The sequence below is a fragment of the Arachis ipaensis genome, chromosome B10 (assembly GCF_059453495.1).
Source record: "Arachis ipaensis isolate K30076 ecotype BB chromosome B10, ASM5945349v1, whole genome shotgun sequence".
NCBI lineage: Eukaryota > Viridiplantae > Streptophyta > Magnoliopsida > Fabales > Fabaceae > Arachis > Arachis ipaensis.
Genome location: NC_142435.1, coordinates 120,954,186 through 121,079,604, shown reverse-complemented (window position 1 = coordinate 121,079,604; position 125,419 = coordinate 120,954,186). Strand labels below are relative to the sequence as shown.

At 34.5% G+C, this 125,419-nt stretch overlaps 9 protein-coding genes, 1 non-coding gene and 2 pseudogenes across 11 annotated transcripts; 6 read left to right on the top strand and 6 right to left on the bottom strand.

Moving 5' to 3' along the window:
• Nucleotides 1–27,328: 27,328 nt before the first annotated feature.
• LOC107620948 (3',5'-bisphosphate nucleotidase AHL-like) lies at nt 27,329–28,372 on the bottom strand. Its single transcript, XM_021114302.2, has 2 exons — nt 27,713–28,372; nt 27,329–27,632 (listed from the first exon to the last, which is right to left on the bottom strand). The coding sequence occupies exons 1-2, from the start codon at nt 28,162–28,164 to the stop codon at nt 27,329–27,331; spliced, it is 756 nt and encodes a 251-aa protein (XP_020969961.1). The 5' UTR covers nt 28,165–28,372.
• An 8,809-nt stretch (nt 28,373–37,181) lies between these two features.
• Nucleotides 37,182–38,401, top strand: LOC107621692 (NAC domain-containing protein 104). The gene is made up of 3 exons (XM_016323711.3): nt 37,182–37,630; nt 37,748–38,013; nt 38,091–38,401. The coding sequence occupies exons 1-3, from the start codon at nt 37,435–37,437 to the stop codon at nt 38,268–38,270; spliced, it is 642 nt and encodes a 213-aa protein (XP_016179197.1). The 5' UTR covers nt 37,182–37,434; the 3' UTR covers nt 38,271–38,401.
• Nucleotides 38,358–48,712, top strand: LOC107620949 (protein FAR1-RELATED SEQUENCE 6-like). The gene is made up of 8 exons (XM_088492400.1): nt 38,358–38,365; nt 38,658–38,901; nt 45,930–45,980; nt 46,080–46,816; nt 46,913–47,313; nt 47,535–47,752; nt 47,906–48,496; nt 48,593–48,712. Exons 1-8 carry the CDS (start codon nt 38,358–38,360, stop codon nt 48,710–48,712), a joined length of 2,370 nt encoding a protein of 789 aa, XP_088348526.1.
• On the top strand, nt 43,367–44,660 carry LOC107624303 (serine/threonine-protein kinase SRK2A-like). The gene is made up of 4 exons (XM_088501561.1): nt 43,367–43,459; nt 43,551–43,655; nt 43,733–43,831; nt 44,532–44,660. Exons 1-4 carry the CDS (start codon nt 43,367–43,369, stop codon nt 44,658–44,660), a joined length of 426 nt encoding a protein of 141 aa, XP_088357687.1.
• Nucleotides 48,713–49,656: 944 nt separating the features above from the next.
• LOC107624020 (uncharacterized) lies at nt 49,657–51,375 on the bottom strand. Its single transcript, XM_088491394.1, has 7 exons — nt 51,067–51,375; nt 50,896–50,982; nt 50,695–50,826; nt 50,394–50,528; nt 50,199–50,302; nt 50,006–50,081; nt 49,657–49,905 (listed from the first exon to the last, which is right to left on the bottom strand). The coding sequence occupies exons 1-7, from the start codon at nt 51,373–51,375 to the stop codon at nt 49,657–49,659; spliced, it is 1,092 nt and encodes a 363-aa protein (XP_088347520.1).
• Nucleotides 51,376–51,377: 2 nt separating this feature from the next.
• LOC148581512 (uncharacterized) lies at nt 51,378–53,911 on the bottom strand. The gene is made up of 7 exons (XM_088491353.1): nt 53,888–53,911; nt 53,592–53,786; nt 53,390–53,509; nt 53,114–53,281; nt 52,084–52,245; nt 51,594–51,922; nt 51,378–51,399 (listed from the first exon to the last, which is right to left on the bottom strand). Exons 1-7 carry the CDS (start codon nt 53,909–53,911, stop codon nt 51,378–51,380), a joined length of 1,020 nt encoding a protein of 339 aa, XP_088347479.1.
• A 5,530-nt stretch (nt 53,912–59,441) lies between these two features.
• Nucleotides 59,442–61,064, bottom strand: LOC107624205 (ABC transporter G family member 15-like). The gene is made up of 5 exons (XM_088491295.1): nt 61,045–61,064; nt 60,704–60,818; nt 60,152–60,283; nt 59,781–60,065; nt 59,442–59,462 (listed from the first exon to the last, which is right to left on the bottom strand). The coding sequence occupies exons 1-5, from the start codon at nt 61,062–61,064 to the stop codon at nt 59,442–59,444; spliced, it is 573 nt and encodes a 190-aa protein (XP_088347421.1).
• A 20,836-nt stretch (nt 61,065–81,900) lies between these two features.
• Nucleotides 81,901–84,558, top strand: LOC107620950 (uncharacterized). The gene is made up of 5 exons (XM_016323026.1): nt 81,901–82,132; nt 82,203–82,395; nt 82,915–83,420; nt 83,521–83,738; nt 83,836–84,558. Exons 1-5 carry the CDS (start codon nt 81,901–81,903, stop codon nt 84,556–84,558), a joined length of 1,872 nt encoding a protein of 623 aa, XP_016178512.1.
• On the top strand, nt 84,558–92,107 carry LOC148581511 (uncharacterized; annotated as a pseudogene).
• Nucleotides 92,108–98,389: 6,282 nt separating this feature from the next.
• On the bottom strand, nt 98,390–99,301 carry LOC107620951 (uncharacterized). The gene is made up of 2 exons (XM_016323027.1): nt 98,983–99,301; nt 98,390–98,802 (listed from the first exon to the last, which is right to left on the bottom strand). The coding sequence occupies exons 1-2, from the start codon at nt 99,299–99,301 to the stop codon at nt 98,390–98,392; spliced, it is 732 nt and encodes a 243-aa protein (XP_016178513.1).
• A 2,016-nt stretch (nt 99,302–101,317) lies between these two features.
• Nucleotides 101,318–107,755, top strand: LOC107620952 (transcription initiation factor TFIID subunit 4b-like; annotated as a pseudogene). The gene is made up of 12 exons (XR_015907631.1): nt 101,318–101,797; nt 101,887–101,983; nt 102,865–103,571; nt 103,736–103,843; nt 103,924–104,844; nt 105,592–105,713; nt 105,843–105,909; nt 106,010–106,142; nt 106,261–106,316; nt 106,390–106,446; nt 106,546–106,668; nt 106,724–107,755. The product of XR_015907631.1 is annotated as a transcription initiation factor TFIID subunit 4b-like (transcript).
• A 15,643-nt stretch (nt 107,756–123,398) lies between these two features.
• Nucleotides 123,399–123,506, bottom strand: LOC148581510 (small nucleolar RNA R71). The gene has a single exon (XR_015895881.1). It is a non-coding gene; the product is annotated as a small nucleolar RNA R71 (small nucleolar RNA).
• Nucleotides 123,507–125,419: the final 1,913 nt, after the last annotated feature.

Sequence of the window (125,419 nt, the reverse complement as noted above, 5' to 3'; positions counted from 1 at the left end):
ATAAAATTTGCTATAGTTGCCTTGCAGTTAGGCGACGCGCACGCGTCCCCCACGCGCACGCGTCGCAGGTTCAGCGTGGGCCATCTTGAGCAACTCGTGGCCAGCGATTTCTGAAGTATTTTAGGCCCAATTCAACTCATTTCTGATGCTATTGAATCCAAGGATTGATGGGGGAATGAAACAAGTAGTCATAGTTTAGTTTTCATCATGTTTTAGGATAGAGTTCTAGAGAGCTCTAGATTCAGGGTTCTTATTTCCATTTTCTCTTTGATCTAGATTCTAATCTTGTTTCATTTTAGTTTTCCTTTACTTTTATTTGTTCTAGCATTTTAGTTTATTTACTTCTCTTGTTAATTTCTTATTTTGCTCTCTTTTTTGTTGATGAACCATTGTTGGATCTTGATTTCTTCTAATGCAATTTTATGTTTCCATGTCTTCTTTTATATCTATCTTCATTGCTATTGTTGATTTCTTGCTTATGTTAGTTATGGGTTTTGTTAATTCTTGCATTTTGTGATGTTTACTTTCATTGCATTCTAGGTGTTTGATGAAATGCTTCTACTAGTTATTGAGTAGTTTTCTTGACTCTTGGCCTGGGCTAAGGGAATTGAGTGACATTGAGTCATTGAGTCTCATTGAATTGGTGATTTGAGAACCCTATGTGGTCAATTTGATGTCCATTGATACTAACCTACTATTAAGCTAATTAATAGCTAGGTTGGGACTTATGGTTGATGTTGATTAAGCCTATTTGACGTACTTAATGCTTTGAGGTAGACATTATACTTACTTCAAGCATAGGAGTAGACTTAATGGGTTGGTCCCTCATAATTATCAATGTATAGTTTATAGATAAGGATGGTGATCTCAATTACCTATGTCTAGCCAAGAGTTCTTTTCCTTTCTTTATTAGTTAATTGCCATTTACTTTCTTGCTTTTATACTTCTCTTGCCAATTTCCAAATCAAACCCCCTTGCATCTCCATAGCCAATAATTAAACACTTCATTGCAATTCCTTGTGAGACGACATGAGGTTTAAATACTTCGGTTAATTTTTATTGGGGTTTGTACTTGTGACAACCAAATTTTTGATGTGAGAATTGTTTGTTGGTTTGGAGTTATGCTTACAACGAAGTTCTTATTTCTATAAGAGAAATTCTAGACCGACACGACAATTTCTCATCATCAAGAACCCAGGACTATGTCAACCTCAAAGACGCCCTCGAATAGACTATTCGAGATAGAAAACTCCCCGAGCTTGCCAAAATCATCAAGGAACCCCGATGGGTTAAGAGAGAAAAATTACTAGAACAAGAAGGGCAAAACCTTAGGGAGATAAAAACCGTGTCTCGAGACATCGGGGATGAGGTCTTGACCATAGTGGTTAACGTTATCATGGGAAAAATGTGCAAGAAAAAATCCAAATTCACACTAAAAAAGACCTTAGAGTACTAGTGATCGCCCCGGGAAAGTCTCTGACCCACCGACCATAATCTTTCACCCGGAAGACTGCCAAAATGGGACGCCAGACAAAGACTCTCCATTCGTCATATCGGCAAAAGTGGGAACAGGGATGGTGAAGCACATCCTGATATTACCGTAGTTGGCTCTAACATCCTCTTCAGAGGAGCATTTGACAAGTAGGACTCCGAAATGAAAACCTACAGAACCACCTCAACGGGGTAACTAACCTCAGAGATAACTTTATCAAACTAGAAGGTTCAATAATAATCCCAATCACCATATGAACCGAAAATAAAAGGAAAACGATTTTTTCCAAATTCGTGGTGCTCAAGGACTCCACGACATATAATATCATACACGGGAGAAAGACCATTAATGATGTCTCAGCGGTCATATTTATGAAATTCTTGGTTATGAAGTTTTGGGCCAACAATGGAATGATCTGAACCATTCATGGTGACAGGATGGTAGCAATGGAATACAGCAACACCATCCTGGAGCTTCGAAAAAGATCTCGTGATGCGGCTGAAATTTTCCTTGCTGACCTGGACTCCCGGCAGGATGACCAGCCAATATTGGAGTCGGAAGGGGACATGGAGAAACTCCAAATCGGACAAACAGAAGGAATTCACCTTTGTCAATAGGAACCTCCCCTTTGTCTTAAAAGGACAAGTCATCAAGCTACTAAAGGAAAATAGAGATATGTTCGCCTTCACGCCTGCCGACATGCTAGGAATATAGCCAAGCCTAATGTCACATCGACTGGCCGTCGACTCGAAGGTCAGACCAGTTAGCCAAAGAAAATGGCAAACAGAAAATGGCGAATGCGTTCGATTACACGGGCCTACACAAAGCATGTCCAAAAGACGTCTTTCTGCTGCCAAACATTGACAGACTAGACGTCACCTCCAGACACTGGTACCTCATCTTCATGGATACATATTCCGGGTACAATCAAATACCCATGCACAAACCTAACGAGGAGAAAATGGCCTTTATCATCCTCGAAGGAACATACTGTTACACATTCATGCCCTTCGAACTGAAGAACGTGGGAGTCACATACCAAAAACTCGTCACTAAAATCTTCAAAGATCTCATAGGGTCAAAGTTGGAGGTATACATTGACGATATGCTTGTGAAGACGAAATCGGATAACTCACTAATCTCCGACCTCACGAGCATATTCGCAATGCTAAGGAAACACCGGATGCGGCGTAACCCAGCTAAATGTACATTCGGAATGGAGGCTGGAAAATTCCTGGGCTTTATGATCACATAAAGAAGCGTGGAAGCTAACCTAGAAAAATGTTATGACATCCTCGAAATGACCAGCCCGGCAAACCTCAAGGACGTCCAAAGGCTGACCAGCCGCCTGGCCGCGTTGTCACGCTTTCTTGGGGCATCAGCACATAAGGTACTCCCCCTCTTTAAACTCATGAAGAAGAGAATAGACTTCTAATGGGGACCTGAGTGCAAGGAAGCCTTCCAACACTTCAAAAATGTGTTGGCAGCCCCACCCGTCCTCTCCAAAACCAAGCCAGGGGAAACGTTGTATCTCTATCTTGCCATAACCGAGGAGGCACTAGCTGCAGCACTAGTCTGGGAGAACGAGAGCAAGGCTTAATTATCTTTGTACTTCATAAGCAAGGTTTTTCAAAATACAGAGATGCGATACTCCCAACTTGAAAATCTAGCATATGCACTACTAACGGCGTCCCGATGGCTTCGGCAGTATTTTCAAAGCCACCTGATCACAGTCTGAATGAACCAAGCAATTTGGCAGATACTCCAGAAGCCAGACCTAGCCGGGTAAATACTGTCGAGCTCTCCTAATATAAGTCTGTTTCAAGCCCAGAAGCACAATTAAGGCCTAAGTAATGGCAGACATCCATGCCGAAAAGATCCCAGAAAATAAGATACTAGAGACCTGGAAACTCCACATCGATAGATCTTCAAACAATAACTCTGGCGGAGCGGGAGTCATCTTGGAAAGTCAAAACCAATAACAATCGAGCAATCAATCCGTTATGAGTTCCCGTTATCTAACAACCAAGCTGAATATGAAACACTCCTCGCCGGGCTAGCACTAGCAAAGGAGGTCAGGGTGAAAAACTTAGAGGTAAGCTGTGACTCCCAAGAAGCTCTCAAGTCAAGGGAGAGTAGGAAACACGAAATTTCTTGCTATAGAAATACCTCTCCAAAATAAAGGAATTTACCACCAAATTCACTTCGGTGACAATTCAACACATACTAAGAGAAAGGAATGCTAGGGAAAACCTGCTTTCTAAGTTGACAAGCACTAAGCTGCACTTTGGGAACCGCTCCCTAATTCAGGAGGTCACCAGGATATCTGCCGTCCTTCTAGAGTGCCCAACAAACTTGTCAATTTCCAAAGAACCCTCGTGGACCACCCCCATCACAACCTATCTGGAAGGCGGCGATTTGCCGACAAACCACAAAGAGACAAAACACGTAAAACAGGAGGCCGCTAAGTACACCATGATAGCAGGTTAACTGTACAAATGAGGATGCTCCCAACCCCTCCTAAAATGAATGGAGCCCCACCAAATGGACTACATCCTTCACGAAATTCACGAAGGATGTTGTGGCCACTACGTCGGAGGAAAAATCTTGGCACAAAAGGTCAAAAGACGCACTCCAATTGGTAAAAAGCTGCAAGTAGTGCCAAATGCATGCCGATTTCCACCAAGCAGCCCCCTAGCAACTCAGCACCATATCGGCTGAGCGCCCATTCGGGACCTGGGGAATCGACCTCATAGGTCCCTTTCCCACGGCACTAGGACAGCTAAGGTTCCTAATCATATCCATTGACTACTACACCAAATGGATTGAAGAGGAAGCAATTCCAGTGCCGAAGATTCTTCTGGAAGTAAGTCATAACCTGATTTGGTATCCTGGAGGTCGTGATCCCAGAAAACGAAACTTAGTTGACAAGCACTTTCATGGGTTCCTAGAAGACGTCAGCATCTCGCAAAGGTTCAGCTTGGTAGAACACCCCAAAACCAACAGCCAAGTTGAGGTGGCTAACAAGGTCATTCTGAAAGGACTAAAAAAAAGGCTGGACAAGGCCAAAGGACTTTGGGCAGATGAACTAGGCTTCGTGCTCTAGTCTTATCGAACTTCCTTGCAAAGTTCAACCAAAGAGACCCCCTTCAGGCTAACCTACGGAGAACTAAGCCCTTGAAGGACCGTGGGAGGACTCGACGAAGAAGCCGAAAGAGACCTAGTCGATGAGGTCCGAAGCATAGTCCACTTACGAAAACTCGCCCTAAAACAAAGATTAAACCTAAGGTACAATCGGGGCATGATAAAGCGCGAATTCAAATAAGAAGATTTGGTCTTACAGCGCAATGATATTGACCCTCCCACAAGCATCACTAACTAATTAAAAATACAAAACGCCTATCACTTTTTTTTTTAAACAAAGAGCTCAACACTCTAGTGGGGCATAAAAGACAGAAAAAGAAACATAAAGACAAACAACTCCTATGTCATCTCCGGCATAGCCATCAACAACATGAGTTATTTACAACACCACTCTGTAGCACATGAAAATGATTGATCCACGCAGTCTCTAATTCCTGTTGTCTTATTGTTAAAGATGACATCATTTCTGCGTAACCAAATAGTCCATATATAGGGGTGGCAAGTGGGGAAGCCCGCCCCGTCCCGCCTAGTGAGGCGGTCCCAAAATCCCAGCCCGCCCTGCCTAACGGCGGGTTGGCGGGCCGGCGGGCTAAGCCCGCCAAATATCTTCTTTTTTTTTTTTACTTTTAACTATTAAATAATATATATAAAAGCATAAAAAAATCTCTTCTATTTTTTACTTTTAACTATTATAATTTCTAAAAGTATAAATAAATTATAATTTTTATATTCACAAACATTAAAATTTTTGTAATTATAAATATCTAATAAATATAATTATAAACCAAGTTTTTATCTAAAACATAATTATAAATATTGTTCCCAAAGCAAAATAAACATAATCCAAAACACTCAATTTTCATTTTCATTCTCTTGTAAGTTGGGTTGGGAAAAGTTGGGTTTTAGCAAAAGAATTGTAAAACTATCCCTTGATAAAAAAATACTAAGCCCGGCGGGGAAGCCCGCCCCACCCCGCCAAAGCCCGCGGTTTAAGCGGTGCGGGTTAGGCGGACTTTTGCTATTTGGCGGTCCTAATTTTTCAATCCAACCCGCCTTTTTTGGCGGGTTACGCGGGCCGGCCCGGCCCGGCGGGTTTAGGCCTGTTTGCCACCCCTATCCATATAACTGAGGAGAACTCCACTAGCCAACGCTTGCGCATCTCTTGTCTCATTGGTACAGATTTCTAACTCTCAAAGTGCTCTTTCAGAGATCCGGTTACTATCCACTCCTGTCCAAACGCCAAGATCCAAGCACACCATACTTGCCAAGAGTACTCACAAGTAATAAAAAGATGTTGTATATTCTCAACCTCTTTCTTACACAACACACACAAAATATCACTCTGTTGTAGGATTTCCCAATCTATGCAGCCGGTCCTTTGTATTGACCCGGCCTACCAACACAAACAAAGTGAACAACTCCACTCGCGGCGGAGGAACTAGACCTTTCCAAATCTCCTTTGTGAACCTGTAGCTCAAGAGCTCCTCATCCAATGTCTCTTCCTGCAATACCTGCACAAATGAGTTAGTAGAATAAATGCCGTCTTTGTCAAATTTTCACACCACTCTATCTTGCACATCTGCTATCAACCTAACAGATTGTAAAACATGAAGCAGCTGGTTTAATGTATCTGTCTCCCATTGTCGTAGTTCCTTTCTCCATTGGAAATGCCACACCCGCTCTATCCCATCCCAGAACCTACAGTCCCCAATTACTGATCCCTATTGGTTTGAAATCAAGAAGAGTCTCTGAAAGGCATCTTTCAACTTTCCCACTTGGAGCCATGTATCTTCCCAAAATCTAGTGGATCTGCCATCTCCTACTTCCATAGCAAGGCCATCAATCATCTTCTGTCTGACACCTTACTCCTTTATTTACAGTTGGCATATATCTCTCCATGGGCCACCCCTCTTCGGTAATGTTTGGGTTGACAGCAAGTGATTTGGGTTCAGGCTATTGCAAGAGCATATAATCCTCTTCCATAGGGGGCAGTCCTCTTTAGAAAACCTCCACCACCATTTAAACAGTAATGCCGTATTTCGGACAACAGCATCACCCACCCCCAGCCCTCCTAGCTTCTTTGGTGCCTGGACCATTTCCCACTTCACTAGGGCCATACTAGGTCGACCATCGACCATCATCACTTTTTAAAATACGAGACATTTAAGTTCTTCCGCTTAAAATATATGAAGACAAATTGATTTTTTTAAAAAAATTAAATATCTTACAATTTAAAAAATAAAAAAAATATTTTTTTAATTAGTCAAAGACTTATTTATTATTTACTCATATATATATATATATATATATATATATATATATATATTCCAATTCTATTGAACACCACCAGGTATATTCAAGCGACAATCCTATGGGACACTTTGATTAGAATGAGGAGATAGGAAGACATTTAAATTGGTCACTTTAATTTGTTAGGTTGGCGGTAATAAAATGACAAATAGAACCTAAATCCTTTTCTCTATAGAATAAAAAGCACATATAATTAAGGGGAAGGCAATTTATGTCTTAAATTGACAAGGTGGTTGAAGGTTATTGTCCACACATTGAAAGATACATTCATACTAGCTGTCAAACAAAAATCCACTAATATATACCTAGTTACCTAGCATGATATATTAATTATATTATATTATGTATATATGTTTCTTCTTTACTCGTTGTGGCATGCATGTCCCTAGCCAGTGATGCTGATGCTAATGCTGATGCTGATGCTGATAAGGATGATCATCAATGCCGCTATAGCTACCACCTCTGAAAAATATTTTATTTTAAAGAGAATTTAAATGAGTTGCAATATTTATTTTATATATTTCTCTTATACTTTTTATCACGCAATATCATATAATCAATAAAATTTATTATTTAATTTGTAGTCAATACTTAACTAAATTTTAAATTTTAAATTTTAATTATTAATTAGTTAAATATTAGTTAATATCAATAAAAAGTGTTCGTCTATAATTTTTTTATATAATATAAAAAACAAACTTTTTATTTTCTTTCACTATTTCTATACATCAATTATTTTTAATACAAAAAAAATATATACAAAAGAAGTATACAAAAATGTAGTGCATATAATTTTTTTAAATATGTTAAAATATATTTTATCATAGTTAAATTTTGATAATTCTTATATTAACAAGAGATTTTTTATTTAACTTAAAGAGTAGTTGATATTTTTATCTCCAACAGTTTAATCTTGAATCTCTCTATATATGATTATATATGATTCTGACTCTTAATGGGTTGTTTATATTCTCTTACTGGATTATTCTCTGTTTTTTTTATGAAAATTATTATTCCAATTATATTGGTAATTGCTTCTTTCACGAAGTTCGTTGGACCAAGTATTTCGGTTAATTCTCCACTTTGTTGAGTTATCGTGTTTGCGTATCGGACACATTTTGGATATGACACTCACCGACACTCGTCTGATACGTGTGTTTGCTATGTTTAACCGTATCTTAATAAAAAATAAAAAATTCTTTTTTAGACACACCTAAATACCATCACGTGTCAGCGTATCCAATCTTATTCTTAACATATATTCTTAAAATAAATTTAGATATAATATATATTATTATTTATTAAAACAAAAAATATTTTAAATACTTGATATAATTAAAACAAGATATTAAAAATAATTAAAAAATTTAATTTATATTTTAATATCAATAAAATATTAAAATATCATTATGATTTATTTAAAAAATATTTTATATTTTATATATATGTGTGTCTCCGTATCATATAAAATTTTAAAATTTGTGTGTCAGTGTATCTCGTGTTGTATCGTATCCCGTATTCGTGCATTATAGATTGTACATAAATAGTATCTTTTGAGATGAAAATATCATAAAGGAGTGCAAAGACTCTAACTAATGTCTGATTCGTCATTTTTTGTGAGAAAATGTCCTTTATGATATTTGATTATTTGTCTAAAAAAAAAAAAAAAAGCGGTTCTTCATATTTTAAAAATTTTGTTATTAATCTAATCGATTCTTGTTGTTAGTCTAAAAAGTCTTTGATACATCAGCAGGTTATTGTTTATATAGGCTACCTAGATTATTTGAATGGTTAGAGATTAATTAAAAATTTTTGAATTATAAATAACTGTTTTATTTGTAAATGGTCTATTATAAAATTATTTTTTCTAAAAATTTAAACGGAGATAATGAAACACAAATGATTGGATTTGCTTGAAGCTTTTTGTATAGATTTTTTTTTTCATTTGTCTCATATTATTATTTTTTTTTTTGAGGATAAAAAATAATTAAATTCTAAATATTTTTTTGTCATAAAAATTTTGATACTATATTATAAATTAATTCTTTTAACAATTTAATTTAAACTGATAAGAGAAGACAACATAAATTACTATATTTAATTTTTAATATAATTATACTGAAAATCATTTATTTATTTTATAGATAAAACATTTTTTATTGGAACAATTAAGTATGCTTTATGTGTTATTTAGAACAATCCAGTTAGATAATTAATAAGAATTTAGTCAACAACAAATTAACAAATATTTTTGAACGGTACTTTATACTAATTAGTATTATTAATTAATAATTATTTAAATTTTATTTTTTAAAAATATAAAATTAATAATTATTAATTATAATTATTTAAATTTAATTGGTTAAAAATTATTTAATTATACTTTTCCTATTTGAAATGATCCGGAAATTCTTCACATTTTCGTTAGTATTTCTTTTTTAAAAGTTTTAGATTTTGCAATTTTTTTCCCTCTTATCAAAATTAATATGTTGATTGTAATTTAATTTTTTTAATCCAAGTTGTCATAATTTTTAGAAATTTGTTCATTTCAATGAATATCTATTTTTGATAAATAAAATAAAATAAAATAATTTTATAATTTAGAAATGACACATACGCCTACTATTAATTATATAATTAATGACAAAAGTTATCACAAACACAGTTAACAGTTAAAAAATAAAAGTGTTTATTTTAGTACTATAATAAATTTATATGTATCGATCCGATAAAAATTTGGACAAATTAAAATACTATACATAGATTATATCTTTCACGTAAGTAATTAATTTTTTTTTTGTTTTAAATATATATCATATCAATACTTTTACGAAATCACCTTTGTACTTTAATAAAAATAAAAATATTTTTTATTTAATTTTATAAAAAAAAACTTAAATATCCCTTTTTTTTATATTGGACAAAAACTACCCTAACCCTTTTAATTTAATCAAAATTCAATTAGCTTTAGTTTTATAATTTTAAATTTGAATCAATTTAAAAATCAAAACCAAAATAATTTGATTATTCATATACACTAAAAGATTATTTTATTTCTCATGATCCTAATCTAATCTCTCCTACAGTCACCAAAAAAAAAAAAATCTAATCTCTCCTACCCCCATTCATACCAAAAAGAAGAACACATCTTGTATACCAGTCTACCAATAAAGTACAACATCACCCCTAATCCCCTACCCAGACAGCAGCCTATCCTCACTATCTCCCGTCCTTGTAGCCGCGTTCTCTCTCCGTCGTTCTTCACGCAGTAGCAACAAGCACCAGAAGCCACCTTGTCGTTCTCCGTCGTTCTTCCCTCCGTCTGGACAAAGAAGAAGAACCTAGTTCTTCCACGTCGTTTTCTCAAATAGCTCAATTGTAGTTGAATTTTGCCTTGTGAATAAGGGTGGATTTGTCATTGGTTTCAATTCTGAGTAGGGATTCGACGTCGCAACAGGTTGAGGTGGAGGAGGAGATCGAGGAGTCGGAGGAGGTTGAGCCGCTGCCAGCTGTCGTGCCTTTCTCCCACCTCTTCGCCTGCGCCGATCGTTTTGACTGGTTTGTTATGATCCTCGGCTCTGTCGCCGCTGCAGCTCACAGTACTGCTCTCTCGTCGTTTACTTGCACTTCTTTGCCAACATCATCTAGGTTCCTCAGAAAAAGACTTTTTCTCTATTAATTTATCAAATAATTTCTCTTTTTTTTCTATAACCTCTGCAAAATATTGAATTGCAAAATAATTTCTCATTTCCTCATTATACTTGAAATATATCCATTTTGGTAATTCACTAATTTAGCTGGTTTGCTGGTAATACTCCAAATTGTTCTATTTGAAAATTGCGGTCAAGTCTGGATAATTTTTTTAAGTACATTTTGACTTTGATTAGGATTTATTTAGGTCAAAATCATCTCCACGTTATTGATACACTACAAGAAAAAGTAATATTTGTAACAAAAAAAATTGTTCCAAAAAATCAAAATTTTGAAACAAAAGAATTTTGTAACAAAAAAAAGGACTGTTGTAGTATGTCCCGTTACAAAAAATTTTTGTAACAAAAAATGGAACTATTACAATTCAAAATAATATTTTGTAACAAATTTTTCTGATACAAAAGTGATAACAAATTTTGATCTTCAAAATATTTTTGGTGACAATATATTTTTTTCTATCATAAAATTTTGTTACAAAATGTAACTTGATTTTGTAATATTTTTTTCTTTAGTTACAAACACTATTTATTTTGTAATAATTTTTTTAATACAACTTACACATAATTTACCAAATTATATTATTTTTTAATTAATTAATATATTAACTAATTTACTTAACAAGTCAACATTATAATAACATAGATAGTTCAAATATCTTTCATTTAACTAAGATTATTTTATAAATCTTCAACATATAAACTTTAAAGTACAAACTAACAAGATACATTGAAGAATTCTAATGAACTAGATAGATACATAGGACAAGAAAAATAAGGAATTATAAATCTCCAAAATGTAAACTACAAATTACAAACTCCATCATATTCATAGAGCTCCTTTCTCACGGAGAAGCTTCTAATAAGTACCACATACCTAAAAAGACCACCATCCAAAAAATACTAGCTTAAGAAACAAGATTTGTTTTTTCTTTAAAAATGCACAGGAAAAATAAAAAACTATACTCGTATTATTCAACATTGAATACGAACTCTAAAATTCTTACCATGTCCTTTCCCAACTCTTTTTCAGTTGAGTAACATACTCAGTAATTCTTTTGATGGCTTCCACATATCGATGTAACAATTGAAGAGTAGACTTTAGATCTTGATAAAGCAATTTATTAAAAAAAATCTGCATAATATCACACTATTAACTTAAATAATCATAATAATTATGATCATTTATACTAACTATTTTCAGATTATGATAGAATATTTTTGCAAGAATCACTTGTCACTGTTTAACATAAGAAAACTATCTGTGAATTATGAAAATAATGGGATCTAACCCCATGGCTTCTAGTAACTTATTTTGTCTAGCATTAGAATGACAACATGCTTTATATTACCACTTAATAAATCATTCCAAAGTCAGTTGCATGATAAATTAATAATTAGGAATACTTTTCTGCATATGAGTGTATATATAGAGTACTAAACATAAACTGATACACCTCTTCCATTAGTTCCATGACTAGATGGCCCTTGGCTAGAATGAGTACTTGCAATATCTTGCTCTTCACCATTTGTCTGAGATAAAATATTCTGCCAAACAAGTGATAAACAAGAAGATTATGTATAGTCACAAAAAGAAAGTAACAATTAACAAAATAATAAATTAAAAAATTCATAACAGGGAAAAGTAATATTTTTAGCCCTTGATAAACTCATACCTAAGCAGTAGTTCAAATGGGAACAAGCACCAAATATTGATTGCTTAGTGTACACATTAAAGTCCAAAATCAGATAAAACCCCATTATCTAAATCATTCAACGAAGTAGCATTTGTCAAGTCTTCGTAAAGAACCTTAGAAACCATTTCAAGATATCTATGTTAAAATAAAGATAAGGTATTTACAAACTATGATTATACTAGTGAATAGTTAAACTATGATCAGTGTAGTTGTGAATATACAAGATGACTAACTCTCAGGCTAATAGGCAACTATATATAGGAGAGTTAGACACAAAAATGATAAGCAATGCTCAAAGCCAGAGAGAGAACTAATGTAACACCCTACCACACAGAGCCTTATGCTTAAGTCATAAGACAGAGGTGGCGAGGTATTACGACCTCTAGAAATAAAATTTAGTAAATATAGTATTGTGAAAAATGTTTATAACTAGGAGCCTTTGAAGAAAAGGGATAAAACAAAATCGTTAAACTGAAAAGCACAACACTCCGATTGATATCGTAACGAAACAGATAAAAGATAGACTAACGCAAATCCATAACAAGAGAGTGCCAAAGATACGAATAACAAAACTCCAGACCTGGTTTGCGAAGATAACCGGTCCGAGCATAGAAGTAAATGGTATATATAAACATAAAGTAAGAAACCCAAGGAAAACCCCAAGGACAAACTCCCAAAACCTGTTCTCCAAAACAACCTCTAAGAGGAGTCAAACAGTATATATATACATTTATTTAGTGGAGATAGTAACTATTTACATGACACCAAAATAAAGTCCCAAGAAACAATGATCTTCGCTAATCCAGAAGTCTCCAGCATGCCTCAGCGAGAAGCCTCACGTCCTGCATCTGAAAACCACAAAATCCGCATGGGTGAGAACCAGAGGTTCTCAGTATAGTAACAGTACCCACATATCTAACATGTAATGTCCTGGGAAAGCCGAAGGCAATCCTAGAACTTCCAACAGATAAATCTAAGCTTATAAACAGACTAAACCATAAATGGCAACTGACTAAAGATCTTCAGTCTAACTAACATTCCCCTTTCCAAATCCTGTAGACCTCCCAACCGCCATCAGTAATATAATATGGCAAACACAATTATATCAGACAAGGAGATATACAAATAGAAAATAGATACGGCATTTAGACAATTAGCAAGTAATATGAAGTCAATTAGGCAATTTCAAACAATTCACATAATATGCATATGATGTATGTCTGTCTTAATGGTTGATGAGTCTCATCTGTCGGTTATAAAGCCAACCCGACAAGTCCTGGTAGCTAACCATTGGACTGTCCCTCTGTCGTGCATCCCCAACTCGAGTTATTCACAACATAAATCATAATTCATATCCAACACCCTCACTGGTGTATATTCACGGGGGCGAGCTCATCCGGAACTTTCACAGTGTCTGACCATACTTACGACATAGGGTCAACAGAGTATCGAGTCTCCACCTGGAGCACATGGTGACTAGCCACTGCTTTCTCCCAGGGAAACTCGTATCTCAGATAGTGGAAGTGCAACATTCACATTTCATTCAATACGCATATATGCAATCATACTCAGCCATAATTCAATAATGGCTCAGCCATAATTCGGCAATAACTCAGACATCTGGCTCATAATTCAATCCATAATCAGCCAATTTATTAACAATAACAGCCCTTTGGCTCATGGCATATCAAGCACTTCCACATCCATCCTCTGTATCTCATACAATGATCCTTGATCATCATTCATCATTAATTTTCCCATTACTTTATCCACAAGTTACCATATTTTCTAGTTCCTTCCCATGGCTAGGCATATCACAAGGACTTAAGATATAAGGGGTGAGATCGGAGGCTTAGAAGTCTGAAATTTGGCTTTGAAAACTCAAAAATCAAATTTGGGGAGAAAATGGGGTCACGCGTGCGCGTCGCTCATGCGCAGGCGTGGAAAGTCAAAAGTCATAGTGACACGTATGCGTCGCCCACACGCACGCGTGGATGGAATAAAAGCCAAGTGACGCCTGCCCGTCAGCCACGCGTACGTGTGGGTGCGTTTTGTGCCCCATGCACAAAACCCGCGCAATTCCCGCACAACTCTCGGGAAATTTGGTTGGGCAATTGAATTAGCTCATCAACGCGTACGCGTCAACCAGGCGCACGTGTGGGTAGTGAACATTTGAAAACGATGCATGTGCGTCGGCCACGCATACGCGTGGGAGTGCGTTCTGCCAAAAATTTTACTAAGTTAAAAAGCTGCAGAATTCACAGTTTCAAACCCCAATCTTCCGATGAGCATAACTTCTCCATTTTAAATTATTTTTCACCCGTTCTTCGAACGACATAAACATCTCGGATCCAATTTTATTTCTAAATAAGTTTGGTACAAATCGGGAATCTAGAGTATAAGTTGTGCTCCGTCAAAGTATACCCAAAAACCACATTTTCATATAAAACCACAAAGTGCCATTTTTCAAAACAAACCAATTCCAACCCTTTTTAAAATCAACCAAAACATACCAAAAATCAACCTCAAGCCTCCTCAACTCATACATTAATATTTTTATCAAATTATAACCCACCAATCCATCATTTTAACCAATTTCAACCAAGTAACTCAACTTCAAACACAATATCATATTATACATATTTTCTCATCCCAATTACCAACAATACCATTTCCAATCAACTATCAATACACACAATTAATATCACCTTCACCATCAATATGGCTTCACCCACAATTCAACCTCAATCAATCATTAAGCATATATCAAAACATGCATATCTCTCATGCATCACCCCATCAAAACATCAATATTCCTTAATCACATACATAACCACATAATTTATCTCAACCATTCAAATCCTATCTTAGGGCCTTTAGCCTAAGTTTTCACACCACATTACATTTTAGATACAGGAAACCAAGACCATACGTTAGCCCATTTCCCGTTTAATCTGGAACACCTCCAAATCACTTTTTCACAAGCTCTTAAGGCCTCAACACCTCCAAGAACAGAATTTTAGCACACAAGAGTTTATTCCAAGCTCTCCAAGACCTCAATCAAGCTTCAATATTCACATACACACTACCTAAGCCACAATTATCAAATCTAAACACACAACTCAATACCCAAACATCATAAACCAACAAATTCCACTAGGATTGAGAATCTTACCATACCCAAGGATCAAGGAGACAAGATTACTCTTCTCCTTCAAGCTAGTTGGATCCTATAACATCAAAGAGCCCAAAAACTCAACACTTTTTTTCCATAAAATTCGAATTTAAGGCTGAAAAAACTGGACTAAAATCGTGGTTTACCTGAAGAACAAAGTAGTGGATTTTGTAGAGCTCGTCACGATGAACGTGAGGCCGCAAACGGTGCGGTAATTGGAGCTTCGGATCAAAAGTTATGGTGGTTTGAAAATCAAATGAGAGTTGGAACTTTGGAAGAGTGTTCTTCCCCTCCCATTTTCCTTTTTCCAGCGTGAGTGAGGTTTAGAGAGGAGAGAGAGTACTTTTTTTAGGGTTTTAGGTTTAGTTTGGTTGGGCCAAGGGTCCAATATGGGTCTGGTTGGCCCAATTTAGCCCGTTCGGTCTAATTTTGGGCCGATTCTTTTAAAATTGGTATCAAAATTCTCGTTTTAATTTCCTCTATCATATTAAGCCATAAAAATCACATTTTTGGCTTTCTAGAATAAATTATAATTTATGAGCTAATTAGTCATTAATTAATCAGATTTTACAACTAAGACACAAAACAACCCACAAACATAACCTGATGTGTACTAACTAATTAACTACCATTTACAGGATTAAAATGATGCATCTGTATTCATTATTTATGTAAGAGGCAACAAACAAAGCATATAAATTAAAGGCAAACAAGAACACTTCAACAAAAAAGAATATCACTTAAAGAAAAAAATAAAGAACACTCATGGACAGTCACAGTATAAACAAGAATAATAAATTAACTATGCATTTTCTGAAACCTTATACTACACAGATCTCTGGTCTTTAAGGAAAACTAACACAAACTTCATCGCATCCCTTTGTTGGCTTCGATTCTTTCACGCTCTGCAGAACGAAAACCATGAAAATTAAAGTTAGTAATTCCAATAAACCAAAGAATGAAATGAAAGAAGAATGATGGAAGCAGAGCAAGGATTAAAGCTTACAGTTTCAAAAATGGAGGAATTGGAACCGAAACAGCAACTCCAATGGCGGCTCTATCAACGGAAACAGGGCGTGACGGTAACGGTTTTGGCCCCAATTGGCGACAGCGGCGGCGGCGGATCAGAACGGCACGATGACGGACCTCGTCCTTCTCCTCCTTGTCGCGTTTCTTCTCTTCTCTCCCATGCGTCTCTCTCTCTCACGTTCCACTCTCCTCTGCCCTAATCGGTGTCGACGGTGGTGAGGGAAGCTTCGGCGGTAGCGACGAAGTGCGGCGGCGAATCAGTGGCGATGGAGGCACAGCAACGACAAGGCGTCCCCTCCTTCTCGCGCGACATTCCCTCTGGTTCTCCCTCTCCCAGACGCGGCTCTTCCTCCCTCTCCAGGCGACACGACGCCAGTGGCGGCACTAGGCCCCGCGGCGCCGTTCCTCCCCCTCACGCACTGGTTCTCCTTCGCACTCTCCTTCCTCCTCTGTTCCCTTTCTCAGATGCGTGAATATTTTGTAAAATTAGGTTAAAATTATGTTTTATTTAGGAGTTTAGATTTTGGATAAAATATATAAGTAATATAATAATTTTACAAAATATTTGAGATAAAATAATAATTTTACAAAATATTTGAAATAAAATAGTAATTTAAGATTTAAATATAATATTATAAAAAGTATTTTTGGGATACGTAAATTTTTATTTATCAACATATCATTGAGTTAAAATAATTATTTTTAATTTAAATTATAAAATGAACATACTAATTATAACTTATAAAATACAGTTTAAACCTGAAGATATTAATTATATATGATATAATTTTTCATCATTTTTCTATTATCAAAACTTTATTTTCAATTTGTACATAATAACTAATTATAATAAAAATTGTACATAAATATTAATTAATTTAAATTTAAAATATTTATAAAATTAATTTAATCATTTTTAATAAAATAATTTCTAAGAGCTCAGGATAAAAAAAAATAGGTAAGAATAATATAAAAATTTTAAAAAAATTAAAGAGTAGAGTAGTAATTTAAAATCAAATATATTATAATAAAATTATTTTATGAATACATAAAAATCTATTTATTAATTTATAAATTATTTTAAAGTAATTATTTTAATTTAAAATTAAAATTAATTTAATAAATATTTTTTTAATTTATAAAATTAACTATAAATTTTCAATTATTCAAATCAAACATCTCATTTTTATTATTTTTTAAATTCAAACTTTAAATATACAAAATGTCCAATTAAAAAAATTATATAAGAGTTGTAATTTATTTAAATTCCCTTTTTCTCTTCTTCCATCTTTGTATTTTTTTTTCTCTTTGTTTATCCGTCTTTATTCTCTTTATTTTGTGTGTGTTATTGTGAAATTATGATATTAGGACTAAGTTTTAGAAGAAGGGAATAGTTTAAAAATTTTAGCAAAAAATAAAAAAATTCAAATTTCAATTTCATCTTATTTTTTAATCACTTAAATTTTAAATTTTAAAGTTTAAATTATACACAATGTTTTATTATTAGAAGAATTACTCATGAAGTCTTCTTAATGTAAAACATATTGAACTTTGTCACAAGATACTTTTTCATTACAAAATGTATTGAACTTTTATAACAAAACAACTTTTCATTAGAAAATATATTAAACTTTTGCAACAAAATAATTTTTTGTTAGAAAAGATATTGAACTTGTGACAAAACAACTTTTCGTTACAAAAATATTTTGAGCATTTGTAACAAAACATCTTTTCGTTACAAATCATTTTAAACTTTTGCAACAAAACGACTTTTCGTTACAAAAATAATATATTTTATAACAAAAAAATAATTTTAGTTACAAAAGATCTTTATTTTGTAACAATAGTTAATTCTTGTTACCAAAAACTAACAATTTGTAACAATTTAAAGTTTGATACAAAATTTTTGTTACAAATACTTTATTTTCTTGTAGTAATAGTATAGGTTGTGTACATGTGTTTAAGTTTTCAAACAGTTCTAGTTATTGGTAATGGTTATAGTTGACTTCTTGTGAGAATTACCTACCAAAGTATTAGTAATATACATTGGCTCAATGCTTATGCCTGAATTATATGAACAGGCTTCATTGACATGATAAGTAAACTGTTCTATAATTATGGTTAGTTTATTACTTTTAAATGCTGAATTTTTTTTTAATTTATTGTTGACTTATTTATACTAATTGAAAGGAATAAAGTGTCAAGTTACTTATTAATGCTGAAGCTTAATATATGTTGATTTAAGTACATACAAAACTTTACACTCAGAACAATAAAGTTTGTTCAATAGTATCAAATGAAGTTCATGATGAATTAAAAGACAAAGTGACATATTTAGTAGTATGTTTATACCTATGGAATAGATCTTGTTGTCATATATTTTGTAACGCTAACAAAGATGATTAATATGGGATAGAGTTTATTTGTTCATCTTGTAGACTGTTGATGAATATATTTTCATTATATATCTTTTTTTTTAAAACCAAATTTCAAGCAATGTGACTATAAAGATGTAAAATTTATTCACCAAATTTATTCACTAGTTATTCAACCGGAGATTATTCACCTTAAAACTAATCTAAAAAAAACTCTTGTCATGACATTCAATTGAATTTGTATGCCTTGTAATTCAGTTATGATTCCAAACATAAAGTTATAAAGACTGAGACTGAGACAATACTATATGTTAAGTGTCTTTGCTTGCAATTGACTTTTATAAGGTCAGTATCACTTTTGAAGTTTGCACTTTCAACTATGTGTAAAATGAAGAATCTAAAGCCATTGCATGCAAGATAGATGATTTATGTGCCTATACATTGAAGGCTTTAGCCTTTATATTGTCATTGGGTTAAATTTAATGTCCATCTATACATTTTAACTTTGGTTTTGAGAATTCCCTGCAAAATATTTAAAGTTGAGCAGTATGATAGTGCAAGTCCCAAGCTAAATATCAGTGTTGTTTGATGGATGGGGTCAAACAAGTGTCTTTCATGTTTCTTGTATAGTCTTATATTTGCCATGCACACAACTTCGTTTCTTATTCTGCTCAAATACTTGGTGTATATTTCTCCATCTAAACTAGAGAGAATGGTTATTGAGATATTATAGTGCATGTATCTTCTATTTCTTGATGTGGAAACACATCCCTATTAAATGTTGTATGAAAGAGATACATAATGCATCTATTTGATTATCATTATGTTGCTTCAGGTTCATTTTCACATTATGCTACCTCCTTCATTAAATCTTGCTTGAATAAGGACAAGTTTGGATTTTTGCAGTGATTTATCAATAAAAAAATACTTGGGGTACAAAATGAACTAGGGGCATAAACACTATTTACAAATGTTAACAAACAACAACAAAACCTTATTATATAGACTAAACAACTTAAAATAAACACATAATTATATAAAATAATGCTAACTAGAGTCTACAGTCTGCGAGTGTATGGCTCCAAAATAAAAAAGAGGAACATTTGTGTGAGAACAAAAGCAAGGTAGTGAATGTAATAATGCAGGAGAAAGCTTAAAGAAAGAAGAAATGATGCAATATAATCAATATTATGAAAGTTAGTACCTTGATATATAGGCACACCAACAAGTATGAGGGTATGAGCAGCGCTACAAGTTCAGTCTTCAAAGAGAATCGAATCTCATAAATGCTGCTGCTTCATTCACTACACTGAGCCACTGAGCATACCAAAGTAGTAGCAGTTATTGAATAGTTACTACTTTTAAAGCTCTTTTTTATTTATATATATTTTATTTGAAAACTTGGCATTGTGCATCTCGAAGTGTGGTTATTTAAAATGGCGTTGGCATGAGAAACCATGATGCTTTACTTAATTGCATGCTAAGTTTTCCTTTTTTTTCCATTTGTATTTTAGGGATAGGAGAATAACTTCAAACGGACGAAGGGATCTTGACCAAGTTGCTGGGTAAACTATGGTTGCTCCTTGAGAATGGCATCATACTATTGAGAACTGATGGTGGCCCTCTACTAGGATTTAATTTTGCTCTAGAGACAATATCTTTTTTTCCACCTATCTGTATCCATTCTAGTTTGGAGTTTTGGGCGGGGCTTTTGTTTAACATTACCATGTTATCATGTGTAAGATTGAAATAGATGGAGTTATTGATTTTTATGAAAAGAGTTATACATTTAGTTTAATTTTTAAGGAATATATTACTAAAATTGGATCTTGAATTATGCTGGAGCATCAGAAGTTTGAGAAAGAACAAAATGATTAGTAAATTTGGTTGAATATTTGTGACTATCAAATGTCATTAATTAATTTAGCAAATACCAGTAAGGTTGATTTTAGATTGTATAGTAATCTACGAGTGTATGTCATTTGGCAAGGATTCAATATTTTCAAGAAAATATACACTTGCCTTGGTATGAAAAAGTCATGAGTTATGAATTATGATCAATACTAATGGAAAAAAACAAAGGGTAATGAATAGCTAGTAGAGATTTAAACTTTTTAGAGAAAGCAAGCAATATAAATATTAAGTAAAAGAGATTAAACTAGCAACTCTAAATATAAACCAAACACGACTACATGACAATTGCATATTTTTAATTTTTGTTTGAATCTTCTTGCTTATACTTATTGCAGTAATAACCCTTAGCTTTCATAGAATTTGATTGACTAATAATTTTGGTCATAAAAAATTGAGTTCATTTTTTTTATTCCATTCTCCTAGCATTTATTTAGTATTTAACATGTTAAAATTTTAATTTCGGCTATGGAGGATGATGGCAAAGAGTCGTATAAGGATGGTGATCACTCTGAGGATTTAAATTTTGAGTATGAGTGCACTTCTGATGAAAGTGATGATATGGTGGATGTAACTATAGATAAGGCAAAGGCTGATACAATTAATGTTGATGGTTTTGAAAAATTAATAACTAATTTGACCATCGAAGACATATGGGGATTGGTGTTTGATACGGAATCTCATGTTTGTGAGTTTTATGCCGAATATGCCAAGTGCTACAGATTTGTATCCCGAAAAGACTTGAAGCTGGTAGATGCTAATGGAAACATTAATACGAGACAATTGGTTTACAATAAAGCAGGAGAAAGACATTGGAAGCACCTTAAATTAAAGGGAGCATAGGGCAATTATTTGTGTCAATTGCAAGGCTAGGATTCGTTTCATTCGTCACTATAGGACGGGTAAGTGGAAAGTCAGTGTCTTTGAGAGTAAACACAATCATCCACTGTATCCACCTAAGTACAGACATCTTATTGCTGTGAATCGTGGGCTTAATGACGTCGATAAAATACAAGCAGACAGCTTGCGAGCATGTGGTGTTAAAACCTGTCACATAATGGGTTATATGGTTTCCCAAAAGGGTGGATACGATAAATTTAGTTTTACCAGCAAAGACCTACATAATCACATTAGTAAGACTAAGCGTGGCAAAGTGAAAGATTGTGATGCTTTTGCTGCGTTAGCTTATCTGTTGTCCAAGGCAGACAGTGACCCATTATTTCTAGGAAAGTTCACCTTAAAAGATGGTAAGTTGGATAATTTGGTGTAGGTTGATGGAGCAAGTGTTGTTGGTTACGAATGTTTTGGTGATGTACTGGCTTTTGACACCACTTACAAGAAAAATATCTACAACAAGCCCTTAGTCATATTTTTAGGGACCAACCACCATGGCCAAACAACTATCTTTGGATGCGCCTTTCTTTCGGATGAAAGGTCCAAACCTTTCAAGTGAGTACTGAAGGAATTTTTGGAAATCATGTCAGGCAAACTACCCGGAGGCATTGTGACAAACGGGGACCGCGCTATGAGAGATGCCATCTTAGAAGTATTTTCTAGTATATCACACCGTCTTTGTGCATGGTATCTCCATCGTAATGCGATACAGAATATAAAAACAAGCATTTTTGGGACAACTTTAATGTATTATTGTATGGATAGTTTACTGCAGAAATATTTGAACAGAGATGGAGCAAGATTATATCAAAATATGGACTTGCTGAGAATGAATAGGTCCAAGGCATTTATAATGACAAAATGAAGTGGGCTACCCCATATTTGAGGGAGCACTTCTTTAGCCGCATAAGAACTACATCACAGTGTGAGGGAATTCATTCATTATTGAAGAACTATGTTGACAGTAAAACCAGTCTCCTTAAATTCATGCATAAATTCAGTGAAGTACTAAGGCATTACCAAAACAACCATCTTACTGTTGACTTTGATACCTTTTATAAGTTTTCTGTTTTGACTATGTGTTTGAAAAGTTTTGAGAAACAAGCTGCTGAAATTTATACTAGAAATATTTTCAAACTTGTAAAAGATGAGATAGAAGTAACAGGTGCCTTAATGTGATTGAATGCCCAAACAGTGGAGATATTGTTGAGTACAACATGAGCGAGCATTTTAATCAGCAATGGCTATTTATAGTATCTTATAATAAAGACAAAGACCTATTTGCATGTGAGTGCAGGCTATTTGAGACTCATGGATTACCGTGCTCCCACATCTTTGGGGTCTTGAAGCATCGCAATGCAAAATACGTCCCTTAATCTCTAATCCTGAAAAGATGGACAAAAGCTGCAAAGAGTGTTTTATATGCTCAATTGGAGAGCAAGACATCACTGATGATATAGTGCACACACTTAGATGCGGTGCAATAGCATCAATTTGTTGGAAGCTTTGTGATATTTCTTCAAAAAATTCAGCCGACTATAGGAAAATCTCAAGTGAGTTATTTAAGCTAATTCAAAGGTGGAAAAAAAATGATGCACAAGCAAGGCTTTTCCCCACGTCAACGCTAACAGGTGATCCAACTATTGTGAAGTCAAAAAGTGCTCCAAAAAAAGTTTCGAAAGGCCAAAAAAGGCAAAAATGTTCACATTAAGTCAAGAAGGTATTTCATTAGGATATGTCCATAACTCGTCAATGAGGACTCACCCGTTGAATACTCAAATACAGAAGATGAACTAAAGTTATTAATATAATGCTTTTTTATTAGTTACTTTATGCTTATCTATTATTTTAGTGTCTTTTGTAGAACTACTAAATAATGCTATATTTTGATTAAGTTTTTCTTTTCTTAGCAAGTTGAGAAATGTGATACTAGCAAACAGACTCGCTCTCAGTACACAAAATCAGTAGAAAATTTACCCATGAACAATAACAACAATTTTAAAGCAAGCACTTGTCTATGTTATACCATGTGTCAAATTTATCATCATTTCAATTCAAATTTGCAGCAGATTATTCTCGTAGTGCTTATATTATTTCTTTTTTTGTTTGTAACAAAAAATTCAAAGGTAGTGAAAGCAAGAAGTTTGTATCTAAATTGAAAGCTACATCGAAGATTAGAGCAAATGGCAAAAAAGGTCGACAGAAGGTAACATTTCGCATATCTAATCATTTATATTAGGATGTTCAAGAAGGAAAATTATAATCTTATTTTGACTTTAGATTGTTTTAATCCAATAGCATAAGTGCAACTGAGAAAATAAGGGAGAGTGAGATCAAAACTTTGAGAAAGTCTTACTTGACTCTAGCTTGTCTTACTAGTTTCTTTTTTAAATTTTGTATAATAATTGTTTGAAATTTTTTATTTATGTTCAGACTGAAGAGATCACTCTAACTCAAGGAACATTAAAAGAAAAGACCAACATACCAGGAATATAAGTGTCGGAAGTTTCAGGTGCAGCCACAACCAAGAAATCAGGATTGCCACAATATCCTATGCATCATTATCTAGTGGTTCATCCTTATCAACCTTATAGTGGACCCCTCCCCCATTCCCTTTCATCCTGTTCAACATGGCACGACGTACTTCAACCATTATCCTTCTATTGTCGGAATTACATCATATCCTCGGTTTTCCCATGTCTCGCCGTATTCTAGTGGACCCAGTGATAGAAATACATGGGTTGGACTTTTGAATGATGTCATCAATAACAAAAAGCCATAGGATCTATATATTATATTTTAAATTTTCTACATTTTTTATGGTATAAGATCTTGAATCATAGAATTTTTTGTACCTTTGCTAGTTCAATTTCTAATCATATTCTTTTGTGACGTTGAAAGGAATAGACATGACATAAAAGACTATTTATTATGGTCATTCATGGATGTGTTCGAATTATTAAGTAGATGTGAAAATATATGAGTGGCTTTTGTGCTAGCTATGATTTAAGTTATGACCTAGTTGAGGAATTTCTTTTGTTTTCATATTTCTTAGTTTGCTTACTTAATACCCATAGTGCTGATATGTAGAAATTATTATTTGACACGATGGAAATAAGATTGCAGGATGAATGGATTGACTAGAAAAAAATGTGAAAAATTTTTGAGGCACTTGTCCTGGAGTCTGTATATGGTGATGCCTGTAATTTGGTTGAATATTACTGCTTTAGATTCTTGTCAAGAGATGGTGCTGATCTTTCTCGTAAGGTTAGTCTCTATTTGTTCTTTGAAAGGTGTACTGAAAAATTTGAGGTGATGTTACTATTAAAAATTAGAAGATATCCATATCAATATTTAATATCTAGGATTGCTGCACTCATTTGCCTTTGGTGGTTTTACTTTTGGAGTTTCCATGATTGGTAACCATAACCTAATAACATGGAAATTAACGTGCATCTTATTTCATTTGATGTATCAAAAATATAGGATCTGAGAAGAAGAGAAGAAAAGAAGAAGCAGTTGCACGAGGTATACATTTCCTTTATGGCTCCATTTTTGGAAGACTTTAATGTTTGCTGATTTGGATTAAATTACTAGAATAAGCAACTATGAGGCATCTTGTGTTTAATGTTTTGTCTTGAGTTTGCTTGTTTTGTAAACTTGGTAATGAAATTTTTGGTAATGAATTAAACTCAATGTTTTATCTCTTTTAAAAACTTCATATTTCTTTTGCTATTCAAATTATGTGTTTCATGTATTAGATTTTGTTTTGTAGCTGGAATTGTTATTGAGGAGAAGAATTGGCCACCTTTTTTCCCATTATCCATCATGATATTGCTAATGAAATTTTAATTCATCTTCAAAGACTGCAATATGTTGCATTTACTATATTGTTAGGTATGTTACCCTTCTTTTTTTCTTTCTCTTCCTCTCTGCCAGAGTATTTGAAGGTGTTTCATGCATGTTTATTATTATTCTTCTTGTTACTTCATTTCCATTCTTTAAGAATATTATGTTCTAGGGATCTTTTTATACGTAGAATTTAATGAAAATAAAGAAATATTTTCTGCACCCAAAGTAAAGGAGATATTCTTCTAAGTTGTTGTCATTAGCTATCACTTTATATCTTCTGCTAGCAACATGGAACATTTTATTCTTTTTACCCCCAAAATATTTTGAAATGAACAATTTATAATAAATAAAAAAATAAAGTGAAGAGGTTAGGTACTGATAAGCTAGTTTTATGAGCAATCAAAATCGCTAACATGTCAGGCTGGAACTAATCTTTTCTCCCTCCTTTGAGTAAAATAATGGCTTGATAAGACATGGTTCACTGTGGAATGTATCTGTGATATATATTATTATATTTATTCACATGTCATGTTATATCATTCATTTCACCATGAAGTTGTAAGGATGATGTGTAGTTTCTGGCCATTCATGAAAAGTGATATTTTGCAGGATTAACATTTTGACCTCCATTTCCTCCTCCAATGTCGTTTCCAAACCCGAGCACGTCAAACCCTCCTCCGGGTCCAAAGGATCCACATGCACCATAGTCATAGTTGCTGAAACCATGAGCAACACAATGAGCCAGCAAAGGATGATGGTTATGAGTTTCATGTTTGTGTTAAGGAAAGTGGAAAGATATGTATGTGTTGTGATTGTCGAATGCAAAAGGTTGTATATATAATCAAGTGCCTTGGCGAGTGAATGCTATGAAAAAGGGAAAGAAAAAAAAGGCATTTATTGACGGCTAGAGAAATTATGGAGATTTATGATCCTGTATTCCTGTTTTGTAGGGTTGTCTACAATTACTGTACAAAGTATTCTCAATTCACAAGATACCATACAACTAACTGTGTTTAAGGAGTTCTAGTAGTTAGTAACTACCTCAAATTTCAATTGGGTTTTGTAAAGTCTAGCATAAAGAACTCTTGTAGCAGCTGTGTATAAGTAACTTGCAAAGTAAGATAAATAACTCTGGAAATATCAATCTTTGACTTTGCTTGTCTTAACATAAATTGGCCAAAACAGAAATGTTTCTCTTTGTTTAAAGTTTAAACTGTCTTATTGAAGACTCAACTTATTATCTTACTTCATTCTCTGTGTTATTATATAATTTATGTAAATTAAAGCAACATAGTCAATCTTACAGTATATATATTAAGTGTGGAATTAACGATACACATGACATGCTTGTTTTGTATAACGGAAGCAGCATAATTAAATACATACAGCTGTGCAGTTTCTCTTACGGAAAGAAAATATCTATTTATATGACAGTAATTAATGATGGCATACTCTCATTTAATATATCAAATGATATTGTTGCAATACTTCATTTTCAGTCTTAGGAGTAGGAATCACGCCTCATTAAATGTTACTTAACTTTTTATTTTTCATACAATGTCATACACTAGTAGTTTTCATGATACCAATACATTAACATTTAGCAGTAACATAATTAAAGTTGATACAGGGGGATCTCTATTATAAGAAACTGCACATAATTAACAGAAAATAAAAGATTAATAATATTATTCACATGATCACAAGTCATGACATGCATGCATATCAATAAAAACAATCTTTTAAAGGCAAGAGGAAGTCCAATTAGTATCAATAGCATCAATGATCTTCTCATGCAATGTGGCTTCACAAGAAGCAACTATACCACGATCAATACCTTCTATATCTAATTCTTTTGAGAAGTTTAGGAGATTTCCTCTAGCATCTGTTACCATGCCACCTGCCTCCTGCATGATGATAATATCAGCAGCATGATCCCATATTCTTTCCTTGTAACTTTCCTTTGCAAACTTCATGAAAGCCTCAGCATTCCCATGAACAATTGCTGAATATTTTGCCATGCTATATACTTTTAGTGGTTGCTTCATGCATAAATATTGAGTTATTATGAGAGTAATGTTGAGGGTATTTAATAATGATAATGGAATGAATCAAAATATATACACTTGAGACCAACAGTGTCAACTAGTCCTTGAGTAAAAGAATGACTTATTTTATTAGCTTTCTCAACTATTTCACAGAAAGTGGCCAATGAAGGATCCTCAATGGAAGAGAAACAAACTTGCTTTGCATGGTTTGGCCACACAAACTTGTCATGGGCATGGAGAAGAAGTGATTGCTTCCAAGCCTTGCCACTTCCTCTTTTGGCATAAACCACACACCTTTTGTTCCAAGATTCATGTGTTGGAGGAGGCAACTTAGACATGATCTTAAGATAGCTGTAAGGATAACTAGACCATTTCTTTTTCATAGGGTAGTTAGGACAACCAAGAACTCTAAGAACCACTTCTCCATCCTCTATGAGTGATAGAGCTACGGCATGCTGATTAACAGGACTAAGTGCCTTGAATTTTCTGGATAGACCCCTAATGGAGTTGTTGCAGTGACTCTTGATCATGTCAATAATCTCTGAAGTTATAAAAGGTGATTTTGTTTCTTGGATTCTAAATCGAGATGATTCGACTAGAATTTCATGAACTGTTTTTTACAACAGATTCTAACAAACCAGATGCATCAGTTTTGATGAGAGTTTTGACATCATCTTTGACTAGAATTGAGAAGTTTTCATTCCCTAAATACCAAGAGAATATTCAACTCACAATTTCTTGGACACCTCAATCTGTTTCAAATAATATAATGAAGTACTTTAACATGACTGAATTATTTGAGTATATTAGATCATGAATAACCACTATGAACTCAAGTTGGAAGTTGGAACCAAGATCACTAGTCTTAAGTAGGATAACATGCCCAAGATCATAGGATAAGCAATTGATTTCTTCAACATGGAAGACCTTAGAAGCAGTTCAATCAACCAATAAGACTAGCTAACTTGTACAATTCCAGCATGATTATTGTATAACCCTTGAAATCCTCCAAAACTAACATTTCATTGACTTACAACAAAATAGAAGTTAAAACAAACAAAAAATAATAGTTTTAAAAAGACATGTACAGTAATTAAAAGTTAAATAAAATGAAGTAAATGCTTTCATTACATGTATCTTTGCAAGTGTTGTAGATGACTCAATAGCTTGTTGCTCCAAGTTTACTTCTCTTTCCATAGCATCCTGTTACACCAATCACACAATCACTTGCATGTAAGGTAAATACACAAGACCAAAATAAATAAGCAATTCAAGATACAGACTATCTTAGTAGCATTATGTGTTGCACGTTCCTCTTCTGTTCTTCATTCTGCAATGAGAAGTTCCTCTAGTTGTTCATTTTCATATTTATAAAAAAATAATGCTTAAAGGGGGAATAGGAATAACATGAGACATGAAGTATAAACAATGTTTGGCTCCACAATCTCCATGTCAGGTACCCTTGATAAAGCTTTTTGAAATCCTAGTGCATAGGGTAAATTAACTCCCTAAAAATCAACTCATTTATAAAAGAAACTACTATTTACTAATATGTATGATTTTGAATCTGCTGATTATGATCAAATCAATCCTAATATCAAAATGGCATAATAACGAGCATCACTAGAAGAAAAATCATAAAGGATCATAAAACCTAGAAGTAATAATGATGGCTAAGAAAACCCACCTTTGAGAATAATAATAAGAGTAAACTACCATTTCTACCCACGAAAGTTGAAAATGCTGACACATCTACCCATAAAAAAAGAAAATTACCATTTGTACCCATAAAACATGAATTCCATATAACAAAATTATCCAAACACTAAAAAATCACATAAAAATCCCAAATTACCCTTATCATCATCCGCATCATCCACCCCTCCTTCTCTCCTTCCCTGTCTCTTCCTCGCCTGAGCCAAACTTTGAGTTCAAAGGCACCACCACCTCATTTTCTTCATCACTACCATCACCACCACCACCACTATACCTCCATTATCATCTTCTTCACATAAAACAACAACAACAACAATAGAAAATGCAAATTGTCTCAGACCACCGGACCACCACCGGCGTCCACCAAGTTGTTGCCCCCTCACCCGATTTCCTCTCTTCTTCCTCTCTCTCACCCCTTCTCACCCCTGTTCCCTTCTCTGCTCCTCTGTGTAACCACCACCGCGGCACTCAACAGTCGCTAGCACCGTCAAGTCCCACCCAACCTCCACTCGCTGCCACCGCGTCCTTTCCCCCTTTCTTTCCTCCTCCACCCTTTCTCTCTCTCTTTCTTCTTCTTCCCCTCGCCTCACCTCCGCGAGCCTAGGACCACATCGTCTTCTATTTTTGCCGCCTTTCGCAACCCTAGAGCCGTCGCCGCTGCCTCATTGCTACTACTGCCCCAACCCATTCCAATTAGCCCTCTATCTCTCGCTGACACAGAGCTCCGATCCAACCATGTCCAGTCTGCGGTTCCACCCGCTCTTTCCCAATCTGCAAACCCAGAAACCACCGAACCTACATCACGCAACCATTTGAAAAAGTAGAAGAGAGAGAGAGAAGCAAATCATAGAAGGGAAGAGAGGGAAAGAGAGAGAGGAAGGAGTTGACGGACTCTGGCAGCGGCAATGAGCTCAGAAAATGGAAGGAGAGAGAGAGAGAGAGGATGGGTTAGTGGTGATGGTGGTGGTGGAGGAAAAAAGATGATGCAGATAATGATAAGGGTAATTTGGGATTTTTATGTGATTTTTTAGTGTTTGGATAATTTTGTTATATGGAATTCATGTTTTATGGGTACAAATGGTAATTTTCTTTTTTTTTTTATGGGTAGATGTGTCAGCATTTTCAATTTTCGTGGGTACAAATGGTAGTTTACTCTAATAATAATAATAATAATAATAATAATAATAATAATAATAATAATAATAATAATATTATTATTATTATTATTATTATTATTATTATTATTATTATTATTATTATTATTATTATTATTATTATTATTATTATTATTATTATCTATAGTCAAATCAAAATATTACGTAATCCGACAAACAAAAAAGAACACAAACCTGAACAAAATATAATGCATATGTCACTAGAAGGTTTATATGCCTACAAGAAAACAATAAGAACAAAAATAACAAAATAAGGGAATGTTATAAATCTAATCTTGTGGGAATTCATCATTATCATGATGGTGATTATCATTCAGCTTTCTAAGATTTTTAAAGGCATATCTTTTGACCCTATACTCGATCGTATTATGATTCTTCAACACGAGTGAGACTGCAATCTTCATTTGATTCTCATCATCAACCTAATAAAATATTAACATTTAAACATTGGGCTTAACTACCTAAATATCAAAGAAAGAATGAAAAAAATTAGTATATAATATTACCTTTATATTAAAATTATCATCCTCAAAATAAGCTATCATCCAACTCGCAACCCACACGGCCACACATCCTCGTCATTCCTACATATCGAGCAAAATATATTAAAGAGTACTATATAATTACATAAATTTCATACCAATAACTACTAATTATATTATCTTACGATCCAACTTTGAGGATGGGAAGACCTTTTGCTTCTTCAAATTCAAATTGTGAAGAAATCAGATTTGGAGTGGTCTCGGAGTCATAGAATGAACGATTTTTCAATACTTTGTCTAAAAAAATAGCCTGTTTATGTGTATGTCAAAGTTTGCTTTTTCAGTCATATATCTAGATAATTAATAAAAAATCAGAAAATATATTTACTAATTTTAAGGCTGTCATCTTTCGCTTGAACTATTTCTCAATGAAAAACGGGTCTAGCAAAATGATTTGTCTTTTAACACGATTGATATCTACGAGTTACCAGTGTTCATGACCTTTGTCAGTAGTTTCAAATACAGGGATAAACACCTAATCAAGAGAAAGTCATTTTAGTTGTTATAGTTTTTATGTATATTAAAAATAAATACATTATGTTATGCTATATGATGTATACAACAATCCTTACTTTTTTTAAGCAGTCAACTTTTTCCAAATAAATATCTGTGATATAATACTCCAAGCAGCTGGGATCCATCTTGGTCTTTGCTGTCGCCTACGTTAATTTTGTCACTTGTTTATTTGCACAATACAAATAAAAAATACCAGTATTATTTTAACATACACTCCTATATACTTACCGCAAAACATGGAGGTACAAACCAATAACCACTTTCTCTTTTCAACTCTGTGGTCATCATATATGCTACTAAGAGTAGCACAGGAGAATCAATTGGCTTTCCTGACATCAAACTCCTGAATACATCTCTGCAAGTTGTAACCCCTGAAAATACTATATCCTCCTCATTGCTGTCAAAGATAAATTAACATAAATAAAAATAGCTAAATAAATCCACAACACCGTTAAAAAATAATATGCTTGTTAAGTTTACTTACTTATCCATCAAAAGATCACTATACAAGTATGTTGCAATCGCAAGTTCAGTATCGTCCAAACCCATCAAAGCTGTTAGTCTAAAAGATATGTGCACCCACTAAATATAAAAAAAAAAACTATTACTATAATAATAATAATAATAATAATAATAATAATAATAATAATAATAATAATAATAATAATAATAACCAAAGTACTTATTACTTATTATTCACAATAGGTAGCTCTAATCCAGGAACATTAATTGGAGCAAGTGAAACTCTTCTCCTTTTTTTTAGCAATAGACAAATTCGTCTTTGCCTTTTCAATAGAGCATAGCAACAATGGATTATTCGATGCACTACCTTGTTGAGTAAGAGTCTTAGAATTAGAACCAAAGACCTTAAACACCTTAGAGGAGGAGCTGACATTATTTTTCAAATATTGAACAAGATGAACAAATAAACTCTCTATCACATATTAATCATCTTTGTTAGCGCTACAAAATATATGACAACAAGATATATTCCATAGATATAAACATACTACTAAATATGTCACTTTGTCTTCAGATTTATGAACTTCATTTGATACTATTGAACAAACTTATGTTGTTGTGAGTATAAAGTTTTGTAAGTACTTGAATCAACATATATAATATCAGGCTTCAGCATTAATAAGTAACATGACGCTTTATTCCTTTCAATTAGTATAAATAAGTCAACAGTAACTTAAAAAAAATTTCTTTCAGCATTTAAAAGTAATAAACTAACAATAATTATGGAACAGTTTACTTATCATGTCAACGAAGCCTGTTCATATACTTCAGGCATAAGCATTAAGCCAATGCAGATTACTAATGCTTTGCTAAGTACTTCTCATAAGAAGTCAACTAGAACCATTACCAATAACTAGGACTGTTTGGAAACTTAAACACATGTACACAACCTATACTATCAATAACATGGAGATGATTTTGACCTAAATAAACCCTAATCAAAGACAAAACGAACTCAAGTAAATCATCCAGACTTGACCGCAATTTTTAAAGAGAACAATTTGGAATATTATCAACAAACCAGCTAAATTAGTGAATTACCAAAATGGATATAATTCAAGTATAATGAGAAAATGAGAAATTATTTTGCAATTTAATATTTTGCAGAGGTTGCAGGAAGAAAATGAGAAATAATTTGATAAACTAACAAAGAAAAAGTCTTTGTTGAGGAACCTGGATGATGTTGGTAAAGAAATACAAGTAAACGACGAGAGCGGTGCCGTGAGTTGCAGCGGTGATGGAGCCGAGGATCAAAGGAACCAGTCAAAATGATCGGCACAAGCGAAGATGCGGGAGAAAGGCACGACAGCTGGCAGTTGCTCAACCTCCTCCAGCTCCTCGATCTCCTCCTCCACCTCAACCTGCTGCGATACCGAATTCCTACTCAGAATTATAATTAGTGATAGGTCCATCGTTAATCACAAGGCAAAATTCAATAACAACTAAGCTATTCGAGAAAACGACGTGGAAGAACTGGGTTCTTCTTCTTCTTTGTCCAGACAGAGAGAAGAACGACAGAGAACGACAAGGTGGCTGTTGGTGCTTGCTACTAATGCATGCTGTCGTCGGAGTAGGAGATTAGGGGTGAGGTTGTACTTTATTGGTAGACTGGTATACAATGATGAAGAACGATTTTTTAGATATTTCTTCTTTTTGGAATGAGTTGGGGGAGAGGGGTTAGGAGAAATTAAATTAGAGTTTATGAGAAATGAATCAATTTTTTAGTGTATATGAATAATCAAATGTATTTTGGTTTTGATTTTTAAATTATTTCAAATTTAAAAATATAAAATTAAGGTTAATTGAATTTTGACTAAATTAAAAGAATTAGGATCATTTTTGTTCAATATAAAAGAAAGAATATTTAAGTATTTTTATAACATTAAATAAAAAAATATTTTATATTTTTATTAAAATATAAGAGTAATTTAGTAAAAGTATTGATATTATATATATTTAAAAAAAATTAATTACTAACGTGAAAAATATAATACATATTTCATATTTTAATTTGTCTACATTTTTATCGTGCCAATGCGTATAAATTTATCATCGTAGCGAAGCAAACACCTAAAACAAAACACTTGTCTTTTGGATCAAATAATTGAATAACTTAGTGCCGCTAAAGGTGACATGCCAACAACTTCATTCATGACAAGATATCACAGAAACTTTATCATTTTAATTATCACAAATGAAGGGTTAATGAACAATATAATGATGATGACCCTTGGAAACACATATTAAGCCATAAATCAGTAGTTAATATAGACCATTATTGGTTTATTGCTGTTTACGTAATATAAAGAGAATTCCCACCACTTCGTTATGGATTAATGTTTGTTAGAAATTTGTCCGATTGAGTGTACAGTTATAACTTTATTCCACTTATACGAATAAGACATGGTTTTGTGGGGATGAAGCAGGTCGAAGATTGTGACTCGTCATCGTAAAATTATTGTGGAGTTGGCACATTAGTGCAAATCCTAAGTAGTATTTCCATTTATGAAAGGACAAATAAGGAAATAACTTAACTATGAGACGGGGGAAAATAATAAAGTTATGGAGCTGAAAGTGTTATTAAAAGTTAGATGCATGATCAAATGATTTATTTCATTTCATATTTATGTTATAATTTTTCTTATTATTACTACCTCTATTTTATATTAAATGTTTCTTTTTATTTTTTATTTTTATATATATTGCAAATTAAATATTGTTTTTTAATTTCAAAAAGTCATTAATTAACTTTTACCTATTATATTTTCTATCTAATATAGAAAGAGAAACTTAGAAGAATAAAGAATTAATAGATCGAGACAGAAAATAGTGAGGAGTAATTTTATCTTTCTCTTTTAATTGCTTATATTTTCAATTAAATTTAATGAATATCATAATACCTATCGTAAAATTTAAAAGAGATACTTAATATAAAACAAAAGAAGTATAATGAATAGCTCGTAAGATTCTAAGATGAATTGAAAAGATTTTTTTTTTATAGTTAATTTTAGTGACCATTATTACCTTTAAATTAGTGACATTCAGAACCCTAATAGGTTATATCAATGTCTAATTACGATAATGTTAAGAAAATAATTTAAAATTATCTTATCTAATTTAATATTTATAATTTTATGTATATAACATCTATAATTATATATTTATTATATATTTATATATATAATTATATAATTATTTTAATAATAATTAATAAATATTAAATAAAATAAAATAAATTTAAACTGTTAATTAGTTTTTACTATCTCATAAATATCATGAAAATAGAAATATTTGAGGAACAATAAAAACCAGTTAAAATCAGTCTAAAATTATTTTATTTTATGTTTATTAATTTATCTCTAAAATAAATGCAAAACATTAAATATAATAAATAAATAATTTTAAATATTATATATATAAAACTATAAATATTAAATAAAATAAAATAATTTTAAATTATTATTTCCTTAGCATTATTCTTATGGAAATACTTCAGTGTCCTTTAATTTACGTTTAATGATTAAATCTTTAGGGTGTGAAGTTATTATCAACAATTATTACTAGGACTAAAATGAGAATGGTGTAAGTGTGAAAATTAAACTCCATAATCCATAAAATATATATGATTTCAAATTTCTATATTGAAACTGCAACAACTATGTATAACAACCCAACATATACTTTGACGCGTGTTTCTCCAAAGAAACTTTTCCTAATGTCAGCAGCAGTAGTGCCCATCATTTAGATTTCGCCATACACTTTTTTTAAGAGATCTGAGATAAGATGTCACTCACCACAATGATTTTACGATACTACAATTATTCTTTACGAGTTCTTTTACATAATGTAAGGAAACATAGTTTTAATTTGTGGCCGCGTGTTCGTTTCTATGTTGCAAACTATAATATCATATGAAAAGCTCATATAGACATGTTAAGTAATTTATGCTGCTTCTTTTTATTAATTTAATGTTTTGAGATGAATGATTTTATGATATAATATTAAAATTTTATATTCAAAAATTTTAAAATTTAATTTTTAGAAAATTCTAAAAATAAAAAAATAGATATATAAAAATCAAACAAATTTTAAAAAAGATTTTTACTAAAAAAATATTATAAATATAATTATTTATGTTATCTCTTTTTATCAATTAAAATTTTTAAAATGGTTAGTTTGAGAAACATATTACTAGTAGCAAAACTTCATAATATCTATAATAGTGCAGCTTTTAAATTGGATATTAAACATTATAAATAAATAAATGATAGATTTAGTTACACCCAAAATATGTCTTCTACTTTAATTTTTATACTTAAAAAGAATGTTAGAAAAGTAACAAATTTTATGATTTGTAGTTATTAATTAATTTTTATTAATATTTTTAATGATGTAAAATTTTATTCAATAGTATAAAATTATTTATTTTTTTTAACGATTAAATACTAATCAAATTTTAATAAAAATACGTGCTGACCTTAAACTTTCTCTATCCTTAATTCTAAGACCTCGCTTATTTTATCATCGCAGCTTTTTATAAATACAATTCACCGTTAGCTTAGAGCAAACAAAAAAATTTATCGCAACCTTGTATTTCGATCTTACAAAAGTAGTAGTACTATGAAAAAGATTATCACCTTTGAAACAATATCCATATATATAGAAAAAGAAAAAGTTAAGCACCTCCAAATTAAAATATTTGTAAATGACGCGTTTATTGTGTAGCTTTGCATGCAAACGCGATACATAATTAACAAGTGGCAAATTGTTATTCCATTGTCATGATTCAATAATTATGCATGTTAAGTTTATAAGAAAAGAATTGATAATTAAATAATTGATTAACGTAAGCAAGAATATTTTAATATTTAAAGAAACACTAATTAATTCCCTATATATTTTCTTCTACTAATATTATTAATTAAGTTTCTATCATTTTCCAAAAAACAATATTGAATTTGGTGTATATCGTCATTGCAAAGTCAACTAACTTGTCATACATATTGTTGAATAATATTGCTGGAAATTAACTTTAGTGTGTGTGTATATATGTGTCTTAAAACCAAAGTAGTTAGCTTTTGTTGTTAGTTTCCTTGGCCGCCTTTAATTAACCTTGTGATATTATGACATGTTCCAAGTACTACCGCCGCCTTTATAATTTCCAGCAATCTATCCATCCATTATTATAGTTAGCTTTTGTGAAAAATAATCAACCCGAATCTTTATCTCTCTACTCAGCATCTCAAACTATATATATAGTGACAAAATAAATGGATTATGGAAGTGTAGTTATTACTATACCAAACTCAACAATTCATACACCAATTCTATGATGATGATGACTACTACTTCTACTACTGCAGATTATGAAAGCGTGAAGCAGCTTCCTCCTGGGTTTTTGTTCTCTCCAACGGATGAAGAACTTGTCCTTCACTTTCTCTATGCCAAGGCTTCTCTTTTGCCATGCCATCCCAACATCATCCCTGATCTTGATCTCTCTCTCGCTCATCCTTCCCAACTCAACGGTATCTTTAACCTACTCAATTTCTTATCACCACTTTTCATATAACAACCAAGTTAACACCTTTTACTTTAAACCAAAATAATTTATTTTAAAATTGAGCAGTGTAAATATTTGGCAGATAAAGCGTTGTCAAGCGGAAATCAATACTATTTCTTCAGCAAAGTGAAGGAAAAAAGAATAACAGAAAATGGGTATTGGAAGGAAATAGGTGAAAGTGAAGCAATATTGTCATCAACGGTTGAGAAGAAAGTAGGGACAAAGAAGAACCTTGTATTCCACATAGGAGAAGCTCCACACGGCATTGAAACCAGTTGGGTCATGCAAGAATATCATATTTGCCGATCCTCTAACATTATTTCTACAAGTAGAGCCAGAAGAAAACACGTAAGTCACTACCCACATCCACTATAGGTTTTTTTTCCTTTGTGAAAATTTACTAACATCTAATTAAATTAAAACAGGATCATCAAATTTGGAGCAAATGGGTTTTGTGCAAAGTGTATGAAAAGAAGGGGTCCGTACGAGGTGTAAACTACTGTAGCGACGATGATGACAGTGGGACAGAGCTATCTTGGCTTGACGAAATTTATCTCTCGTTGGATGATGATCTCGAAGAAATTAGCGTCTCCATTTTAGATTGAACTAGTGAAGTACCCGTGCATCGCACGGGTATGATAAGCATAAGGGAAAGTATGAGGAAACAATACACTTATTGTACAATACATACAATGTGGGTGTAATGGAAATTAAAAATAAATAATGGGTTATTAATTAATTTCATATTATTAATAATTTGAAATTTGAAATTTAAAACTATTTAGAATTAATCTTAATTATAGATTCAAATCAAATATTTAGGTTAAAAATAGAATCTCCCTGACGGCATATTCTCCTGGAGTACACCGTTGCCCCATGCGCTGATTTCCACCTTCTCCAGCAGTCAATTACCCATGCCTGCGTCCTGTTGATCGGCTTCTCCCTTCAGCTCCGATCGAACATTGCACCGCCAACAACGACTAACCAACCAGTGCCGCACTCTCTTCCGCACACAGCGCAGCCGGTTTTGAATACTTCAAAATGGCAGAATCACAAGGAAAGCGTGTTTCAAGCGAGGATCCTCTTTTATGCACGTCACCTAGCCGAAATTCATTAATGGAGGTCGATATAGTAGAACCTCTAGAGTGTGTAGCCTCTGACGATTCAAAAAATTTATCATACGAACAAGAAAACTTAGCCGGCAATGTCGCAGGCCATGCTCACGAGCCGAGCAAGGTGAGCAATTTGGATCCTCAAATTCTGCCATGGATGTTTATCGTGCGTTTAGTTTTTAGGTTTAGTCACAATGTAAAGGAGTATTTTAATTGTATGGTTATTGAAACATGCAATTGTAATAGTCAGTTGAGATGCAAATAAATTTATGGGTGTTTTATATTTAATGGTATCATTACATGCATTGAGGATTAGATGAAATTATTGCATGCTTATATGATTACATCCAGGAAGCATAATTTCGTACGTGTATTGAAGTGAATGATAGTTGTATTTGCACCATGCTAACCATGGAATGTTTAGCTTAGTGTTTTAATCATGTAATAGTATGTTTAAAAGCTAGATCACTGCATATTTTTTTAGTTACATGCTGATATGCTTCCTGTCTTTTATTTTAATATTTTTCATGCTTATATTAGTGCTTTAATCATGTAATAGTATGTTTAAAAGCTAGCTCACTGCATATTTTTTTAGTTACATGCTGATATGCTTCCTGCCTTTTATTTTAATATTATTCATGCTTATATTAGTGCTTTAATCATGTAATGGTATGTTTAAAAGCTAGCTCACTGCATATTTTTTTTAGTTACATGCTGATATGCTTCCTGCCTTTTATTTTAATATTTTTCATGCTTATATTAGTGCTTTAATCATGTAATGGTATGTTTATATGCTCACTGCATATTTTTTAGTTATATGCTCATATGCTTCCTGCCTTTTATTTTAATATTTTTCATGCTTATGGGATTATACACTACAAAAAAAGAGTTTAAAATGGCATTTATATTACGGCGGTTTTAAAGAACCGCCATAATATTCAGGTATTATGGCATTTTATGCTGTTGCCATAATTAAGTTTTCTAAAATTGCATTTTTTGGTGATTTAGGCGGTTTTTAACCGCCATTATCGAAGTCATTATTAAAAAAAAAAAGGCCCAAACCCAAGAAAAACTCTAATGCTGTTCTAGAACTGGTGAAAGTGAAACCCTACAAAAGTGAAGCTGCTCCAATGATCTTCTCAGCAGCGCTCTCCAGCGACTGAAATCGAAAACAACGATCTGCGTGACAATCTTCTCCAGCGCTGCTCCGGTGACGATCTTTTCAGTGGCGTTCTCCGACGAATCGATGCTTTCAGTTTTCACTCTCTTCTGGCTGTTTCTTGAGCTGTCTTTTTAGTTCATTTTTTTCTGTTTTTGACTTTTCTTTTTCTTCACTCTTGGTGAAATTGAAGTTTTGGTTGTTGATCTGTGATGAACAGAAACGGTGATTCTGGATCGAGGAGTTAGGGTTTTGATTGAGAGCGATGGGGAGAGGAAAGATCGCGATAAGGAGGATCGACAATTCCACGAGCAGGCAAGTGACCTTCTCGAAGCGAAGGAACGGTTTCTTGAAGAAGGCGAAGGAGCTTGCAATTTTGTGCGATGCTGAGGTTGGAGTTATGATCTTTTCCAGCACTAACTCTATGATTTCTCCAGTACCAGGTACTCACGATCCTCGTTCTAATAAGCTCTTATATTAGATAGATCTTTTCTTTTTTTTGACTTCTTCGTCGATCCTCGTTCATAATGAATGCTTATGTTGTATTTGATAAAATGACAGGGTTCAATTATAGCTATTATTATGGTTGTCATTATACTGAGGCAGGACCTAGATTTTACTCGTTTGCAAGCTCATGTAAACTCTGCTGGCAGACTCGTACATGCATTGAACTTGTTATGTTAACAATTTCATTACAAATATAGTTGTTACTATGCTCAACCTGCTTCCTAATATTTATAATGATGATGCTCTTGATTTTTCTGCATTTTTTAATTCACGTTTATATTGTTTTGATAAGTTTTTTTTTATAGGCATGAGTCTTCAGATTTAATTATAAGTTCTTTTTTAATTTTATGGCAAGTTCTACTACTAGTAATGTCTTTCCTCCCTGCTACTTCCATTTTGTAATTACTTTAAGGATGTCTTGTGATTGAAAATTAATTCACGTTTATATGGACTGATGTTGGGGAGTGAAAGGGATGTCTTGTGATTGAAAATTAATAATAAATTTCCTTTCTTATTATTTGATTTGATATGTTGTTAACTAGGTATGTGCTAAATCTAAAGTATGCTTCAACTGTTTTCTTTGAAGTGATTAACTGATTTGTATATATTTTTATGTGTGGAGAATCTTAGTTTACATGTGATAGATAAGATAATGTCATTGATAATGAACAAAAGGAAACAAAAAAAAAAGGTGTTGGCTTTGTTTGTGTTGCAGCTATCTAAGGGTGTCTTTTAGTATCTTATTATCTTCTTTTTATTTGTCTTTAGCATGTACTTTGTGTCAATATCTAAATGTGTTTGATGTAATATGCTTATATTCAATAGGTAAAGAAAATGTGTCCAAATGATCCCGATGCAACAAAGAAATTGAAGAAATGTGAAAAGGCAGTTATGAAACTTAAATTTGAAGAAGCCATTACTGCACCAGAGTCTCAAAGGCGTTCAGTAGCTGAATCTATTCGCAGAATGCTTCTATGTTTTCTGATCATTACTGTCCTCTCTATTCTGCTGTGAAACTTCTTGATTGTGGTTCCATGTGAGCTTTTTGAAGTGGCTATTTTTGTTATTTTCTGCATGTTCTTTTTTCTGTCTAATTGTGTGTTGGTAGGTAATCTTTTGTCTTCTATTTGATTCCAGTAAGTTGGGTTTTCTCGTTTAAAAAGTGATGCTTCATGGTTTCAATGCAGAAAGTGGAAGCAAGCTCTAGCTACATTCACCCATCCATCGAGAGGCTACAACAATTGCAAGAAAGAAGTTTACCGGCCTGCATCAGCTTTTGCCAATTCTTTTTTTCCTTTTCCCTTTAAATTGTCAAATTCATTTGTTTGGGTTCCCTTCCTTCTTCTGAGCTTGGCAACTTTTTTATTTAAATTTTAAGTTTTTAACTCATGATATGTTTAATTTGCTTGGTTTTGCATATGCATATAACTTAATCTTCAATGTGGCAAAGAGGTTGTCGCAGGAGATTGATGCATCGCATCAGCGAAGGTGGGACTGTGTGATTGTTAATCGATATCTGCATGATCTTTGGGACTCTGATTTTAAAGGAATAAGTTGCTTGTTCTTTTGTAATTTATCTATATGTTGACTTATTCTGTTTATTTATTCCAATTACAGTAAAACAGGATTTTTTTTTCTTCTCCTTGGCTTCCGCAAGATTCTTTGAAGACTAAAGCCTCCTCTTCGCAGCACAGGTTAGCTTAACATCTCTTTTTCCTTTTGATTTTCCTTTTCTGCACTTATACTTTTATGTGGTCAGATTATAAAATTTTCCTTTTCTGCACTTGTACTTTTATGTGGTAAGATCATGGAATTGGATTCATTACTCATTCATGGTGGACTTTAGTACCTTGCGGCTCAGTTCTACTACTACTACTTTCTGCACTGTCAAAAATCCAAAAAGATGATTTCATATATTGTGACACCAAGTCAAAGCTGTGCTGTTTGTATATATAATCCTATATACATATTCAGTTTCACTTATGTTGTTCAGTGTTCAGTGATGAAAAAGTTTTGGCTCCTATTCTTTTTCTTGTACATAGATTTTCTGACCCAATTTTTCAAAGAAATTTTTATTTTTTTTAACTAGTATCTTAAATCACAGGCTACTTTTATATTTATATGTATCTATATATTGATCTATACATTTTGCTACTTTTCAGTGTAAAGAGATCATGAATTTTGTGGTAGCACCAAGCTGAACAAATTATTTTCACTTTAATCAGGTGAGAATATAATATGATTAACACTTAATTAGTTATCTAATTCTAGTCTTGTTCATCATTTTCACTTTTACCTGGTTTTCTTTATCTTATATATGTTTGAAGAGCATTATTTTCTTATCTATTATATATGTTGTCTAAAACTTTAGTGACTGGTGTGATATGAGTTTGGAACTGGAAGAATTATTGAATCTGATCTCCTCTTTTTGGTAAGCCACATCTAAAATCTTTGTTCATCACTGACCCTATAGAATGCTACGCTATCTATATCTCTTTTTAAGGGGCTTAATCTTCTTTAAATGTTGAAACCTCAAACCTTTATAAACCATGATGATATTAATAAGGACTAGAAATTACCTGTATAAACCTCAAACCTTAGTTATACTATATTTTTCACCTGATCAGGTGTGATCTTGCTGGTTTGGAAGATGCATTAGTGAAGCGTGTGATGATCACCCCAGAGGAAGTTATTAAACGGAGCCTCGATCCGCAAAGCACAGCAATAAGCAGAGATGGCTTGGCCAAAACAATATATTCTAGACTCTTTGACTGGTAATTAAAAAAAATATATAATCAAATTCTAGCTATTCAAAACCTGCTCCACTAATGTGTTTAATTTGTTAATAGGTTGGTGGACAAGATTAACAATTTGATCGGACAAGACGCGACTTTTAAATTTTTTATTGGAGTCCTTGATATCTATGGCTTTGGAAGCTTTAAAACCAAAATCAACAGTTGGAACTCCAGCATACATTGCTCCGGAGGTTCTGTCACGAAAGGAGTACGACGGAAAGGTATTTGATAATTTGAGTTGTTTTGACCATTATCAATTCATAGTCTTATTAGAACAGCTTGATTTTGTAAGCACTTTGTCTTATTTTACAGATTGCAGATGTTTGGTCCTGTGGTGTGACCCTTTATGTCATGTTAGTTGGTGCATACCCTTTTGAGGATCCGGAAGATCCTAGAAATTTCAGGAAGACTATTGGGGTGAGCTCTCATCCAACTTTAACAGCTTGAATAATCTTTGTTAGCAGAAAACTCAAACTTTGATCCTTTGGTAACAGAGAATAATAGGTGTTCAATACTCCATACCAGACTATGTTCGCGTTTCTGCAGAGTGTAGGAACCTTCTCTCTCGAATCTTTGTTGCCGACCCTGCCAAGGTATCTTTTAAACTTGATAATTCCTCTTGCCGCAATTTCTATCTAGATTCAGTAATCAAATGATATACTAAATTGAATGGATGAACTAATGAAGTATCATGTACATTTTACATTACTGACACATTGATCATAGCAATAAAAGGTAAAATCATAGTTATCGTAAAGGATAAACATTTTCTTGCTTTGAAAGAATCAATGCATGTATTCATGACAAAGTATCTGTTAGAGAATATTGTCTAGGATATTTGTCTATTAATTAGATTGATAATTTTGTTAATGATAAAATACTAGGCATTCATCGCCTATAAATAGATGGTATCTTGAATCATATTAGACAGTAGACACAGCTATCACACAACACAAATAACATCTTAATATCAAGTTTACTCTTGAGTTGTTATCATGAATTCTAACAGCATCCAAATGAAAAATGGATATGCTAATTTACATCTAGTTTCTAAATTGATTGTTTCTTATCCTTGTTAAAGATTCTATTTTTGATGTAGGCAAGTGGGTAAAGGTTGAGAGGATCAAGAAGAGGATGAAGAAGGGGAAACAGAGAAAATTCCAAGGGTTGAGTTGGATAGGTAATGTATAACAATATTGTAGGTTGCTGAATGATTATTTCTAGATGGGTGGCTCCATTGAGATTTCCCAGATTTGTGTTGGTAGGTAAGGTGTTTGGGTTTTGCTTCTGCAGAAAGAACAGGATGGGTTTTGCTTCTGCAGAAAGAACAGGATGCGTTGTTTCATGCTCCTCATCAGGCAACAGTTACAATATCTCTTGGGAGGCACCGTTGGACGAGCCAGCGAAGCAAAGGATGCTTAAGGTTAAGGAGCCATTAAGTTTACTTATGATGTAATTGCAAGGAAGTGGAAGCGTAACAAGAAAGGATTTGCTCATGAATTTTGACAATATTTACCTTTGTTTAATTTAAAGCTCTTGAATTATGATGGATTCCATGACCGCATTATTCTATTGTTAATTTAAAGAATAATGTTGGCATTAGGTGCTCCTCTTTTTATCCAATCAAGTTTCCTTTGATTGTCTTCCAATCGACTTTACTCTTTCTTTGAATCTTTCCGTTACTTTTAAGAAATCTATTTCACAAATTTGTTGCTTAATCAAAATTAAGCTGCAGGAGTAAAAGAAAACAAGTATAAGGAGGTCATAAGAAAATTGCAAGCTTGGTGTTCCTATTTAAAATAAGAATGAATAAACAACTTGAAAATATCACTTTAAATAGGTGGTTTCATTTTTATTTTAAAAAACATAAAATTGTTATTATAATTAGGTATAAACGGCGGTTAGAAACTCCCATTTTAAACGAAAATGATGTCATTATACTCTGGTTAAACGGCGGTTAGAAACCCCATTTTAAATGAAAACGATGTCATGGCGGTTAGAAACCCCCATTTTAAACAAAAGATGCCACTATATCCTGGTAAAAACGGCGGTTATAACCGCCATTTTAAACAATATAAAAACTGCCGTTTTACGTGGAAATAATGGCGGTTAAAAATTTTAACCGCCATTTTAACCATCAGAAAACCGCCGTATTATCCACTGGTTATTACGGCGGTTTTCAGAAAACCGCCGTAATAACCAGAATGGCGCCCAGAATTCCGGCGTTTCTTGGAGGCGCCATTTTTGGTAAAAATGGCGGTTAGAACCGCCGTAATTTCCAAAAAAAAACTGCCATTTTAACCTTTTTTTTTGTAGTGATATAGTTAATCAAAGATGTGCTTATGTTTTATTGCATCTAAAGAAACGAGTGTGTATATGTAAATATATAGGAAAAGAATTTTGTGGCTGGAGTGAAAAAAGAAGCCACTAAAGGGTGAGTAAGGCCCATAACTATTAGCCAAAATGGAACAAATAATTCCACAAGATTTTCATTAAATGAGAAAAAAAAAACAAATAAATGGTGAAAACTAATTAAATAATACATGAAATGAAAAAAAAAACTCTTTGCTTGATTTGTAGCTGTTGATGTGTTTTTGGTGATTGTTTTAGAGATTGTATTGAAATGAGTTTTGATCAGGATCTTCCTCCTTTTGGTTACTTTGTTTGTTTTGGGAATTTTAGGCCGCGCAGTTGTCGGATGTTACAGATGTTGGAAGTGATGAGATGGAGTTTGGTGATGAGGTATTGGAGTCTAGCTTACTTTTGTGTACTCATAATGTTCATGTTTGATTTGATAACTAATGGTAATTAATTTTTTGTTCGAATTAATATAAAATACAGTTACCAGATCATGGTTGCTTACAAGAAGATGAGATACCAAGAGTTGGAATGCGGTTTGCTCAGTTACAGATGGCTCATGACTTTTATGTGAGCTATGCAAAGAAAGATGGATTTGCAACTAAGATAAGGACGACAACATTTGATAAGATCACAAAGGCTCCCATTAACCAAGCTATACACTGTAATCGTGATGGGATCCGCGAGTCTCGTGTTAAAGCACCAACGCGGAAGAATACGATTTCAGCTGCTGGGTGCAAGGCAAGGATATATGTAAAGTTTGATAAAGACGTGCAAGACTGGGTTTTACTCAAGGTTGACTTGACGCACTCTCACCCCTGTTCACCGAAAAAGGCAGTGCACTACCATGAGTATAGGCAGTTGACCATGCATGCGAAGTGCGTGATCGAGGATAATGATGAGGCTGGGATTCGACCAAACAAGACATTCTTTGCTTTGTCAAATGAAGCTGGTGGCCCCTCTAACTTGGGATTCTCAGAGAAGGATTTAAGAAATTATATAACAGCAAGGCTCCAAACTAGCAATGTGAATGCGGATGTCAGGGAGATGATGAGCTACTTTAGGAGAATGAAGGACATCAATCCGAACTTCTTTTACGCGGTGAAGTTGGACGATGAGTGTAAATTTAAGAGTGCAGTATGGGTTGATGCAAGGTGTAGGGCGTCGTATGAATACTATGGGGACATCGTGTCAGTTGATAGCACGTATAGTACAAATAGGTACGTGGTAGTTAAGTTGGTGTTTTTACCTTTTCTTGATAATACGCTTTTTTATTGTGATTGGCATTTCTTACATCTGGTTGGTTTTTCTGGTAGGCATGGATTACCGTTTGTGTCGTTCGTTGGGGTCAACCACCATGGTAGGTCGACCCTCCTCGGTTGTGCTTTGTTGGGGAATGAAGAAATCGGAAGTTATGAGTGGGTTTTTAGCCAATGGGTGAAGTGCATGGGAACTGCTCCAAAGTGTATCATAACCGATCAATGTCGATCCCTTTACCGTGCGATCAAAAATACTTTACCCGACACACGCCACCGGTGGTGCATTTGGCATATTATGAATAAGCTACCTTCGAAGCTTGGGGGTTACCGCCGGTACGGAGCTTTGTATGGTGACCTAAACGACATTGTGTGGAACTCTCGGACGGAGGAGTCATTTGAAGATGATTGGGCTGATTTTATAGATGAGTACAACTTACATAACAACACATGGCTGTCAGGTTTGTTTCTGTACGATTACTTCTCACGCTTTAATTGGAATTGTTCGGCATCTGAATGTTTAGTTTATCAGTAATTTTGGATGACAATTAGCTGGATGTTCATTATAGTAAACATTTGGATGTTTAATATATCAGTGATTTTGGATGTTCATTTCTCAGGTGTAGTAATATGTTTGGGATAAGCTTTATTTGCTTAATTTGGTATTATTTATTTCTTGTAGATCTGTATGATGAACGACGCATGTGGGTCCCAATATACTTCAAGGGTGAATTTTGGGCAGGAATGCGGAGTACGCAGAGGAGTGAGAGCATGCACGCATTCTACGGTGGATACTTACACAGTAAAACTAGCTTGGTCCAATTTATTCATGAATATGACAATGTGCTTGGAGTCAAGGAGCAGAGAGAACTGGAGGATGATGCTGCAGACTCGAGGGGGGTTATCCCTTGTGCAACTACCTCGCCTATAGAGAAACAGTTTCAGCAAGAATATACCACGAGCATTTTTAGGGATGTTCAAATTGAGTTTGTGAGGAAGGCTAACTGCAGAGTTTCTACAGTTGATGAATAGGGTCCATTGGTCTGCGTGAAGGTGGAAGAGAAGAAACTACTCAACGATACTATTCTATGCGTTCCGTACGATGTTCACTTTGACCGTTCCACACATGAGCTTTGTTGTGAGTGCAATCTTTTTGAGAGTTCAGGTGTGTTGTGCTGTCACTGCCTTGAAGTTTTCCATTCGTATAAAGTGTACAAAGTACCTTCCTGTTATATTCTTCCTCGATGGAGCAAGAAGATAAAGCGCAAGCATACGTATGTCAAAAGTAGCCATGATGTCAGTCGGTCGGATGAGAGTCATGTTGCATTCAGGGGACTGTGTGCACACTTTTATAATGTTGCTCAAGAGTTCCTCGGTGATGATGAAGAAACAGCATTGCTGCATGTTGCTTTGGAAGAAACAAGGGCCAAGTTGGCTACGCACCGTGCCAAAAAGAGGTCCGAGAGCGTGGCAGAGACTCAGACCAACATTGGCTCTCAGAGTTCGAATGATGTCGGTGTTGATGACATCCAAGGCCCACCGAAGGTCACCACAAAGGGCAGGCCAAAGAGTAAGAGGCTCGGCTATGCCCTTGAGAAGTCCATCAAGAATTCAAGACGGAGAAAACAAAAGAATTCACCCCCGGTATATGTTTGGCTTAATCCCAACTTTGTATGCTTATTTGGTATAGTACTATCCTAGAACATAACCATTGGACTTTTTCTTTTTAATTTTTGGCAGGTGGTTCGTCTGCACACATTTCAAGATATAAACCACTGTGCTGTTTCTGGCTTGAATGTTCCCGAACAAGCCGGTGGTTTCATGTCTTTGTTAAGCTCCTTCAACAAAAAGTGGGATTAGTTGTACGAGGTTGTGATAGTGTATATTTTCTCATTTCTGTGTTTATAGGATTCATGTTAGTTTCAAGGTTCTAAGGCAGCTGTTGCAAAGGTCCACATGTTATTGATTGCAAGAACCATTTTTCCATTTGTTAAAACGAAGCATTTTACTATTTTTATTTCGTGTAGACTTCATGTATAACATGTATATTTGATGGTTATTCTGTAACTTAGTATATAGTTTAATAAAGTTGTTTCTGATTTTTACACGCTTGACTATATAGTTTTTCGGTACTTAACTGTTCCTCATAGACATTGTTTTCACGTATTTTTAATGAACTAAAGTGGATGTTCATTTCTATAGGCTTTCAGATGTTCATTTTTACTATAAACAAAGATGGTTATCCGTTAGCATTAGTGACCACTAGGTTATGTTTTGATTTCTACACCACTAGGTTATGTTTTGATTTCTACACGCTTGACTATATAGTTTTTCGGTACGTAGCTGTTCCTCATAGACATTGTTTTCACGTATTTTTAATGAACTAAAGTGGATGTTCATTTCTATAGGTTTTCAGATGTTCATTTTTACTATAAACAAAGATGGTTATCCGTTAGCATTAGTGACCACTAGGTTATGTTTTGATTTTGACCTTGTTAGATTGGATGTTCATCATAGTAACGTATAGGATATTCAGATTAGCTATATTGACGGATGGTTAGTGGTCACCAGTTTTGATAAGCACAAATATGGCAGCTTTACCAAACAACTTTGATAAATCTGGGAGTCTAAAATCTAAAAGACATGGATAAATTTTAGGTAACATAACCAACATATCATTGTACTGTAGAAAAAAAAATGTCATGGAATCAGGTCTTTCTAATGTGAAAAATAACAAATCATTAAGCATGTCAGCAGTAAGTAAACTCAGTATAATCTGGTAGATCAATTCATTGTAACTAATACTAAGTAAGCAACTTCTTCCTCCCTCTGCGCATTGCCCCCTTCGGTAATCCCTCCGCACGTTCAATCAATGACCCTGTACTAGGTGCAGTGTATGGTGAACGAACGTCCTTCTTCTTGTTCCGTGGTTCATTGCGACGAACAGGTATAACCTTTTGTTCCAATAACGAAATGAGCTGGTGGACCAATGTATTGTGCGGGCCACAAATAATATCTAGCATCAACTCCATCCTGTCTGATTGGAGTGAATCCTGTGGGTAGATTTATCAGTTGGTTTAGTATTTTGAACCGTTACAGTAATAATTTTACAAGATCAATCATGACACTTGCGCAAATGTGAGATTTACAAACCTCATCCCATTCACAAAGTTGACGTTCTTCGGTCCAACTCTCCATCAACTTAATGACACACATGCCACAGTCAAAGCTACAGGACAATAAAATGCTATTGCAATTAAGTTGAGAAAAACCAACTTACATGGTTCGACACAATTTCAAATGAAATCTAACAAAGCCTCAAATTTGGGTTATAATTTCATCTCACTTGTTCGGTTGCTTTGGAACCCTCGCGTACGAATGAGCTGGGCCATGCGTAGTCCGAACAAATGCAGGAATAGAAATGCTTGCCATATCCTCACATAGTCTCCCCTGAAAATCATGCAACGAACATACGCGAGCAAAATTATTTCCACTTGAACTGTGCGGATGTATATTGATTAAAAGAATTATGGTATCTTACCACATATGCATCGAGCTTTATTCGTTTATCATCTTCTGGGCCATAATGCAAACTGTCGAGAATAAGTAAATGCTTCGCAACCACATCAAATGCATATACCCACCAATGGCCCCTCCAATAATAAGGAATTAACCACTGCAGCAAGCAATACATATGAAGAAATTATCCATGTGAGGAGATAAAAAAAGAAAGAAGAACACAAAAACTATTGATCTCATTCGACCATTCAAGAACCTTAACATTCTCAAATCATGTGACAAGCTATTTCCAACAGGTATTTAAATATAAAACAGCAACTCACCCATTTTCTCTTTGCAGCTTCTACTTTGTCAAAGAACCTAGTATCATCACCAAAGCTTGGACTAAGACCATCATAAATTGGTTCCACACCGTCCATAAATGCTTTCAGACTATCATTTTTTATCACTGACTCCTGCAGACCCACACATAGTAAGAATCCCAAGAAAAAGCTTTATCCACATTGTAATAAGAATGTAATTACCAATATGCCTGGACACACGCAATAGAACTCTCGCTTGAACCTAGATGATTGAGTGTCGTTGAAAGAATAACACATCCATTGAATTACCTACACAGAGTATTCAGCAAGTGTAATTCAAACACCAATATAAGTATAGAGAATTAAAACCCATGCTTAAGTTCATATACTTACACAGCTGTTTACCCAACTGCGGGGTTTCAAGGTCCAGAAATCATTCCTTTGTAGTACCATATAGCCCTGCCCTTCATAGGAAGCTAAATCTTGATTTTTATCCAATGACGGGTTAACTATCCAAGTTCTGATTTGTTCCTCCTTAGTCTCCCCCAATTTTATTTCTCTTAGTCTTGGATGAATTGAATGTATTGGGGACGGGGTTGGAGTCTTTTCAAGCTGAGTTAAACCCAGTGAAAAGCTCGGTCTACCTGGACTCGGTGTATGATAGGGTGATCTTTTTGGAAACACCGTTTGCAGGGGTTGCATGATTATGGCTTTGGTTTGGTGTCCCTGTTCAACATTATTGAGAACTTGGTCAAATTCAGGACACTGAACGATAGAGATGTCAAATTCGCTGCAAACTAATGGAACAAGAAATTAGCTAAGAGAACAAGTCATGCCTAGCTAGACGGCTAATCACATGACATGGGTGTGAAAAAAAAAAAGAAGAAAACATGCAGCAATGTAATTAATAACCCACTAACCGGTCAAAATCATAGTCACTGAGCTGTACAGGTGTTGCTGGCGGTGTGTGTGGAGATCCATTTTTGAGGTCAGTTTTTCCAGCTTGATGACTTTCATGAGTGCCGTTGAACACTGGATCTTCTTGTCTTGATTCATGTGGCGGAGGGTGCTGTCGGAATAACCGTATCCTTCTAGCAAGCGGGACATGGTCATCATCATCAGATTCTGAGACTACCAATGGCGCAGCAGTGCTTCCTGAGACACTTTCTTTTGGAATTTCTTTTCTGGTGATTGGTCTAGATCGGCTCCTACTGGCAATCACCTTTCTCCTCGTACCAGTCTTGGATTGCTGTGATGTAAATTCATGCATATCATCATTTAAATTAACAAACAAAGAAAACCCTACTAAAGTGAACAACCAAATCATACTAAGGTGTAAACCCAAAAATATAACAAAGTGAACATCCAATTCAAATTATCACATAAGCTATGATACAGAAAGCAGACCACCTTATCCGTCTCCGTGTATCTTGGCTGAGATGTAGTCTTGCCTTCGGTAGACGGAAATTGGTCAGTGTTCTTGCATGGCCTTCTGCACCCTCCTTTCTTGTTAACTGCCTTACTCGAAGGCTGCTTCTTGTGTCTTTTCCTTGAATTGTTGACTAGGCAACCCTGTGTTCAACATGGGACAACAAATACATGGAAAAAATCTAATGTGAACTTTCAGGCGTTTGGGAAACATAACAACCTCACAATCGTTCATAAAAACTAACCATCTATTGCCACACTATATTTTACATCCAAAACCCAACTATAGTGAACATCCTTCAGCAAGGTAATTAATCAACTAGGCAGCACCATCAAGCAATTCTTTCATACATAAAAAGCCATCCAAATAAATTAATCATAATTTATCTATCCAATTCAGGTTAGAACCTAATTTGAGCATCCTAAATCCTCCTGTTTAAGTAACAAACTCAACTAAAATAAAACCTTAATAAAATTAAAACACAACTATATTCAAACAAGCTTTCAGCATATAAACATGTAAATATCATACACGGTCATTGAACCATCTCAAGCAATACTATAGTGAACATCAACAACCCTACTACAGTGAACATCCTCAACTACAGTCAACCAAATAGGCAGCCCCGTAAAGCAACTGTTTTAAACATAAGAAACCATCCAAATAAAGAAATCATAAGTTATCTATCAAGTTCAGATTATAACATAATTTGGGTATTCTAAATTAACAAAATCAACTCAATTTAATGCTTATTAAAAATAAGACACAGCAACTGTATTCAAACAAGCTTTCGACATAAGAGCATGTAATTATCATTCACGGGCATTGAATCCAGCTCTGCCAAACGTTCATTTATAACCACCATGTATCAAAACAGGCTATGCAGCCACATAAGGAAGTTAATTTAGGATTTTGTAATAGCAGATTCTATGATAAGGATCAAGCATCCTACCACACAGGTAAAGAACCAATTAAATAAGCTCACGAGCTATCAAAAGAAAAGCAAATCACCTTTTTCGCCTTCTTGTAGCTTGGATGAGGTGAAGTCTTCCCTTGGGTAGACGGTGATTGGTTAGTGTCCGTCCGTGTCCTTTTACACCGTCCTCTCTCGTTAACTGATTCACTCGAACAATGCTTGTTCTTTTTTCTCCGGTTCCTTGCATTGTTGATTATGCAGCCCTGTGTGTTCAACATTGTGCAATATAGACATGAAAAAAAATCAAGGTGAACAGCCATTTGCATTATTGATCAACTAGATTATTAAAAATACATTATTAGAATTTGAACCTGTGAGATAACATAGTCGGCCTTCATATCAAGTTCATTCGTGGTCCATTCAACAATCCAAGGCTCGGGTACTCTACATGCATGCAATGGACCATGCTTTAATCGGTGAAAGTACAAAACCTATAAAGAAATATATTACATGTTAGGAAATAAACCTAAAGCCGTAGATATGTTTTAAATTTAAATAATTTATTGCCATTACCAACAACACAAACATGCACCCCCCGCATGTTTCCCGGTTCTCGTATTGGAATTTCCTTATTGCTTCTCTGTTGCTCGGTCTCCATTGGACAAGCAAATAGAAAGTCCCGCAGTTGGGTTGTGGTTTTCTTCTGAAATTGTCTCTTAATTGCCAAATGTGATTCATCTTTTTTCTGCAGCTCGGGAATTGGCTCTCCTGCGCGAAACAAAATATTTTACCAGTATCACTGCATGTCAACATTGGAATAAGCTTTACCACACAGCAAAAGCTTTACACCTTACATAATTTACACTAACCTCTAGAAGGTATGCCGAATACATTGCCGATAAGTTCTGCAGAAATGTGAATGTCACCGGCGTCTACCCTGAGAGTATCTGTCTCCACGTCATAGGCCCTTGCTAATTGGAGCATGATGCTCTGCTTCACATGCCATTGTGGTACCCGACATAGGAAATCAAATCCAATGGCCTCAATCTCAGCTAACTTACCTTGCTCATTATGTCGTTCCAAGTGGGTAAATAAGTTGTTAATGTAGCAAGGTGAGCAACGCGTCTCCACTAGTTTCTGTTGAGTAAAACAAATACGGATCAGCAGAAGGTGGTAATAAAGAACCATATATGTTCATTTAATCTAGTAATCAACGAGATACCTTTTTACCCATCTGGTTTTGTCTTCGGCCGGTTTAGAGATAGGTTTGTCTTTTGCTTGGTCAGCTGTAGTTGCTGTTTTCAACTTGCTGCATTATTGCGATCACTAATTACTTACAGGAAAAGTATTAAAATAAATTCCCCTCACTTCTAACACTCGACTCTCATTCTACCCTCAATTCGAGCAACAATCCAAGATGGTCTCAAAATCAATTCCATGGGCAGTTAATAATCAAAAAAATGGTTAATACTATATAAGAAATACATATATAATTTTTCGTATTGCAGAAAAGAAAACAATTTTGTTTATAATGCAAGCAATGTAATTTAATATGCCAGCCTCTAGTAGTTCTATGTCGTGCTGAATTCACACTGTGGAAAAAATTATACCAAAGTCGCCATGTAAGATCACACACTGAGTGTTCATCCAAAGTAAGTAACAAGGTCAGCCACATTAATTTTATCCAATAACCAGGACCAATGAATATGAAAAAATAAATAAACAAATAAATAAATAAATAAGATCAACAACATACAAAATGATCATAGTAATAAGATTAGGTAATATGAAGGAGCAAGTATATACTACACATATACACCACACAATTCTCAAGAGTCAATCACATGATCAAATAATGACTCTCATAAAGTGGTAGTTCTGGTATATAGTGCTGGTGATGAATCATGAGCAACAAAATTCAATGGGCTGATATAACATTCCCTAACTCCCAATATATATATATACTAAATCCACAAGAAACTCCCATCACATTATTTCAGTTAGGCAGTGCTTGATCAGACTCCATTTAACCACAACTATCCTCGTCACAAAGCACTCACAATTCACAAAACCTTAATAAAAGAAAAGCAAAATCTCCAAAACACTAATGAATGATTCTCTATTGCTGGATTCTCTAGATACAAGACTAGTATATGGCAAACTATTTTATTGATTTAGAAACTAGAGAGAAAATGATAGAGTTCAGCGAGATAAAGAACAAAGAGGGCACAATAATCAAAGTGGGTTACAACTAACAAATTGGCATCCAATTCTGGGAAACCTGGAGTAGAAGCTAAAACATAACAATTACAAAACTGCTCTTTGTAACAATAATAATCAATCAATCTGAAAGACAATAGCACTCACTAATCTGCAAGCGAACACAAAATTAAAAATTAGGAAAACACTCCCAATTAAATCAATTAAAACAAAACTATCTAATATATGAAGACCACTACCATCTAATAAGTAGAAACAATTTGTATTATTCATCACAAATATTTTTTATCCAAAATGCAATTAGACCGACTCACAATTTCTATCTTTTAATTTTTGATTATACGTGCTTTATTCTTATTGCATTTTCCCAATACTAATACTACTTTTATCAAAGCCACTCCCCAGTACAATTTCACATTTTGAAATTTTAAATTAGCATTCATTGGTATTGTTGTCAAAGTTGATAAAATTGGAATAAACCATTACAGTAATCTCCACTCATTCATATATAAAAATAACTTTAATCCTGATCAAAAGATGGAAAAAAATTTGCAAAACTAACCATCCAAATTCCTATTAAAGTAACCATCCAACAAATATCAACCAATATTCAACGATGGTCAGCCATTATACGTCACGTTACATGCACATGGTCCACACGGAAAAAGACAAAAAATTTTCAAAATTAACTCATATATAAACACGATCCCAAACTTTTCCAACCTTTCCCGCGCTAAAATAAAATTATGAAGAACTTCAACAACATAAACTAACTACAAAAATGGCTCCTACTGCTATTCCACCATGGATAATCACGTATTTCATCAACAAAATCTATCACTAATCAAACATGCAACCGCAATTACTAATCAGAAACTGAACAACCTCACCCACTTACCTTGGATGGTTAGGATTCTTCAGGTCAAGATGTTCGATCTCTTTCCGGTGACCCGTTCAGTAGCAAGCGGGTATTTCTTGAAGGTCGGTTGCTTCTTTGCTCAGAGACCACGGTGCCCGGTGGCGGAATACTCGGAAGATGTTTAGTTCGGCGGTGAGACCTCCCACGCCGCTGTTCTGGTCGACGGCTTCTCGCCCGGCAGCTAGGTTGCAGCGAATGCCGGTTGTTCAACGACGGCGCCGTGCTGGTTGGGAAAGGAACAGGTCGCTTGGGCTCGCCTGTGACCTTCCTTGCTTGCAGGTGGCGGGGCTGAGGGTTCTAACGCTCTCACGAGTCTCTGCAAGGAATTAGGAGGGTTTGAATATTGGGAGGAGAAACGGCAAACGGGGATTTGGGAAAACAATCAGCGAAACAAAAGGGATTGGGGTTTTGGGGAAACAATCAGCGAAACAAAAGGGATTTGGAGATTTGGGGATAAATTGTAAATAATAAAAATATGGTAGTGTGTTAAAGTAAACAACCATAATAGGATTAGGATTAATTTTCTGGTTTAATTTTAATTTGGGCCTAATAAAGAGCCCATTGTAGCTATTGTATACATATCTCATTGTTTCCCTAGCGGTATCCTAAGTATAATGAAAAAAATTAATATTAAGGTACTATTAGATTAAAAGATTTGGATCTTTTAAAGTTTGAATTTCACTTTAAAGAATAAAGTGTGATCTTTCACCATTGATTTTATAGGTGGGACCAAAAATAAATATGAAAGAGAAACTATTCAAGGGTAAAAAATTACACTTTACTCTCTAAAGTAAAATTCTAATTTTAGAGGATCCAAATCCTAGATTAAGTACTTAATATGGACCTTTTATATTAAATTGGATCACAAAAATAAAAATATATAATTTTACTTTTTAGATAAATACAACAGTTTATAAAAATAAAAAAATAAAAAATACCGTTTAATTATAAGAAACACATTATAATATAATTGTATAATAAAGTTGTGAATAAAACAATTTAATATTAAAGTCTTGTAAAAAATTTAACAATAAAATTAAAATTTTAATAAATAAATTATTACCTTAATATAACAAAAAATATTTGTTATGTCATTTAATAACAAAATTACAAAAAATGACAAAATTCTATTAATAAAAAATTACAATACAGTGCAATATAATTATCACTATATTTAGATAATAAACTTTCAAGAGTCATATCATTTGAAAATAAATAATACTAGAGTAAAGTATCGTTTTTGTCCCCAACGTTTGGAGTAAGTCCTATTTGTGTTCCTAACGTTTAAATCGTCCTATTTGTATCCCTAACGTTTATAAAAGTGATTCAATGTTATCCTACTATCAATTATACTAACAAATCAGATTATATTTTTCAATTATTCTCACTTGGATGTATTCATTCTCAATTAGACCTCACTTGGATGTGTTCAATTTTAATATTATACCCACTATTTGTATTTAGATTCAATTATGTCCCTAGAAAAGTGAATTATGTAAATGTTATAGGAATTAATTTCAACTTTTGATGAGCTATTTTTCGGAGTGGATCATCGATTCTATGCCAGACATTTGTATTCTAACTTCAAGAAGAGATTTTTAAAACTCAAATTAAAGCGTTCATGATGTGTAATTGACGGCAGGATAACATTGAATCACTTTTACAAACGTTAGAGATACAAATAGGACGATTTAAACGTTAGGGACACAAATAAGATTTACCCAAAACGTTGGGGACAAAAACGATACTTTACTCATAATACTATTAATGAAGCTAAAAAAGTAACATTCATACGATCAGCAAGATTCTCTGCTAAACTAAAAAGTCACACGCTAAGAAATTTTTCATTAACTATTAAACTTTGTCAATTAATGAGACACTAAGTAATAAGCTAAAGCAAATACTATAAAAAAATTACTGGAATAGCGACTGATTCTAGTGGTCTCTAAAACCTTGGTCGCTAATTAGAAAATAGCGACTAACTTCGGTCGCTAATCATTAGCGGCTAACCATTAGCGACCGATTTTAGTGACCGACTTTTGAATAAGGTCACCAAACCCTCACCAAAGGGTATCGGTCGCTAAATGATAACTAAATTTTTCGTCGCTAAATTGGTTGCTGAATAAATCGATCCCTAAATGGCGACCAACTTTTCCATCACTAAATCAGTTGCCATGAAATCGGTCGCTAATACCTGATTTGAAAATCTAAAATCGATCACTAAATTGGTTGCTAATTCCTGAACTAAAAATCTAAATCGGTTGTTATTCTTGATTTTATAATTATAGATTTTTACTAATTTCACATTTACCACTATTAAAACTTAATTTTCATAAATAATTATATTTTCACAAAATATAAAAAAAATCAAACATAGATTAATTTTTTAAATAAATACAAAAAATATTCATAATGTCTACATAGAAATATTCACTAGTTAAAACCCCTTAGTTAAACCCCTTTTGAAGCCTTTTGAAGAGTGGAAAGCTCATTAGTTATAAAAAAAAAAAGCGTTCTTCAAGGGCTCCATTCATATCGTATCGCCCTGAGAGGTTGACAATTGTTTTGATGTCATGATACTTTGAAGCATAAAAAAGCACTGCATTAGCTCCTGCATCAAGTTGCAGAAATTAATGTTTTAATGACACAAATATGTAAATGTAAGGTAACAAATTCTCTTCCACTGGATAACGATGTCCTCTGACAAAAATGTTGATTCTCACGAGTTTAATTAGCCCAACAATCTAACAACCATGCTTGTTTTGACAACATTTTGTGTTTTAATTAAGGAGAAAACTGCATTAAGATTAATAAATTATGTACCTGATCTCTAAAGTAGGCTTGTTCAATGTCTGTGGTAATGGACCTTCTAGTCTATTATTTTCTAAATTCCTGCAGAAACAGAGAAAAGAAAGAAAAGGCCAAAAGGGGGAAAAAATTAAACAATAAATAATAAACTTAAATCTTATTCCTAATTAAAATTTTGCGAGAACAAAATAGTCCTTCAAGATTTAAAAGTGACAGTTGTGCTTCTCGCCAAACAAATTCTATTTTTTTACCATTCACTTAATAAATAAGTTGTCAGAATTCAAGTAAGTGAACCATCTGGTTAATTTATAAGTTTAAATAAGCATCATCAGATTGAGAAAAAAGAAAAACAACAAATAAAACAAGAATCATCAAAACAAAACCATCTTAAATAAGCCATGATCATAATTCAAAATTCAAATAAACAAAACAAACCTCACCTCCTTCTGCACTGTCTTGTAGTTTTATCCTTGAATTTAGAAGTAATAATACCCCAACTGCAAATAGTTATTAATAATAATCTAAGATTCAGAAATTAAAGCTTTCTAAAAGGACAGAATTAAAAACCAGAAGACAGAAAAATGATGGAGAAAACCTATTTTAGAGTAAGAGATCAAATTTAACTCTAAATGGCAAATCTGCTTTTTCTTTCTTTCTTTTTTATTAGTTATTGAAATTTTCAAAACTATCAATTTTGTCCATAAAATTATATTTCATAAATAATTTTATTTTAAATGATCAACTTAACTGTTGCAATTTGAAGTAACAAATTAAACATGTAGTGATGTTTTTATATTACTTTTTCTTGATGATACCTTCATTTCTTCAATGAATGATGGAAAGCCTCCAATTGACATGAATGTCATGAAGCCTGAGATAAATGCACCACAAGCAACACGAGCTAGGATTGAGGTATAGCTATAGCCAATATCAAAATAGATAGTTCCAACACATATTGAAACTATGATGTAGATTATGATCCTCAACCAGTAGTAACCAACATCTTTACACATGTTCACAAATGATCTCTTTGTCAATGTCCTCAGTTGCTTCCACCAAGTTGCTTGACTTCCATTTTGTCTCTCATTTTCAAGCCCTTCCTGCAATTAACAATATCATCATCATCATACATAATTATGATCAAAATACGAAAATAAAACAGAACAACATAAGTAAAATCGGTTACATTAGTAGATAGTTCTTGAATCCTGTCCTTTGCTCTTGTTGCATAAGTTGAACGCCTATATCTATCAACCAGCATTGCTTTAATTTGTGCTGTGGCCATATTCATGAAAGGATCTGCTGAATTTGGAACATCCTAAAAAGGAAAGGAAAATATATGAAACAGTTCCACTAATTAACTATAATTACAAAGAATACAATTAATAGTTTGTACATACGTGAATTCTTTGATATCCTTTGAGTGTAGCTGTTATTAATTCTATTATTAAAAAATGACATGCAAGACACAAAATTACTAAATACCAAATACATAAATTACTAAATTAAAACAGAACTGATGTGTGAGGAGAGAATAGAAAACAGAGAAAAAGCTTCAAGATTCTTCTATGTGCAAAGAGAGATCTCAATCTTCTATTCTTGCCACTAACTAAACTAACTTCTAGATAAATATGGAGCTAACTAACAAAGAGATATATTACAAATTTAAGTTTTATAATAACTCGGTATATTTAAGGGTTTTTTGCAGAAGAAAAAAAAACCAGAAGCTAACCATTACCTCGTCAGTTGCATCTTCCCTTTCAGATGCACCGCTTTCAGCAGCTTCACAACTCTCATCTTTTTCTTTGTTTTCATGTTCTTCATCATGGTTATTTAACCAAAGCATGGTGTCACTTTGTACGAATAAAGCAACAATCTTATATCAACATTGAAAAACACAGAAATGAACAACTGAGATGAGCAGGAAAAACACAAGCAAGCTGCTCGACTGTCTCTGTACTAAATATTAGATGTATTCATTATTCAAATTTAATTTCCAAAATATAGTTAGCATACTGAGAAGTTCACACATATCTACTTTTCACCATCTATTATGTCAAAATTATCCTTTTTATATACCTGAAGAAGGATTGATTCATTCAGGTCTTCCACTGAGTCAACTTCACTATTTGAGTTTGTTTCAGCCTCTGCTCCACCTTCAATGAATTGCACATAAATTTGAAGAGCATTGAGGAACAATCAAAAGCATGACAAATTGACACTCATGCGTATAAATAAAATAGGAAAAGCCAATCCACTAGTATGGAAGCAATTTCACAAATGAAAAATAAAGAGGGAAAACATCTTGCATTTTTCATTTAAAGAAGAGTAAAGTATCGTTTTTGTCCCCAACGTTTGGGGTAAATCCTATTTGTGTCCCTAACGTTTAAATCGTCCTATTTGTATCCCTAACGTTTGTAAAAGCGATTCAATGTTATCCTGCCGTCAATTACACATCATGAGCACTTTAGTTTGAGTTTTAAAAATCTCTTCTTAAAGTTAGAATACAAATGTCTGGGATAGAATCGACGATCTACTCCGAAAAATAGCTCATCAAATGTTGAAACTAATTCCTACAACATTTACATAATTCACTTTTCTAGGGACATAATTGAATCTAAACACAAATAGTGGGTATAATATTAAAATCGAACACATCCAAGTGAGACCTAATTGAGAATGAATACATTCAAGTGAGAATAATTAAAAAATATAATCTGATTTGTTAGTATAATTCATAGTAGGATAACATTGAATCACTTTTATAAACGTTAAGGATACAAATAGGATGATTTAAACGTTAGGGACACAAATAGGACTTACCCCAAACGTTGGGAACAAAAACGATACTTTACTCTTTAAAGAAAATGCTTCCATAATTTCCCCTTCCTATATAGAACAAGAAAATCATTATACCATCTGAATATCTTCTTTATCCTTTTTAGTAAACCCACTAGCAGCAAGTTCCTTGTCTAAAATACTAGCACTTCTTTCTATTTCAGAAAAATAGGACCTTCCATCTTCATCTTTTCCTTCATCAGAATCATCATTGTCATCAATGCTTTCTTGAAAAGAAAGATTGAACCTGAAATAGAGAAGTGGAACTAAATTGTGAAAAAAAGCCTGATTGAATAGCAAAGATTAGATCCAAAATATTTATCTTTAGCAAACCAAGTTTGTGTTAGATGTACTATCAAGTTAGGAGATGCAATATGGTGAAAAGAGATATACAAAATAAAAAAGTGAAGAGGGAATAAACATAATTTTTTTTAAGTAAACTATGGCACAAGATAGTGACATATATTAAGTAGAAACTTATTGTCTCTAAATATACCAAGACAAAAGTTATGATTAGATGAAGTACAAAAAGGGCAACGAAACGAGTTCACTCTTATGGACAAACCACATTGCATCGACATGGACAAGATCTTCAAGTATTCAAACTGTAGAAAAACAAGGAAAATCAGGAAAACATTTGAAAAGAATCCAGATATTTGAGTGTTGAATCTGATATACCAACAGTCATTGAACTTTTCGACCGAAGATTCATGAATTGGAACGCAAACCATATAATGCTTGATTTAATTGTAAGATCTAAAACGTTTTTCAGAGGCCAATGTCTTAATTTATAGATTTAAACCCTAAATTATGAATTCAGTGAGAAGAAATTTATCCAATCATGAAAATACAGGGTTGATGTTTAGACATTAGAATAGGGAAATCCAAACCCTAAAACACTGATGACAAGAATAAAAATCAAATACCTTGTCATAAGCGGTTTTTGTCCATCTCTGCCTTTTCCTTCTCAACTTGCTGCTTCTGTTTCTCCAACCTCTCTCCCTCCCATTTCTGCACACAAAAAAAATATCGGAATCGAGCTTCGAAGAAGGAGAAAGAGAAAGGGAAAGGGAAGGGGAGAGATACCTTGATGTAGACGTTCTCTTTGGCCTGCTCCTCTTTGCTGAGAACCCTACCTTTGCTGTTGTAAAAGCGAGAGAAAGCACCGCGAGATGTTGAGTTCAGAAGACAACGGCGACAGCGCTGAAGCTGGAGAAGATGACGATGACGGCTGCGAGTCTAGAAGACGATGGCGACGGCATCGAGATTGGAGGAGAAGACAACGACTGTTTAAGGGGGGAGAAGTGTAGCTCAGTAACTGTTTGAGAAGGTAAAAATGGTGACTGGTGAGGGTGAGTTAGGGTTAATGATGAGTATTTCAGTAAATATTTTAAATTAGTTACCGATTTAGCTACTGATTAGTTATAACGTTATTATACTGCGGTCTCTAAATCGGTCGCTATCTTAATGATTAGCAACCGATTTAGCGACTACCAACTTAGTGATTGAGTTAGTGATCAATTTTTTTAGTTTATTTTTCTGTTAGTTACAAAATTGGTCGCTAAATTAAAAAATAGCGACCGATTTTGTGACCAACAATCCTACCTAAGCGTTACTTTCTTATTTCAGTTGCTAATTCGGTTGCTAAGTTAAAAAATAGTGACCGATTTTAGTGACCAACTTTATGTTACTTGTATAAAAGCCTTATCGATCGCTAAATTGGTCACTAAAATTAGTCGCTGATTGTAATTTAGCGACCGATTTAGCGATCAACATTTTTTTGGTCCTTGAAATCCTATATCGGTCGCTAAATCAGTTGCTATTAGCAACCAATTTTTTCGGTCACTAAAATCGGTCGGGGTAAAGTATACTTTTTGTCCCTGAAGTTTGACAAAAGTTTCAAAAATACCCCTAAGTTTTATTTTGTTTCAATTTTGTCCCAAAAGTTTTCGATTTGCATCAAATACACCCTTGACGGCTAATTTTTCAAAAAGTTTAAGACCAATTCAACAATAATTTCATAAGAACAATCCTTAACACAAGCAAATCAAGCATCCTTTTCATGCATTATTATTAGATTGGTCTTAAATTTTTTGAGAATTTATCCGTCGGGGGTATATTTAATGCAAATCGAAAACTTTTGGGACAAAATTAAAATAAAATAAAATTTAGGAATATTTTTGAAACTTTCGCCGAACTTTGGGGATAAAAAGTATATTTTACTCCGACTAATTTTAGTGACCGAAAAAATTGGTTGTTAATAGCGACTGATTTAGCGACCGATATAGAATTTCCAGGACTAGAAAAACGTTGATCGCTAAATCGGTCGCTAAATTACAATCAGCGATCAATTTTAGTGACGAAAGAAATTGGTTACTAATAGTGGCCAATTTTGCTAAATAGTAAAATTATTAGAAACTGAAATTTTTTATCATGAGGTTGTCTAAGAAGGAGATATTATAACATGTGGAGTTTTCTTCAATCTACATATTCATGTCTTCTAAGATTTGATTTCCAACATCCAATGCAATTTCTCCAACACATACACTAAAACAAGAAAGAAGTTTCTGAAATTTATAGTAAAGTAGTTTTTAGAACAAGATAGGTTGGGTAGATTCATGTTTTATACAAAATTAGATGGAATAATATTGGTAAATTCCAAAATAATAGATAAGGATTGTTTTCACAAAATATCTCAAAAAAAAAAAAGAGTAGATATACTAACGATCTGTTTAGAAATTTTTAATAATATAAAATTAAATTGAATTTTAGTATTTAGAATGAATTAATTCTAAAATTATAGAATTGAATTCTAATATTTAGATTGAATTTCAGTAGTGTTTAGAATGTTTATCAAATGAATTAAATTTTTATAATAGATAATTTTATCCTTTATTAATATAATAGCATATTGAAATAATAAATATATTTATTTATTAAATTATATAAAATAATCAAAAAATTATATTTTAAACTAATTTTTTTAACTAAAATTTGTTCACCTCTTTATTTAAAAAAAATTAGATTAATCTAAAAATATTAAATTTTAAACATTATTATTAATTAAAAAACAAATAGTTTTTCATGGTTGATTTCAATGACAAATCAACAATAAAAAATAAATATGAACTATCAAGAACCAATTTATTGAGTAGTCTAATGAGTAGTGACATAAAAAGTTTTAAAAAAGCTGGTTATTAATGGTAAAATGATAAATTAAAACAACTAATTCATGTTATTAAATAGAACAAAATTATGCCATTTTTTGTTTGTGTCATAATTGATACAACTTCACTTGAAATGTTCAAACATTGACAAACGCTTGATGTTATTAATCTAAGTTAAATACATAAAATCTATACGTGTGGATATTTTTTTAGATATACATAGTAGGTCTTTTAAAAAAATATATATATTATATTAAGTGAGTTGAAAAAAGGAAAAGAGAAGAAAATGAAGATGGTGAAAAAAGAGAGAGTGTGTGTTGAAATATAGGAGACATTAAGAGAAAATGAGTGAAAAAAGTTTTAAAAAAAATTAGTTAGACTATAAAAATATTTTATACATTTTAAATTTTAAGTGAAATTCAATAAAATAGAATTTTAAATTAATCTATCGAAATTGATTTTGAGAGAAAATAATAAAATTTAATTAAATATATTTAAATTAATTTAAATATTTTTGTTTCAAATACAGTAAAGAATGAGATTTTTTTGTTATTGAAAAAAAAAACGATACGATGTAACAGATTCACAATATATATATATATATATATATATATATATATATATATATATATATATATATAAAAGATGATATAATATAATATATTAATGCTTGATGAATGAAAAAATCGTCATCACTACTTCACTATCTTTTGAAAATGACAAATATGAATGATTAAACACACTCGTTAAAATGTCAAATAGCTAGCAAAATGAATAGAATTTGACAAGGAAAAGAAATATCAATGGTCGAAATATGTGTGGATTATGTGAGCCTATGAATGAAACATTTTTATAGAGTTAAATCCAAAGTAGTTTCTGAGATTTACAAAATATATTGATTTAGTCTCTAATTTTTCAATTGTATTATTTATGTCCTCGAGATTGAAAAAAATGCATCTAGTTGATCCCTTCTCCTTTTTCCGTCCAAAATCCTTTCCGGCGGCAGTGATGTGGCCATTTTTTGCCATGCTGGATATCCCAATGGTTACATGACGTGGCTATCGAAAGTTTGTAACTCAATATGGTCCCTGAGCCCCGTTTTAACCCTAACTGCTGATGGAGTAGCGTATCACTTTTTCTTCTTGGTTGGACGTGCAAATGAGGGAGACGAGAGTTCTATTCTATTCGATCAATACTTTTACCACTTGAAGAATATACCTCAGCTGGGAATTTGAAATTGATGTCATCCAACATACTCTCCGCAGCCTCATTAGTTTTCTGGTAACCATAATATCCATCTTCCCAAGTCAACAAGTAGCAAACCAAACAAAATTTTGTTAATAATCCAAGGTTTAACCCCTTTTAAAGTAACGTTAGTCCACATAAGCAAATAACATAAGGAAATGGTGAGCCATCAACAACATGATCAATTCTTCTAGAAGCACACCACTAACTCATAATAAGTTGAAAACTGTGAACTTAACTTATTGAGAAACTACCACATAAAAAGACAACTCTACTCATTTCAGCACAAACAAACACAAAAGATAGCACAACAAATAGCCACAGAACTTACATGGTGAAACAGTGGTTAAGCTTCCAAAAAACAGCATACTTCCACTGTGTACCATCACAAAAGCCCTTCAACAACTGATGAGTCATAGAAATGGCTTCCATCTGTTCTATATTCTCTTTTTGCTAACACTTTTGAGGAAAAATGTACAAAAATCGCAGTCCAAATAACAAGTTCAATGTTCAAAGCACACAGATAAACATAAACACAAAACACCTAGCTTCCTCTGTATGAACCTCTCCCGGCTTGTTTAATCCTCAAACCAGCTCTTTTCTAGATTGGTGACCCTATTGTACCAATTAGCAAGAAAACAACCATAGCTTGTTTCCTCCAACACAAAACTATGAGAAAGTAAACGTATAGTGCCGTAATGTCACAATCAACAATCACTATAAGGGGATCAAGAGTGCACTCTTCTGTGTCATTTTCACAAACAAGTTATGTACATCCAATTTTTCTTTAGAAGAAGAATGAGCCAAAACTGGGATTCAAGCAAGAAGAACCTGCACCTGCATAACCAAAGACCAAGAAAAAGTTGGTGAAGTCAACTCATGACCTATAAGGCTATAACTAGTCAACTACAGAAACAATCACCCCCCAAAAGAATCAAAACTCATTTTTCTTTTTTTTTTCCTGCTTCAATTTTCTCAGCAGCCAAACAAACACATTTAACAACAACCAAACAAACAAGATTCTTAACACTTACCTCTACTATGACTACGAAACCAAATCATTTTCACCATGCACAAATTCATTACACTCCATGGCTATCGAAAGCTCTGGCACTCGTGAGGCTCTGCTGTGACTTGGTGTCCTTGTCGTCGATCGAATAGAACTTTCGTCTCCCTCATTTGCACGTCCAACCATCGTTCCACCCAGCACAGCAACGACGAAGAAAACGAACAGGGAAGAAGTACCCTACTCCATCAGCAGTTAACATTAAAAAGGGGCTCAGGGACTACATTGGGTTACAAACTTTCGATAGCCACGTCATGTAACCGTTGGGATATCCAGCATGGCAAAAAATTGCCATATCACTGCCGCCGGGAAGGAGTTTGGACGGAAAAGGGGGAAGGGACCAAATAGGTGCATTTTTTCCAATCTCAAGGATATAAATAGTACAATTGGAAAGTCAGGGACCAAATCGGTACATTTTGTGAATCTCAGGGACTACTTTGGGGTTTAACTCCATTTTTATACGTAAATATGAGTTTGGTGCACCGATAATAATGTCTACCATTTATTTGTTTTAAAGAAGAATTTATAATTGTTAATTGAAAATATTTTTATAATTTTATTAAATGAATTTAATATTAAACTTAAATTTAAATAATAAGAAAATTAAAATATAATTTAAAAAAGAAAATCATTGAGTTCGTGTGCTTACCTGCAGAATGAAACTAATTTAGTAGATTTTGTAGAGTTAAGCTTCATTTTGGTCTCTGAGATTGGCGAGTTGTACTGATTTGATTTTTGACTTTTCAATTCTACAATTTGATCCTCCAGATTCAAAAAAGTACACCAATATAGTCCCTCCTCAACGTCGTTAGTGAGATAGCTTAAGTCTTACCATGTTGGACATATTAAAACGAGATTTTACACGTTTTGACGCTAAAAGAGCACTAAATGATGTCATTTTAGGGTTTGAACAATATTAAAAGGGAAGGGTACAACATTTTAATATTGTTCAAACCCTCAAATGACGTCATTTAGTGCCTTCTTTAGCGCCAAAATATATACTACGTCGTTTTAATATATCTAGCGTGACAAGGCTTGAGCTACGCCAATAACGGTGTTGAGTTCCAGCGACATAAGATACACAAGGGACTACATTGGTGTACTTTTTCGAATTTGGAGGACCAAATTATCGCAATTGAAAAGTCAAAGACCAAATTAGTGTAACTCGCCAATCTTAAGGACCAAAATGGGGTTTAACTCGATTTTATAGCATATTTAATAAAAATAATGCTACACATCCAAATCTTTTTGCTAACTAAGTCTAACTAAGTTGGTTTAACGTAACAAAAATTAGTTATAGTTAGCATTATTTTAAATTTTATTATTTAATTTAGTTGGACTTGATTCATAAAAAGACTTAAATGTGTAGCATTACTCGTTTAAATAATGAGACAGTCTTCATTTTTTTTATTTTTTTTACGGGTATTAGTCTCCATTTGATTTAAAAGTTCAAGTTGTAACTGTAACAATTTAATTATTAGTACTTTAGATACTTGAAAAATTTTCAATGTAATGTTACATACTTATTAACAACTGGATTAGGAAATGATTTGTTAAAATAGTTTCACCTAGGGTCGAGTTGTTCACTTAGTTTGTGTTAGTAGGGAGGGTCAATATAAAGGATTGGCTAAGCAGATTGAGAATCTTACAACAGAATGATAATTTGTGTATTGTGTAAGAAAGATGTTGAGAATGTATAACATTTATTTGTTAGTTGTGAGTTCTCTTGGCAGGTGTGGTGTGCATAGATCTCAGCCTTTGGACAGAAGTGGACTGCATCAGGTAACTTGAAAGAGCACTTTGAGAGTTGGAGATCCATGCCAATGAGAAAGGAGCAACATAAGCGTTGGCTAGTTGGATTTTTTTCAGTGGTATGGATTATTTGACTACGACAGAATGATGTCATTTTTTAGAGCAAGACAATAGGAGTTATATACTGTGTGAATCAATCGTTTTCATGTGCTACAGAGTGGTGTGGTTAATAACTCATGTTGTTGATGGCTATGTCAGAGATGACATAAGAGTTAATTGTTTTATGTTTCTAGACTGGTTACTTTACTCCACTTGAGTGTTGAACTCTTTCTTTTCAAAAAAAAAATTATGCAAAGAAAACTTAATAAAAAAAACTTGTGACTCATGTTAAAAAAATATCATAAAATAATGGAAGTTTTTTTATACATAGTTGGAGAAATGGAGAGTAACGCAGAAGAGTTAAAATATTTTTTTTTAAAAATATTTGATAATAAAAAAAATAGCCAAAAACTACTCAAACTTTTTATTTTTTGCTTTATTAGTTTTGATTGAGTCTTTTATTTTGCTTCTCTCGTACGCATAGTTACAGTTTATTTTGATACTTTCTCTTACATTTAATGTGAACAATATTCATAAACTTTTAATGTGGTGATTTATTTATAGAATATATTATAATTATAATAAAAACATATCCCATGATTCTTACAATTTAACTGATGTCCTACAAATATAAAAGCTTATTAGTAACACATTCAGGATCTCAATTGACGTCCTACAAATATAAGTTCTAGCAACCAAGAAGAAAAAACATACCCCATTAAATTGAAAGAAAAATTTATCATCTATCTCAATTTTTGTAAGTGTTTAATTTTTATCCATGATACAATAATTTTTTTATAAGCATTGCTTTTTTTTTTTTTTATTGGTTGTTTTTTAAATCTTTGTCCTTTTATTTTTAAAAACAGTCCCTTTCAAATATCAATTATTATATTATTTTTTTACATTTTATTTTTTATTTTTTATTTATAACGATCGATAAGTAAAAATATGAGTTGTATAGTAAAATTTGTGAAAATATTTTTAACTTAATATCTATAATTTGATACATATAACATCCACAATTTTATACTTATAACATTTATAATTTTATATTTTTAAAAAATTTATATTTATTGATTTTAATTTGATCAGTTAATACTTACATTAAAAAATTTATTTCATAATTTTCTTCTTTATTTCTATTTTTTATTTTATAATATATAGTCTGTATGTAAAAATATGAGTTGTCTAGTAAAAGTTGTTAAAATATATCTAATTTAATATCAATAATTTTATATATATAATATCTATAATTTTAAACATATAACATTCATAATCAATGAATTGAAATTGGTTTGTTATTATTTAATATTTATTTTTTTATTTTGCACATCATAAACCAATAGTTTTTTATGTATCTAATTTTCATAAATGGAGACTAATCGAATTTGAAATTTTAGATTTTTTTTATAAAATATATTGTGGTAATTTAAAAATATTTTTTAGGATTAATGATATAAGAATTTAAAATTTTCATTTAGAATAAAGATTGTATAATTATGTATGTAATAAACTAATAATGAAGGAGAAATTTTTGAAATTTGATTCACATAAAATTTGAATTAATTTTTGGTATAATTAAATAAAAAATAATTATAAAAATAAATTAATTATATCATTTAATTAAAGAAAATAATTTATACTTTTTTATAAGTGAAAATATTATTAAATATATTTTTATTTATTATTTTTCATTTTTTGGTTATGTAGCAATATTTATTTTTAAAAGTGGATCGTATGTGAGAAGTTTAATTATAAAATAGATTATCTTGTGCATGATTGATTGTTTAATGAGTAAAAAATTGTAAAGTGGAGTATCTTGTGATGAAACAGCTAAACTAAATCTAATTCCTATAAATATCTTATATGAAAGAATTGTAGATAGCCAAAACCCATAATGACTCTTGTATTTGATTGGTCAGAAATGTTTCTTTAATTAGGCAACAATTTTGGAGCAACCATTTTCTTCCACAATATGACACCTATCATATATTTGTATTTTCTTATAAGGGGTTCTTCTTTTTGGGACATTTGACAAATTGGTTCTTTTATTTCTAGTTAAAAATTTTAAAATTTTTGTCAAGTTAGATTGGTTTAGTGGTTAATTTGCTAATTTGCTTAAGTAAATATTGAGAGTTTAAATTTTGTTTTGTGCATGTAATAATCCATCGATTAATGGCAAACTCTTCAATAAAATTATGATTCGTAAAAGATTAGTCTTTGACATGTCAAACTGAGAGAAAATTTAGCGACTAGAGCGGATAATTCATGCAAATGTGATTAACGTATAATTCACTTATATTGAAACATGAAACTTAGATGTGGAATTTGTAACATCCTAACTTTTTGAATCAAATCATTATTTAATAACTAATTAATTAATTAAAATGGTAGTAATTTAATATTTGAATTTAAAATTTAAATATATGAAAATACTAGTGGTAGTAAATCTCTAACCGACAATAAACAACTTTTTAAAATATAGTCATAATTAATTCTACATTTATTAGATTTGAATGATATTTAGTTATATGAAAAGATAATAATACTAGCTCTATTCCTTAAGTTCGGTATAAAATCAAATTCAAATTAAATTAGATAGATAAATCGGTTACGAGTTCAGAGTAGAAAATCGCGCTCTTATCAGCCAGCCTGATATATTAACAGTATTTCGAGAATATCTCAAGCGGTGGTTATCCAATTTACTTCATTTAAGAATCGTTTTAAAGATAATTCAATTCTCTATAAATTTGACTCTAATAACTAATTCCAAATTCCAAACGTAAAAAAGCTTATAGGGCTCACAAAGTGACGATCCAGATTGAAGATTTCACCTAAATGCCTCCTAACATAATCTGCACATACCTGAGAGCTATTTGATCCTTCCTTTCTCATTCTATTCCCTTTTTCTATACAAAATATTCTAGTATACACAAAGTCTAGTCATGAAACAAGTCTCTCTTCACTAACAAACCGCATCTATTTGTATCGGAATACCTAGCGGAACTTCACTCGAGGTAGGGATTTTGTGCTAATTTTTATATGTCATATCTTAAATATTTTTGAACATATATGTTAGTATTGCACGTCATGATATAATGTTTCTTTTCTCCATACCCATGATGCATTATAATAACAATCTTATGTGCATTAAAGAACTGAGGGAATGATCCTTCGGTAAAGGAAGGTGACCCCCAAAGACAAGATAATCGAGATGATCTTTCGGTAAGGGAAGGTGATCGAATCGAGATGATCCTTTGGTAAGGGAAGGTGATCGGTAAACTTTTGGGAACCTTCGGTAAGGGAAGGAGACTCCCATCAATTTTATAATAATATATATCTTGGTTGCAATAACTTCCTTCTTTTGTATGTCTAAATAACCTTGATTGTAAATTGAACTGAGGGAATGATCCTTCGGTAAGGGAAGGTGACCCCCAAAGACAAGATATCGAGATGATCCCTCGGTAAGGGAGGGTGATCGATCGAGATGATCCTTCGGTAAGGGAAGGTGATCGCTAAAACGTTCGGGATAAGAACCTTCAGTAAGGGAAGGGGACTCCCATTTTTATACCAGTTTGAGCTCAATACCTTCCATAAAAGCTACGAGAAAAAGTAATGAAAAGTACAATGAAAAGTATGATCATGATTGTTCTTCTTTTATCCTTTTTAATTTATGATTATGGTTGCATTTAAAGATCCTTCATTTATCCAAAGTTCCTTTTTGTATGATGTATGATATTGTTTAAGATCTCTATTTTATTTAGATCTATTCTGTTTGACTTATCTATGGCAATGTTACTATTCTTCTCTTATTTATTATTTATTTGTTCTTGCTTTATGTCCTATGAGAACATCATACCAAAATTTATGAGTTTACCTTTATATGTTTTAACGCTATAGGCATTTTGTATGCATTACACATGTCATAACATAAGTAAATGAGAAGCATCTAAAAGTGACACCACTCCGACTAATCAAGACTTTTGAAAATAATAATTGAACAACATTGCATCATCACTGTTTTTATTTTTAAAACTCGAAGTGGCTGAGGATGGATACGATGACACCATATAGATAAACTACTGAGAAACTTTTGTTTCTCACCCCTCTCTCCGTACCATCTTCAGGAACGATGCAGTACGAAGCAATACAGTTGAGGTGAAAAGACAGGTGCACTAGTGGGAGCAAGCTATCAAGGACGTAGATACAAAACATTAAACGTTTACCTTAAGAAGAAAGAATATGCGATTGTTTTAGCCATAGTTAAACAAATTAAGAGAATTAGGATTTTCTATGTGTCTTGTTTTATCCTTATTGACTGATTGCAATTGTAACTATTATGTTTCCTTTTTTTATTTGGTATGAGTAAAGCTTGTCATTGTTGTACCTTCATAGTTTAGCACACCGGTTTTTCATGTTAGTATTTTCAAATCCATTTATATTTTTCAACTAGTAACTATTCTAATAAAAACTAATTATTCAATATTTTTATCTATAAATTATTTTATATAAATATTTCACATTTATTTTAAAAGAAAAATTTCGCAAAAAGTTTTGAATATCAGCTACTAAATATAATCCAAATAAAGCTTAACTCAGTTTAAAAGTATTAGGGTGTTACATTTTGGTATCAGAGCAATTTGATCCCATAGGACACTTGCAAGATTAATTTGTTATCATTTAGTTATAAATAGTATTATATCGTAAAATCTTTTCTATGTGATGAATTTAGATTAGACATATTTGATCATCTAATAGTAAAAGTTATTGTGCTCTTGAATGTTTTGTTTGAGGCTTATTGCCGTAATTTTATGATCAAAATGTGCATGTGTTAATGTTAAAACATAGATCATCTAGGAACACCCCACTCATAGTTAAAGATATATCCAAATACACATGAGACGTTAAAAAAAAAGGGGTTAAGAAATTATGTTTTTGTCACTTTATATGCTTAGCATGTGTTTTAATTATCCTCTCATTTTCATGTTGTTGTATGATGCCTTTGTTATCATGATTATTGTTTTATATTTTATTCTTTCTTTTCTTATTTTATACTCATACATTTTAATCATTCAAATTCTTTCATGTGCAAAATCTATTATCTTTAAGTCTTTGTAATCAAGAGTACATGCATATCCTTATGTTTTTTTTTATAAATTCTATTTTTATAATTATTACTACTATCTCGCAAGCCATTTAAGCTAAGAGTACATGCATTTTTATGAACTCTATGTGATTATTTAGTATGTCCGATTATTATGAAATTCTCTTATACATGTGACCCTACACGATTTTTTTTATGTGTATGCTCTTTATGTTACTATTATTACCTCTTTGATCAGAGGAAGGAAGAGAATGTGAAGCAATTGACTTGCATGAGACTAATTATCTTTACTTTTTCGAACCCTGTTTATCATGTTTTTGCTTAGCTTGAATTGACATTAACTTCTTTGATTAGTTTTTTCTTTTCTTCCTCCTTGGTGTTTGAATTAAAAAAAATGAATGAAATTATCTATCATGTGAATCTATTTTATATAATCATATTGAACTTAAACGTTTAATTCACATTTAGTGCACTTAGTTAGTTCATGATGAGAATAGAGAATAGAACTGTTTTGTAACTTTACTTGATTTGATTGAATGTATGGATTCATTGAACTTATGTATGTTAGGAACTATCATATATTCCTATAAAAAGAAAAAAGGTAGATAAAATGTAGATAAAACCTACTAGGATAAGATGAGGTTGATTAGTATGTTCTTAGAAGACGCGAATTTTGAGGACAAAATTCTTTTTTAAGGGGGTGAGAATGTAACATCCCAACTTTTTTGAATCAAATCATTATTTAATAACTAATTAATTAATTAAAATGGTAATGATTTAATATTTGAATTTAAAATTTAAATATATGAAAACACTAGTGGTAGTAAATCTCTAACCGACAATAAACAACCTTTTAAAATATAGTCATAATTAATTCTACATTTATTAGATTTGAATGATATTTAGTTATATGAAAAGATAAGAATACTAGCTCTATTCCTTAAGTTCGGTATAAAATCAAATTCAAATTAAATTAGATAGATAAATCGGTTACGAGTTCAGAGTAGAAAATCGAGCTCTTATCAGCCAGCCGGATATATTAACAGTATTTCGAAAATATCTTAAGCGGTGGTTATCCAATTTACTTCGTTTGATATTCATTTTAAAGATAATTCAATTCTCTATAAATTTGTATCTAATAGCTAATTCCAAATTCCAAACGTAAAAAAGGTTATAGGGCTCACAAAGTGACGATCTAGATTGAAGATTTCACCAAAATGCCTCCGAACATAATCTGCACATACCTGAGAGCTATTTGATCCTTCCTTTCTCATTCTATTCCCTTTTTCTATACAAAATATTCTAGTATACACAAAGTCTAGTCATGAAACAAGTCTCTCTTCACTAACAAACCGCATCTATTTGCATCGGAATACCTAGCGGAACTTCACTCGAGGTAGGGGTTTTGTGCTAATTTTTATATGTCATGTCTTAAATATTTTTGAACATATATGTTAGCATTGCACGTCATGATATAATGTTTCTTTTCTCCATACCCATGATGCATTATAATAACAATCTTATGTGCATTAAAGAACTGAGGGAATGATCATTCGGTAAGGGAAGGTGATCGGTAAACTTTTGGGAACCTTCGGTAAGGGAAGGAGACTCCCATCAATTTTATAATAATATATATCTTGGTTGCAATAACTTCCTTCTTGTGTATGTCTAAATAACCTTGATTGTAAATTGAACTGAGGGAATGATCCTTCGGTAAGGGAAGGTGACCCCCAAAGACAAGATATCGAGATGATCCCTCGGTAAGGGAGGGTGATCGATCGAGATGATCCTTCGGTAAGGGAAGGTGATCGCCAAAACGTTCGGGATAAGAACCTTCGGTAAGGGAAGGGGACTCCCATTTTTATACCGGTTTGAGCTCAATACCTTCCATAAAAGCTACGAGAAAAAGTAATGAAAAGTACAATGGAAAGTATGATCATGATTGTTCTTCTTTTATCCTTTTTAATTTATGATTATGGTTGCATTTAAAGATCCTTCATTTATCCAAAGTTCCTTTTTGTATGATGTATGATTGTTTAAGATTTCTATTTTATTTAGATCTATTCTGTTTGACTTATCTATGGCAATGTTACTATTCTTCTCTTATTTATTATTTATTTGTTCTTGCTTTATGGCCTATGAGAACATCATACCAAAATTTATGAGTTTACCTTTATATGTTTTAACGCTATAGGCATTTTGTATGCATTACACATGTCATAACATAAGTAAATGAGAAGCATCTAAAAGTGACACCACTCCGACTAATCAAGACTTTTGAAAATAATAATTGAACAACATTGCATCATCACTGTTTTTATTTTTAAAACTCGAAGTGGCTGGGGATGGATACGATGACACCATATAGATAAACTACTGAGAAACTTTTGTTTCTCACCCCTCTCTCCGTACCATCTTCAGGAACGATGCAATACGAAGCAATACAGTTGAGGTGAAAAGACAGGTGCACTAGTGGGAGCAAGCTATCAAGGACGTAGATACAAAACATTAAACGTTTACCTTAAGAAGAAAGAATATGCGATTGTTTTAGCCATAGTTAAACAAATTAAGAGAATTAGGATTTTCTATGTGTCTTGTTTTATCCTTATTGACTGATTGCAATTGTAACTATTATGTTTCCTTTTTTTATTTGGTATGAGTAAAGCTTGTCATTGTTGTACCTTCATAGTTTAGCACACCGGTTTTTCATGTTAGTATTTTCAAATCCATTTATATTTTTCAACTAGTAACTATTCTAATAAAAACTAATTATTCAATATTTTTATCTATAAATTATTTTATATAAATATTTCACATTTATTTTAAAAGAAAAATTTCGCAAAAAGTTTTGAATATCAGCTACTAAATATAATGCAAATAAAGCTTAACTCAGTTTAAAAGTATTAGGGTGTTACATTTTGGTATCAGAGCAATTTGATCCCATAGGACACTTGCAAGATTAATTTATCATTTAGTTATAAATAGTATTATATCGTAAAATCTTTTCTATGTGATGAATTTAGATTAGAAATATTTGATCATCTAATAGTAAAAGTTATTGTGCTCTTGAATGTTTTGTTTGAGGCTTATTGTCGTAATTTTATGATCAAAATGTGCATGTGTTAATGTTAAAACATAGATCATCTAGAAACACCCCACTCATAGTTAAAGATATATCCAAATACACATGAGACGTTAAAAAAAAAGGGGTTAAGAAATTATGTTTTTGTCACTTTATATGCTTAGCATGTGTTTTATTTATCCTCTCATTTTCATGTTGTTGTATGATGCCTTTGTTATCATGATTATTTTTTTATATTTTATTCTTTCTTTTCTTATTTTATACTCATACATTTTAATCATTCAAATTCTTCCATGTGCAAAATCTATTATCTTTAAGTCTTTGTAATCGAGAGTACATGCATATCCTTATGTTTTTTTTATAAATTCTATTTTTATAATTATTACTACTATCTCGCAAGCTATTTAAGCTAAGAGTACATGCATTTTTATGAACTTTATGTGATTATTTAGTATGTCCTATTATTATGAAATTCTCTTATACATGTGACCCTACACGATTTTTTTTATGTGTATGCTCTTTATGTTACTATTATTACCTCTTTGATCAGAGGAAGGAAGAGAATGTGAAGTAATTGACTTGCATGAGACTAATTATCTTTACTTTTTCGAACCCTGTTTATCATGTTTTTGCTTAGCTTGAATTGACATTAACTTCTTTGATTAGTTTTTTCTTTTCTTCCTCTTTGGTGTTTGAATTAAAAAAAATGAATGAAATTATCTATCATGTGAATCTATTTTATATAATCATATTGAACTTAAACGTTTAATTCACATTTAGTGCACTTAGTTAGTTCATGATGAGAATAGAGAATAGAACTGTTTTGTAACTTTACTTGATTTGATTGAATGTATGGATTCATTGAACTTATGTATGTTAGGAACTATCATATATTCCTATAAAAAGAAAAAAGGTAGATAAAATGTAGATAAAACCTACTAGGATAAGACGAGGTTGATTAGTATGTTCTTAAAAGACGCGAATTTTGAGGACAAAAATCTTTTTTAAGGGGTGAGAATGTAACATCCCAACTTTTTGAATCAAATCATTATTTAATAACTAATTAATTAATTAAAATGGTAATGATTTAATATTTGAATTTAAAATTTAAATATATGAAAACACTAGTGGTAGTAAATCTCTAACCGACAATAAACAACCTTTTAAAATATAGTCATAATTAATTCTACATTTATTAGATTTGAATGATATTTAGTTATATGAAAAGATAAGAATACTAGCTCTATTCCTTAAGTTCGGTATAAAATCAAATTCAAATTAAATTAGATAGATAAATCGGTTACGAGTTCAGAGTAGAAAATCGCGCTCTTATTAGCCAGCCTGATATATTAACAGTATTTCAAAAATATCTCAAGCGGTGGTTATCCAATTTACTTCATTTAAAATTCGTTTTAAAGATAATTTAATTTTCTATAAATCTGTCTCTAATAGCTAATTCCAAATTCCAAACGTAAAAAAGGTTATAGAGCTCACAAAGTGACGATCCAGATTGAAGATTTCACCTAAATGCCTCCTAACATAATCTGCACATACCTAAGAGCTATTTGATCCTTTCTTTCTCATTCTATTCCCTTTTTCTATACAAAATATTCTAGTATACCCAAATTCTAGTCATGAAACAAGTTTCTCTTCACTAACAAACCACATCTATTTGCATCGGAATACCTAGCGGAACTTCACTCGAGGTAGGGGGTTTTGTGCTAATTTTTATATGTCATATCTTAAATGTTTTTGAACGTATATGTTAGCCTTGCACGTCATGATATAATGTTTCTTTTCTCCATACCCATGATGCATTATAATAACAATCTTATGTGCATTAAAGAACTGAGGGAATGATCCTTCGGTAAGGGAAGGTGACCCCCAAAGACAAGATAATCGAGATGATCTTTCGGTAAGGGAAGGTGATCGAATCGAGATGATCCTTCGGTAAGGGAAGGTGATCGGTAAACTTTTGAGAACCTTCGGTAAGGGAAGGAGACTCCCTTCAATTTTATAATAATATATATCTTGGTTGCAATAACTTCCTTCTTGTGTATGTCTAAATAACATTGATTGTAAATTGAACTGAGGGAATGATCCTTCGGTAAGGGAAGGTGACCCCCAAAGACAAGATATCGAGATGATCCCTCGGTAAGGGAGGGTGATCGATCGAGATGATCCTTCGGTAAGGGAAGGTGATCGCCAAAACGTTCGGGATAAGAACCTTCGGTAAGGGAAGTGGACTCCCATTTTTATACCGGTTTGAGCTCAATACCTTCCATAAAAGCTACGAGAAAAAGTAATGAAAAGTACAATGAAAAGTATGATCATGATTGTTCTTCTTTTATCCTTTTTAATTTATGATTATGGTTGCATTTAAAGATCCTTCATTTATCCAAAGTTCCTTTTTGTATGATGTATGATATTGTTTAAGATCTCTATTTTATTTAGATCTATTCTGTTTGACTTATCTATGGCAATGTTACTATTCTTCTCTTATTTATTATTTATGTGTTCTTACTTTATGGCCTATGAGAACATCATACCAAGATTTATGAGTTTACCTTTATATGTTTTAATGCTATAGGCATTTTGTATGCATTACACATGTCATAACATAAGTAAATGAGAAGCATCTAAAAGTCACACCACTCCGACTAATCAAGACTTTTGAAAATAATAATTGAACAACATTGCATCATCACTGTTTTTATTTTTAAAACTCGGAGTGGCTGGGGATGGATACGATGACACCATATAGATAAACTACTGAGAAACTTTTGTTTCTCACCCCTCTCTCCGTACCATCTTCAGGAACGATGCAGTACGAAGCAATACAGTTGAAGTGAAAAGACAGGTGCACTAGTGGGAGCAAGCTATCGAGGATGTAGATATAAAACATTAAACGTTTACCTTAAGAAGAAAGAATATGCGATTGTTTTAGCCATAGTTAAACAAATTAAGAGAATTAGGATTTTCTATGTGTCTTGTTTTATCCTTATTGACTGATTGCAATTGTAACTATTATGTTTCCTTTTTTTATTTGGTATGAGTAAAGCTTGTCATTGTTGTACCTTCATAGTTTAGCACACCGGTTTTTCTTGTTAGTATTTTCAAATCCATTTATATTTTTCAACTAGTAACTATTCTAATAAAAACTAATTATTCAATATTTTTATCTATAAATTATTTTATATAAATATTTTACATTTGTTTTAAAAGAAAAATTTCGCAAAAAGTTTTGAATATCAGCTACTAAATATAATCCAAATAAAGCTTAACTCAGTTTAAAAGTATTAGGGTGTTACAGAATTCATCATCATGTGACATGCCATTTCAAATTTCAGATGCTTGGGATGCAGGTGATCCAGTGCACCGTTGTTTGTACTACAATGCATCAATGTGGGAAGGCGAGAGACTATCAAAAAGTAGGAGAAATATTATACCAAAATTTGGATTATGTTGCATGGAAGGTAAAGTAGAACTACCAATACTAAAAATGGTACTACAAACCCTGCAGGACCTACATAGTATGAATAACGACAAAGCAAGGTACTTCCAAAAAAATATAAGAAAAATTAACTCCATGTTTTTATTTACATCAATGGCTGGAAAAGTTAATCATGCTATCAATAACGGGTCAGCACTGTCAACTTTTTCTTTGAGTGGTCAAACCTATCATTCCATTAGAAACTTAATTCTTTCTGACAATAATAGACCAATGTTTGCTCAACTGTATATATATGTCGCTGAGAATGAATTGCAAAACAGGGTAACTACCGTGAGGTAATTTCTGTTTATTGTTATAAATCTGCATCTAAAATAATTTATTATCCACACAACTTAAAATGCACTATAATTGTTCATCTCTACATGTAACACATTGTACAACATGTTTGTTCTAATTTCAGCTCTATAGAAGCATCAAATATTGTTGACTATCAAATTGTGACTGATCTTAAAGAGATGTTAGATGTGCACAATCCTCTTAAAAAGACCTTTCGGTTTGCTAGAGATAGATTTGCAGATGGTTCAAACCCAAAAATTAAATTGAAGCTAATCAAAAAGCGGGATAAAGATGGAAGAGTATATAACTTACCAACTGTGTCTGAGATTACAATTTTAGTTGTAGGGGATATTGATGACTCAATTCTTGAGAGGAATATTATAGTACAATTCATGTCAAACAAGTTGCAAAGGATTGATATTCTACATTTGTTGTACTTGGCTCTTCAATATCCGTTATTATTCCCTTACGGAGAAGATGGTTTTAGGGTTGGCATCCAGACATACGTTCGTTATGGATTTGATGCTAATAAGAAAAGGAAGACTATCAGCATAAAGGAGTTTTTTGCATACCGAATACAAATGCGATACAATGAATCACCAATACTTTTACAATCAAGGAGATTATTTCAGCAATTCTCAGTTGATGCATATACTATGATCGAGGCAGAACGACTTAGCTTCATTAGACACAATCAACCAAAACTAAGAGTTGACAAGTATAATGCACTACACTGTGTCAACTGGGCAGAGGATAATCCTTCCTAGTAGCTTCACTGAAGGACCTAGATACATGTTTAATAACTGTAAAGATGCCTTTGTAATTTGCAAGTATGCACGTAGCCCAAGTTACTTTATCACCATAACATGCAACCCTGAGTGGGATGAGATTAAGCGTCTTTTGAAAGATATCGGATTCAAAGCAGAAGATCGGCCTAACATAGTTTCAAGGATTTTTAATATCAAGCTGAGTCAATTGATTGCAGACTTCAAGCAAGGAAAGTTCTTTGGCAAAATATCTGGCTGTAAGTATAGATAATGTTATGTTTAATTACATGTTACCTCATTTTTTTTAATTGGTCACCTTATTTGCAGATGTGTGCATAGTTGAATTCCAGAAGCGTGGTTTACTGCACGCTCATATACTGTTGTTCATGCATCCTCTATTTAAACCAAAAACACCTGAGGATATAGACAAACATATATCATCAGAGATCCCTGACAAGCATAGCAGGCATAAGCTATATGCAGCAGTTGAGAAGTTCATGGCCCATGGTCTATATGGCAGGCATAACAATGCCAGCCCATGCATGTCCAATGGTCGTTGCTCTAAGTTTTTTCCAAAACAATTTAGATTAAGGACTATAATTGATGAGGCAGGCTTCCCCAAGTATAGAAGAAGAGACAATGGTAGAACAATCATGAAGAAAAACATAGTTCTCGATAACTCATACATTGTCCCGTAAAACCAATCGTTGTTGCTAAAGTACTGTTGCCACATCAACATTGAGCATACATGTCAAACATCGGCACTAAAATATATTTTTAAATATGTTCACAAAGGAAATGATCGTGTCACTACTTCTTTCTATTAGAGCAACGAAGAAGGGCAACTTGAAAAGGTTATTGATGAGATCAGGAATTATTATGATTGTAGGTACATATCAGCCTGCGAAGCTGTTTAGAGAATATTTGGATACGACATACAACAAAAAGAACCTTTAATCATTAGATTACCTTTTCACTTGCCAAATGAACATCCGGTGGTTTTTAGAGACTATGAAAACATAGTTGACGTCATTGACAGGGTGGATGGCAAGCCTACAAAGATGCTAGCCTGGATGCTTGCAAATAGGTTGTTTCCATTTGGTCCTACTCTTACATATAGCCAGTTTCCAAATAAGTTCGTGTGGAAGGAAGACATTTCTTTGTGGATGCCAAGGAAACAAGACTTCTCAATCGGAATACTTACTCATGTTCCACGAGGAAGTGGTGAAGATTATTACTTAAGACTTCTGCTCAACATTCAAAAGGCGTGTGTAAGTTTTGTTGACATACGTACAGTTGCAGGCATTGTGTACAGCACGTTCAAGGAAGCATGTTATGCATTGGGCCTTCTGCAAGATGACAAAGAATTTGTTGATGCCATCTTAGAAGCAGGTAATTGGGCTTCTGCAAACTACATCCATGACCTTTTCGTGATGCTCTTATTGTCAAACAATATGGGTAGACTTGAAAATGTGTGGCAACAATGTTATGATGTTTTGTCTGAAGACATTCTTTACTTTCAGAGAAAATCTATGCAGTCTGTAGGTAAGTTGAATTATTACATCTTTGTTCCTGGTGCTAATTTATATTAAATTCAAGTAATTTATGTCTAATTAATATGTGCGTCGTTGTGTATCCTTGATAGACCTGCAACAATCCGAAGATCAGATAATGAATCTGACTCTTTCAAAGATAGAGGAAAAACTACAGGCTAACGGCAGATCACTCAGAGAGCTTGATGGGATGCCTTTTCCAAGCTTTGACACTATTGAAGGGTTAGATGATCGGTTAATCATGGATGAACTGAACTTTGACATTGATGTTCTACGCAATCAGTTGGATACAAACTTAACAAACATGAATGTAGATCAAAGGAAAGCATTCGATGTGGTTATCAATGCAGTAAATGGAAACTAAGGCGGCTTTTTTTTTCGTCTATGGGTATGGTGGAACCGGTAAGACATTTCTCTACAACACTCTCTCAGTGGCTAAAAGGAGCAAAGGGAAAATTGTTCTGAATGTTGCATCTAGCGGTATTGCTTCTTTGTTGCTTCCAAATGGACGCACTGCACATTCAAGGTTTAAGATACCCTTGGACTTGAATGAAGACTCGATTTGTTGCATTAAGCAAGGCACCTCATTGTCTAAACTGGTTTGCAGAGCAAAACTTATTATATGGGATGAGGCACCAATGTTAAATAAGCTGTGCTATGAAGCTCTTGACAGATGCCTAAGGGACATTGTTAGGTTTGAGCCTTACTATAATCCAGAACTACCATTTGGAGAAAAGGTTATGGTCTTAGGTGGTGACTTCAGGCAAATTCTACCTGTAATTCCAATGGGATCTCGCCAAGATATTGTCCAAGCAGCCATAAACTCAGCTTACCTATGGCAACATTGTAATGTATTAAAGCTAACAATTAACATGCGTTTAATTGTTAGAGCAACTTATACGTCACTTAGTGATGTTTCTCAATTTGCTTCATGGTTGCTAAACATAGGTGATGGTATCATTGGAGATTCCACTGATGGTGAGTCTATTGTGGTAATCCCCGATGTAATTATAATTCAAGATTTTGACCAATTGGTTGACTTTGTTTATCCCAACCTGTTGATTAATATCAACAACACATCATTCTTCAAAGATCGTTCAATCTTGTCAACGATGTTAACTCATTTATAATGCAACGTGTGGATGCCGATGTGAAAACTTATTTAAACTCAGATACTTTGTGTCTCGAAGAAGGAAACATGGAATCTGAATTGGATACACTTACACCAAATATCCTTAATGCAATTAATTACTCTGGTTTGTCGCCTCATGAATTGACTCTAAAAGTGGGTCTTCCGGTCATGCTACTGCGTAACATTGATCAGTCAAACGGGTTATGTAATGGAACAAGCTTATAGGTAAGGATATTAGGTAACCATGTAACTGAATGCATCACGCTAACAGGAGGCAAAATAGGCCAAGTCGTTCTGATAACGCAGATGAATATGATTCCTAATAACCAAGCTTTGCCATTTAGATTCCAACGCAGACAGTTTCCGATCATTGTTTCATTCGCTATGACCGTTAACAAATATCAAGGACAGACCTTAAGCACAGTTGGATTGTATTTACTTAGACCAGTATTTATACACGGTCAATTATACGTTGCATTATCAAGAGTAACGTCAAAGAGTGGCTTGCGTGTGCTAATTCAGAATACTAGATCATTGTCGTCAAACTCGACAATAAATTTGTGTATAGAGAAGTATTTCAACATATTTCATGACGATATCAGTGCAATATATAGTCTCTTTAGCATTTTTCCAAATGTATCAATCAGTGATGTATTCTAAGTATTTTGAACTCAAATTAACAACGTTGTGTTTATATTTCTATATCATATGTAACATAATTTCATTCTTTGGTGGCATACCCATGCATGGCACGGGGGAATGCACTAGTAAACATGAAAGAGAAGAGTGAGAAGACGATACTACAAAGAAATGGAGAAGAAAAAAAAAGAGAGAATTGTTTTGGATATTTTTTATTGAATCTGACGGCTAATATGATGCCACGTCATCAAAAGTGTACATATGTCATAAGGCGACGATTTTGATTAGTTTTTCTTTTCTTTTCCGCAAAAAATGTACTTTTCTTCATTTTATAAAGTTTCAAATAAATTTAAGTTTTTCTTGGGTTTACTATGTTGACTTGGGGTTTTGTTTTTTGGGTAACGTTTGGAGAAGAGATAAAGACCAAGAGACTAAGGTTGAAAGATGGAGACGGAGAGAGAGACTGAAATAAGTCTCAGTATTATATTTGGTATACAGTGAGAGATAGAGATTGAAATAAGAATAAAGTCCTAATTTAATTTACACAAAGAATAAAGTTAGAATTAATTAATTAAAATAAGAGTATTTCATTTGTGGGCACAGGTGCTGATCTAGGGCTTCCACCTCTGCCAAAAATACAAAAAATGGTGGATGGCAAAGGGAAGTTGGTTGTAAATGGTGTGCTACTCCCTGCCATCGAGGAGTCCAATGTGTACTCCAAACACTTTCAAGCCTAAGGTGTGTGCCCCAACTTAGAGCCACCCATCACCTCCAACTCTCAGATGGTGTTAGAAGGCTGTTAAGGAATTGAAGATCCGCCTTGAGTAAAAAGAAAATGAGAGAGCTGCCTTGGAGGAATTGAAGGTTACTTTAACCGCCAAGATTAGTAATATAGAAAACAAGCTGAAGGAGGCTGATAAGGAGAAGTCACAGTTAAGGGAGAAGAAAACGGCATCAAAAGGGAGAATTGAGCAGTTGGAGGCAGAGGTCAAACATTTGAAATGTTGCGTCCCTGAAGCAAAGGAGAGAGCACACAGGAACATCATGGAGCAAGTGCATCATCTGGCTCCGGGTATCGACTTTTCGCATGTTCACCATGATTATCGAGTTGTCAATGGGGAGATTGTAAATCCTAACAAGAAGGATAGTGTAAATAATCCTCCTTTATCACAGGATGTTGCTTCTCATAATGTAAATAATCCTCCTTTGCCACAACATGTTGCTTCTCAAAATGTAAATAATCCTCCTTTATGGCTTTATCACAAAAGCAGTCTCAAGATGAAGGTCACCTACCACACCCTATACAAGCTTCTCTTCAAAATTCTCAGACAATTGGAATTCAAAATTTGGGAAAAGATCCCGTTCCTAATAATGAGGAAGCCAAAACACTTAATCTGAGAAGCGAATCTCAGTATGCAAAGTTTCAGCAAATGAGTAATCAACATGTTATAGTCATGAGCAGCCAGGAGACCAAGTTAATCGTAAAAAACTAGTACCATTTGTCATGTTCCTACCTATCTTGATACCACAACTTCCCAAAGACCGAGCCATGCAGCTTGAAACTCTATTTAGTAAATTGAAGGTGGGTTTCTCCAACTAATCTCACTACTAGTCCTTTGGTAGTGGGAACCACGTGTCTTTTCTTTGCTAAAGTCAATTTTTTGTGTTGATAGGATATGATCAACTTAGGAACAGATTTCCCATGCTACTAACTTTCTGTTTTATGGGTTTATTGTTTGTGTTATAGAAAAACGAAATAGTAAAAGACAGTTTTGTGCGGCTTGTGAAAGGTATTGTAGGGACCAGATATGTAATACCCGGTCTAACTAAAATTAATTAAATAATAAGTTAAATAGGAGCGAATATGATTGGAAGATTTGGCAATTGGAATTTGATAATTTAAATATGATATTTAGATTCAGTGAATTTTTCCAAGTCGAAAAAACATAGTTTTCTGCGTAAAAGCACGCAGTAGAATTTTGACTGGCAGTACCGGCTGAGATCTATCTGGTACTACAGATGAGGAAATTGATTATGAGTAAATAAGATTAAGAAACGAGGAATTATAATTAGGGAAGGTAGAAATATCTAAAGTGCGATTTAGAGCGCTAATCTTAAAGGTTTTGGCCCAAAATTGGGCCAACAGACAAAAATAAGTGAACTGGGCCTAAGTGAGCCCAAGACCCAACATATATAAACATTAGTTATGAGCATTTCAGCTCATTTTACCCTAAAAAGAAGGGTTGGGGCGCTGAAATTGAGAAGAGAGAAGAGAAGAGAGAAAACCTAACTCTCTTTGATCTTCAAACCACCATAACTTGAGCTACAGAGCTCCGATTGACGAGCCGTTTGTGGCCACGCGTCGCTCTTCTTATCCTCTACAATTATATCTAAGTTTTGTGGTGAGTATTCTATTCATCTCTGCCCAGTTTTTGAAATTCCCCACTATTACACGTTTTTGGATAGTTAGTGTTGAAATCTTGTGATTTTGAGTGTTTAGGGATACTCTAACATGGATTCTAAGTGGGTTCTATCCCTACTTCATATGGGCTGAGGTAAGAAGTGCTCAAACCCTTGTGATTTGTCATTTTTATGAGCCCTAGGTTGATGTATGTATGTGATATTGGTTATATTAGTGTATTTGGTGATGTTGGTGCACAATTGGGAGATTGGTATTGCTTGAGGAGCTTTGGTGAGGCTTGGAGCTAAGGTTGGTGAAGACTTCCAAAGAAGAGGCTCAATTGGTTTAGCTACAAGAGGTACGGTTAAGTTTCATTTAAGTACTGTGTGTTGTAATGAGAATTCCTAGGCTAGACGCCCCTAGGATTAAGTTTGGATTGTGTAAATGGTTGGTGCTAATGTGCATAGTTGATATATACTATGAATTAATGATTGGGTTGAGAATTGTGTGGCCTTGTATGCTTGGTGTATTGAGAATTTGATGTACTGGGTAATGAGTATTGATTTGTGGTTTATGCATTTAAATTGTGAAAATTGGGTCGGAGGCCGTGAATTTTGGGTCGGAGGCCGAAAAGAGGTAAGGAAGGTAAGTCGATGTGTGCATTGTATGATGGCACAAGTGACTGGATGAATTTCAGATAATGGATATATGAATGATTAGGTTGGTTATTGAATAATAAGGTTTGAGAAGTTGAAGTGTGGGATTTGGTAATTTTGGATGAAATTATGTAGATGAGGTATGTTTGGTTCGGTTGAGATATATTATGTGATCATATATGTGATTATGATTATTCATGCCTTGATGGTATGATGATGCATTAGAGATATGTATGTTGTGATATATGCTTGGGGAATGATTAAGGTTGATTTGTGGGTGAAACCACGTGATAGTGAGTATGATATTGATTGTGTATAATGATGGTTGATTGGACATGGTATTATTGGAAATTGGGATGAGGAAGGATGTATGATATGATAATGTGTTTGTCCTTTAGCCATTTGATTGAGAAGTGTTAAAATGGTTGAATGTGGTTTTGGGAATTTTGGTAAAGTGTCAATGTGTGAGTTGAGGATGGCTTGATGTTGATTTTGGTACATTTTGATTGATTTCAAAAAGGGTTGAAATTGGCATGTTTTGGTTGATTTTGAAAATAGTCGAAAATGGCTTGTTTTGAAAATGGCACCTTATGGTTTTGTATGAAAATATGGTTTTTGGGCATATTTTGACGGGACATAACTTGGACTACGGATCTCTGTTTTGTGCCAAATTTGTTTAGAAATGAAATTGGATCCGGGATGTCCATGCCATTCGAAGAACAGGAGAAAACGATTTAAAATGAGAGAGTTATGTCCGTCGGAAGATTGGGGGTTGAATCTGTAGATTCTGCAGCTTTTAACTTAGAAAATTTTTAGCAGAACGACCCTCCGCGCGTAGGCGCACTTGGCGCGTACGCGCCGTTCTTCAAGAAAGCACCATCCACGCGTGCGCATGGTGTGCGCGGGCGCGTCGATGCGCTGCATCAAATGCCCAGCCATTTTCCCGAGAGTTGTGCCAGTTTTGTGCCTGGGGCACAAATGTATCCGCGCATACGCGTGGCTGACGCGTGCGCGTCGATTGGCTATTTTTCAACCCGCGCGTCCGCGTGCATGACGCATACGCGTCGATGAATTTTGTGGCCATCCACGCGTCGATGAATGAATGTGTTAAATGGATAATAATGAAAAATGCTTAAATGCGATGTGTGACCCCGGGTAGTAGGCAGTGGCGTTGTCCACTTGCTCCAGGTATGAGACGGGAAAGGATGTTTATGATAAATGAGTTTAATTATGGAGTTTTGAATAAATGTGTATTTGTGATACCTGGGTAGTAGTAAGGGTGGTGGTTCATCCCGCTTGCTCCAGGTTAATGTTTGAGATTTGATAACAGTGATGATTGCTTCTAAAATGAACGAATGTATGTTTTGAGATCCTGGGTAGTAGCAAGGGTTGTGGTTCGTCCCACTTGCTCCAGGTCAGAGATTGTGACGCCTGGGTAGTAGCGGCAGTAGTGGTGGATCCACTCGCTCCAGGTTGAGCTTTTAAACACCCGCCTGGGTAGTAGCCGCAGTAGTGGTTATTCCACTGGCTCTGGGTTGAGCAGGTAGTAGCAAGGGGGTTGTAGCTCAATCCTACTTGCTCCGCAATGGGTGTTTCTGTCCAATGGTTAGCTACCAGGACATGTCGGGTTGGCTATATAACCGACAGATGATATCATCAGCCATAGGGCAGGCATTCATCATTTGCATATGTTTGAATTGTTTGGGTTTGCCATTTGTTTTGGATTTCTACATCATATATGCCATGTTATCTGACTATATGCTACTTGTTCTACTTGTACCATATTTGTGTATTACTTGCCTGTATTGCTTGTGTTTGTACAATTGAGAGGCCCCTCATGCTGGTGTCGGTGGGTGTTGAGGGCTGTTCTTGATGGGATGAATTGATGATGCGATTGCATGATGATGGTGATTATTGAATGAGATAATTGGAGCTCCATGGGCAGACGCAGTGATGTGGTTTCACTAGCTCCAGGCGAGGGTATGATGTATTGATATAGAATTGCTGAGGCAGAACAACTGGTGATAGTTTTGCTTATGAATCTGAGTCTGATTCGTGGAAAAGTCAGCGAGTTGGGAAACATGTGAAATATGAATTAAATTTAGCACTCCTTTATGACAGTTACCTATTCATGGATTAGCGAGAACCTAGGATGAATAATTGGTGAAGAAGCTTAGGATGCTTAGTGAGTTTTTATTGCTGTGCATTGTATTTATTTGGCACTTTTACCGTACTGGGAACCCATGGGCCCGGGGTTCTCATTCTGTATATATCTCTTGTTTTTCAGATACAAGTCCAAGTGCTCAGAAGTGAGTTGTGGGTCGTCTGAGAGACGGCGAAGATCTTTATTTTTCCTACTTTGTGTTTTGCTTAGAATCTCTCCACCTCTATTTTAGAAAGATTATATTATGTATTAAACTCTTTAAATTTGCCTATAGAGGCTTTCATGTTTCCTTCGGGAGAGATTAGGATATACTGTTATCAACTACTTTCATACTGTACCCTAGCCGGCCTAAACTTCGCGGGTCGCGACTAGTGGCTATTTACTTATGTTATAAATATCTATCTGTTATCTATCTCTTAATCTCCTCTACGCCTTGTCCGTATATCGTTTTCGGCTTTACGGTTTATCTTTTGTTGTCGAAACGTGAGTGATACGTCTTCGCGATTTTATTTCTACTCTTTTCAAGCTTCTCGGTTAATACTCCTTTCGAAATTACCTATATTTATTTATTAAAAATCCACCTGAGAGTCGTACCACCATAATATCATTAACTTATGACTCGAGCATAAGGATTTGAATATTAGGGTGTTACAAGATCCTTAGATTAACAATGTAAAAAATACAAGCACAGGTAGGTTGAGAACAAGTTTAATTCTTGTTATGGATGAGTTTTACAGGTCCCATGAAATATATATGTCGATATCATGCTAAGATTCATTTTTCTGTTCAGCTGTTACAGATGAGGCCCAACCAAGGACCTGTGGGGAAGCAGCACCCTATTTGGATACCCACTGTTGGCTTAGGTGCAAGACATTTAAATGATACACATGTTTTAGCTCTGCTTCATCAGAAAGTATGAATGCTGCTGCAGACCAATCTCATATAACTTAATAAGCCGTCCAAACTATGGAGAACAATGCTAGAAAATCTCAAGAATTGGATGTTAGAATGGAAACTCAAGGTTTGCAACTGAGCCAGTTGGCATATTCCAATTCCAACAATGTTAATCAGGAAGCAGAAAGATGATCTCTTCACATACAGGGGCAATAAGCAGCAGCAGCATCTACATTCCATCAGCATATGGTAGTAGTGGTGGTAATTATAAGCCTTTTTCAGGGCCAACTAGTAGTATTGCTTCATCTATCAGACCACCACCATATGAGTCACATATGAATCAATTTCTGCCAAAAGCACTTATCCAGATCACTTAGGTGGGACAACACAAGGCTTCATTGGTATGCCAAAACTTGAATGGTAGAACACTTCCAATGATCCCAAGAGTCTGCCAGGGGAATCTGTTGCTCTGTTAAACAATCTATCATCCCAACAAACTCCAAATGCATGGCAACCACCATCAAACAAAGATCAAAATTTAGGGCTATTGTCATCTAGTTATGTAAAAAAGGAACTTAGTGAATTTTTCACTGAGCAACAACATAGGCAAAATATTTCTAAAATGCATGGATTGCATTCTGGTAATTCTGCATAAATTGAACCAGGAGGTGCCAATCAAGGAACTATAAAGGATGAGTTATCAAGGGGCGTTCCAGCATCCAGAAGTATGGCACCTACAACATCTACTGGCTTTAACGTCACTCTGCTTCCCTTTCTCGAATGGGTCAACTAGTTTCTACTATCTCGGTAAGTTTGAGAGTGATATACTTGATCTTGACTAATGCAGTGGCTTAAATTTTGTGGATTAAATACTGTCCAAATGTGATTTTTAATATGCGGTATGCACCTGTAGTACCAATGCTATACTAAATGTATATGTACATACTATTTGTTCTCTTAGTGATGATATTCAATAATTAAATTATTGATAGCTATGGGTTTTTTTTTTTTTGCTGTCCTTATTCATATTTCAATCTTGTAATTCAGTTCTAAGAAAACAGGCATTTCTGCTTCCTCTTTTATTTTATTTTATTTTATTTTTGGTTGTTTATTAAATTCTTTTTTATATGAAATTAAGTATCCAAGAGAAGATTAAAACAATTGTGATTTTTCTCCCCATGGGGTAGGTACGATACAACATTGAAGAACAGGATGTGTTAAGGACAAGAAGTCTAGAATTAAAGATAACTAATTGTTTTCCCTACTAAAATCCTTTTGATCTTTGGTTGACCATGATATTTTAGTTGTTTGTTTGGTTTAGTAAGCTGTGACTTGGGGGAGACGACATTCTCTTGAAGTGGCAAATTATGGTTGAGCAAGCCAGGCAGAGACACGAAAGAGGGACAGACATGTCATCTGGTTTTCAACCAGCTAAAGATGTAAATCACAAATCTTGAGCATCTGGAAAAGGTACAAAGGATAATCACAAAGGGGATAAAAAAGGTTCTACTACTTCTACAACTTCAGGTGAGTTTTCTTTTAAACTCTTTATTTGTTATTTCGGTTGTCAAATAATTTAACCACAAGATGCAAGTCAATGTCACGTATAGTATTTGCAAAACTGACATCCCTAAAACTGTTAAGTTGTAGATGAAAATGTGGCGTTGTCGTTGAATTATATTGTCTTGCATGGAAGGTGATAATTTAACCAGGTCATTGCTGTTTGATTGTTTGTCCAGATATTGTTTGATAATCCATTAATTCCTACATTTTAAATAATTCTGTTTTTGTGCTTTTGACTCTTCCAGACAGGGGCTGGCAGAAAATATGGGAGAAATAATTCCCTTCTAACTCAAACTAAGATGGCCAGAAGCATCTCTGTCAAGGATGTAATTGCTGTGAGAACCACGGATGTCAAAATTGTCGCTCATTCATCGCTTGTACGCGAAAATTCATTCCAATGCTCAACCTGAATAAAGTAGAATTGCAGAGGCAGATGATCTTGGATTTTCACCACTGATTTTATTATCATCTTATGCTTACCAGCGGAAATCAAAAGGTTTCCTAAATCCTGTGTATAGTTGACTGACTTTCAATCCATATAGCCATGATAGTTTACCAATTAGTTTTGATTTTCTCTTCTCTTTTATTTTGCATATTTAGCATTACCTTTTTGTTTCTAAACCAAAAGCAGCCTAATAAACAAATATTAAACTAACAAAAAAGGAAAAAACCGAAAAAGCCACTGTTAATAAACCATCTTGGTCATGACTCATGACTCATGACTCATAAGGGTAATATTTATTTTACTCTCTGAAACTTAAAGAGTTGATTTGAATTTTGATTTATTTAAAAAGTAAACTACCATTTGTACCCACGAACGTTGAAAACGCTGACATATCTACCCATAAAAAAAAAGAAATTACCATTTGTACCCATAAAAAATGGTTTTTACAAACAAAATTATCCAAACCCTAAAAAATTACCTAAAATCCCTAAATTACCCTTATCTTCACTACCACACCACCTCCTTCACCCAATCACCTTTCTAACCCTAACCCTTTTCACCCAGCCACCACCCCCTTTTTCCTTTCTAATCTCAAATTCCACCACCATCTTATTTCCTTTATCACTACTATCACCACCACTACCACTATACCTCCATCATCATCTTCTTCACATGCAGTAGCAGCAACAACAACAACAACACCAATAATAGAAAAAGCAGAGAAAAAATGGTTCTTTCTCACTGAATAGCGTCGACGACAATGGTGGCAGTGACACCCACCGACACTGTTGCCCTCTCCTTCTTCTCTGATCTCTTGCGCCCTCTCTTCCTTTCAGACCAGCGACAACGACAGCGACGGACTCAATCAATGGCGGCGACAGATGTGACGGAGCCGGCAGTAGTAGGGCGCGACGGTGGCGACAACTCCCCATTCTTTGGTTCTGGCTCGCATCTCCTCTTTGGGCTCCATCAACAACGGCGACGATGATGCGATAACGGCAGCGAGTCCCCACGTTGCCAGTGTGGTCTCGCTCCCCCTCCTCTTCTCTTCTTCTTCCTCGGGTAGGGGTGTGTGTGTAATGTCTCCGTGTGTGAGTTTTGGAGGAAAAGGGGGGTGGTGGCTGGGTGAAGAGGGTTAGGGTTAGAAAGATGATTGGGTGAAGGAGGTGGTGTGGTGGTGAAGATAAGGAATTTTGCAGGTAAGAGAGAGTGTGTGGGCAAAGAATCTGAAGATGGTTCTGTTGTTGTTGATGATGGTGAAGCCCTTTTTCTGGGTTGAGAATTCGAAGAAGCAGAAGAGAAAGAGAAAAGCAAAACACAGAAGGAAAGCGAGAGAAAGAGAAAGAGGAAGGAGTTGGCAGAGTTGACGGATTATGGCGGCGGCGACGAGCTCAGAAAATAGAAGGAGAGAGAGGATGGGTTAATGGTGGTGGTGGCAGTGGCGGGAAAAAGATGAAAACATTGAGAGAGAGAAAGAGAGAGAGAGAGAGAAGGGTAATTTAGGAATTTTATTTAATTTTTTAAGGTTTGGATAATTTTGCTTGTAAAAACTATTTTTTATGGGTACAAATGGTAATTTTCTTTTTTTATGGATAAATATGTCAGCGTTTTCAACTTTCGTGGGTACAAATGGTAGTTTACTCTTATTTAAATAAAAAAAATAATCCACTAAATCTTATAATAATGTCACTCTTTTTGTTTTTTGGCAGGATTTTTGTTTCATATTAATGTAATATTGATATAGATAATTAAATACCATTTTAACAGCTACATCTTTTAATTTGTGATTAATATGATGTCTGAAATTGGATCATAAATTAAAGTTAAATTAAATTAATAAACATCAATTAATTCATATAAATTAACTTTTACAACATGTGTATAAAAAATTATTTATTAAATTAATTATTTATATTATATAAATTAAAATATAAAATACATATCGTTAAAATTTAAAGAATAAATTAAGATTCTCAAACATTATTTAGTTATACTTTTCAAAAATTAAGAATTATATTTTTTTTTGTGACCGAACATAACACAAAGAAAAAAGACTTAAGAAAAAGAGTAGTACTCCTCTCTAATAATAATGTCTAAATTATTAGGAGGCAGTAACCACTCTAGATACACCTGCTTGTTTAAAACAGCAGTCTTAGCCATTAAATCAGCCGCTTTGTTTGCTGTTCGCTGGATGAGCACTAAAGTAGCTGTCCAATTGCGCTGGAGCATCTCTTTGATTTTGTCAAGCAGACCAGAGTCATTCCTAATCATGCTGGTTGTGCCTCGCGAAACAAGAAGAAACGCATCAAGATTATCAGTTTCGCATATGACCTCTTTGCACTCGCAATCCCAAGCCATAACAAGCCCTCTCCAAATAGCATGAAGCTCACAATAGAGAACACTAGAAAGAGGTATACTGGCAGAACAACCTTTTATCCAAATTCCCATGCTGTCTCTAATAATACATCCAAAGCCAGCTAATTGCTCATTTTCAAAAATGCTTGCATCGCAGTTCACTTTACAGACATTCATTGGAGGTGGTTCCCAGTTATATTTCAAAGAAGAAGGAATAATATGTTTTTGGTTGATAACAACATTAGAGAAATCTCGAGAAGCATGTTTAACTAAGTGAACAATTTTCTCCTTACTCCATGGATCATCTTGGTGGAAGATGTCATTGTTCCTATCCCTCCAAATCCACCAAAAGGCCGCTGCAAAGAGAAACTCATTTTTGTTGAGGTTAGAACGAATCCAAGACACAAATTCCAAACTAGAGTCCTCAGCGGTCATTCCCAAATTTAAGCTAATCCAAATTTGACGAGCTTTTTGGCAAGTCCTAAAGCAGTGGTTAATATCCTCTATAGCAAGATAACATCTCTGACAAAAATCAGAAGTAGAAATACCTCTTTAAAACCGGTAACTAGCTGTGGGAACTCCGTTGTTGAGGCAAAGCCAGAGCAGACACTTTATCTTCTCCGGTATTCTCAAGTGCCAAAGTCAAAGCCAATTTTCATTATCATTCCAGCCAAATTTCTTCTTCAATAGCCATTCATACCCGCTTTTAGTCGAGTAGGTGAGAGTATTTGAGTTTGTCCAAAACCAACCTATTTTATCTCCTGCCTGCTTGATAGGATCAAAGAGAATCAAATCAAGTTTAACTTCTTCCAGAATCATTGTGCAAAGAATATCCCACCGCCAATGCCCATGGTGCCAGACATCTTCTAACTTCAAGTGAGAATCGGAAATGTGCACAAAAGGAACCAAAGGAGCTAGCGTTCCACATGGTCACCAAGCATGATACCAAAAGGATTGAGACATCCTGCCTGTACACCAATCAAAACCATCACGAAGCTTTTCTATTGTCTTATAAATCGCTCGCCAAGTGCTTGAAACATTATTAGAGAATTTGGGTGAAAAGCAAGAACTCCCAGATAAGTATTTTGCCAATATAATTCTTACCCAAAGCTTATCTTTATTATGCAATAATTGCCAAACAAGCTTTCCGAGTAAAGCAAAATTAACACATTAAGTATCTCTAATTCCCAATCCTCCATATTTTCTTGGAGTGACAACTTTGCTCCACTTGACCAAATTTAAGCAACGCTCCCCCATCTTTCCCTTCCACAAGAATTGTCTAAGCACAGAATCAATCTTTTGACAAACCGAAGTAGGAAAAAGAGTCACTTGCATCTGATAAATAGGAAGAGAAGAAGCAACAGATTTAATTAAGCAAAGCCTGCCTGCTCTGTTAAGGAGTCGACCTTTCCAACTAGCCAACCTATTCTTGATCTTCTCTAAAGAGTCCGAAAAAATAGATCTAGCAGCTCGAGGATGATTAAGGTTCACCCCCAAGTATTTGCCTAGGTCACTAGTAAAAGGAATATGAGAAACACCAGAAAACATTTCCTTCCTTCTATTAGAGATATTTCTAGAACAAATAGCTTTAGATTTTTCAATGTTAACCTTCATACCTGAAGCTTTACAGAACAACTCCAAGGTGTGCACAACATTCTAAACTTGACTTTTCTTCGCTTTACAAAAAAGGAGGAGGTCATCTGCAAACATCAAGTGAGAAACTCTAGGTCCCCCTCTAGAAACAGCCACACCATCCCAAATACCCTCGTCAACTTGTTTGAAAATGAAGCACGCCAATCTCTCCATGCACAAAACAAATAAATACGGAGAAATTGGATCTCCTTGCCTGAGCCCTCTGCGAGGTTGGAAGCTGTCCAATCTATTCCCATTCCAAAGGATGGAAAGATTTGAGGCCTGAACACAATTCATTACAAGCCTAATAATTAGAGAAGGAAAGCCAAAAGATTGAAGAGTGTGCTCAAGAAAATTCCAATCAACTCTATCATAAGCCTTTTCTAAATCAATCTTAAAAGCCATAACTCCTTTTCTAGACTTTGTCCGCTTAAGAAAGTGAAGAACTTCTTGGGCGACAATAATATTATCAGGTTCTCCTCTACCATGAATAAACCCTCCCTGAGTTGGGCTAACAATCTCATCCAAAAATGGTCGTAATCTATTAACCAGCACTTTAGTCACTAGCTTATAAATTACATTACAAAGGCTTATTAGCCGAAAATCCTTCAATCTAGTTGGAGGGTCACACTTAGGGATAAGAACAATCAAAGTTTCCAACAAAGAATGGCTTAACGTCTCCCCTAAGAATGCTTTCTGAACAGTACGCCATACCTCATGACCCACCACATCCCAATATTCCTTGAAGAAAAAAACTTGAAAACCATCCGGCCCAGGAGTTTAGAACGAGCTCATATTATCCAGAGCTTCTTTAACCTCCAACATTGTTACTGGTTTAGACAAATTATCACAAGCATCCTGGCTAAGAGATGTCATAGGAATTTCTCCCATGCAATTAACCTCAACAGGCTCAGTAGAACAAAAAATATTTTTGAAGAAATAAACAACCTCCCTTTGCAAAACTTCCGGATCATCAGACCAAGACCCATCACTGACTAGCAACCCATGAACCTTGTTAGATTTTCTTCTAAGGATGGTTTGCATATGGAAAAAGCTAGTATTTCTATCATCATACCGAACTCATTGATCTCTTGACTTCTGGTACCAAAGTAATTCTTCCTGGGCCAAAACTATATTATACTCAGCTCTCAATTCTTCCTCTTTGTGCTTCAGAATCGGATCATCGTCAGCTTCCATTTTTCGTTGAATACGATTCAAATAACCCTCCAATTCCCTCTTTTTAATAAAAATATTGCCGAAGACCGTAGAGTTAAATTCCAACGAAGCTTCTTGGACCCCCAGGAACTTCCTATGGATGCCAAAGCCTGTACTATCCCAAGATTTCTGAACAATGGCCTTGTAATCAGGATGCGTTGCCCATGCCGCTTGGAATCTAAAAGGCCGGTTTCCTTTCTTGATAGGAACTCCTTGACATCGGATAAGTAGGGGACAATGATCAGAGTGGGAACAACTGAGAACTTCAACAAAAGCTTCTGGGAAAAGAAGGCGCCATTATGTAGTACAGCAAGCTCTATCCAATCTCTTTGCAATTTCTTTGTTTCCTTGAATTTTACGGAACTAAGTAAACCGTCTTCTAGAGGTTGTTAGATCAAAAAGACCACAAGAATCTAGAGTACTTGCAAAGATACTACTGCGATTTGAATAGAAATTACCCCCCTTCACCTCATGAACACTCAAAATATCATTAAAATCCCCAACCACCACCCACGGGTCCTGAATGCACAAACCAATATCAAGCAGATGACTCCATAATTCTACTCTATTAGTGGCTTGAGGGCTGCCATAAACCGCACTGCAGATCCATCTTCGCCCACCACCATCAATTTCCAAAGTTACACATTGATTCATAGCCCAAAGAATTTTACAAGAAAATTTTAAATTAGCAGAGAGGAACCAAATTCCTCCCTTGTGTCCAACAGCATCTACAATCCCTACAAGATAATAGCCTAATCTCTCCCAAAATTCTTTCATAGTTTCAAACCCAATATGAGTTTCCACCAAAATAAAAAAAGTTGGTTGAAATTTTCGTACCAATTCCTTACAGTGCACCCGAGACATCTTATTTGACGCCCCCTAACATTCCAACTAATAATATTTAAATGGTCACAATCCATAAAAAATAAATTAAATAATTGGAATGTTTAATCATTCTACCTCACGTTGATGGACCCCTGTCTCCAAGTGTCTCCTTGTGGACTTGCACCGCAGAACCATCATTCTTCTGTTGAGGTTGGGTCTTCAAGTTTGTTGTTGCACTAACTTTATCAAGCTCTTTTTGTACTCGAGAATCCATTGACAATGCTTCAGTAGGTGAGTTTTGAAGCGAAATAGGACGCTACCTTTTGTGCCCTGCTTTAAAAAAGGGAGTACTCTGATCCTTGAAAGCCACCTGAGGTGTTCCCAAAGAGTCAAGCGTGGATGGAGGATCTTTCTTTTCATTAGGCCCCACTTTTGTATTTGATAAGGACTTCACCTTTGCATTTGATGAGGATCCAGCATGCATGTTATTAGACCCAAAAGAAAATTTCTTACTCACCAAATTGGAGCATATTGCTACATTGGCTTTTTTTGGCACCACATTGTGGCCTTTACCCACTTTTTCCTTGCCTTTTCTACTAACTGTAACCCATTCACCCTCTTTTGCACGAGTATCCCTTTCCATACGTGAGTCTTGTAAATTATCATGCACAAGATCTGCTGCACCATGCTTCTCCATAATTGGAATTGATTTGGCATTAATTCCAAATTCAAAAGTTAAATTTTGATTTTTTACTGGGATTTGACTACCTTCCACCATTTTTTCGTTGTTATCTACAGGAAAAAGTGATGGCAAATTTTTCTCCTTCAGCGTGCTTTCCTTCCCAATGCCATTGTTGTTCTCTTTCGCACATTCTCTTGTGACATGCCCAAAGCAGCTACATTTTTCACAAATTAAATTCAAGTGCTCATATTCTATGTCATACATATGACTATCAACTTGAATTTTTTTAATAATAACTGGAAGTCCCAAGTTAATTTGCACACATGCTCTTGCATACTTTTCCCTCTCTGCAGACTTGGTGGCTAAGTCGATGCGGATCGGTTTGCCAACAGCTGACGCAATCATTTTCATGGCTCTCTCTTGATAATAGTTAATGTTTAAACCTGTGATTCTTATCCAAACCATGGTAGACCCAAAAGTGTTTTCACAAGGTCTGAATGAAGAACTCCAAGGTTTAACCGCAACATAGCTTCCAGTAATCATCCACGATCCTCCAAGGAGAACTTTCTCTCTATCCTCCAAGAGATCAAATTTGACTAAGAAATAGCCAAAACCGACATCTAGTACCTCATATCCTCCTTTGGTTCTCCAGACGCCTTTAAGCCTGTGCGTGATCGCTGTATAGCTAAATTTTTTCCAAGAACTTTGATCACGATGGCATCTTTGTAGGGCTCTGCCAATATCTCTTTTGCTTCCTCAGTAAACGTCACAGTTGGTATCTCCGAATCGCCTTGCTTACTAACTACTGTAGCCATCTTATCCCCATCAAGAGAATCAGCAACTTCCAAAGCTCTCCTTGCTGAGGCACCAACAACTTTATCTCTGAACAAGTGAACAATATCCGTTGACTTTGAGTCTTGTTACCATCTCCTTTAATCCCCTCCTTTTCACTTGATACATGCCCCCTTCTGCTCTCCCCCTTATTGCTTCCGCCGACATGGCCGGCTGCCTCGCTATGTGCCACCCTCGAAGACTCTCCCCCGCTCTCTCCACTCTCCATTTCACGTACTCTCATATACTCTCTCGTACTAGGATTTGTTTTTTTTTTAATTAAGAATTATATTGATTTATCAACACAAATTTACTATTTTAGGGTCAAACAGAAAATAAATACTTTTTTTTCTCAAATTGTTAAGTTGTTTTTTATTATACATTTCTTTTAGTACGAAAAAAAGAACATATAAAAAAGATGACGTAAGTTGAAAAATCGTACTCGTTAACGCAAGAAAGAACCGAAAGAATCCGTTAAACACGAAAAATATTATAAACCGATTAAACTCAACAGAAGAAGAAGGTCGACGCCATGCTTTTGCATCTTCTCTGTGTGAACGCACTGTTCAATACTTCGCACGTTTTGGTGTTGGTTCTTGTTGAACGGGATTCTTCACTTCTCTCCTTTGATCCTTTTTCCCTTTTTTTCTGTTCTATTTTCCTCCTTTTTTTCTTTTCCCTATTTTGGTCGGTTGTTATCTTACTCGCTGTAGCTAATACCTTATTTTACCATTCATTTTCCCCTTTGTTGCGTTTTTCAACTGGGTACCTGCCCTACAGGTGTTTGATGAATTTACTCAGTGAAACATAAAAAGAGAGAGAGATTATATTGTATGTTCGAATAACTCTTAAACTTCTGTTGGGTAATCAGAGTTGGGATTGGAATTGCCATTGCCATGGATCCTTCTATTATGAAGCTCCTCGAAGATGACGAGGTTTTCCCCCATTTTTCCTATGGTTTTCTTTTGTTATTTATTTGTTTGGGGTGTTACTAAACCACTATGTTTGAATGTGTACTTCACAGGATGAAACAATGCAGTCAGGGGTGGATGTTGAAGCCTTCCAAGCTGCACTAAACAGAGACATAGGAGGATTTCCTTCCACTTCTGGTTCAGACCCAGGTACCCCAACTATGCTTTTTAATTCCTAATGTTTTTCTGAGTTGAAATAGTTAAATTCTCTCTGGTTTGTTTGTTTTTAGTCGCTTGTTATGCCATTTGAATACACGGCTGCATAAACAGTGTTTAGACTTTAGACTATTGTTTATGAGCTTGTTTGGTCGAGATTTTGGTCAGATTGCTATCAAAATAATTGATTTTGAAAGAGTTGTTTTATGGTTGGGGATGTTGTTAGAAAAGTGAGTTTGGATTAATTATTCTGAGCGATAAAAGGAAAATCTATTATAAGGATATAAATGTTTGACTATACTCTAGTGTTCATAAATGGGAAGGAACTACACAAATCCTTCAAAATCTGGCTATTCTATCAGGTACTTTTTCCCAAGGTGTTATTTCTGATTTTTGGTATCTAAAAACAATAGTAGAAATACCACATTTAAAAGATCTCTTGAAACAGAGACCAAGGAATGTAGTTAAACAAACTAAAAAGTTTCATCAACACAGTGGTAGAGGACAACATCTTTGAGAACTTAGATGATCTTAATTATTTAGCAGAATACAATCAAATAAATGTAGCACAATGACCTCTAATCAAATAAATGTAGCACAATGACCTCAAACTTTAAGTATCAAATTTGACCAGTAGAGGTTACAAAGCTTTTGTTGATATTTTTGCAAATGAAATATATTTTTCTAAATGAATTTCTGTACTAATATCAAATTATCCTGATGTATTTTCTACAGCATAATATCTGTGTTTTCAGATGTTAGTTTTCTTGTTTGTTTTTATTTTTCTTCTAATTGATTCTTGAGTCGTGTGATTTTTTATATTTGCTTGGTAATTTATGAATTGCACATGCTTTGTGCTTCTATACTCTCTGCAGTTTTGTCTCAAGGAAGCAACAATACATTGACTCAGTCAATGCCACAGTGGCCAACTCCTAGCCATGAAAACCAAACCCAAGTTCAAAATCAAGAGCCTGAAACTGCACAACAACGAGAGCAACCCTCATCTGAGGTGGAGCAAAAGCAACATGGATCTCTTGCTGAACAAGTACAGCATGTTGCTTCCCAAGACGTAAATAATCCTCCTTTACCACAGCATGTTGCTTCCTCGGACGTAAATAATCCTCCACTACCACAGCATGTTGGTTCTCAGAGTGTAAACAATCCTCCTCTACCACATCATGTTGGTTCCCAGAATGTAAATAATCCTCCTTTGCCGCAGCATGTTGCTTCTCAAAATGTAAGTAATCCTGCTTTATCACAAAAGCAGACTCAAGATGAAGGTCACCAACTACAACCTGTACAAGCTTCTCTTCAAAATTCTCAGAAAGTTGGAATTCAAAATTTGGGAAAAGATCCTGTTCCTAATAATGAGGTAGCCAAAACACTTAATCCCAGCAGCGAATCTCAGCAGTATGCAAAGTTGCAGCAAATAAGTAATCAACAAGCTACAGTCAATGAGCAGCCAGGAGGCCAAATTAATCGTAAAAAACAGGTACCATTTGGCATGTTGCTACCTATCTTGATACCTCAACTTCCCAAAGACCGAGCCATGCAACTTCAAACTCTATTTAGTAAATTGAAGGTGGGTTTCTCAAAATAATCTCACTACCTGGTCCTTTGGTAGTGAGAACCTTGTCTCTTTTCTATGCTAAACTCAGTTTTGTATTGATAGGATATGATCAACTTAGGAACAGATATCCCATACTACTCACTTTCTGTTTTGTGAATTTATTGTTTGTGTTATAGAAAGACGAAATAGCAAAAGACAGTTTTGTGCGACTTATGAAAGGTATTGTAGGGGACCAGATGCTTAGATTAGCATTGTCAAAAGTACAAGCTCAGCTACAAGCACAAGTAGGTTGAGAACAAGTTTTATATATATATATATATATCAACATCATGCTAAGATTCATTGTTCTTTTCTACTGTTATAGACGAGACCCAATCAAGGACCTGTGAGGCAGCAGTAACCTGTTCGGATGCCCGTTGTTGGCTTAGGTGCAAGACAATTAAATGATCCCCATGCTTTAGCTCAGCTTCATCAGAGTATGAATGCAGCTGCAGACCAATCTCATATGACTTCTTCAGCTGTCCAAACTATGGAGAACAATGCTAGAAAATCTCAGGAATTGGATGCTACAATGGAAACTCAGGGTTTGCAACCGAGCCAGTTGTCATCTTCCAATTCCATCACTGTTAGTCAGGAAGCAGAAAGATCATCTATTCACATACACGGGCTTAATAAGCAGCCGCAGCCACAACCTCAGCATCTACATTTCCCATCAGCATATGGCAGTTGTGGTGGTAATTATAGGCCTTTTTCAGGGCAAGCTAGTAGTCTGCTTCATCTATCAGACCACCACCACGAGTCACATATGAGTCAAATTCCACATCAAAGCACTGGTCCCAATCACTTAGGTTGGGCAACACAAGGCTTCATTGGTATGCCAAAACTTGAACAGCAGAACTCTTTGAATGATCCCAAGAGGCTGTCGGGTGGCTCTGTTGCTCTATTAAACAATCCGGCATTCCAACAAACTCCAAATGCATGGCAACCACCATCAAACAAAGATCAAAATCCAGGCTTCTTGTCATCTGGTTCTTATGTCAAAAAGGAACCTAGCGACATTCCCACTGAGCAGCAACATAGGCAGAATATTTCTAAAATCCATGGACTGCCTTCAGCTAATTCTGCACAAATCGAACAGGCAAGTGGCAATTGAGGAATTGTAAAGGATGAGTTCTCAAGGGGCCTTCCAGTATCCACAAGTATGGCACCTACAACATCTACTGGCTTGACATCACTCAATTCTGCTTCCCCTTCTGGAATGACCCAATTAGATCCTAGTGTCTCAGTAAGTTTGCAAGTGATGTACTTGATCTTGTCTAATATAGTGGCTAAAGTATTGTGGATCAAATATTTTTCAAATGTGATTGTTTTGATACATGGTATGCACCTGTCGTACAGTACCGATGTTTACATTAGATGTATATATACAAAATATTTGTTCTTTTATAGATGCATATTCAAGAGTTAACTTGTCTATAACTTATAATTTATTTTCTGTCCTTATAACTTTATAAATCTTGTTGTAATTCAGTTTTAAGAAACAAGCATTTTTTTTATTTCTCCTTCCTCTTTTATTTTTTTTTATTCTTGATAGTTTATTGAGGGTTTTTTGTTTTTTGTTTTTAGTGGCGTAGACCACAATGCTTTTAGTTTGGATTAGTCCGCTACAAACTTGGTTTTTTTCATTAGTTCCATGCTAGGAGTAGTGCTTTGAAACATTTTTATTATTTTACCCTATGCATTTATTGAGATGCCTCTCATGCTATTTATGTATTTAAGTTGCAGTGAAGAATAACAAGCATATAATGAAAAGCATGCTTATTTTACCTTTCATGTCCTGCACTTTTTACCTTTAATTTTTTGAAACAATCTGCTATTGGGGCATAATATGAACTTCAAATTTGCTTTTCCAATTTCACTTTTTTGGGTAAATGCAAATTATCATTTTATACGCACCCACTATTTAATGATATATTCAAACTTCATGCATAACTCTGACTCTTTGCCCCCACTCTATTCTATGTTTGATCAGTTAAGCACCCAGGTGCCATCAAACACTTCTGGAATTACTGTGAGGGCACCTGTGAAAAAGCCTTCTGTTGGCCAGAAGAAACCACTTGAAGCACTTGGTTCCTCACCTCCTCCTCCTCCAAGGTGATCTGTCTTATTTGGCTGCAACATGCTTCACTCTTGGAATTGTTCTTTCTTTTCTAAGTTCTAACTCATTTTGATGCATGCATCTTGTGCTCATATCCTCCAATAAGAAGCAAAAGGGATCTCTAGGAGATCCGTTGAACAGAGCATTGACCAGCTTAATGATGTCACTGCTGTTAGTGGAGTCGATTTGAGGGTAAATTTCTCTATTATGTTGAACTAAGCTTGATAGCTCAATAATAAGGGATGTCTACTCTCATTTCAAAATCTAAGGCCATTTTTTGCATCTTTTACAGGAAGAGGAAGAGCAGTTACTTTCAGGCCCCAAGGAGGACAGTTGGGTTTCAGAAGCAACTCGAAGAGCTGTGCAAGAAGAGGAAAGGCTTATTTTGCAGAAAATTCCACTCCAGAACAAATTGTTTGAGATTAGTAAGTGTCCTTTTCATATGTTGTCTCCATATATTTTAATTTTTCCTTTTGAGCTTATCTGAATACAAACTAGTCATACCAGGCCTTATAGACAGTTGTTTTGTGTTATTACTGTCAGTGTTTAAGTATGGCTTGAAGGGTGTGAGCAATGATGTGGAGAGATGCTTGTCACTAGTGAGATTCAACCAATATTTCAATTTTCATAATAGTAAGTTTGCATGTAAACTTATTCAAACTGAGTTTTCAGTGTGTGGAGGAAAGAATGCGTGGATTGATAAGTAACCTGATTAGAATGTCAAAACAGGTTAGTTGTTCTTTACCTTCTTGCTGGAATATTCTCTCATAATTCAATAAAACTTCTTACTTTCAAGAATTTTCCCACTCGCGGGTTGATTTTGAGAAGACAAGACATCGGATTGTTGTCACCTCAGATGTTCAGCAGCAAATCATGACAATAAATAGGAAAGTAAGAGAAGAGTGGGAGAAAAGACAGGCAGAAGCAGAGAAGCTTCGGAAACAAAATGACGTGAGTATTTTGCACTTATCAGCATTTGGAACCTGTGCCTATTTCATAATTTCAGTCCATTTTAAAATATAGGTTGATGGTAATGCTGGCAGTTACCATTGATCCCGCTGAACTTAAGATATCGCTCCGGAGTCCTCCTTCATACTTAATGCACTTCCACTCCTCGAAGTCTCCCGGAGCTCCCTGACACATGCAGAAAAATCTGAATAGCACCTCAAATTTGTCTGTATACTCAGATACGGACATAGCACCTTGCTTCAGTTGCAGTAACTCCAGTTCCTTGGCCGTCCTGGCAGAATTCGGAAAGTACTTTTTATAAAATTCTACCTGGAAGGCATCCCAAGTGATAGGGTCATCACCTTGTTGCAGGAGACATCGGGCTCCTTGCCATCAATGCGATGCTTCCCCAGTGAGCAGATAGGTGGCAAATTCAACACACTGCTCTTCAGGTACTAACTGCGCTTGCAGTGCTCGCTCCATAGCCTGAAACCAAGTATCAGCTTCAGTCGGATTGATGGTTCCCTTGAACATAGGTAGATTAACTTTTAAGAAGGTTGCCAGTGTCATCGAGCCCTGAGCTTCGCTTCCGCCATTGCCATTATTGTTTATCTGTTGCCCAAGAGCTTCCGCAATAGCCTGCATAGCAGCAGCCATGTTCTCCAATGCCGCCATAAAGTTTACCGGGTCATTTGGATTGATTTTCGGTCCCTGAGCACTAGTACGACCTCCCTTACAATCTCGACTGCGTCCACGAGGCGCCATCTAGTTCCTATACACACCAAACAATCGATATCAATGTGATCAGTCTCAATATCTCAAGTCAAGTGCTTCAAAGTACCAAAGGTACACTCATGGACTTCATGCTTGATGTATCAGTTAGATATCCTAACTAACACAGGCACAAACTCAGAGTATGCATTGAAGCATAAGCAGTTCCATCCCTTAGGCTCACGAGGATGAACTGCTCTGATACCATAATGTAACACCCTAATATTCAAATCCTTATGCTCGAGTCATAAGTCAATGATATTACGGTGGTACGACTCTCAGGTGGATTTTTAATATATAAATATAAGAAAAATTAAAAGGAGTATTAATCGAGGAGCCTGAAACGTGTAAAATAAAATCGCGAAGACGTATCACTCACGTTTCGACAACAGAAGATAAACTGTGAAGTCGAAAGCGATATACGGATAAAGGCATAAAAGAGATTAAGAGATAGACAACAGATAGATATATATAACATAAGTAAATAGACACTAGTCGCGACCTGCGAAGTTTAGGTTGGCTAGGGTACAGTATGAAAGTAGATGATAACAATATATCATAATCTCTCCCAAAAGAAACATAACAACCTCTATAGGCAAGTTCAAAAGAGTTCAATACATAATATAAGTTTTTCAAAATAAAGGTGGAGAGATTCTAAGCAAAATATAAAGTAGAGGACATAAAGATCTTTTCTATCTCTCAGATGTACCACAGCTCACTGCTGAGCACCTGGACCTGTATCTGAAAAACAAGAGATATATACGGAATGAGAACTCCCGACCCATGGGTTCCCAGTACGGTAAAAGTGCCAAATAAATACAATGCATTGTAATAAAAAATCTCACTAAGCATCCTAAACTTCCTTTCACCAAACATTCACCCTATGTTCTCGCTAATCCATAAATAGGCAACTGTCATAAGGGGATGCTAAGTCTAAATCTTGTTCTTCATGCTTCTCAACTCTCTCTAACTCTCCAACGAATCAGAATCAGAGTCATAACAAAACCATCACCAGTTATTCTGTCTCAACAATTCTATATCAATACATCATATCCTCACCTGGAATAAATGAAATCACTTCACTACGTCTATTCAAGGAGTCCAAATTACCTCATTTAATAATCATCATCATTATTCAATTACATCATTAACTCATCTCATCCAGGACAGCCCTCAGCGTCCACCGACACTAGCATGAGGGACCTCTCAGTTGTACAAACACAAGCAATACAGACAAGTAATACACATTTAAAGTGCAAGTAGAACAAGTAGTACATAATCAGGTAACATAGCATATATGATATGACAATCCAAAACAAATAGGCAAACCCAAACAAATTAAACATATGCAAATGATGTATGCCTGCCATATGGCTGATGATATCATCTGTCGGTTATATTGCCAATCCGACATGTCTTGGTAGTTAACCATGGACAGAAACACCCATCGCGAAGTAGGTAGGTTTGAGCTACAACCCCCTTGCTACTACCCGCTCAACCCAGAGCCAGTGGAATAACCACTACTGCGGCTACTACCCAGGCGGGTGTTTAAAAGCTCTACTTGGAGCGAGTGGAATCACCACTACTGCCGTTACTACCTAGGCGACACAATCTCTGACCTGGAGCAAGTGGGATGAACCACAATCCTTGCTACTACCCAAATATCTCAAGCATTGGCCCGGAGTAAGTGGGACGAACCACAACCTTTACTACTGCCCAGGTATCACAAACATATATTCATTCAATCTCAATTCATATTATCAATCTTTATTGTTACCCAATCTCAAACATTAACCTGGAGCAAGCGGAACGAACCACAACCCTTGCTACTACCCAGGTATTACAGACATACATTCATTTTAAATTTCATAATTAAGCTCATTTATCATAATCTTTCATACCATCTCATACCCAGAGCAACTGGACAACACCACTGCCTACTACCTGGGGTCACACATCACATTCAATATGTTCCATCATTATTCCCTTACCACATTTAGTCATCACAGCCCTTCGGCTCATACTGTACATGATACTTTCACCTTTTTCCTTAGCAACTCATACCATTATCATTACTCATCATTCATCATTGGTTCTCACTTTACTTCATCCACAAGTTACCACATGTCCTAGTTTTTTCCTATTACTAGGTATGCTATAAAAATTTAGGGTTTAAAGGATGAAAGTAGAGGCTTAGAAGTATGAAATTCAACTTTAGAAACTCAAAAATCAACTTTTGATGAAAATAGGGTCACGCGTGCGCGTCGCCCACGCGCACGCGTGAAACGCAGTAAAACATAGTGACGCGTACGCATTCCTTCACGCACGCGTGGGTGGGAGAAAAGCCCAGTGACGCCTACGCATCAGCCATGCGTACGCGTGGGTACGTTTTGTGCCCCAGACACAAAAGTGGCACAAATCAGGCACAAAATTTGGGCTGGGCAACTGTTTTAGTTCATCGACGCATACGCGTGGGCCACGCGCACGCGTGGGTAGTGAAACTTTGAAAACGATGCGTGCGCATCGGCCACGCATACACGTGGGAGTGCGTTCTGCCAAAAATTTTACAAGTTAAAAAGTTGCAAAATTTCATTTTTTAAACCCCAAACTTTCACCACACATAACTTTTTCTATAAAAGTCATTTTTCAACCATTTCTGAACTGTTGAAAAGATCTTTGAATAAACTTTCATAAAAAATCCATTTTTGAAGAATTCCGAACTCCGTGGACCGAGTTACGGACCGCCAAAGTTGGTCAAAAATCAGTTTTTACCCAATCATAAAAATCACCAATTTTCCAATGTTCACAAGCCAAATTCATTTCCACTCATCCAAATAACCACAACCCAACCACATCCACATAATTACACTCAACCAAAACCAAACCTACCTCATATACACAACTTCACCCAAAACCATCGAATTCCACTCTTAAATTCCTCAAACCATATTATTCAATAACCAAACCAATTATTCACATATTCGATGTCTAAAATCCATCTAATTACTCATGTCATCACACCATTCACACGTCAACTTACCTTACCTCTTTCCGGCCTCCGACCCAAATTCACAATTTAAATGCATAGTCCACACAATAATATTCATTATTCAATTCATCAAATCCTCAACACACTATACGTACAAATTCACACAATTCTCAACCCAATCATTAATTTACATTACATATCAACTATGCATATTAGCACCAACCAATCACACAATCTAAATTTAATCCTAGGGGCATCTTGCCTATGAATTTCCATCACACCACACGGTACTTAAATAAAACTTAAACCGTACCTCTTGTAGCCAAACTAATTAAGCTTCTTCTTTGGAAGTCTCCACCAACCCGTAGCTCCAAGTCTCACCAAAGCTCCACAAGCAACACCAACCTCCCAATTGTGCACCAAAATCACCAAATACACTAACATAACCAATTTCACATATATACATCAACCTAGGGCTCATGAAAATGATAAATCACAAGGGTTTGAGTACTTCTTACCTTAACCCACTGAAGTTTGTGCTAAACATCACCCATGGCTCATACTAGAGCACTCCTAAATAACCAAAATCACAAGTTTCCTCAAAACCCAAACCAATTTCGAATTTAAAGAGGAAAACGAAAACTAGGCAGAGGACAGCAGATTACTCACCACAAAACTTAGATAGAATTGTAGAGGATGAGAAGAGCGACGCGTAGCCGCAAACGGCTCGTCAATCGGAGTTTCGTAGCTCAAGTGATGGTGATTTGAAGATCAAGGAGAGTTAGGGTTTCTTTCTTCTCTTCTCTCTTCTCCAAGCTGCGCCCAAAACCCTTCCCTTAAGGTAAAATGAGCTGAAATGCTCATAACTAATGTTTATATATGTTGGGTCTTGGGCCCACTTAGACCCGGTTCACTTATTTTGTCCGTTAGCCTAATTTTGGGCCAAAACATTTAAGATTAGCGCTCTAAATCGAACTTTAAATATTTCTACATTCCCTAATTATAATTCCTCATTTCTTAACCTTATTTACTTATGAATAAATGACCATTTGTACCCATGAGAAATGAAAATGCTGACATTTGTACCCATGATAGATGTCCTCCATGTGACAAAAGTGCCCTGACTTGGAACTGAGCTTGGTTCGTAGGAATCCGATCCTACGTGGCACTCCAAACCCCCAAATCCTTTAAATATAATCTAATTTTAATTTATAATTTTATTCCCTATCGTCTCTTCCCCAATTCCAAACTCTGAAACCCTACCACCGCTCTCATTCCTTGCTACCACCATAGCCATCAACATCATCGACCCACCGTTCTCCCTTCTCGACGTTTCTGCCTCTTCCTCAACAGTCTCTTTCTCCTCTCATCATCAACATCAACAACCTCATCCTTATTAAGGTTTTTTGAATCTTCCAAATTCCCAAAATTTTTCATCATTTCTCACTTCTCATTGGCGCCACTCATGAAGGGCGTAACCTTCCTCTGGTCCCATCTCTGTAGGCGCTGGAAGCACTGGTTCGTCAGAGACAAAAACACTGTCGTCGTGGTAGCCGTTGTCGTTACCATTTTCTGCTACATGCACCAGTTCGAAGGGAGATTGGGAGTAGCTTGGATCCAGATCGCTGAACCCGAAGATGTCTGGTGAAGCAGACGGAGAAGTGTGGTCAACGACGGGGATATTGCTGCCGGAGAAGTTGGAGTAGCCGCCGTATTCGGAGAAGTTGTCTTTGTCGGCGTGGTTTTGGTGGTGATTGGAGTCGACGCTGTAGGTATCAAAAGCTGACATGTCTTCTGTCTCTATGTTGTTTTTGTTCTCTCTCTCTTCTGTACAAAGATGGGTGCTTCGTTTGCTTAGCTTAATTGAATAATTGTACTCAGAGAAAGAGAGAGATGCTGTTAAAAATTAGAACGTTTATTTGAGAAATAAATATTATTAACACGTTCATATATGCGTTCCTCAATCGCGGGTCCTTTTCTCCTTCACTTTGATTTTTTGTGTTACTGATTTGTGGAGTGCCTGATTTTTTTCAAAGTTTGAATTTTTTTTCCATAATTGATGAAGAAGAGAATGAGTCTGGGAAAGAGATAGATGAAGACGAGGGGGACGATGATGATGTTTTTCTTGAGAATTCTTACTACCTGCACAGTTACTGGGCTGGCTTGGTTGACCGGTATGAAGAGATGGTTGAGAAGTACCATCCCAGATTTGGAGTGCGGAAGAGGAAGGGGAGGTGGAGAAGGTGAGGATGAAGGAAGAGTGGTTGGAAAGCATGAGAGTAAGGAAGGTGTCCTTGATGGGGTCAGAGGTGGTGGGGAGGGAGAAGAGGATGGCTTTGTCGGCGTGAAGGGCGGAGTGGATGGTGAGGGAGCGAGTGTTAAGGAAGAAGGGGCCAGAGTGGGGTTTGAAGAGTGAAGAGTGGGGTTTGGAGAGAGAGAGAGTGCGTGTGAGTAAGAGAGAGAGGGGTTGAAGATAAGGGAGGGAGTGCCACGTAGGATCGGATTCCTACGAACCAAGCTCAGATCCAAGTCAGGGCATTTTTGTCACACGGAGGGCATCTGTCATGGGTATAACTTTAGTTTCAGGCTATCATGGGTACAAATGTCAGCGTTTTCATCTCTTATGGGTACAAATGGTCATTTATTCTTTACTTATAATCAATTTTCTCAGCTGCAGTACCAGACAGATCTCAACCGGCCGAAATTTCACTGCGCGTTTTTTACGCGGAAAACATAGTTTTCCGACTCAGAAAAATTCACTGAATCCAAATATCATATTTAAATTATCAAATTTCGATTGCTCAATTTTCCGAACCATATTCGCTCATATCTAATTTATTATTTAATTAATTACGGTTTGACTGGATTTTATAAGTCCGATTAACCCGAAAAAAATGACGGGTTAAACGGGCTAGTCCGTTTATTTTTTTTACATTTTTTCAAAAACAAAGTAACACTTTTAGCCAATATTTCTCCCGATCCGATCCGAAAATTCGCTTCATCAACTAAAAAAAAAATTATTTTTTAAAGGTTTTTGACCTAAAAGTAATATTTTTTATTAATATTTTTCAAAAAATAAAATAAAAGAATAAACGGGCTGGCCCATTTAACCTACCGGACTGACTATAAACGGTCCAGACTAAAAAATTATAACCTGCAAATAAAACAGACTTAAACAGATCAACCCATTTAACCCACAAATTTAATAGGTCAGACCTAAATGGACCGAACTAGCTCGTTTAACAGCAGTAAACTTTAACTTTTAACGCGGATGTAATTATAAGTGCACTCAGCCTTATATTATAGGACCACTTCCAAAAGCAACTACTTCCTTCTCCAGCACTCAATTTTATTATGGTTCCTTCCCTGTTCTTCTAACTTCTAACTGTGACCCATTTATATATAAGTTTAGCATCCATAGGTATATAAAGTTAAAACAAAAAATGGTCCAAGATGATGAAATTTATATTATACCTTTTCGATAACACGTGTTTGCTAGAATATATATATAATCCTTAGGAAACTTTGTGGGAATTGTTAATTAAATAAAATGAAGTGATGATAAGGGTGGTATAGATGGTCATTCTTTCATTCGCTTTAAAAAGTCTATAGTTTGTCATTTTTTTAAAAAAATAAAAATATTTAATAACTAAAATAAATTAACCAAAAAATTATGAATGAAAAGTTCTTTATTTTTTAATAGATAATCTTGGATTTAGTTAAGTGTCATATTAATCTTAATGACTTAATGAGATAATAATCAGCACTAAATTTCTTTGAACTTTATTTTTTAATAGATAATCTTGGATTTAGTTAAGTGTCATATTAATCTTAATGACTTAATGAGATAATAATCAGCACTAAATTTCTTTGAACTTATCATTTTTTTTGTTTTTTAGTTATTTAATGTATTTTTTAGTTCCAGCGATTAAAGACTAATTCGCTGCGAATCTAAATTTTATTTCAGAATCTATCACTGATTAATAAATTGTTATATACATAAAAAAAAATTCAAATTCCAAACATTTATTTCAGCAAATAGACAAGTAAACTGTCATAATTCATCGAACCGCAATTAGACCAAAGTATATTTATAAGGAACATATAAAAAAGACGAGTATTAATGAAAGATCTTTAATTATATCTCTCTATAAACATTCTGAGGCAAACAATCATTTTGTCCTTAGAGAGGGTGAGGGATGTGTTCGTCTATTCATATATATATATACATTCAATGGATAAAGAAAAATAATAGCAAATTTGGACATCATGTGTGATGAGTATGCCAATTAATGATGATATATATTCATTATCACTGTTTCATTGTGTTGATCGAAAAAATATTTTTCGATGAAAACAAAATTTGGAATGAGTCAGGGACAATTTTTCGAAAAGATGTACGTGTAGGCGTGAGATTGAAAATGGCTGGCATAAAATTGGATCTCAAAAGATTCGTTAATTGGATAAGTGTAATCAAATAAGATATTCAATATGCATAATCGAGTAAGGCCTTCGACAGGTGGGTCGAATAGTCATGGAAGCAGAATGATTAAAGGCTTTTATCACATGAGGAAATTATGGGAAATGGCTATGATCAAGCGGCGGAAACGGTTACTAAGAGGAATTATATTTAAAGTTGTAATCAATTGTAATTAATTGGCAGTTATGTAAGATAGATTATAAATACTAGGAAGTGTTAGGAAATTGGGGTTGGAACTTTTATTCAGAAAACACTCAAGCACACTCACATCCCAGAAAATTTCTGAGTCTGCAATCGAGTAACTTTTTTGTAGGGTTCCTTCCATCTTTTCATTCTTTCAATTTATCTTTCTGTAAACTTTACATTTCAAGCAAATTTATTTTCCAAGTATTCTTTATTTTCATTTTTGTCCAATTTACATTCTTGCATTGTTCATTTCCAATTCAAAGTCCTTTGATCCAGTCAAAGGCATTTTATAGTTTTCTTTTAATTTCAACGCAAACCTTTCTGTTTTCAACATGTTTTCTTTTCAAAAACTTCCCTTTTTATTCTTCTCCTTGATTTATCAATTTTAATTTATTTTTATTCCCAATTCCGGTCTAATCGAAGACGCTTTGATGCACTTTTAGAAAACTGGTACCTGCAAAGAAGAGTAGGTTTCGCTCCCAGACAACTAGATATCGAACCATCATCGATTTGCTAAAAATCGACAAAACAAATTGGCACGTCCGGTGGGACAGTTTTTAAATTGAAGTGTGTCAAATAAATTTTTTCCAGTATTACTTAGTGTATGCGATTACGGAGTGGGAAAATCATTCACATGGATGATGAGATATCGATTGTGAATGGTGGTTCATTGATGGGCAAGGATTTATACCGGCGTTGTTAGTATAGTCCAAACCAATAGTCAATCCTCGAATCAAATTAAATTTGGTTTTATCACAAATAGCAAACCCCAATGAAAATTAATCGAAGTATTTAGACTCCGGGTCGTTGCAATGAAATGCTCAATTATTGGCTATGAAGATGCAAGGGGGTTTGATTTTTATATTTTTGCAAGAAATTAAATGACAAGAAATTAAATAACAAGAACTAATAAAATAAAGGAAAGGACTCTTGGCTAGACATAGGTAATTGAGATCACCATCCTTGTCTACATACCAAATATTGTTAATTATGAGGAACCAAGCTCATTAAGTTTACTTCTATACTTGAAGTATATCAAATGGCTTAATCAACATCAACCCATAAGTCCCAACCTATCTACTAATTGGATTAATAGTGGGTTAATGTAAATGAGTATCAAATAGATCACCAAAGGTTCTCAAATCACCAAATCATTGAGACCCAATGACTCAAGGTCACTCAATTCCCTTAGCCTAAGCCAAGAGTCAAGAAAACTACTCAAAAATTAGAGGAAATATTTTATCAAACACCTAATATGCAAGAAAAGTAAACATCATAAAATGCAAGAGTTAAAAGAAAATTCATAACCAACATAAACAAGAAATCAACACTAACAATCAAGATCAACATAAAAGAAACATGGAAACATAAAATTGCATTGAAAGAAAAATAGAAACCCAACAAGAGTGTATGAACATAAAAAGTGACATAAAAAGGAAATTAACAAGAACTAGAAGAACAAAGGTGTAATATCAAGGAATTAACAAGGAAAAACTAAATCAAAACAAGAATTGAAAGTGGATCTAAGAAAATTAAACCTAAACTACCCTAAATTCTAGAGAGAAGGGAGAGCTTCTCTCTCTAGAATTCTGCCTACAACATGATGAAAACTAAACTATGACTACTTGGTTCATTCTCCCCTCAATCCTTGGGTTCAATAGCATCAGAAATGAGTTAGATTGGGCCCAAAATGAGCTAGAAATCGCCCCCAACGAGTTGCCCAAAGTGAACCCACGCTGCTCCATCGGTGCGCACGCGTACAGTGCGTGTGCGCGTCCCTAGACGTCAGGCAACTATGGCAAATTTTATATCATTTTGAATCCCGGATGTTAGCTTTCCAACGCAACTGGAACCGTCTCATTTGGACCTCTGTAACTCAAGTTATGATCTATTGAGTGCGAAGAGGTCAGGCTTGACAGCTTTACGGTTCCTTCATTTCTTCATGAGTTCTCCCACTTTACATGCTTCTCTCCTCACTTCTTCCATCCAATACTTGCCTTATGAACCTGAAATCACTCAACAAACACATCAAGGTATCGAATGGAATTAAAGTGAATTGAATTTAGCTATTTTAAAGCCTAAAAAGCATGTTTTCACATTTAAGCACAAATTAAGGGAGAATTGAAAAATCATGCTATTTCATTGAATAAATGTAAAAAAATGTGATAAAATCTCCCAAATTAAGCACAAGATAAACCACAAAATTGGGGTTTATCAAATCTCCCAACACTTAAACCAAGCATGTCCTCATGCTAAGAATAAAGAAGGACAAGAAAAGGGGTATGAACATTTATTCAATGTAAAGAAACTATATGCACCTATCTATATGAATGCAACTAAATGCAAAATGATTCTACCTACTTGGTTAAAAGTAAGTCAATCCCCAAGAACACATGAGCACATGTAGGGCTAAGTAGTATGATGATTCATGAATCCTACCAATTTGAATATCAAAATAAAGCACAAATAGACTCGCAAGAAGAAAAGCTCATGAAAGCCGGGAACAAGGAATTGAGCATCGAACCCTCACCGGAAGTGTATCTGCTCTAGTCTCTCAAGTGTATAGGGTCAATCACTCAATTCTCTTCTACTCATGCTTTCCAAGATTTGTTTTTCATCTAACAATCAACAATTATTCAATGCATGCATACATTCATCATGAGGACTTATTCATAGGTTGTAATGGGTTTAGGGTCAAGGTAGGATGCATATGGTCAAGTGAGCTTGAAATTTGGATCTTTGATTAGCCTAAGCTCTCACCTAACACGTATAACAACCTATACAATTCTAATACAATGCTTAGCTACCCATGATTCTCACTTTTTCACATACTCATGCATTCTCTTTAATTCACATTTCATATGCATTGATTTTTATTGAACTTTACTTTGGGGCATTTTTGTCCTATTTTTATTTTTTTTCTCTTTTTTCTTTTTCTATATTATTTTTTTCTTTTATATATATATATATATATATATATATATATATATATATATATATATATATGTTCTTTTTTCTTTTTCTTTATCATTTTTTTCTAAAGTATCTACAAACGTATCAATGCATATGGTTTTACATATAGTGCATGAATATGTACCCAATTCCCAATATTTTTAACAAAAATAAAAATTACACTTTTACCTCAACCAATGTCCCAAGTTTCCCATACCCAAATGATATACACCCTCACTAGCCTAAACTAATCAAAGATCTAAATTAAGGACATTTATTGTTTTTTACTTAGGGGTAGTGATGTGCTAAATTAAGAACAAAAGGGATTAAATAGGCTCAAATTTGCTAACAATGGTTGATGAAAGGTAGGCTATTTGGGTAAGTGAGCTAAATGAAATGATGGCCTCAATCATATAAATGCATTTATACATAGAATAATGGACATAAAGAATCAAACAAATCAAAGATTACAATCATAGAAAGAGAATAATGCACACAAGAATGGAAATAAGTGACTATAAGGTGTAACCACACAATTGGGCTCAAAACTCACATGCTTGTGTTCTTAGCTCAAAAACCATGTTCCAAAACACATTCTTCAAGCAAGTTTGTCACAAAAAAATTTTTCAAATTGGTAGGGTGCCCTAAAAACAATTTTTCTTGAAAAAGAAATCATTACCCTAACCAAGTAGTCCTAACATAAAAAGAAGTGGTAAAATATGTACAAATTCTAACTAGCATGCAACGTATCATGCAATGCAACAACTAACTAACAAAGAAAATCAAGAATTGGTGTTGAAAAAAAAAGAAATTATTACCCATGGAGATCGGTCGGACGACCTCCCCACACTTAGAAATTCGCACCGTCCTCGGTGCATGCAAAGAAGAGCAAGGTGGACGGGTTGCTACAATTGATGAGCTTCTCGAAAAGGTTGTGCGGAAGGACTTGTTTGTTGCCCCATTTAGAAGCTTCCTCATTCCTTCCCTTCTTGGTGGCCAACCTAAAAGGAAAGAAAAAGAAAGAAAATTAAGCCTACAACAAAGATATCAAAGCAAATAGAACATAGGCAGGGGCTAATACCAAATAAGATTAGGGTTCCCACTACATGTTAGCTACGCATGTAAGTGAGAGAGCAATATAGGCAAAGGGAATAACAATTAATACTTGATGCAAGAGGAAAGTCAAAGCATAAGTGAATAACATGAAGAGCATGTCGAGCATCAAGTTCAAACAACAATTAACACAAACAAGTGATGAGCGGATAATTTATACGCTTTTTGGCATTGTTTTTAGTATGTTTTTAGTAGGATCTAGTTACATTTAGGGATGTTTTCATTAGTTTTTATGTTAAATTCACATTTCTGAACTTTACTATGAGTTTGTGTGTTTTTCTGTGATTTCAGGTATTTTCTGACTGAAATTGAGGGACTTGAGCAGAAATCAGATTCAGAGGTTGAAGAAGGACTGCTGATGCTGTTAGATTCTGACCTCCCTGCACTCAAAGTATATTTTCTGGAGCTACAGAACTCGAAATGGCGCGCTTCTAATTGCATTGGAAAGTAGACATCCAGGGCTTTCCAGCAATATATAATAGTTCATACTTTGGCCAAGAATAGATGACGTAAACTGGCGTTCAACGCCAGCTTTCTACCCAATTCTGGCGTCCAGCGCCAGAAAAGGAGCCAAAACCAGAGTTGAACGCCCAAACTAGCACAAAAGCTGGCGTTCAACTCTAAGAAGGACCTCTACACGTGCAACACTCAGGCTCAGCCCAAACACACACCAAGTGGGCCCAAAAAGTGAATTTATACATCAATTACTTACTCATGTAAACCCTAGTAGCTAGTTTATTATAAATAGGACCTTTTACTATTGTATTAGGCATCTTTTGATCATCTTAGGATCTTAGGATCATCTTTGAACGCATTGTTCTTATACTTTAGGGGCTGGCCATCTCGGCCATGCCTAGACTTTCACTTATGTATTTTCAACGGTAGAGTTTCTACACTCCATAGATTAAGGTGTGGAGCTCTGCTGTTCCTCAAAGATTAATGCAAAGTACTACTATTTTCTATTCAATTCATCTTATTTCGCTTCTAAGATATCCATTCGCACCCAAGAACGTGATGAAGGTGATGATTATGTGTGACGCTCATCACCATCTCCCCTATGAACACGTGCCTGACAAACACTTCCGTTCTACATGAAATAAGCTAGAATGAATATCTCTTAGATCTCCTAACCAGAATCTTCGTGGCGTAAGCTAGAATGATGGCAGCATTCAAGAGAATCCGGAAAGTCTAAACCTTGTCTGTGGTATTCCGAGTAGGATTCGATGAATGAATGACTGTGACGAGCTCCAAACTCGCGATTGCAGGGCGTTAGTGACAGACGCAAAAGGATAGTAAATCCTATTCCAGCATGATCGAGAACCGACAGATGAATAGCCGTGCCGTGACAGGGTGCGTGAGCATATTATTCACTGAGAGGATAAGATGAAACCATTGGCAAGGGTGATGCCTCCAGACGATTAGCCGTGCCGTGACAGGGCATTGGATCATTTTCCCGAGAGATGACCGAAAGTAGCCATTGACAGTGGTGATGTATCACATAAAGCTAGCCATGGAAAGGAGTGAGACTGATTGGATGAGGATAGTAGGAAAGCAGAGGTTCAGAGGAACGAAAAGCATCTCCATTCGCTTATCTGAAATTCCTACCAATGATTTACATAAGTATCTCTATCCCTATTCTATTAGTTATTTTCGAAAACTCCATGATTATTTTATATCCGCCTGACTGAGATTTGCAAGGTGACCATAGCTTGCTTCATACCAACAATCTCCGTGGGATTCGACCCTTACTCACGTAAGGTATTACTTGGACGACCCAGTGCACTTGCTGGTTAGTTGTATCGAAGTTGTGACAAATTATGAATGTGTAATCACGATTACGCGTACCAAGTTGCTCATGTGCCAGGAATAGTTTGAGCCTGGACATCACAATTTCGTGCACCAACAAGATTAGTGATAAGCATGAGAGCATTTAGTCACATCCTAACTCACTGATGATGAGGTATAAAAACAAGGGATCATGAGTCAGGAAGGACTAAAGCACTAATCTTGTGTGTAGAGCAAATATTACAATTAATGTCAAACAAGTCACGAAGCACCAAGATTAACCAAGAAATTCTCAACAATTGAGTAAGAGAATTCAACATCATATTAAAATAAGAAGCTTAAAAAAAGGTGAAAACAAGCTATAAAAACAAAATAAAAATGCAAAGAATAAAAGTATGCGAATGCAATGGACAAAAGAATAAAAGTATGCGAATGCAATTTTGTGCACCAAGTTTTTGGCGCCGTTGCCGGGGATTGTTCGAGTTTGGACAACTGACGGTTCATCTTGTTGCTCAGATTAGGTAATTTTCTTTTTGTTTTCTTTTCAAAAATTTTTCAAAAATATTTCAAAATTTTCTCACCTGTTTTCGAAAAAAAAAATGTTTTCAAAAAATAAATTATTCTATAGATTCAAAATTTTTAAGAATGAATTCTAGTGTTTCATAAAGCATGTTGAAGCCTGGCTGGCTGTAAAGCCATGTCTATTCCTTTGGGAATGAGTATGTCAGGCGTGTCATGTCAGAATTACATGCTGAAGCTTGGCTGGCCATTGGCTATGTCTAGTGTTTTGGACCGGAGCTTTCATTGAAAGCTTGGCTGGCTAGTGAGCCATGTCTAATTCCTGGACTGAAGCTTTAGACTAAGAATGCAAGATTCCTGGAATTCATATTAAAAATTTTGGAATCCTTATTTTCCTTTTTCATATAATTTTCGAAAAAAAAAATTACCAAAAAAATTAGAAAATCATAAAAATCAAAAATATTTTTCTGTTTCTTGTTTGAGTCTTGAGTCATATCATAAGTTTGGTGTCAATTGCATATGCATCTTGCATTTTTCGAAAATATCATGCATTCATAGTGTTCTTCATGATCTTCAAGTTGTTCTTGGTAAGTCTTCTTGTTTGATCTTGATGATTTTTTGTTTTGTGTCTTTTCTTGTTTTTCATATGCATTCTTGAATTCTTAGTGTCTAAGCATTAAAGAATTCTAAGTTTGGTGTCTTGCATGTTTTCTTTGCATTAAAAATTTTTCAAAAATGTGTTCTTGATGTTCATCATGATCTTCATAGTGTTCTTGGTGTTCATCTTGACATTCATAGCATTCTTGCATGCATTCATTGTTTTGATCTAAAAATTGCATGCATTGCATAATTTTCATGTTTTTCATAAAAATTTCAAAAATAAAAAAATATCTTTCCCTTTTTCTCTCATCAAATTCGAAAATTTGAGTTGACTTTTTCAAAATTTTTTAAAATCAAGTTGTTTCTTATGAGTCAAATCAAATTTTCAATTTGAAAATCTTATCTTTTTCAAAATCTTTTTCAAAAATCAAATCTTTTTCAAAATTCTTAGTTATTTTCGAAAATTCCAAAAATATTTTTCAAAAATCTTTTTCTTATTTTTATATCAAATTTTCGAAAATAACATAAACAATTAATGTTTTGATTCAAAAATTTCAAGTTTGTTACTTGCTTGTTAAGAAAGATTCAAACTTTAAGTTCTAGAATCATATCTTGTGATTTCTTATGAATCAAGTCATTAATTGAGATTTTAAAAATTAAATCTTTTTCAAAACTAATTTCTAAAATATCTTCTCATCTTATCTTTTTCAAAAATATCTTTTCAAAATATCTTTTCTAACTTCCTAACTTCTTATCTTTTCAAAATTTGTTTCAACTAACTAACTAACTTTTTGTTTGTTTCTTAACTTTTTCAAAACTACCTAACTAACTCTCTCTCTCTAATTTTCGAAAATATCTTCCCTCTTTTTCAAAAATTTCTTTTTAATTAACTAATTATTTTTATTTTTTATTTTTATTTTAAAAACAATTTTCGAAAAATACTAACTCTTTTTCAAAAACCATTTTCGAAAATCAATAACTCTTTTTCAAAAATATTTTTCGAAAATTCCCCTCTCCCATCTTATTCTATTTATTCATTCATTAACTAACAACTTTGAGCTGAAACCTCAATTAGTTTCTCTGATGCAGCAGAATTGCAAGTTTCATGGACTTCCATCTGAAAATCCTTTTCAGTTCTTAACTGAATTCTTGCAGATATGTGATACTGTTAAGACTAATGGAGTAGATCCTGAAGTCTACAGGCTCATGCTTTTCCCTTTTGCTGTAAGAGACAGAGCTAGATTATGGTTGGATTCTCAACCCAAAGACAGCCTGAACTCTTGGGATAAGCTGGTCACGGCTTTCTTAGCCAAGTACTTTCCTCCTCAAAAGCTGAGTAAGCTTAGAGCTGATGTTCAAACCTTCAGACAGAAAGAAGGTGAATCCCTCTATGAAGCTTGGGAAAGATACAAACAGTTGACCAAAAAGTGTCCTTCTGACATGCTTTCAGAATGGACTATCCTGGATATATTCTATGATGGTTTATCTGAGCTATCAAAAATGTCACTGGACACTTCTGCAGGTGGATCCATTCACCTAAAGAAAACGCCTGCAGAAGCTCAAGAACTCATTGACATGGTTGCAAATAACCAGTTCATGTACACTTCTGAAAGGAATCCTGTGAATAATGGGAAGCCTATGAAGAAGGGAGTTCTTGAAGTTGATACTATGAATGCCATATTGGCTCAGAATAAAATATTGACTCAGCAAGTCAATATGATTTCTCAGAGTCTGAATGGAATGCAAGCTGCATCCAACAGTACTCAAGAGGCTTCTCATGAAGAAGCAGCTTATGATCCTGAGAACCCTGCAATAGTAGAGGTGAATTACTTAGGTGAACCTTATGGAAACACCTACAACTCATCATGGAGAAATCATCCAAATTTCTCATGGAAGGATCAAAAGCCTCAACAAGGCTTTAATAATGGTGGAAGAAACAGGTTTAGCAATAGCAAGCCTTTTCCATCATCAACTCAGCAACAGACAGAGAACTCTGAACAAAATGCTTCTAATTTAGCAAATCTAGTCTCTGATCTATCTAAGGCCACTGTAAGTTTCATGAATGAAACAAGGTCTTCCATTAGAAATCTGGAAGCACAAGTGGGCCAGCTGAGTAAAAGGATCACTGAAATCCCTCCTAGTACTCTCCCAAGCAATACAGAAGAGAACCCAAAAGGAGAGTGCAAGGCCATTGACATAAGCACCATGGCCGAACCTGTAAGGGAAGGAGAGGACGTGAATCCCAAGGAGGAAGACCTCCTGGGACGTCCAGTGATCAATAAGGAGCTTCCCTCTGAGGAATCAAAGGACTCTAAGGCTCATCTAGAGACCATAGAGATTCATTGAACCTCCTTATGCCCTTCATGAGCTCTGATGAGTATTCCTCTTCTGAAGAGAATGAGGATGTTACTGAAGAGCAAACTGCCAAGTTTCTTGGTGCAATCATGAAGCTAAATGCCAAATTATTCGGCATTGATACTTGGGAAGTTGAACCTCCCTTGTTCATCAATAAACTAAGTGATCTGGATCAACTGACATTGCCTCAGAAGAGACAGGATCCTGGAAAGTTCATAATACCCTGCACAATAGGCACCATGATCTTTAAGGCTCTGTGTGACCTTGGTTCAGGAATAAACCTCATGTCCCTCTCTGTAATAGAGAAACTGGGAATCTATGGGGTGCAAGCTGCTAAAATCTCATTAGAGATGGCAGACAGTTCAAGAAAACAGGCTTATGGACAAGTAGAGGACGTGTTAGTAAAGGTTGAAGGCCTTTACATCCCTACTGATTTCATAGTCCTAGATACTGGAAAGGAAGAGGATGAATCCATCATCCTAGGAAGACCTTTCCTGGCCACAGCAAGAGCTGTGATTGACGTTGACAGAGGTGAAATAGTCCTTCAATGGAATGAGGACTCCCTTGTGTTTAAAACTCAAGAATCTCCCTCTGCAACCATGGAGAGTAAGCAGAAAAAGCTTCTCTCAAAGCAGAGTCAACCAGAGCCCCCACAGTCAAACTCTAAGTTTGGTGTTGGGAGGCCACAACCAAACTCTAAGTTTGGTGTTGAACTCCCATATCCAAACTCTAAGTTTGGTGTTGGAGAGTCTCAACAAAGCTCTGCACATCTGTGAGGCTCCATGAGAGCCCACTGTCAAGCTACTGACACTAAAGAAGCGCTTGTTGGGAGGCAACCCAATTTTTATTTATCTAACTATATTTTTCTTAGTTATATGTCTTTGTAGGTTCATGATCATGTGGAGTCACAAAATAAATATAAAAATTAAAAACGGAATCAAAAACAGCAGAAGAAAAATCACACCCTGGAAGAGCATCTGTCTGGCGTTCAGCGCCAGAACAGA

Bases quoted from the DNA above. Each gene is read 5' to 3' on its own strand.
- LOC107620948 (XM_021114302.2), bottom strand. From the start codon at position 28,164: ATGATCAAGAGTCACTGCAACAACTCCATTAGGGGTCTATCCAGAAAA. The intron at 27,633-27,712 runs GTGTATATATTT...ATATTTATGCAT, and splicing joins GTTGACACTGTTGGTCTCAA to GAAGCAACCACTAAAAGTAT.
- LOC107621692 (XM_016323711.3), top strand. From the start codon at position 37,435: ATGATGATGATGACTACTACTTCTACTACTGCAGATTATGAAAGCGTG. The intron at 37,631-37,747 runs GTATCTTTAACC...AATATTTGGCAG, and splicing joins TCATCCTTCCCAACTCAACG to ATAAAGCGTTGTCAAGCGGA. The intron at 38,014-38,090 runs GTAAGTCACTAC...AAATTAAAACAG, and splicing joins GTAGAGCCAGAAGAAAACAC to GATCATCAAATTTGGAGCAA.
- LOC107620949 (XM_088492400.1), top strand. The intron at 45,981-46,079 runs GTATTGGAGTCT...TATAAAATACAG, and splicing joins AGATGGAGTTTGGTGATGAG to TTACCAGATCATGGTTGCTT. The intron at 46,817-46,912 runs GTACGTGGTAGT...TTTTTCTGGTAG, and splicing joins AGCACGTATAGTACAAATAG to GCATGGATTACCGTTTGTGT.
- LOC107624303 (XM_088501561.1), top strand. From the start codon at position 43,367: ATGGCTTTGGAAGCTTTAAAACCAAAATCAACAGTTGGAACTCCAGCA. The intron at 43,460-43,550 runs GTATTTGATAAT...CTTATTTTACAG, and splicing joins GAAAGGAGTACGACGGAAAG to ATTGCAGATGTTTGGTCCTG. The intron at 43,656-43,732 runs GTGAGCTCTCAT...CTTTGGTAACAG, and splicing joins ATTTCAGGAAGACTATTGGG to AGAATAATAGGTGTTCAATA.
- LOC107624020 (XM_088491394.1), bottom strand. From the start codon at position 51,375: ATGCAACCCCTGCAAACGGTGTTTCCAAAAAGATCACCCTATCATACA. The intron at 50,983-51,066 runs GTAAGTATATGA...TACTCTGTGTAG, and splicing joins GCAGTTGGGTAAACAGCTGT to GTAATTCAATGGATGTGTTA. The intron at 50,529-50,694 runs GTGAGTTGCTGT...TGCTTGCTGCAG, and splicing joins AAGCTGCAAAGAGAAAATGG to TGGTTAATTCCTTATTATTG.
- LOC148581512 (XM_088491353.1), bottom strand. From the start codon at position 53,911: ATGTATTCGGCATACCTTCTAGAG. The intron at 53,282-53,389 runs GTTCAAATTCTA...TTGAACACACAG, and splicing joins CCGACTATGTTATCTCACAG to GGCTGCATAATCAACAATGC. The intron at 51,923-52,083 runs GTGGTCTGCTTT...TTTACATCACAG, and splicing joins GATACACGGAGACGGATAAG to CAATCCAAGACTGGTACGAG.
- LOC107624205 (XM_088491295.1), bottom strand. From the start codon at position 61,064: ATGAATCAATCCTTCTTCAG. The intron at 60,066-60,151 runs GTAACCGATTTT...TGTTAATTGCAG, and splicing joins TTCAAGAACTATCTACTAAT to GAAGGGCTTGAAAATGAGAG. The intron at 59,463-59,780 runs GTATCATCAAGA...AACTATTTGCAG, and splicing joins CATTCATTGAAGAAATGAAG to TTGGGGTATTATTACTTCTA.
- LOC107620950 (XM_016323026.1), top strand. From the start codon at position 81,901: ATGTTTAATAACTGTAAAGATGCCTTTGTAATTTGCAAGTATGCACGT. The intron at 82,133-82,202 runs GTAAGTATAGAT...CCTTATTTGCAG, and splicing joins CTTTGGCAAAATATCTGGCT to ATGTGTGCATAGTTGAATTC. The intron at 83,421-83,520 runs GTAAGTTGAATT...TATCCTTGATAG, and splicing joins AAAATCTATGCAGTCTGTAG to ACCTGCAACAATCCGAAGAT.
- LOC107620951 (XM_016323027.1), bottom strand. From the start codon at position 99,301: ATGAAAGAATTTTGGGAGAGATTAGGCTATTATCTTGTAGGGATTGTA. The intron at 98,803-98,982 runs GTAATTTCTATT...TTCTTTTCCCAG, and splicing joins TGTTCATGAGGTGAAGGGGG to AAGCTTTTGTTGAAGTTCTC.